Raw genomic sequence first — 121,896 nt, forward strand, 5'->3', positions numbered from 1 at the left:
GCTTCTCATAATCAGTCTTCCTTGTATTGTCAGGATTCTTTGGCAGAGCACTCAGAAGCTCACGACTGAACTACATCTGGCTGTGTTAACAAATAAAAAAGGGGGAGATGCCGGGAGCCAGCATGAGGAGTCCCGCCCGTGGCAAAGGTCATGAGGTTAAGGGGTCCAACAGGCAAAGGCGAGTCCGGCCTTAAGAGAGCCTCGCTGGATTTTCTTGAGCATCTACCCCCAAAACCAGAGTCTGCCTGCTTCATTGCACTCTGCTTTCCACCTACTCTTCTGACATAACAGGGGGCTATCTCTGACCACCTTTCTCTGGGAAGAGTTAACTTAGAGCTCCAGTTAACAGTCTCCTGCATATAAAAGGAGTGTCTCAGCTCAAACCCCTCTGATGGCTGTCTAACTTGCCTGACAGTTAGAGACTTTTACAACTTGTGATTGTTTACAGTCCCCCAACTGCGAGAGGCACGAAGCTGAAAACATCTTAAAGATACAGAGTCTTTTTTAAAGAGCTAAGAATTATGTCAGTGTAGGTTTTCATTGTTGAGTCACTGACTGCTGCCAGGCCTCCATATTCTTTATCTTTTAGACACCTGGAGGATATTAATCAATGTAATTGGGATATAGAAAAAGGAATATAGTAGTTTTGATGTTAGCAACACTAGACTTTTGAGTTAATGAACTTTCTCTTTGTTATAAATCACTGTACTCCTCTTTCCTTGTTATAAATTGTTGTGTCCTTGCTATGTAAGAATGTGACCTTAATTAGTGCTTTCTGAGAGTGGCACCAGACTTTAGTAAGAACAACACTTTTAAGGCAAATAAGTTTTCTGGTTGACAGACCCTTGTCAGAAAAGGGCCATAAATGCTAATAGGCCTCCTGGCCAGAAGATGATGTAAATCACCTAAGACCTGTGTATACAGATGGGTATGCAGAAAGAAAGCCTGGGTCAGAGCTGCTGACCCTGCATGACTTTGCTTTTTACATTTATCTCTATGTACAACTAAAAGTCTAAAAGTTTTTCTGGACAGTAAAGGATGAGCCAGTTCCTGGAAAGACTGATTCCCCCGTGTCTTCTTTTCTTTCTTACTCTACTTTCTGCCTGATTCCCATCTGGGACATAGAGGCTAGCCATGTATACTTATTTGCCCGGGCTTCTAAAACCCACGCGAGAGGGAGCCCAAGGCGGGGCATCCTCTGCTATTCAAGCCGGTGCCTGTGGCCCTACGTAGACGGTGCAAGTCCCTTGTCTTGTGGCTTTATTCACTTTCTATGTGAACCAAGGAATACAGCCTCTTTCCTCCTCTAAATTTTCCACTACACTATTCTTTCCTAATCTCTCTTTATATCTCTAAATCTATATCTCTCTCTCACCATACCATCCCCGCTTCAAATTACCCTGGATCCACCGGGGCTGGACCCTGGCACTAAGTAATGAACACACCAAATTGTTCACTGAAGCATTATTTCAAATAGCAGATTGGAAATAATTTCATAACACAGGAGACTTTAAATAAATTTTGACATTTTCATACAAATAGAATACTGTGAAACAACAAAAATTCTAGAAAAACTATGAAATAACAGGGAACAGTATCAGGCTTATTATTATTTGAAGAAAAAAGGGCTCATGATAGTGTACAGCAATGTTGCCATTTGTGTGAAAATAGATATAAACAGATATGTGTAATATTTTGCCGGTATGTGTAAATATATATACATATATTATAGATGCACATAATATCTAAGAAGAACGCATAGAGAATAGTAGTATTTATATAAGCTTTTTAGAAACTAAAAATATATATATTGTTATTAAGCATATATAGTTGTTTATTAAATTACAAAGCCATTGGGAAAGGGACAATAATTACAGAATTGTGGAATGATACACTGAGGCTTGACTGTATCTGTGATTATTCTACAGTTTTTAATTTTGATATAATTTGAAATTTAGGAAATAGTACAAGACTAGAAGAGAGAACTCTCATATATCCTTTCCCTCACTTTACCTATTTTTCATCTCTATCCTCTCTGCTGCTGCTAAGTCGCTTCAGTCATGTCCGACTCTGTGCGACCCCATAGACGGCAGCCCACCAGGCTCCTCTGTCCCTGGGATTCTCCAGGCAAGAACACTGGAGTGGGTTGCCATTTCCTTCTCCAATGCAAGGAAGTGAGAAGTGAAAAGTGAAAGTGAAGTTGCTCAGTCATGTCCGACCCTCAGCGACCCCATGGACTGCGGCCCCCCAGCCTCCTCCATCCATGGGGTTTTCCAGGCAAGAGCACCAGAGTGGGGTGCCACTGCCTTCTCCACTATGCTCTCTAATTCTTATTCGTTTTTCTCTTTCCCTGTACACATGAAATAGAGTTGGTTAGCGGGAATACAGATGCTTTGTTATGCTCTACAATTTCTGTGTCGTTAAAACAGTTCCCATTTACTAAAATACAGAACGTGAAAATGATTCAAGTACGTATGATGATTTCACCTAGTACTTTTTTTCATCAGTCATTAATTAATATGTACTTTTTACCTACCATGGAGACTGAAAAGTAGAAGTTCCTGGCCTCCAGAGTCTAGTTTCCAATTGAAGAGTGCTTATTTTCTATAACTTGTCAGATAGATATGTGTGTTATAGATTGAATGTTTGGTTCTAGCCCCTTCACCCCACCCAGGCCAAAAACATTAAGATATGCAGCTCTGATCTCCACTGTGACAGCCTTTGGAGATGGGGCCTGGAGCAGGCATCATAATATGGTCAAATGTGTGCGTCCCTCGTGATGTGTCAGTGTCCACACAAGAAGAGACGCCAGACAGCCTCTCTCTCTCCTCCTATGAGGACACAACTGACTGCAGGCCAGGAAGAGCATTCTTAGCAGAAACCAATAGGCCAGTACCCCGATCATGAACTCCTAGGCTTTCAGAAATGGGAGAAATAAGTGCCTCTTGTTTAAGCTACCCACTTCATGCTATTCTGTTATTGCAGCCTGAGCAGAGGGAGACAGATACTTAGCCTTGCTCTGTACTTAAAACAGTGGCTCACGAAGACTGTCATCCGAATCCGTTTGCAGTGGGTGATGAATTCGTCTTGAGACGGGTGGCCACTACTGCTCATGCATTAAGCCTCGGGATCTCCGCTCCTCAGGTGAGGTGAGGTTGGACCCCCACACTGAGGCTCCTATCTGAACCTACTGTGCAGTCTGTCTGAAGAAGAGATTGCGTGCTCATTGTTTTTGCACTTTAACCCCTCAAATGCACAGCTGGGCCTCCCCTCAAATGTTCAGGGGCTTCTGTGTATGTTAACTCCTCTTTAAATCATCCCAGTGAGGCATAAAGAGAAAAGAGAAGGTGTAAGAAAACTCCCCCGGAGCAGGCCCGCATCTCCTGATTCCTGAGCTAGCTGACTACTCACTGGCCCACTATATTGTTTAATTATAATCTCATATATCTTTTTAAAATAATTTATTTATAAAATAAAATACCATGGAGAATCATCTAAATATTTGGATTTACTTCAGTGCAACTAAAAATAGTTACTTACTAAATATTTAAATAGAATTGAGCTACATGAAGATAAAATGAGGCAATTTACTAGGCTCCAAGTTAAATGCAAATATAAGCATGATACATGAATTCAAATGTACAGGTCTGAAATCTTCAACATTATTCAAAACCTACTGTCCTCTAGAAGAAATTTTTTAAAGAAAAGTCACCCTCTCCCCTACCCCCCCAAAAAACATTAATTTTACAAAAATATTGGGCTGGCCAAAAAGTTCTTTCAATTTTTCCCTACGATGGCTCTAGCAGTGCTTAGCTGTCTTCAACTTCACTCGAAACAATTTTGTGAGACTGTATTGTGATAGCTGTCACGGCAGCGTGCATTTAAAAAACACATCAAAATTGGTAAATTTTGATGTAGCCATTTTAGTATTAAAGATGGAAGAAATGATCAACATTTTTGGCATGCTTTGCATTTTTTATTTTAAGAAAGGTAAAAACACAACAGAAACACACGCAAAAAAAGATTTGTACACTGTATGGAGAAGGTGCGGTGACTGGCCAAAATTGTTAAATATGGCGTGTGAAGTCTCATTCTGGAGATTTCTCCTTGGATGATGCTCCCCCATCCTGTGGATCAGCTGAGGTTGACAGTGATCAAATCGAGACAGTGAGAAAAATCACCATTCCACAGAGGAGACGGCTGACACACTTGAAATATCCAGATCAAGCACTGAAAGCCATTTGTACCAGCTTGTTTATGTGAATTGCTTTGACGTTTGGGTTGTACATGTACCAGGCAGGAAAAAATCTTTCTTGACCATACTTCCTCCTTCAATTCTCATTAGCAAAGAAAACATTCCATTTTTAAAACAAACTGTGAGGGGCAATGAAAAGTACTGAACAATAATGTGGAACAGAAGAGATTGTGGGGCAAATGAAATGAACCACCACCAACCACACCGAAGACCAGGCTTCACCCAGAGAAAGTGATGTTGTATAGATGGTGCGATTGGAAGGGAGCTCTCGATTTTGAGCTCTTTCCAGAAAACCAAACAATTAATTCCAACAAATACTGCTCCCAGTTAGACCAACTGGAAGCAGCACATGATGAAAAACATGTGGAATTTTGTCAGGAAGCATTTAACAGGAGGCGTCCTGTGTGCTGTCTTGGATGTGTCAGGAATTCTCTGTTCTTTATTAATTCCTGAATACTCAGAAATTAGGAGGAGAGGCAAGCCTCTCCCAGGGGCTGAGGAATCCAGGCATTTCCTTCGTTAGTTTTTTTATACAGTGATACGTACCCTCTTCCTTTTTATGAACCATATGGTAAAAGTGATTATTTACAACCCTCTCTCTTTCGTATGGATGACCTCATATTTCCTTGTAAGTTTTGATTTTATCTCTGCTGAAAATAGCTATCTTGTTCAGTTCAGTTCGGTTGCTTAGTCGTGTCCAACTCTTTGTGGCCCCATGAACTGCAGCACGCCAGGCCTCCCTGTCCATCACCAACTCCCGGAGTTCACTCAGACTTGCGTCCATTGAGTCGGTGATGCCATCCAGCCATCTCATCCTCTGTCCTCCCCTTCTCCTCCTGTCCCTAATCCCTCCCAGCATCAGAGTCTTTTCCAATGAGTCAACTCTTTGCATGAGGTGGCCAAAGTATTGGAGCTTCAGCTTTAGCATCATTCCCTCCAAAGAACACCCAGGGTTGATCTCCTTCAGAATGGACTGGTTGGATCTCCTTGCAGTCCAAGGGACTCTCAGGAGTCTTCTCCAACAAGACAGTATAAATACCTACACAATGTTGAATAAAACACCTTTGCTCCGTCAGAGCTTTGGTCCCTGTGTCTTGCTCTCTCTCTCTTTTTCAGGCTGATCCCCTGGAGCGCAGAGGCTCTCTAAGTTCACTTTCCTGCCTGGGCTTCTAAGACCCTCTTGAGAAGGCGCTCTGTGCCTTCGCCCCATTGAGAGGGTACCTGAGGCCTCCGTGAACAGAGCAAGCCCCATGTCAGGGACTTTATTGGCTTTCTGCATAAACCAAGGAATATCAGCCTCTTTCTCTCCTTTACTTTCTTATCAGTCGACTCTGGACCACCAGGTTCCAGTCCATTAGAGGACCTCAACAGAATTTGTGAACAGAAAACGTATAATCTTCTATCAGGTTATGTAAGACCACATGTTTCTTTGATGACCAGGCAAAAACTATTGCAGCTTGGCGGCAAAGATCTGATTCTGCTGTAGTCACCAGATCTTGCACCTTCAAATTTTCATTTATTTCAGTCTTTACAAAATTCTCTTAATGGAAAAATTTTCAATTACCTGGAAGAAAGACTGTAAAAGGTACCTGGAACAGTTCTTTGCTCAAAAATATAAAAATTTTTGGGAAGATGGAATAACGAAGTTGCCTAGAAAATGGCAGAAGGTAGCAGGACAAAATGATGAAAATGTTGGTCAATAAAGTTCTCAGTGAAAATGGAAACTGCACCTTTTTACTTTCAAAAAAACAGAAGGCACTTTTTAGCCAACCAAATATAAGTGGAAAGTATTCAGTTTCAGAAAAGTTTGGGGAAGGGTTTAAGGAAAATCAAGTATCCTTCATTGAATTAAATTACAATGAAGTCGCACACTGGCACATTCTTCTAATAGGAATAATAGTGACAAAATAACTATAAATCTCTTATTTCAAACAGGTGCGAGTAGTCTGTATTCCCTGAGATATGAAGTTATCCAGGCTCTTTCCTGGTTTTGTAGAATAACAAAGTATGAGGTGCTTACTGAGTGTCTTTATTTATAGACTCAGTATCTTTCTTAATGCACTTTTGAAACAACTGTTTTCTAAAAGAGATATGAACGTTTTAAACCATTAGGAATACATGAGAAAGGACTTGGGAACTTGGGAGTATAATCAATATTCCCAGGTACTTATTGGGAATTAAAAGTTCACAGTACAAATTTTGAGGAACGAGCATAAGAAGAACAAAAGGAGGGAAATTCCCTTGATTAAAATGTTATCTGTTGTTGTTCAGTTCAGTTCAGTCACTCATTTGTGTCCGACTCTTTGCGACCCCATGGACTGCAGCACACCAGGCCTCCCTGTCCATCACTAACTCCCGGCGTTTACCCAAACTCATGCCCATTGAGTCGGTGATGCCATCCAACCATCTAATCTTCTGTCATCCCCTTCTCCTCCTGCCCTCAATCTTTCCCAACCCCAGGGTCTTTTCAAATGAGTCAGCTTTTCCCATCAGGTAGCCAAAGTATTGGAGCTTCAACTTCAGCATCAGTCCTTCCAATGAATATTCAGGACTGATCTCCTTTAGGACAGACTGGTTGGATCTCCTTGAAGTCCAAGGGACTCTCAAGAGTCTTCTCCAACACCACAGTTCAAAGGCATCAATTCTTCGGCACTCAGCTTTCTTTATGGTCCAACTCTCACATCCATACATGACTACTGGAAAAACCATAGCCTTGACTAGATGGACCTTTGTTAACAAAGTAATGTCTCTGCTTTTTAATATGCTATCTAGGTTGATCATAATTTTCCTTCCAAGGAGTAAGTGCCTTTTAATTTCATGGCTGCAGTCACCATCTGCAGTGATTCAGTTGCCCATAAAATGTTATTTGTTGTTGTTCAGTTGAGAAGTTGTATCCAACTCTTTGTGACCACATGGGCTGCAGCACTCCAGGCCTTCCTGTCCCTCACCATCTCCAGAGTTTGCTCAAGTTCATGTCCATTGAGTCGGTGATGCCATCCAACCACCTCACCCTCTGCCACCCTCGTGTAGAAATTACTGGTTTGGAGCCACAGGACACTTACACTGTTGATGATCATCATTTTCTATAAAAGGATGGTAAGCACCAGAGAAAGTCAGCAACCAAACCTATTATAAGGCTAAGTGGACTAATTCTCAAAACCAGAGGTCTGTAAACTTTTTCTGTAAAAGGCCAGACACCAAATATTAACCTTTGCAGGCCAGATGGTTTCCGTCTCAACTACTCAACTATTTTGCTAAGCAGAAACAGCCAGAAACAACGCTGTACACAAATAGGCATGGCTCTGTTCCAACAAACTTTCTTTACACAACAGCTGGATAGGATTCAGCCTGCAGGCTGTAATTTGCTGACCACCTGCTCTAAACTCTCAGCATCTTCTCTAGGTGACAGTCCCACCTGAGGACCGGCTCCAGGTCAGACTCTTAGACTCCACGTCTCTTTGCTGTCCATTCATCACCCTCACCTTTCCAGGCCCCTCTTTCTTTTTTCTTCCTCCCTCCATCCTCACCATGAGTCTGAAATTCTAGCATTTTGAGGCAGTCCTTTCTCAGAAGCTCTGACTGGCTGTCTGAAAAGAGAGCAGACTTTAATGAAGCACAACCATGAATAGGTGTCTAAGAGAGAAAAGATGTAGGGTGACTGCTGACCCCAGAGCTCACTGCTGAGAGTGGTGGGACTCACTGGAGGTGAGATCTTTGGAGAGACTCCAACATACCAGATAAGCATTAAGCTACTGGCTACCACCTGACTCATATACCACCTGACTCACAAACGACTTGACTCATATAATTGTCATTTTCCTTAAAACCCTTTTTATATGTAAACAATAAGGGCTCAACTTATGAAGCAAATTACACAATAAAATCAAGTAGGTGGATTGCTTTCTTACAAATCTTGGCTAGTTATATTACTATGAATACATGTTTTTTGAAAGAAAGAAAAATAAAATTGAAGAATTTCTTATAAATCCTCTTTTGCACTTAAGAGTAGGTAAACCTTTTTCCAAAAATTAGAATTTAATTATATATCAAGAGCCACCATTTCCTGGGTAAAAGTTATAAAGCCAGTATGATGCCACAAGGTAGACACAGAATGTGAGGAAAGGAATTTTAGATGAAGGCTCCCTGAAGATGACTGTAGGTCAGTGTACCAGTCAGAGGACCCACAGGAAGCAAACGGCACATTTAAACCGGGTAACTGCAGGAGAGTTTGACAGAAGAGCTATAGGAAAATCGATAATCATATAATTTGTTATTCAAATTGTGCCACTCAAGGGTAGGAGGAAGCTTTATTAAGTGATTATGCCAAGACAATGGGTATGAACTGGGTCTGGTCCAGGCACACTGTAATACAAGAATAAGCACCAATAACACCCCTAGACCTAAAAGAACAGAGGGAAAGAACAGCTATCAGCACCAGGAAGGCAGCAAGATGAAAAAGTCCACAATGAGGTCTAGAGAAGAAAGCATCCAATCTAAGAATGTCAACAGGGAGAAAGCGAGTGAGTTAAAATCCTATCTTCACTGTCCTCTGATCCTCTGATCTCTTGTCAACATTTCCTATGGCTGAACCCAACCATAAGCCAGAGGTCCAGGGAGCCTGTTGAAACAATCCTATGGATCAATTTCCCTGATGTAAAAAGTAAGATAGGGAAGGGTAGAGAATGTATCGGGGGCAGGAGGCATAGAAAATATCCAGCCTAGTAAACATCCCCACAAAGATGCCTAGCAGGGAACTATCCTTCTTCTGCTTTACTCCAGAGGGATGAGGGTCACACTGCCTCTTTCCAGGGGGGTGAGCACAAGTACTAGGCTGCCATGCATTTATTCAGCCTCTCTCACTCCCTGATTCAAAAATACCTGGCAACATGGTGCAGGCGAAACCAACCGGGGAGTGAAATGAGATAAAAGGGTGCTTTTTTGCGTTTGTCACAGGAAACCCCCTCATGCCACTCTCTGGTCTATATGCGTCCCCAAAGGATCTTATTATGCGAAGAGCTGACTCATTGGAAAAGACTCTGATGCTGGGAGGGACTGGGGGCAGGAGGAGAAGGGGAAGACAGAGGATGAGATGGCTGGATGGCATCATGGACTCGATGGATATGAGTCTGAGTGAACTCCGGGAGTTCGTGACGGACAGGGAGGCCTGGCATGCTGCGATTCATGGGGTCGCAAAGAGTCGGACACGACTGAGTGACTGAACTGAACTGAACTGAAAGGCTCTTAGAGAAAGTTTGGTGAAGTCAGTCAATGGATCAGACCCACAGGAAGGCTGCCTGAGGACAAGTATACAATGCAAAATTAATGGTCAAAATGGGTACATGCTGCAGTCATCACAAAGCATACACTGACTACTTCAGATCACGTGCTATCAATCATGCCTATCAATGGTGAAGGTAGAATATCAAAAAAGAATGTTCACTATTGCAAAGTGTGACCCTTCCTTTCTGCATGAACATATAAACACCGAAAGAAGGAGTAATTATATGACTAGCATTCTAAAGGATCTAGAATAATTCACTTCTAGACCCAAAAGAATACCCATCTCCGGGGGAAGTTCATTATCACACATCCTAATACATTACCAAGTTTGGTGTCATCCACTTTTCTTACTCTCTAGAGGGAAATCTCTCCCATTTCATCAATAAGCTATCTCTTCCATTTTTTAAAGTCCAATGACACTATGATTTAATAGGGTAAAAAAATACCCTTTTTTTGCTGACAACTTGGGTCTACTCCAAACACAAACTGAATTTCCCATGAGAACTAGCTACTCCAAGTATTCTTTATAGTTAAAAGAAGAGGATAAAAGAAGTAAATTTAAAAGATGAGAGGGAAAGAATGAGGCAATGAAAAAGAAAGATAACAATGAATCAAATAAGGAATTAAAATATTAAGGGAATAAATAAATGACACCTTTTTAGCGAGGGTAGGGGAAGACAGAGCTGAGTTCTGGGTCATCTTCTGGCCCACTCATGGCTGAGAGTATTACCTAAGTTGTCTGAATAATCACAGAGCACTAAAAAAAGGATCTCACTTTCCTGCCACATGGAAGATACCATTGTTGCCCTAACCTAGGATTTTCCAAACTATACATGTAGTCACTGCTCACAGCTTTAGCATTTGAACAAATGGAAGAGAGAAAAACAAGAAACTCTTGAGCTCACCAGGAACTTTCAGAGATGTCCTTACCTGAAATGGTTGCCACTTGAAATACATATAATATTTCAGTAATGGTTTTCAACCTTATATTTTTAATAGATTGTGAGTTCCTTGGAAGCAGGGAATGTTTTATAGTAATTGATTTGTCCATATTAGTTTTCTTTTCCAAAACCTTTGAAATGGCTTGCTATAAATGCATTGGTACTAACTAAAAGGTAGGAAAGAGAAAAAAAAAAAAAAGAGTCAAGACAAAAGAAAGGTACCAAGGAATAAAAAAAGGTGGGAGTCAGGTATGGGGAGGGTCATCTGCCGTGCTGTGCCTAGTCGCTCAGTCGTGTCCGACTCTTTGTGACCCCATGGACTGTAGAACATTATTAAGAAATGAAGAATTAGGACGAGTTCAAAAATGACTTCTGATCTTCCAAACCATCATTGCAAAGGAGAGAATATGGTGGACTCCACAAGTTTATTAGGGGAAGCCAGTGTTTCTTCTGCCTAGGATCATTATCATTAGCACTATGGGGCTCAGCCTCACGTGCTACATAGAAAGAAAAAGAAGAAAGAAACATAGTATATATTCAAATCCTCAGTAAGCTGAAGTATAGATTAATTCCAGTATTCTGGCCTGGAGAATTCCATGGACTATACAGTCCATGGGGTCAAAAAGAGTCGGACATGACCGAGCCACTGTCCCCTCATAGATCTTTTAAGATCACTGTCAGAAAGCAAATCATTTCCTGTTGAAAGAACTTCTCCTTAAAGCTTTTTCTGACTTTTTGATGCTGTACTCCTGGAATCCACTTGAACCATTTATACATATAAACGATGTGAAATAAATGGCGGTCGTAAAAGGGAAGCACAAAATAAATATGGCTTAAAGGAAAGGGAGGCCACATCCAGGCAAGGGAGCACTTCTGAAGAAGCCGTCCGAGGAGTGAGCACTGCGCGCCAGGAGAACGCCGGCCCCGCGGCCGCCAGGCTGGGAGGAACGCCACAGCCGCCCTTGGCGTGCTCAGTTGCTCAGCTGTGGCTGACTCTCTGTGACCCCACGGACTGTAGGCTCCCCGGTCCGTGGAATTTTCCAAACAAGAATACTGGAGTGGGTTTCCATTTCCCACTCCCGCGGATCGACCCCGTGTCTCTTACATCTCCCGCACTGGCAGGCGGGTTCTTTGCCACTGGCCACCTGGGAAGCCCCAAAGACACTTAAGAGCATGTTAACTTCAGCTGCTATTTGGCAGAAGTCGAGGAGAATAAAGGAGACAAGGCTGGAAAGACAGCTTGGATTCAGGTGGGGACGGATGACTGTACATGGCAAGGCAACTGGGGTCGGTTAAGCAAGAGGTGCTGAGCATCCGAGTGGCATGACCGAAGGGGCCTAGGAGGCCGCGCAGTCGCAGAGAAGGAGATCGAGTCCTCCGGGCCCGTGTTCCGCGCAGTGCGGACGGCAGAGAGGCCCTCCAGGACGCTCAGGAGGAGGGAGCTCCCTCTCTGCCCTGCGTCCACGAAACCCGACGGAGACGCACACCCTAGAGGAACCTAGGCAGAAGCAAGTGGAACCAAGGCCGAGACTGCTTCTCCCGTCTCTGCCCCGTCAGCATGTCCCAACTCAGAAAAGAGACCTGTGTCTCCAACTCGGGCCTGTCTACCCGGCCTCCAGAGGCCTCTGACGGCCCCGCGGATGAATCAGGCCCGGCACCATCCCCCGAGACCCCGAGGAGCTGCTGGTGGAGGGAGAGCGGGGCGGAGGACTTCTCTTCCAAGGGATCCTGGCAGGACACTAACCCCAGACGAGGAAGGTTCCAGAAAACCCCATCTTTTCAGTCAGCGGTGAATCATCCGCTGGCCCGCACCCCTGTTAGCACCACAACCCGGGCTGCGACCAGCGAACCGAGCGCTGCTGCGGGGGCAGAGCCACGGCGCGCCTTCCCCCGAAAGGCTCCCCTCGGCTCGCGTCGCCGCGCCCGCCCGGCCCGCACCTCTCCCGCCGCGCTCGCCGGCGCGGCCTCGTTCGCAGGCTCGGCGGGGCCTGCGAGCTTCGCTGGGGCTCACTCGCGGCGCTCCGGGGATGAGCCCCAGGAGCTCCCCAAGGACCGGGGCTCTGCAGACCCCGAAACGCAAGGCGGCGCGCGGGGGACGGGCAAGCCGGAGCCGGGTGTCAGGAGAGCCCGGAGTGGGTGTTCAGCCCTCAGCAGCCCGCCGGTTCGGGTCTTCTCCGCTTCAAGTCCCCTTTGGCGCTGTCGGAGCCCAGAAGGCGGAGGCGCAACCTCTAGGGCGCTCTTCCCCTCACATCGCTGCGTCCACACTCCCTTTTCTGGATTAACAAGAGCCCGCCAGGGCAAACCCGAGCCCGCCGCCTCCCTGCCCCTCCCGTCCCCGGAGCCCGCGGCGCCCGCGCTCCGGCCCGGCTGACCCAGACCTTCGAGGCCGCGCGGCCGGCGTGCGCCCGGGGCTGCGCGCGGGGACGCCGGGGGCACGAGGCGCGCGGGACGGCACCCTGCTCCGCCGGGCTGCGGCGGCACCGTGAGCTTCCAAAGTGCTCGACACGCAGAGAACTTGCTAAGCACCCCGGAGGTGCCCCCAGTCACCCTGAGCGCCACTTATAAGTTTTTTGAGGGTGAGGACCATCACGTCTTCTCCCGTTCGTCTCCATTTCTCATCCTCCCTGCGCTCATGGTTCCGGTCACTACTGTAGATCCCATGCCTTTCCCTGGAAGCGCAGTCCAAGCCTGAGGCTGCACCCACCCTCCAGAATCCCCTGAAGTAAGGCCCTGCATTTTCTCAGCAGCCACAGAGCAAGCACGAGTTGAAAGTGGTCAAAGGAAATTCTCAGGGTGTACATCATGAAGGGGCAGTGGTGCCTGTCTTTACAGTGGCTACTGTTTGGGGTGTTTTTCCCAAGATAGGGGTTTGGTCATGGAAACAGTCCTGTAAAGGAAAGATGTGATGGTCTCTTTCTAAAGGCACAGTTGAGTTCAGTTCAGTTGCTCAGTCGTGTCCGACTCTGCGACCCCATGAATCGCAGGAGGCCAGGCCTCCCTGTCCATCACTCAGGCACATATCAAAGGGTGAAGACAAAAGAAGGAAGGTGAGGAAATTTCCTGATGATTTTACTGTTAAAATTCCATAGATTTGGATAGTGCTACTTTTTTCTTTTGGAGAAGGCAATGGCACCCCACTCCAGTACTTTTGCCTGTAAAACCCCATGGATGGAGAAGCCTGGTAGGCTGCAGTCCGTGGGGTCGCAGAGAGGGACACGACTCAATTTAGAATTCTATAAAGGAAGAGAATGACATCAAGGAAAATCATTGGCCTAGGAGAAAAGAGCCCGTAGGCGTGTAGGTGCTATATATCTGGAGCCAGAAAGCTCTGGAGCATCAGGGGGACTCCAACTTAAGGCAGCAATGGGTGAATATGGGCCTCACGGGCGCTGGGAATGGGAGGCCGACTGCTGCCTGCTGCCTGCCCCCAGGACAGCCCCTGCCACTACCCCAGCAGCAAGCCACTGTTGGTGGAAACAGTTCAGTGTGAAACTGGGGTGGGAGTGGGTTTCCAAGTACAATGCCTAATACTTCATTATTCGTTCAGTTCTTTTCAGGAAGATCTTCATCTTGCAACTGGTAGGGCTCGTGCTAACCTACAATTTTACTGACTGTGATTTTAAGAAGATTAAAGAGAGCTACCGGAACATCATTTATCAAGAACTGAATAACTATACAAAAGGGGTAAGTGAAGAAACATTTTAAAAATGCGTTTTTATAGTAAGAGTAGGCACACACACTACAATTTAACTTTTAAAGAAAGAAAAATGATTGGAAAAATCAAGGCCCAGCATTTTGTCAAAAAAAAATTGCAAGTGATATTGAAATATATGACATTCTAAAATGACCACCCAGAAACTGGCACGCTAATTAAATCAGCTGTGCAGATACTGGTGAGGAGCAGATATTGATGAGGGACTCATGGTATCCATTAAGCTCGTCTCTTCTCTGCCAGATCCTGTTCACTGGTGCAACTGAAAAACAAGACAAAAAGACAGTGACTAAGGTCTTGAAAAAGAAGAAACGGGATTCTGGGGAGCGAAGCCCTATCCAGTGAGGATAGCCTGGGAGAATGTGCGCCTCGAGCCTTTCTAGTATTCTAGATGCTTTAGGATGCCCTTGCGGGATAAAGGCACTTTCGATTTTTTTTAATATGCAGTGGACCATTTTCCTGATCATTCTAATTTCTGGACAGAGCATGTATGTGTGCCGCGGATGAACGGCTACAGGGCAGATGTGGGCATTGGAAAGACAGCACGATTGTCACACGAGTGGCCCCGCGTACAGTGTCCACTTTGGCGGGGAAGGAGGATGTCGCTCTAGGGCAGGATCATTTGATACCCAGGCTCCAGCGCTAGCAGGCAGTGTCTGAGAACTCCAGTGATTCACTGCGCGGTCGAGGGCAGAAACGGGCACAGGAAACAGGGCCTCGGGGGGAAGCTGCTCGCCGAGCATCCCAGAGCCTGGAGCCGCGGAGAGAGGGAGGGCGGCGCTGGCTTCGCTCCTGTGAATTGGATCCCCATCTTTGTCGTCTGCTTCCTTTCTCTCTTCCAGACGAGGGCCATCGACTTTGACCATTTCGTCTACTGTGAAGACCAGGTGAGAGGCAGCGGCTGAAGCTGGGGGCGCGGGGACGCCGGGCGCCCGAGAAGGCGGGGACCCTGCGGGGCGCGGGGCGCGGGGCGCGGGCGGCGGCGGGGGACCAGGCGCCCGGCGCCCGGCCTGGGCAGCCGCCCCTGCCCGTCAGGGCGGCAGCGCGTCCTATTTGAGCGGGACTCCGGGAGCGGCTCCGCCCGCGGCCCGCGGGAGGCGCGTCCGAGGCGGGCCGGGGCGCCGTCTGGGCGGCCGGGGCGGGCGCCGCTCCCGCAGCGCCGCCCCCCGGGCCGCGGGCCGCGGGGACCCCCGGAGCGCTCCCCTCGCCCGGGGCGCCGCCTCCCGCCTCGCCCGGCCCCCTCCGCCCGGCCCTCGGGAGGCGCGTCCGAGACCGGCCGCGAGCCCACGCCTCCCGGCGCCGCCGTCAGGGCCGCCCCTCGGGCCGCGCGGGCCTCCCCCGAGCGCCCCCCGCGACCCCGGCCCGCGCCTCAGGCCGAGCGGCCCTCCCGCCCGCCTCGGCAGCTCCCCCTCTCCCCCCTCTCCTCCTCCCCCTCCTCCCCTCCCCCGCCTCTCTCCCTCCCCTCCCTCTCTCCCTCCCCCCTCCCTTCCCCTCTCTCTCCCCTCTCACTCTCACTCCCTCGCTCTCCCCTCCCGTCCCTCTCTCCTCTCCCCCTCTCCCCTCCTCCCCTCCTCCCGTCCCCTCCCTCTCCCCTCCCTCTTTCCTCTCCCCCTTCGTCTCTCCCTCACTCACTCCCTCTCTCTCCCCGTCTCTCCCTTCCCCTCTCTCCCTTCCCCTCTCTCTCCCCGTCTCTCACTCCCTCTCTCCCTCCCTCTCTCTCCCTTCCCCTCTCTCCCCTCCCCGCTCTCTCCCGGCGTCTTCTCCTCCGGTGACGGGGCCGCCTGCGCGCAGGCCGACTGCCTCCGCAAAATCCAGCGCCTGACCTTGGAGCGGCGTCCCGGCTGCGCCGCGCCCGCCCGCGAGGCCTTCGCCGCGAGGACCCGCGCCACGCTCGCCGCCGCCTGCCCGGGCTACCGCGGGGCGCAGGTGAGCCGGCGCCGCCGTCACCCCGCAGGCTCCCGCGGGCGGCTGAGCGCGGGCCTGGGCCCCGCGAGCCCCGAGCCCCGGTGGCCCGGCGCGGAGCCGGGACCCGGGCCCGACCCCGGAGGGAAGGCGCGGCGGAAGCCTGCGGGCCGCCGAGCCCCGCCGTGGCCGCGACCTCTCCTGCGCTCCGACGCTCTGGGCGGGGGCGCGTGCCGGACCTTAGGCCCGCCTCCCCGCCGTGGCCGCTGAGGGTCCTGGCCTCTGGAGCCTGCGGAGGGCGCTTAAAAGCTGACCTCCGGGGACCCTGAAGCCGGCTCCTTCAAAATGACAATCCCTGTCTGTGGGCTCCTTATGAGATTCGTATCCGCTCCGAAGGGTGAGCCGCGAGGCTTGGGTGTGCCGTTTAATAATTGTACACGTCTTTCCTTAAATGTGACCTTATCCGTTCAATCTCCACCCCGTATTTGGTTAATTGCTTGCGTAGCTGCTGTCTCTTTTGAATCTTTTGCATATGCAGTTACATTTGAAGGGATGTATAACTTTAAATATGGAGACCGTAGTGCAGAGCTAGGGGCAGGAAGTCTGGGGACAGTCTTGCCTGACTTTGAATCCTAGCCCCATAACTTCTGTGAAAACTCAGAGAAATTACCTGGTCTCCGTGTGCTTAGTTTCATCTGAAAAATGAGGACCATAGAATCAAGTTCCACACAGAATGCTTGCAAGGATAACATGAGTCAATATATGTAAAAGCACTAGGAACACTGTGTAGTATGTAACAAGTTCTCAGTGTTTATTTCAGCGGTCAAGTAAAGCAGGGAATTTATCTTCCTAATGACAAACTCTAAAAAGACAAAAAGAAACAGTGCAGATTTGTGATTTTGGCCTGTTCACCAATGCACTTGATCAGTCTGTACACCGAATGGGTGACTAAGGCTGTCAGTTTTTAGGGATTGAAGCCATAGGGTTCTGGAATGAGCTTTAGTTGGATATTCAGTACCAGGCAGCCATATGAAAAACCTGTTTGGCTGTGTATCTCCTGTTAAGGAGACTCTGGCAAATCTACAGATGACCAGAATGATATTCATCACTGTAAGAGCATAGAGGACATTCTAGATAAGTTTAGACAGCATGTGAAAAAGGGAAAGTTCTCTCAAGCCCAAAGGCAGCCTAAAATCAGTGATTTAGCAGATAATAGAGTGTAAGCTTTTTGCTTAATAACCTGGTGAGCTATATTGATCTGAATACTGTTCGTTTAGGAGGCCCAGTCGGTCTCTACTCAAGAGTAATTCAGGTGAAGGAATATGCCAGAAGATGATTGCAATCTTTTTTTTCTTTTTTTTGTTTTTGACAGACTCCTCTTCAGAATAAGCCTTCAGGTGTCTGTGGTACATCTTAGAGGTTGGGAGGGACAGAGGCTGGGAGCACTCTGGGTACAAATAATAGGTCTATTGAATTATATCTATAAAGAAGCATAAGATAACTCTTTCTTGAAGCACTTAGGATCTTGCCAGGGAGATTATGAAATTGTCAGCTCTTCATCTATTTAATAAATATTCAGTTTCTCATGTATAAAACTTTGTGCTCAGTGCTATAGGGAATACCCCTGATGTAATAATAACAACAGCTATAATTGAAAACCGGTTAAGTGATAAACACCCTGAAGTGCTAGAAGAATTTCCAGAAGAGATGTCTGAGCAATTAGCAGAGGCCTTGTGAAGGAGGCGGGGCTTGGCCTTGAAGTCTGTGGGTGGAGAGATGGGAGGGCATTCCTCTGGAGAAAGCAGGTAGGAGCTGTGTGGGTGTCTTGAGGAACACATTGAGAGGTAGGTTTGCATGAAGAAGACAGAATTATCAGCCAAAGATAGTGATGATTAATTTTGACTATTTCTTCTCCTATTCCACAGATAAATAATACCCAGACAATGAAGAAAATAAGGAAAAGACAAATCAAAACAAATGAGTGCCTGGAACAAGTCACATACTTGAAAGAACTGTGGCAGCGTCTCAGTCGCATTTCATAAAAACGAAATAAAGCTACAATAAAGTCACATTTCACAGCAAGAAAGCAAATCATTTTTATTAGGTAGATGGAATGTTAACTCTAACTGTGACATTTAAGAGACCACCAATGTTTTCTTTGTTTGTTTGTTTTAATTTCAGAGGGTTTCTTAGCTTATTTTTGTAAGTATCTGTTGTTTAATGTAAGTGTATAATGTGGGATAAGTATTAGCCCTCAAATGTCATGGGAGGCTTTTTTTTTTTTTTTTAAGCATTAATGCCTGAGCCACTGGCTTTGTGGCAGTAATTCTCAGCTGGAACTATATAAACCTTACTCAAGGAAAGAATCTAAAAGTATAGTAGAAGAAGAATTTTTCCCTTGGGAGATAAAAATGTTGAACTTGATAGCATGTAAACCTCTGTTTAAAAGGCAGACATTTAGAAAGGAAAAGGAAAATGAAAGGAGTGCTCAAGGTTGTACATATAATGAAGCAACATGAAATAATTTCCAAGCAAAGTGTTGTAAAAATATTCTAAGCCAAATTTTAAAAATTATAGACAAGAGTGGTATATGCAAGCCTATCCTGAAGAAGTGCCTTTGTTAGAGCTAAAATATATTTTAAAATTTATGGAATATATCTTTAATTTATTTTGTAAGCAATTTTTAAAATGTACATATTGCTTTGTTATTAACACTATTTTTTCTTAATAAAAAATTCTCAAGTTCATTTCTTAGGAGTGATCTTTTTAATGTAGCAGACAGTTTGCGCATACATACCTTTCGGAGGGGCATCACTTTTCTTCAGTTCTTTCCCCTCCCTTTCTGCACTGTGCCTGTTGTCTGCCTATAGAGAGAATATTTGGGACTAGGTGACTTCAGGATGCTTTCCCATCATCCTTTCTCTTAAATTATGTCTCTAGTCCTTCTTTCTCTCCCTTGCTGAACTTCCCCACACCTGAGAGAAACAAAGGGGGCAAAGGTAAACGGGGTATCAGACCCATTCTCCTACCCTTGCATGCCTCCTGCACACTGGAGCTGCAGGCACCCTTTTGACTCACCATCCACTCCGAATGCTCTGGATGTCAGTGGAAGGGGCCGCCTGAGCCGTGCCGTCCAGGTGACAGAACAGGACAGGAATACATCAGTTTGTCCTGTGAGTAGAAATTATCCCCTGGCCACTGCCCAGTAGGCTGGTGCTGAGGAATGATAGAAGAGGGGAAGGTCAGGGTTCCTAAATCTACCTTACCTGCCAAGAGGTAAAAAGAAGCTTATATTATGCATCCAGTTAGCATTTACAAAGCAACTACTCTGTGCCAGGCCTTCAGTCAAGCACTGGGGATGCAAAAGTAAGCAAGACACAGCTCTACCCAGAGAAGCTCAGGTATGGCTGGAGAGGCAGCTTCCTTTGCCCTGAGGGAAATCAGGGCACAACTTCTTTCCCAAAACTCCTCTAAAGACCTGGCCCAGGACCTTAAGTGCCCTTATAAGAGGAACTATGTACCCTTCTGTGTATCCCATTGGAGTTGTAATATAAAAGTAATCATTTATATTACTATCAAGTAAAAGCAATGAGCAAGATTTTCTCATATAAATCTATAACTTTTAATATAAATCTATTAACCATATAATGCTAGTAACTTTTCCAAATTAAAAAAATAGGATTATACATTTCTACTTTTCGACATGTATTGCAGTTTCTTGGTGGACTAATACGTGGTCAGTTTTATAAATGTCCTGTTGTGCTCATGCTTAGTCGCTCAGTTCAGTTCAGTTGCTCAGTCATGCACAACTCTTGGCAACCCCAAGGGCTACAGCATGCCAGGCCTCCCTGTCATCACCAACTCCTGAAGTTTATTCAACTCATCCACTGAGTTGGTGATGCCATCCAACCACCTTATCCTCTGTTGTCCCTTTCTCCTCTTGCCTTCAATCTTTCCGAGCATCAGGCTCTTTTCCAGTGAGTCAATTCTTCGCATCAGGTGGCCAAAGTATTGGAGTTTCAGGTTCAGCATCAGTCCTTCCAATGACTATTCAGGACTGATTTCCTTTAGGATGGACTGGTTGGATCTCTGTGTAGTCCAAGGGACTCTCAAGATTCTTCTCCAACACCACAGTTCAAAAGCATCAATTCTTTGGCATTCAGCTTTCTTTATGGGTCCAACTCTCACATCCATACATGACCACTGGGAAAACCACAGGTTTGACTAGATGCACTACTGTTGGCAAAGTAATGCCTCTGCATTTTAATAAGCTGTCTAGGTTGGTCATAGCTTTTCTTCCAAGGAGCAAATGTCTTTTGATTTCATGGCTGCAGTCACCATCTGCAGTGATTCTGGAGTTCCAAAAAATAAAGTCTGCCACTGTTTCTGCTGTTTCCCTATCTATATGCCATGAAGTAATGGGACCAGATGCCATGTTCTTAGTTTTCTGAATGTTTCTTAGTTTTTTTTCACTCTTCTCTTTCACTTTCATCAAGAGGCTCTTTAGTTCTTCTTCGCTTTTTGCCATAAAGGTGGTGTCATCTGCATATCTGAGGTTATTGACATTTCTCTCAGCAATCTTGATTCCAGTTTCTGCTTGATCCAGTCCAGCATTTCTCATGATGTACTCTGCATAGAAGTTAAATAAGCAGGGGGACAATATACAGCTTTGACGTACTCCTTTCCCGATTTAGAACCTGTCTGTTGTTCCATGTCCAGTTCTAAATGTTGCTTCTTGACCTGCATACAGATTTCTCAGGAGGCAGGTCAGGTGGTCTGGTATTCTCATCTCTTGAAGAATTTTCCACAGTTTGTTGTGATCCATACAGTTAAAGGCTTTGGCATAGTCAATAAAGCAGAAGTAGATGTTTTTCTGGAACTCTCTTGCTCTTTCAATGGATGTTGGCAATTTGATCTCTGGTTCCTCTGCCTTTTCTAAATCCAGCTTGAACATCTGCTAGTTCACAGTTCACGTGCTGTCCAACTCTTTGAGAACCCATGAACTGTTGCCCTCCAGGCTCCTCTGTCCGTGGAATTCTCCAGACAAGAATGCTGGAGTGGACTGCCATTCCCTTCTCCACAGGATCTTCCTGATCCAGGGATGAGACTCGGGTCTCCTGCACTGCAGGGGGATTCTTTGCCATCTGAACCATGAGAGAAGCCCTACACATTCTATAATCAATGGGGGGAAAGTGGCAAATTCTGATTTAAGCATATAGTTGGATATATACCCTTTGAGGCTACCTATGTTAATTACCAGTATTCTTACTTTTCTCTTCTTCTGTCAGAGGCTGAAAAAGCTAAATTAAAGTCTCCTGTTAAAGTCCTGTTACAGTTCTTTATTATCCGGTATCCTTAAAGTTTTGCTTTCCAATTGTTAATACTCTATGTAATACCAAAAAATTCATACGAGATATTTGTTGATCACCGTACCCTTTATCACTATGATCTGTTTTGCTTGCCAAGTTGCACATGCCCACTACTCACGCTCCGCCTTCGTTTCGGCTGTCCCTCTTGTGCACCGCCGTGTGTGGTAGAGGGAGAGATGTGCCGAAGAGAGCATGCTCAGTTCAGGCACTGTCATTGTGCTGGTATGTTTTCTGTTTTCATATTTCTACATTATTTGTATAATTTTAACCTGAAAAAGAATTTATATTTATTTCTTTCAAGCATTTGTTGATTTTTTGGCCACATCAAGTATGTTGAGATCTTGAGACTCTGAATCTTCATTCTATTATTTATTATAACTCTCCCTTATAGGATTTCTATGGCTTAATTCAAGTCATTGAAGAAAATGATCAAGACAGAAAGAAGATTTGTTGATCTTCAAAACAGGCATCTCAATAGGCAGAAAAGTCATTTGTCCATGTTCTTTGTTTTAAAGAAATTCTTTTAATCTCACAGAACTGAATCTCCGTTTTTCTCATTATGACTGTATCAAAGTAAAGAGCAGGGGAAATTTCTCAAATGCTCTACTGAGGTCGAAGCATATTAAGTCTACACCTTCCTCCAATCTGAAAATCAAATACACTTATCAAAAAAAAATTTAAGTTTTTTAATGTCTCAATTGTATTCCTTTCTAAATCTTACAAACCAACTATTTTTAAAAATAATTATTTTGAGCTGATCTGAGTTTTTTACTGTTCCTTTCCATTATTCAAAAGTTATGGCTTGGCCAAGAAGTTCGTTTGGGTCTTTCCATAAGGTCTTACAGAAATACCTGAACAAACTTTTGAGCCAACCCAATATTTGTTGTTGTTTAACTCTTTGCAAACCCATGGACAATAGCCACCAGGCTCCCCTGTTCATGGGATTTCCCAGGCAAGAATATTGGAGTGGGTTGCCATTTCCTTCTCCAACTCAATATTAACTTATTTCACATGTTTTTGTAATAGCTTTAGCTCTGAGACCATCTCCTGGCTGGCACTGTACTTTTTGAATACATCTATGCTCTTGACACCCAGTGTTTACAGAATATCAACTAATTAAGTTTCACTGATTGCTATTACGTACAATTACTTAGGACTAAGAAAGGCAGTGCCAAAGAATGCTCCAACTACTGCACAACTGCACTCATCTCACACGCTCAAAATTCTCTAAGCCAGGCTTCAGCAATACGTGAACCGTGAACGTCCAGATGTTCAAGCTGATTTTAGAAAAGGCAGAGGAACCAGAGATCAAATTGCCAACATCCGCTGGATCATGGAAAGAGCAAGAGAGTTCCAGAAAAACATCTATTTCTGCTTCATTGACGATGCCAAATCCTTTGACTGTGTGGATCACAATAAACTGTGGACAATTCTGAAAGAGATGGGAATACCAGACCACTTGACCTGCCTCTTGAGAAATCTGTATGCAGGTCAGGAAGCAACAGTTAGAACTGGACATGGAACAACAGACTGGTTCCTAATAGGAAAAGGAGTACGTCAAGGCTGTATATTGTCACCTTGCTTATTTAACTTAGATGCAGAGTACATCATGAGAAACGCTGGGCTGGAAGAAGCACAAACTGGAATCAAGATTGACGGGAGAAATATCAATCACCTCAGATATGCAGATGATACCACCCTTATGGCAGAAAGTGAAGAGGAACTAAAAAGCCTCTTGATGAAAGTGAAAGTGGAGAGTGAAAAAGTTGGCTTAAAGCTCAACATTCAGAAAACAAAGATCATGGCATCTGGTCCCATCACTTAAAGGGAAATAGATGGGGAAACAGTGGAAACAGTGTCAGACTTTATTTTTGGGGGCTACAAAATCACTGCAGATGGTGATTTCAGCCATGAAATTAAAAGATGCTTACTCCTTGGAAGGAAAGTTATGACCAACCTAGATAGCATATTGAAAAGTAGAGACATTACTTTGCCAACAAAGGTCTGTCTAGTCAAGGCTATGGTTTTTCCAGTGGTCATGTATGGATGTGAGAGTTGGACTGTGAAGAAAGCTGAGCACCGAAGAATTGATGCTTTTGAACTGTGGTATTGGAGAAGACTCTTGAGAGTCCCTTGGACTGCAAGGAGATCCAACCAGTCCATTCTAAAGGAGATCAGCCCTGGGTGTTCTTTGGAAGGAATGATGCTAAAGCTGAAACTCCAGTACTTTGGCCAACTGATGTGAAGAGTTGACTCATTGGAAAAGACTCTGATGCTGAGAGGGACTGGGGGCAGGAGGAGAAGGGGACGACAGAGGATGAGATGGCTGGATGGCATCACCGACTCGATGGACAAGAGTTTGGATGAACTCCAGGAGTTGGTGATGGACAGGGAGGCCTGGCGTGCTGTGATTCATGGGGTCACAAAAAGTTGGACACGAATGAGCAACTGAACTGAAGGATGAGGATAATGGCTTATACATTAGAATAATAGCTCATTAGCTTTCTTGAATCCAGATTCTATACTTCTAAAATAATGAAGATGTTGCCTACATTAATGAATTATAATATGAATTATAAAGTACATAATAAATGGAAGACCATGCAAATTATAAGAAAAATATTGTAAATCTAGCTATTCAAATGCCTGTTTCTAGTGTTCTTTATTTTATCTTTTGTCTAGGACTGTTTTGCAGCAGTGGGAATAAGGTTGAAAACTTTAATCACACAATTGCTGACAGCTTAGCAATTTTGTCCTTAAAATTTTTGATTGAAGATTTTAGTTCCAGCTAAGATGAAGTAACAGTGTCTGGATTTAGCCTCCTCCCTGGAACAATCTCCCCCAACCCCAAACACACACACACACACACTCCAAGGAAAAAAAATACATGCAAAATATATGGAATAGTTGTTTTCAAAATACTGGCCTTCTAGTGACAAAGGACAGTAATGCTGAGAAAGGGAAACAAATGAAGTTTGTTACCACCTACCCAGCTTACTGCCTTGAGTTTCTGACAGTGGCTCAAGCAGGGCCCTGAGTCAGGGCAAGCAGGCCTCCTGAGTTGAAGAAACAGGCTGAGAGTCCAGGGAGACCACAGGGCGGAGCTCGCAGGACAGAGAGGCACACAGAGAAATAAAGCGGAGTGCTACAGAGGGCCTCCCCAGAGGGTTCCGCAGACCCCTGGCTAGTTACACGTGCTCTCAGGGGCACTGCAAGGAGCCTGTCCAGGACCGGGGAAGGAGACTGCTGAGAAATTGGAGGACAGTGGCCAGTTCTCAGGGTCAGAAAGATTCCTCTTCCCACCAGCTATACAGAAAAAGCTCAATTCAGTAGGCATTGGGTTGGGTGCTCAGAAGAGTCTCATCTCAGGAATGGAAAATCCTTAGCCCAAGTCTAAGTGCTGCAGTGATCCCACCTAACAAATCCTAAAAGCAAGACTTGAAAGGGTCAAACGGTGTCCCGGTAATTTAGGTGCAGTCTGTGACAAATCTGAAGAATATTTATAGGAATAAAAAATATCCAACAAGACAAAATTCACAATGTTTGGCATGCAATTTAAGATGATCAGACATGAGGAAGTAGGGAAATACAACCCATGATAAGAAAAAATGAAAGGTAAACAAAACTAACATAGAAGTTAAAATTAGCAGGCAAGGACACTAAAGCAATTTTTTTGGTAACTGTTTTCAATAGGTCCAAAAAATTAAATAGAGATGATGAAGATATAAACAAGACCCAAGTTCAACTTCTAGAGAAGAAAGCTGCAATATATGAAATGAAAAATACTGTGACAGCATTAACAGTAGATTAGATATTGCAGAAGAAAAGATCAATCAACTTGAAAACATGCCAATAAAGAGTATCCCAAGTTAAACACATGGAGAAAAAATGATTAGAAATGAAAAGACCATCAGTGAGCCATAAAACAACTGCAAGTGCCTAATATATGTCTGTAACGGGGATTCCTAATAAAGTACTGCCACAGCCTTGAGAAATCCCACAGGAATAGCACCTGGAAACACAGAATATATTAAGAAATCAAGTTAGTGATTATCTTTCATGTGTTTCTTAAGAATAATCTCCTTGTTACAGACCCCAAGGCCAGACCCAGAAGGGAGTAGGCGTGGAGACAGGGACGCGTGGACCTTGGAGCGCCGGTTCAGCGTGTGCCCACTGATTGTTCCTGAGACCAGCCCAGAAGGGGTGGCCTGGGCAACACAAGGAGATTGGGACCATGTCAGTGAAGCCCATGACACTTAGGAGTAGGTGATTCACACGGCACGTGTCTTGAGAAAGATAAGGTCTGAGAAAGTCTTGCAGTCTGCAGTCAGGGATAAAAGCTGGACTCGGAGTGGACTCTGCACCTCAGCCCAGTAGTGGCTGCAGGCCCCCTGGCCCTTCGCACCAGGTTTCATGCTCTGCCTTCATTCCCGTCACTCCTGGACCATCAGGGCAACAACTGGCCCCCAACGTGGGGCTGCAGTGAAAGACCACAAGGGCAAAAGCGAACTACAGTGAGGCAGAACCTGGGACGGCTGAGAGGCCTCTGAAAATTCCCATGGTAAGTCCCTTCAGGCATTTAATCAGGGTTAAAATGGAAGATGTTGAGAGTGCAGAACACTATCACCAATATATTTGTTTATTAAGACAGCTCTTGAAAGTGGGGGGAGCGTCTATTAGTGAAGGGCGATTATTAGAATTGTTGCAAACCATGGATAAATATTGCTGCTGGTTCCCGTCAATAGGGACCTTAGATTTAAAAGTCTGGGAAAAGGTTGGAGCTGAGTTAAAGAAAGAACGTGCAAAAGGAACTCCGCTCCCTATTTCTACTCAGAGTACATGGCCATTAACTAAGTCGATACTGGAACCTTGGCACACTTCTGGTTCTTCTGATGAAAGTGATAACGACTCTTTGGAAAAACCTCAAAGTCCAGAGTATGTGGACTCTGAGGGAAAGGGCAAGCCCTCCGCGGCTCCCAAGGGAGATGAGGGAGCTTTCCCTCCACCTCCGCTACCCCGTCCCCCACGGCCACCACCTGCTTTTGCAGGGAACATCTTCCATTGAGAGTCTATGCCCACTCCTCCTCTTTCATCCACACCAAAAGGAATTTTACAAGCACCACAGGACGGAGGACCCATTACTGTCCATGAGAGGGTAGTTCCTGGTGTCCATCCTAACAATCCTGATGGAGTCTATGAGGCTATTCCTGCAACTTTTCCTTTTAAAATCCTAAAGGAATTGAAACAAGCCAGCACGAAATTACGATGTAAATTCCCCGTTCACAGTGGGAATAGTTCAGGGTGCGGCAGAGGGCAATCACCTCACTCCAGTAGCGGATTAGCAAAAACAATCTCAGCCCCAGGGGAATTTCTTCAGTTTAGAACTTGGTGACAGGACCATGCTGAGACCCAGGCTACAGGATCAGACTCATAATATGCCTGTTTCATTAGAACAGCGTGTGGGGATAGGTCCTTGGGGCAGAGGCCAAGATCGAACACGTATGCATGACCAAGCCATAGGGCAACTGCAAAGGTCTGCTTGCGGCCTGAGAGAAGATAGAGTCAGAAGCCAGACTCCTGTTTCCTTTCAAGACACTGTCCAGGGGCCTAAAGAGCCCTGTACTGAACTTACTGCCCAATTGCAAGACTGCAGTCTGCACGCAAGCCACAAATGTCAAGGCGGCAGCTGTCATATTATAACTGTTGGCTTACGACAGTGCTAACATGGATCGCAAGAGGTAATGAACCCTTTGAAAGGAAAAGCTAGTTTGAAGGATTATGTTAAACTATGCCAGGGAGTGGGAATCTAATCCTTCAAAGCTGATTTATTAGCTCAGGCTATGGCAGGATTACCACTTCCAAAATTCCCCAGGACTTGCGTTAATTGTGGGAAACGTGGACATACTAGAGTCGAATGTAAGAAAGGGAACTTTCAAAAAGGTAATTCACCAAAGGGGAATGTCCCCGGCCTCTGTGCAAAATGTAAAAAAGGAAATAATTGGGCAAATCAGTGCCGTTCTAAATTTCATAAGGATGATTCCCTGCTTTCAGGAAACGGCCTCCAGGGTATGCTCCCAGCCCCGGCAAACAAGACTCCACAAACGTCTCCCCAACTACTCCCGCCAGCAGCAAGGTCAGGATTACATGCCGCGTCATGGAATCATCCCCAGCAACCCAAGGAAACACAGCCCTTGATGTAAGTGGTGGTCAGGATATTATTGTTACCCCTGGAGAGACACCAGCTATTATCTCAGCAGGAATATCTGGACTGCTTCCACAGGGGACTGTTGGGTTATTGTGAGGAAGATTGGGACTCACGTCCCAGGAAGTTCAAATTCATACCGGAGTTACAGACAGTGATTATAGAGGAGAATTGAAGGTCGTGGTCTCTACCACTCTTCCTTGGAAGCTTTCTAAAGGGGACAGAAGTGCTCAGCTTTTAATTCTGCCTTATGTGGATATAGGACATTCAAACAAAAAGCACAGCTCCGGGGGATTTGGAAGCACAGGCCAGGCTCGTATTTTTCTCACTGAAAAGATTTTGGAATCCAGACCCAGTTGTCAAGTCAATGTAAGCGGCAAAATTGTCAAGATTTAATAGATACTGGAGCCAATGTTTCTATTGTCATCATCTCTCAACATTGGCCTGAACCATGGCCAGCGAGCCTGCTCCGATGTCTATCGCAGGTCTGGGACAGGCACAGGGGCTGAAAAGAAGCGCTGTGGTATGGTCTCGTTCAGGGCCTGACAAACAATCAGCCTCTATCCAGTTGTCAGGGGAGAGTAATCTCATTGCAACAAAAATTTGAAGTAATGGACATTGAGGCCCTCAGCACATCGGAGCTCACCCACAGCGTTACAGCTCTGTGTTACAGTTCAGTTTTACTTAAAAATAAAGGAAACTTCATCCTCGAGGCATGAGAGTGTGCCGACCCAAAAGACATGAAGAGAAGAGAGAGGGAGAAAGAGAGACACAGAGAGAGAGCGCCCCAAAACGAGAGACCCCAGCCCTTTGGCTCCTCTTCCAATATGCCCTCCTCCCCTGGGCCTGCCCTGTGTAGACTGGGCTAGCCAGGAGAGCGGTTTCTTCTGCCTGAGGTCCTCACTCTAGTCCTCGGACTTCCTGTGCTCTATTTTGTGGGCCTTTCCCTTCCTTGTCTTTTAGCCGCTGCCATTCTGGACTCCTGTTTCCTACTCTAACTACCTATCATTTCCCCCCCTTCAAGAGATGGGAGGCCCAATTCTTTGGAAATACAGAGGTTGAGGTCTTTCTGGCTACTTCCTGCTGAACCGGGATGGTGAGGGGCATAGGGCCTCCCCCTCCTGCTGGTGTCAGGCCTCAGAGTCCTTACAGCAGTGCCCATGGAGGGGTGAGTGATGTTGTCCACGGTCGGCTGCAGTTTTATAGCCTTGTTGAATCGGCTCTGCATGTTGTAGCTTGTTGACCTGGGCAGACACAAAAAGGGTTAGACAAGTGACAACACACAGAGGGAGCATCAATACGGCATAGCAAGGAGTAGTAGGCCATTAGCCAGCTCCGAATTCCCATTGCCAGGATGGCTCAAGTCCCTCCTTGTTCAGGGATCAGAAGAGCTATCTCCTGTCTGTTTTGGAGTACAACCCCCGCCAAGCTGTGTTGGCTCTTTAGAGCTGTCCTGAGAAATCTTATCCTCAGAAATTTGATTTTGGGGGTGTTCATTAGAATGGCACTCATTAGTAGTCCTGAATAGGCATCTGAGATCTCCGAGGGGCTCACAGGTGTATTATTTCAGGGGTGTCCATTAGGAAAACACTCATCTGCAGTCCTGAACAGGCATCTGAGATCTCCGAGGGGCTCACAGGTGTATTATTTCAGGGGTGTCCATTAGGAAAACACTCATCTGCAGTCCTGAACAGGCATCTGAGATCTCCGAGGGGCTCACAGGTGTATTGACTTCAGGGGTGTCCATTAGAATAACACTCATCTGCAGTCCTGAACAGGCATCTGAGATCTCCGAGGGGCTCACAGGTGTATTGACTTCAGGGGTGTCCATTAGAATAACACTCATCTGCAGTCCTGAACAGGCATCTGAGATCTCCGAGGGGCTCACAGGTGTATTATTTCAGGGGTGTCCATTAGGAAAACACTCATCTGCAGTCCTGAACAGGCATCTGAGATCTCCGAGGGGCTCACAGGTGTGTTGAGTGTCCTCTTTTGTTTTCTTCCACAGCTTGACTCATGAGTAGTGAATCCAGGAGTCACGTCCTGGCACCTTGACTGCTGTGGGGGTAGAAAGTATTACAGCGTAGGGGCCCTTCCTTGTGGGCTGGAGTTGAGCCTTTGGGGACCCATCTTTCCTGACTTTCATTAGGACTTCAGTCCCTGGAGCATATAGTGGTGACTCCTTAGAATCTTTTGGGTCCTGGTTCACATCACACAAGCATATATCCTATTGGAACTGACAAATGGCCGTGGTATAAGACTGGAGGGTCTGGGCCTCTGGATCTAGGAAGAAGTCATTGACATAAATAAAGGGTCTCCCCTATAGCATCTCGTAAGGGCTAAGAGGAACCTGTTCCTTAGGGGCAATACAGGCGCAAAGGAGAGCGATTGGTAAAGCCTCCTTCCATCCCAGGGAGTCTCCCGGGTTATCTTTTTTTTTTTTTTTTTTTGCTGATTTTAAGAGTTGATTGGCTCTTTCTACTTTTCCTGAAGATTGAGGCCTCCAGGCACAATCGACATAATAAGAAATGTCCAATGCTTTAGAGACCCCTTGGGTGACTTCAGAAGTAAATGATATCCCATTGTAAAGACCAGGTCATTACAAAATGGACTGGAATGGGTGAATTTAACTCTGCTGCTGCTGCTGCTAAGTCGCTTCAGTCGTGTCCGACTCTGTGCGACCCCATAGACGGCAGCCCACCAGGCTCCACCATCCCTGGGATTCTCCAGGCAAGAACACTGGAGTGGGTTGTCATTTTCTTGTCCAATGCATGAAAAGGAAAAGTGAAAGTGAAGTCACTGAGTTGTGTCTAACTCTCAGCGACCCCTTGGACTGCAGCCTACCAGGCTCCTCTGTCCATGGGATTTTCCAGGCAAGAGCACTGGAGTGGGGTGCCACTGCCTTCTCCCAGATGAGCGTTATATCTATTACTGTGGGCAGGAAACCCTTAGAATAAATGGAGTAGCCATCATGGTCAAAAAAAGAGTATAAAATGCAGAATTTGGATGCAATCTCGAAAAGGACAGAATGATCTCTGTTCGTTTTCAAGGCAAACCATTCAATATCACGGTAATCCAAGTCTATGCCCTGACCAGTAACACTGAAGAAGCTGAAGTTGGAGGTTCTATGAAGACCTACAAGACCTTTTAGAACTAACACCCCCAAAAAGATGTCCTTTTCATTATAAAGGACTGGAATGCAAAAGTAGGAAGTCAAGAAACACCTAGAATAACAGGCAAAATTGGCCTTGGAGTATAGAATGAAACAGGGCAAACACTAACAGAGTATTGCCAGAGAACACACTGGTCATAGCAAACACCCTCTTCCAACAACACAAGAGAAGACTCTACACATGCACATCACCAGATGGCCAACACCAAAATCAGATTGATTATATTCTTTGCAGCCAAAGATGGAGAAGCTCTGTACAGTCAGCAAAAACAAGACCGGGACCTGACTTTGGCTCACATCATGAACTCCTTACTGCCAAATCAGACTTAAATTGAAGAAAGTAGGGAAAACTGCTAGACCATTCAGGTATAACCTAAATGAAATCCCTTAGGATTATACAGTGGAAGTGAGAAATAGATTTAAGGGACTACATCTGATAGACAGATGCCTGAAGAATTATGGACGGAGGTTCATGACATTGTACAGGAGACAAGGATCAAGACCATCTTCAAGAAAAAGAAATGCAAAAAAGCAAAGTGGCTGTCTGGAGAGGTCTTATAAATAGCTGTGAAAAGAAGAGAAGTGAAAAGCAAAGGAGAAAAGGAGAGACATATCCATCTGAATGCAGAGTTCCAAAGACTAGCAAGGGGAGATAAGAAGGCCTTCCTCAGTGATCAGTGCAAAGAAATAGAGGAAAACAATAGGAAGGGAAAGACTAGAGACCTCTTCAAGAAAATCAGAGGCACCAAGGGAACATTTCATGCAAGGATGGGCTCAATAAAGGACAGAAATGGTATGGACCTAACAGAAGCAGAAGATATTAAGAAGAGGTGGCAAGAATACACAGAAGAACTGTACAAAAAAGATCTTCATGACCCAGATAGTCATGATGGTGTGGTCACTCACCTAGAGCCAGACATCCTGGAATGGGAACTCAAGTGGGCCTAAGGAACCATCACTATGAACAAAGCTAGTGGAGGTGATGGAATTCCAGTTGAGCTATTTCAAATCCTGAAAGATGATGCTGTGAAAGTGCTGCACTCAATATGCCAGCAAATTTGGAAAACTCAGCAGTGGCCACAGGACTGGAAACGGTCAGTTTTCATTCCAATCCCAAAGAACGGCAATGCCAAAGAATTCTCAAACTACTGCACAGTTGCACTCATCTCACATGCTAGTAAAGTGGTGCTCAAAATTCTCCAAGCCAGGCTTCAGCAATACGTGGACTGTGAACGTCCAGATGTTCAAGCTGGTTTTAGAAAAGGCAGAGGAACCAGAGATCAAATTGCCAACATCCGCTGGATCATGGAAAAAGCAAGAGAGTTCTAGAAAACCATCTGCTTCTGTTTTATTGACTATGCCAAAGCCTTTGACTGTGTGGATCACAATAAACTGTGGAAAGTTCTGAAAGAGAGGGGAATACCAGACCACCTGACCTGCCTCTTGAGAAATCTGTATGCAGGTCAGGAAGCAACAGTTAGAATTGGACAGGGAACAACAGACTGGTTCCAAATCGGGGAAACGAGTATGTCAAGGCCGTATATTGTCACCCTGCTTATTTAACTTATATGCAGAGTACATCATAAGAAACGCTGGGCTGGATGAAGCACAAGCTGAAATCAAGATTGCTGGAAGAAGTATCAATCACCTCAGATATGCAGATGACACCACCCTTATGGCAGAAAGTGAAGAAAAACTAAAGAGCCTCTTGATGAAAGTGAAAAAGGAGAGTGAAAAAATTGGCTTAAAGCTCAACATTCAGAAAACTAAGATCATGGCATGCGGTCCCATCATTTCATGTCAAATAGATGGGGAAACAATGGAAACAGTGGCTGAGTTTATTTTGGGGGGCTCCAAAATCACTGCAGATGGTGATTACAGCCATGAAATTAAAAGACGCTTACTACTTGGAAGGAAAGTTATGACCAACCTAGACAACATAATAAAAGGCGGAGGCATTTTGCCTCCAAAGTCCATCTAGTCAAGGCTATGGTTTTTCCAGGAGTCATGTATGGATGTGAGAGTTGGACTATAAAGAAAGCTGAGCACTGAAGTATTGATGCTTTTTAACTTTGGTGTTGGAGAAGACTCTTGAGAGTCCTTTGGACTGCAAGGAGATCCAACCAGTCCATTCTAAAGGAGATCAGTCCTGAGTGTTCATTGGAAGGACTGATGCTGAAGCTGAAACTCCAGTACTTTGGCCACCTGATGTGAAAAGCTGACTCATTTGAAAAGAACCTGATGCTGGGAAAGATTGAAGGTTGGAGGAGAAGGGGTTGATAGAGGATGAGATGGCAGGATGGCCTCACCAACTTGATGGACATGAGTTTGGGTAAACTCCAGGAGTTGGTGATGGACAGGGAGGCCTGGCATCTTGTGGTCCATGGTGTCACAAAGAGTTGCACATGACTGAGTGACTCAACTGAACTGAACTGTAAGCTAATTGGCACACCCAGAGGTGGCAGGACAGCTCCAAGGCACTGTCAAAATAGGAGGAGTGGGTGGTTTCCCAATGGCTGGGCTGATCCTCCCAGTCCTTAGCATGTGAATTCACCCAGCCGTCAAAAGGTAGATGGACTGCATTCCATGGCCTAAGTCCATGGGCTAAACCCTTGCCCTCTGCAACGGCCCACACCCTGCAGAGTGTGCTTCTCTCTGAATCCTAACAAATCCACCTCTTACCTGTCGCTGTGTCTCTCACTGAAGTTTTGTAATGAAACATCATAGCCTGTGCTTCTTTAGCTCCTGATGCCAGGCATCCTGGGTTTTGGCCAGGCTCAAGTCCCGGGAGAGAGGAGATGAAGGACGGGAGGACAAAGCAGTGGGGGAAACAGGCCAAGGACTCCCCTTCAAAGCCTGCCAGAAAATCTGCTCAATACCTGATGTGTGCTCACAGTTTCCATTGGCCTGATCCTTGGCACAGAGAAGATTAAGGACAGAAGAACCCCCACCAGCTTGGGCAACAGCTACTGGAGCTCAGCAGAGAGTGCCTTTGGGACATACTGAGGAGTAGTCTCTCCAGAATCCCTCAGCTGCACACACTGCCACTCGCCTGTTCCCAGGGGGTTCCAGGAAACAAGAAATGAGAGATTGTAAAGGAATTAAGATTTCATGAGGCACATGTCCCTCCAGCCATAGGAGTCAGGACTTCCTACCTTAACGGGAGGTCTTCTCAAATCTGAGACCGAGCCTCGTGAGCTTTCTGCTGAGTTCGTTTTTTGCTGTCCCAGCTTCCAGCACGATGGGCTTCTTGTCACTTCCCCTGCGCTGGGTTTTCTTCGCGTTCCGCTTCCACTGTGGGAGTTTTCACAGGTTGGGCTTCTGCTGTGCTTGGCCTCCTCCTTGCAGAGACTGCACAGAGGTTGTTTCAGCCAGGTTATATTCGAGTCAGGACACCATAGATGTCAGGGGAGTGTATTCTCAGTTCTGTCTCATCACAACAAAGATTTGAAGCAACGGACGTTAAAGCCCTCGGTGTGTCACAGCTCTCGGACAGATCAGTGTTACAGCTTCGTGTTACGTTCAGTTTTATTTAGAAAATAAAGGAAAATACATTCTCAAGGCACGAGGGCATGCCGACCAAAAAGATGCGAAGAGAAGAGAGGAAGAGGGAGAAAGAGAGCACGCACGGGCAGCAGAGAGACTCCAAGACCTCTGACTCCTCTTTCTACGTGTTTTTCTCCCCCTGGGCCTGCCCTGTGTACATTGGGCTAGCCACGAGTGCCGTTCGTTCTGCCTGAGGTCCTCACTCCAGCCTTTGGACTTCTCTTTGTTCTGTTTTCGCAGGCTTTTCTCTTCCTTGTCTTTTAGCCAACGCTATTCTGGACTCTTTTTTCCTATTCTAGCTATCTAACACAACCTTTGGAGAAGGAAATGGCAACCCACTCCAGTACTCTTGCCTGGAGAATCCCATGGAGGGAGGAGCCTGGTGGGCTACAGTCCATGGGGTCGCAAAGAGTCAGACACGACTGAGCGACTTCAGACTCAGAACACAACCTTATGTTGTTGTAGCCACACGTTTCAGGAAACAAACAAACTCACTCAGAAGGACAATGCAGATGGCGGAGTGCAGTTTATTACGCCAGCGGGCCCAAGGCAGTCTCCTGTTAGCCAAGGACCCCGACCAGTTTTGTGAAAAACTTATATACCCTGAGTGTACGTGCCCAAACCCACCTCCCCAAATTCCCCGAAACCAGTCTGAACAAAGGAAAAGAAAGATACAATCAAAGTTGATCCGTGATTCATATGCCTTAAGCCTAGGTAGTTGCTGCTGCTAAGCTGCGAAGTCACTTCAGTCATGTCTGACTCCGTGTGACCCCATAGACGGCAGCCCAGGGACACTGGAGTGGGTTGCCATTTCCTTCTCCAGTGCGTGAAAGTGAAGTCGCTCAGTCATGTCTGACTCTTCGCAACCCCATGGACTGCAGCCTACCAGGCTCCTCTGTCCATGGGATTTTCCGGGCAAGAGTACTGGTGTGGGGTGCCATTGCCTTCTCCAAAGCCTAGGGTTCCAGTGCCTAAAAGAATACCCTAATTATCTGTGTAACCAAATAGAATCATAAATTCTATTATGTTTATTGGGGTATGACCACAGGCCTATTGGTAATTGTCCACTGTTAAACAGAGTCTAAGTATGAGCCCTGGGGCTCTTCCTTCCAGGCGCCTGGTTTTCCAGCTGGTTATCATTTCCACTGATACTGGGCATAGAGCTCAAAGTCTGCAGTCTGGCCCAAGATGGAGTCCTGCTTTCAAGACGGAGCCTGTTCTGTCTGTTTCCTCCTTCATTCCGCACTCATGATGCTCTTAACTCATAGTATGAGCATCACTCATAGGGATATATTGAGTGGCTCTCTGACCACCAATTTGGAGGAACAACACCAACCTTTGGGTTACAAAGTTCATAATACATTGTAAAATGCAGGATCCACAAAGCAGAAATATCAAGGTAATTATAACAATGGTAAATATAGTTTTCCACCAATCATCCTTCACCCAAGATAGGACCGAAGTCCAAGAAGAGAGATCATCATCAGACATAGCTTTCCCCTGACCTTTCATGTCACCTAGGGTGGCTGATATATCGCCAGATAAATCAGGAATACATACACAACATTCAACTTTAACTGTAGCACATAGCTGAAACTATGGTTAGTCTCAAGATGACACTGGCAAGTTCTTGCAGCAGCAGTTGATTGTACAGCTTCATCTCTTTTTCTTCTATAAGATGCTCTTGGTTTCACGAGGATCAGTGGGTCCTATTGTACAGTCCGCTTGGTGTCCTCTGGGTGGGTCTGTGTGGTATGCTCTCTTCCCCCTCATGTGGTGGATCCACGGAGGGACACCTGGAACTCCACCTGCTGTGGCGGTGGTTAGAACAACAGTACATGGACCCTTCAAATGTGGGGCCAAGGAGTCATGCTTCCAGTCCTTGACCCACACCTGATCCCTGGGCACAAATTCGTGAGTCTTTTCCCTGAGGGGGAACGGCACCCTTTCTTGTACAAACTTAGTTGCCTGATTTATTACCTTTCCCAGTTGTTCCATCTGCTGTGAAATCTCATCTCCCCTTACCTGAGGCAAATTTGTTGACACCTGTTTTATTATGGGAGGGGGACTCCCATACACAATTTCATACGGAGAATAGCCTTGGGACCATGGGGCCATCCTGAGTCTGAGCAGAGCTGTTGGAAGTAAGTCCACCCAGGAGGAGTCAGACTCTATGATCCACTTGCAGAATGTCTCTTTTAAGTGTCCGATTGGTTTGTTACACCATCCCAGAACTCTGGGGCCTATGTGCCGTATGTAATTTCCACTGGATATTTAGAGCTTTACATACCTGTTGAATTAAGTCGGCTACGAAGGCAGGGCCGTTGTCTGATCCTATACTGATTGGGAACCCAAATCTGGGGGTTATTTCTCGAAGCAGACAGCGAGCCACTTCATTTGCTTTTTCAGTTCGGGTGGGGAGCCTCCACCCATCCTGAGAAGGTACATACCATGAGTGTTGGCAGGGTTTAAATTCCACTTCAGTTTAGTTCAGTTCAGTCGCTCAGTCATGTCCAACTCTTCGCAGCCCCATGAATCGCAGCACGCCAGGCCTCCCTGTCCATCACCATCTCCCGGAGTTCACTCAGACTCACATCCATCGAGTCCGTGATGCCATCCAGCCATCTCATCCTCTGTTGTCCCCTTCTCCTCCTGCCCCCAATCCCTCCCAGCATCAGAGTCTTTTCCAATGAGTCAACTCTTCGCATGAGGTGGCCAAAGTATTGGAGTTTCAGCTTTAGCATCATTCCTTCCAAAGAAATCCCAGGGCTGATCTCCTTTAGAATGGACTGGTTGGATCTCCTTGCAGTCCAAGGGACTCTCAAGAGTCTTCCCCAACACCATAGTTCAAGAGTATCAATTCTTCGGTGCTCAGCTTTCTTCGCAGTCCAACTCTCACATCCATACATGACCACAGGAAAAACCATAGCCTTGACTAGATGGACCTTGGTTGGCAAAGTAATGTCTCTGCTTTTCAGTATGCTATCTAGGTTGGTCATAAGTTTTCTTCCAAGGAGTAAGCGTCTTTCAATTTCATGACTGAGGACTTAGAGTGCCTTTTAACTGTATTCCTGGAGGTTTTTGTTTATGTCCAGGGGCAGCATTGACCTTTTTCATTTTTGGAGGCCTTTTCTGCTTCAGCCAGCTGGTCTTGGGCCGGGGTATACTGTGGGACAAAGTTAACTCAGGCATTTTTGAGAGTACAAAGGTTCTGACAGATCCCCCAGCAGCAGCCCCAAATTTCTCAGCCACGTGTTTTCAGCATTATGTGCTAGTCGCTTTCCCCGTGTTTGTGGTGTGTCTTCCTTTTCGTGACCTCAACAATGCATCACTGCTACCTTTTCAGGATCCCATACAGCATCTAATAGAATCAAGATTTCTTCTTTGTTTTTAATGTCCTTTCTGTTGGCTGTCAGCAGACCTCTCTCTTTATGTAAAGCCCATGTACATGTATAGTAGCAAAAGCATACCTGGAGTCTGTGTAAATGTTTGTCTTCTTACCTTTTGACAGCTGAAGGGCCCGGGTCAGAGCACATAGTTCAGCCCGTTGAGAGGACCGGTGTGATGGCAGAGAGCTAGCCTCAATGATGGTTTCTTCCATGACTACTGTACAGCTCGACAATCATTGTCCTTGTTTCACCAGGCTGGTGCCTTTGGTGTTAAGGACCCAGTCTGGGTCTGGGATATGCTGGTCTCTCATGTCAGGTCTGCTGGCTAAACTTCTTCTAGGATTTCCTTGCAATCATGTGAGGGCCCACCTTCTCCCACAGGAAGGAGAGTGGCCAGATTCAGGGCCTGACAAGGCTCAATAGTAACATAGGGGTTCTCACATAACAGTCCCTGGTACCGAGTAATCTGGGATGTCAACAGCTGTTTATGGGGGTCCCCTCACAGGAGAGTGTTGACCTCATGCGGGACTTTTATGATCAGATCTTGGCCCAAAGTCAGCTTGGTTGCTTCCCAGACCAGTAAGGCAACCACAGTAACTGCCCATAAGCACCCCGGCCACCCAGTGGCAACGTTGTCCAGCCATTTCAAGAGAAGCCACAGGTCTGTCCCATGTCCCCATAGTCTGGGACAACATTCCCATAGCCACTTGGTTCTTTTCAGTCATGTAAAGAGAGAGAGGTCTAGTCAAGGCTATGGTTTTCCCAGTGGTCATGAATGGATGTGAGAGTTGGACTGTGAAGAAAGCTGAGTGCCAAAGAATTGGTGCTTTTGAACTGTGGTGTTGGAGAAGACTCTTGAGAGTCCCTTGGACTGCAAGGAGATCCAACCAGTCCATTCTGAAGGAGATCAGCCCTGGAATTTCTTTGGAAGAAAAGATGCTAAGGCTGAGACCCCAATACTTTGGCCACCTCATGAGAAGGGTTGACTCATTGGAAAAGACTGATGCTGGGAGGGATTGGGGGCAGGAGGAGAAGGGGACAACAGAGGATGAGATGGCTGGATGGCATCACGGACTCGATGGATGTGAGTCTGAGTGAACTCCGGGAGATGGTGATGGACAGGGAGGCCTGGCATGCTGCGATTCATGGGGTCGCAAAGAGTCGGACACGGCTGAGCGACTGAACTGAACTGAACTGAACTGAAAGAGTATACGGTTTAGCAAGGTCTGGCAGGCCCAAGCTGGGCCTGACGTAATTGTACCAGGTTTGAGTTCTATTGCCAGTGGGCCTTGTTTTGCAGGCCTGGTGGGGGGTGGGGGTGGGGGTTTGTCTCTGCCCAGACCTTAGCCCGTCCGGTTTTCCTTCCAGGAGATCATGCAACCTCCGTTCATCTTGAGGGGTTATCGAGAGGAAGAGTAAATGGGTGGTTGAGCTCACTCAAAGAGTGGGTCTTTCATGGGCGGAAAGGTCATTTGTGCCCCCAATTTAGACAGCAAGTCTCTTCCCAACAAAGGTACTGGGCATTCAGTTCAGTTCAGTTCAGTCGCTCAGCCGTGTCCAGCTCTTTGCGACCCCATGAATCGCAGCACGCCAGGCCTCCCTGTCCATCACCACTCCCGGAGTTCACTCAGACTCACGTCCATCAAGTCCGTGATGCCATCCAGCCATCTCATCCTCTGTTGTCCCCTTATCTTCCTGCCCCCAAACCCTCCCAGCATCAGAGTCTTTTCCAATGAGTCAACTCTTCACATGAGGTGGCCAAAGTACTGGAGTTTCAGCTTTCGCATCATTCCTTCCAAAGAAATCCCAGGGCTGATCTCCTTTAGAATGGACTGGTTGGATCTCCTTGCAGTCCAAGGGACTCTCAAGAGTCTTCTCCAACACCACAGTTCAAAAGCATCAATTCTTCACCTCTCAGCCTTCTTCACAGTCCAACTCTCACATCCATACATGACCACAGGAAAAACCATAGCCTTGACTAGATGGACCTTAGTCAGCAAAGTAATGTCTCTGCTTTTGAATATACTATCTAGGTTGGTCATACCTTTTCTTCCAAGGAGTAAGCGTCTTTTAATTTCGTGGCTGCAATCACCATCTGCAATGATTTTGGAGCCCCAAAAAATAAAGTCTGACACTGTTTCCACTGTTTCCCCATCTATTTCCCAAGAAGTGATGGGACCAGATGCCATGATCTTCGTTTTCTCAATGTTGAGCTTTAAGCCAACTTTTTCAATCTCCTCTTTCACTTTCATCAAGAGGCTTTTTAGTTCCTCTTCACTTTCTGCCATAAGGGTGGTGTCATCTGCATATCTGAGGTTATTGATATTTCTCCCAGCAATCTTGATGCCAGCTTGTGCTTCTTCCAGTCCAGCGTTTCTCATGATGCATATAAGTTAAATAAGCAGGGTGACAATATACAGCACTTATGTTCTCCTTTTCCTATTGGAACAAGTCTGTTGTTCCATGTCCAGTTCTAACTGTTGCTTCTTGACCTGCATACAGATTTCTCAGGAGGCAGGTCAGGTGGTCTGGTATTCTCATCTCTTTCAGAATTTTCCACAGTTTATTGTGATCCACACAGTCAAAGGCTTTGGCATAGTCAATAAAGCAGAAAGAGAAGGTTTTCTGGAACTCTCTTGCTTTTTCCATGATCCAGCGGATGTTGGCAATTTGATCTCTGGTTCCGCTGCCTTTCCTAAAACCAGCTTGAACATCTGGAAGTCCGCGGTTCACATATTGCTGAAGCCTGGCTTGGAGAATTTTGAGCATTACTTTACTAGCATGTGAGGTGAGTGCAATTGTGCGATAGTTTGAGCATTCTTTGACATTGCCTTTCTTTGGGATTAGAATGAAAACTGACCTTTTCCAGTCCTGTGGCCACTGCTGAGTTTTCCAAATTTGGTAGCATATTGAGTGCAGCACTTTCACAGCATCATCTTTCAGGATTTGAAATAGCTCCACTGGAATTCCATCACCTCCACTAGCTTTGTTCGTAGTGATGCTTTCTAAGGCCCACTTGACTTCACATTCCAGGAGGTCTGGCTCTTGATGAGTGATCACACCATTGTGATCATCCGGGTCATGAAGATCTTTTTTGTACAGTTCTTCTGTGTATTCTTGCCACCTCTTCTTAATATCTTCTGCTTCTGTTAAGTCCAGACCATTTCTGTCCTTTATTGAGCCCATCTTTGCATGAATTGTTCCCTTGGTATCTCTAATATACTTGAAAAGATCTCTAGTCTTTCCCATTCTCTTCTTTTCCTCTATTTCTTTGCATTGGTTGCTGAAGAAGGCTTTCTTATCTCTTCTTGCTATTCTCTGGAACTCTGCATTCAGAGGCTTATATCTTTCCTTTTCACCTTGGCTTTTTGCTTCTCTTCTTTTCACAGCTATTTGTAAGGCTTCCCCAAACAGCCATTTTGCTTTTTTGCATTTCTTTTCCATGGGGATGGTCTTGATCCCTGTCTCCTGTACAATGTCACGAACCTCATTCCAGAGTTCATCAGGCACTCTATCTATCAGATCTAGGTCCTTAAATCTATTTGTCACTTCCACTGTATAATCATAAGGGATTTGATTTAGGTCATACCTGAATGGTCTAGCGGTTTTCCCTACTTTCTCAATTTCAGTCTGAATTTGGTAATAAGTAGTTCATGATCTGAGCCACAGTCAGCTCCTTGTCTTTTTTTGTTGACTGTGTAGAGTTTCTCCATCTTTGGCTGCAAAGAATATAATCAATCTGATTTCGGTGTTGACCATCTGGTGATGTCCATGTGTAGAGTCTTCTCTTGTGTTGTCAGAAGAGGGTGTTTGCTATGACCAGTGCATTTTCTTGGCAAAACTCTATTAGTCTTTGCCCTGCTTCATTCTGCATTCCAAGGTCAAATTTGCCTGTTACTCCAGGTGTTTCTTGACTTCCTACTTTTGCATTCCAGTCCCCTTTAATGAAAAGGACATCTGTTTTGGGTGTTAGTTCTAAAAGGTCTTGTAGGTCTTCATAGAACCATTCAACTGGGCATCCAGGAATGTATAAAAATTCATGAGTTACTTGGTGTCCCCCCATCTGACATTTCCAAGGTAGGCTTGAGACACAAAGGCTGCATTTATCACCATCTGAGACCCAGCAGCCTCTGGATCTGTTGGCATATAAAGTCTACAAGCCTCACACAGTCTTTTGTAGAACTCAAAGGGTGATTCGCTTTCCTTTTGAATCATTTCATAGGGTTTTGCCATCCTTAGAGGTTTTTGGGCCCCCCTCTTGAGGCCTTGTAAAATAGCCACCCGATATCTCTCCAGGTGGCCCCTCCCTTCCTCTGTGTTACAGTCCCAATTGGGCCTCTTTTTGGAGGTGTCTGGTTCTGCCCACCGCTGCGGGTTTGCAGTACCCTCCGGTGCCATTTCTCTTAACCATTTCCTGGCCTCAGTTAGGATCCTGTGTCTCTCCTCAGTGCTGAGAAGTGAGACTAGCAGTTGGATCATGTCATCCCACGTAGGGCGGTGGGCTCGAACAGTAGTCTCCAGTAGCCTAATCATGGCTTGTGGCTCCCCTGAGTACGGTGGAGTGTGTCTCTGCCAGTTTATTATATCCGTAGAGGAAAATGGCTGGTAATAATAGGCTACAGGGGGCTGATGGTAGTGCCCACGTGCGTCCTGAATCGGAGGCTGTTGTAGCTTTCTGAGGGGCATCTGTAGTGGGGTTCTTTCCCCTTGTTCCTTGGCTGTGCGCAGCCTCTAATTCCTGTGTCTTCTTCCCCTTCCCCATCAGTACTCACCAGGAGAGGTGGGTACAGTCTAGGAGGTCCAGCCGAGGTGGAATTCTGGGGGCGCTGACCAGAGGGCTCCATCGCTGGGATCAGAGCCTGCCGAAATGGCAGCTCTACGATCTCCAGGAGAGCTGGCGGAGGGGCAGCAGCTGCTGCAGCAACTTCACCCGGCCCTAGATCGGGCCTTAAGGCGCCCTCCGGTCCTGGTGGGGCACTGGGAGGCAGGGGCGTCATCGTCCAGTGTGGGGGAAGGGGCAGGTCCTCCCCGTCCAAATCCTGTGGGACTTACTTTTTTTTCATCAGTCAATTTTTGTGCTATTAAAATTTTTCCCTTTCCCTTCTGGATACAGAAGTTTGTCAGTAGGAGGGTCTTGAGCTAACCCTAGCCATGAGTCACTATATGGATACTGATCCGGGTGTCCCGGCTCTCCTGTGACTGCTGTATAGCCTGTTCCCACTATTTTTAAGTTCACGGTGTCCTCTGGAGGCCGTCCTACTCCCACAGGGGGCCATTCGACCTCACAGAGTATGTGGAGGCGGTTAGGCGTCATCTTCACCCCGTAGTCTCCTCCAAATCCCGCCTTTAAATTTTAATCCTGCACTCCGATACAGTTGCCTTGATTCGCTTCCCCCCATCTTGCCTACCTTCTCGGACCATCTTTTACTTATCCTTTCCATTCTGTCTACAAAGTTCTCAGTACCCTATGTACCTCTGATATTTCCACTCACTGAAACACTTGCATTACCATTCCACCTCCTTCCTAATTGGGCTGAGAAGAGCCTTATCTGCCAGATCCCAGAGGGAGACGGGGCATCAGCGTGTCCTCACCTGCCAGTCAGCATGGCCGAACCAGAACACCATGTGGTCCAAGACTGTTTCTCCCTTAACTTTTAAAGTCCATTCTGGCTTGGTGGGCTTGATCAGGTGCGGATGAAAACACAGATGGGTTAAATATCTCATGTTCCAGGCTGTCTCTGGAAAAGCCAATTCGTACTCACTTATGTATCCTCCTCCTTCTAGCCTGACAATTCCAAGGAGATCAAGAATTTCACAGCAGATAGGACACCTCCTGGGGGAGGGCAGAATATGAGCACACAGGACCAAGTCTCTTCTCCTAACAACCCCCTGGCGATTACTTGGTAATAATTTTCCCCAAGACGGCGTGGACACCACCTCCTAAATGGCATTCACGAGTTTCCTTCCTTGGCCCTCGCTCACTCATCGACCTGTGTACCAAGCAATCGCCGCCTGTCTATTCCAGGCTCCTGTGGGTCCCCGCTCCTTCTAGTCCCTCCCGGGGGGTGATCAGGCCCCCTCTTCCACCCTGCTGGGTGGGCTCCTCCTCACCTGAGCGCTCAGTTCCCCAGCTGCCATCCACTACCTGCTAACGTGAAAGGTCTGGGTGTTGAGAAGCAGAATCCTTCCAGAAGGGCGAGGCACCTTCCCCCTCCAGAAGATTCAAGCCACAAGGCCTCGCAGTAGTCCCAAATGGGACTTGTCTCCTCAAAGTGAGGAGTTTCCTGGCCAATGCATCAAATGTTGTAGCCACAAATTCCGGGGAACAAACTCACTCAGAAGGACAACGCAGATGGCGGAGTGCAGTTTATTACACCAGCAGGCCCAAGGCAGAGTCTCCTCTTAGTCAAGGACCCTGACTAGATTTTGTGAAAGCCTTTTATACCCTAAGTGCACGTGCCCAAACCCACCTCCCCAAATTCCCTGACAATCAAAGTTAACCTGTGATTCATATGCCTTAAGCCTAGGTAGTTAACAGTGGACAATTATCAATAGGCCTGTCGTCATACCCCAATAAGCATAATAGAATTTATGATTCTATTCAGTGACACAGATAATTGGGGTATTCTTTTAGGTGATGGAGAGTCTAGGTATGAGCCCTGGGGCTCTTCCATCTGGGGGCCTGATTTTCCAGTTGGTATGTCATTTCCATAGATACTGGGCATAGAGCTCAAAGTCCACAGTCTGGCCCAAGATGGAGCCCTGCTTTCAAGGTGGAGCCTGTTCTGTTTCCTTCTTCAATATTGCTGACATACCTGTCAATCTATGGGGTCGTGATCTCTTGGAACAATGGCATGGTGAGACTCATATTCCTCCAAATCAATAGAGTGAGGCAAGTCACCAAATTATGTTCAATAAAGGTTATATACCAGGATTGGGTCTGGGAAAAATCAACAAGGAAGAATTTATTCTTTGACTATTCAAGATTTCAAACCGCCCCCTTTCACTAGTGGCCACAGCTCATATAAGCCTTCCTCCACCTACACCCACACCTCTTAATTGGGACACTGATCACCCTCTGTGGATAGAGCAGCGGCCTCTAAAACAAGAAAAACTGGAGGCTTTACACTAATCAGTTAATGAGCAACTTAACAAGTGACATATTGTTGAGTCCTTTAGCCCTTCGAATTCTCCAGTGTTCTTTATACAAAACAAATCTGGTAAATGGAGGATGCTTACTGATTTAAGAGCTGTTAATGCTGCTATTGTTCCAGTGGGTGCTTTACAACCTGGCCTACCTAATCCTAGTATGATTCTAAGCACTTGGCATTTGTTTGTTATTGATCTCAAAGATTGTTTTTTCACTATTCCTTTACATCCTGATGATCAACCTAGATTTGCCTTTTCAGTTCCTTCCATGAAATTAAAGGAGCCACATAAAAGATTTCAGTAGACTGTATTACCTCAAAGTATGCTTAACAGTCCCACTATTTGTCAAAATTTTGTAGCCAAGGCTGTAAACCCAGTGAGACAGCAATTCTTTCATGCATTTATCATTCATTATATGGATGATATACTATGTGCCTTACCTGAAATTGATAGCCTACAGGAATTGTTTTTATTTTTTTATTTTTTCTTTTTTGGATCATTTTATTTTCTTTTTTTTAAATTTTTTAAATTTTTTTATTATTTATTTTTTAATTTATTATTTTTAATTTTAAAATCTTTAATTCTTTTTTAAAAAAATTTTTTTTAGTGTGTGATATGTATATTTATTTATTTATTTTAATTTTAAAATCTTTAATTCTTACATGTGTTCCCAAACATGAACCCCCCTCCCACCTCCCTCCCCATAAAATCTCTGTGGGGAATTGTTTTTAAAGCCAAAGGATTTTGATTGCTAGAATTTTGTTAAGGATACATACACATCAAGGAAACCACAATTGAAAGAGACACGTGTACCCCAATGTTCATCACAGCAATGTTTATAATAGCCAGGACATGGAAGCAACCTAGATGTCCATCAGCAGATAAATGGATAAGAAAGCTGTGGTACATATACACAATGGAGTATTACTCAGCCATTAAAAAGAATACATTTGAATCAGTTCTAATGAGGTGGATGAAACTGGAGCCTACTATAGAGTGAAGTAAGCCAGAAAGAAAAACACCAATACAGTATACTAACGCATATATATGGAATTTAGAAAGATGGGAATGATAACCCTGTATGCGAGACAGCAAAAGAGACACAGATGTATAGAACGGTCTTTTGGACTCTGTGGGAGAGGGCAAGGGTGGGATGATTTGGGAGAATGGCATTGAAACATGTATAATATCATATAAGAAATGAATCGCCAGTCCAGGTTCAATGCAGGATACAGGATGCTTGGGGATGGTGCACTGGGATGACCAAGAAGGATGGTACGGGGAGGGAGGTGGGAGGGGGGTTCAGGATGGGGAGCATTGTGTATACCTGTGACAGATTTATGTTGATGTATGGCAAAACCAATACAAAATTGCAAAGTAATTAGCCTCCAATTAAAATAAATACATTTAAATTTAAATAATAATAATAATATAAAGCTAAAGGAGTACTTGAAATGTGCTGGCTTGTATATAGCTCCTGATAAATTACAATACACTGAATCTTCTCAGTACTTAGGAAATATAGTCACCCGTACTACAATCAAACCCCACAGGTACAAATATGCAGAGATTCAATTAAAACTTTAAATGACTTACAAAAATTACTAGAAGATAGTAAAACTGGATTCGATCTAAGTTAGGGATTCCAACTTATTCTTTACCCCTTTTATTCTCTATATTAAGAGGAAATCCAGAGCTTAATAGCTCCCGACAACTAACTCCTGAGGCTGAGAAAGAACTAGCAATTATAGAACAAGCTGTAAAAAACTGCCAAACAGACAGAATGAACCCTCTAGAGCCTCTTCAGTTGTTTGTCTTCCCTACTTCTCTCTCCCCTACTGGGTTGATTATGCAAACCCACCTTTAATAGTTGAATGGATATTCTTAGCTAATTCACAAACAAAATCTGTCAGCCCTTACTTAGATATGATAGCCGCCATTATTCTAAAAGGAAGAGAGCATGTTCAACAGCTTACTGGACAGGACCCCTGCCTTATTTGCACTACACTAACGTCTAGTCAAGACCATGGTTTTTCCAGTGGTCATGTATGGATGTGAGAGTTGGACTGTGAAGAAAGCTGAGCGCCGAAGAATTGATGCTTTTGAACTGTGGTGTTGGAGAAGACTCTTGAGAGTCCCTTGCACTGCAAGGAGATCCAACCAGTCCATTCTAAAGGAGATCAGCCCTGGGATTTCTTTGGAAGGAATGATGCTAAAGCTGAAACTCCAGTACTTTGGCCACCTCATGAGAAGAATTGACTCATTGGAAAAGACTCTGATTCTGGGAGGGATTGGGGGCAGGAGGACAAGGGGACGACAGAAGATGAGATAGCTGGATGGCATCACTGACTCGATAGATGCGAGTCTCAGTGAACTCCGGGAGATGGTGATGGACAGGGAGGCCTGGCGTGCTGCGATTCATGGGGCTGCAAAGAGTTGGACATGACTGAGCGACTGAACTGAACTGAACTGAACTGAACCTTCAAAGAATTAAAACATTCTCTTCAAAATTCGTTATCTTGGCAACTAGCTTTAGCTGACTATGTTGGGCAAATTGACAACCACTATCCTGATGTGCCTGTCTTGCAGTTTTTAAAACAAAAAAGAACGAATTTTGCCTAGAATTACTAGCCTCAACCCTATTCCTCTGCTCCTCTCATTTTTACAGGTGGCACTGCCTGAGGAAAAGCAGGGTATACAGGCACGTTTACGTTAGTTATTGAAATACCTGGATATTCTGCACAACAAGCAGAAATTCTAGCTATTAAACATGCATTACAAAATATTCCCCAAGCATTAGTATCTTATCTCATTCTCAATATTCTGTACATGTCACTAAACATATCAGTTCAGTTCAGTTCAGTCGCTCAGTCATGTTCAACTCTGCAACCCCATGAATCGCAGCACACCAGGCCTCCTCGTCCATCAGCAACTTCTGGAGTTCATTCAAACTCATGTCCATCAAGTCAGTGATGCCATCCAGCCATCTCATCCTCTGTCATCCCCTTGTCCTCCTGCCCCCAATCCCTCCCAGCATCAGTCTTTTCCAATGAGTCAACTCTTCGCATGAGGTGGTCAAAGTACTGGAGCTTCAGCTTTCGCATCATTCCTTCCAAAGAAATCCCAGGGCTGATCTCCTTTAGAATGGACTGGTTGGATCTCCTTGCAGTGCAAGGGACTCTCAAGAGTCTTCTCCAACACCACAGTTCAAAAGCATCAATTCTTCATGCTCAGCTTTCTTTACAGTCCAACTCTTGTATCCATACATGACCAATGGAAAAACCATAGCCTTGACTAGATGGACTTTGGTGGCAAAGTAATGTCTCTGCTTTTCAATATGCTATCAAGTTTGGTCATAACTTTCCTTCCAAGAAGTAAGCATCTTTTAATTTCATGGCTGCACTCACCATCTGCAGTGATTTTGGAGCCCAAGAAAATGAAGTCTGACACTGTTTCCACTGTTTCCCCATCTATTTGCCATGAAGTGATGGGACCAGATGCCATGATGTTCGTTTTCTGAATGTTGAGCTTAAGCCAACTTTTTCACTCTCCACTTTCACTTTCATCAAGAGGTTTTTTAGTTCCTCTTCACTTTCTGCCATAAGGGTGGTGTCATCTGCATATCTGAGGTTATTGATACTTCTCCCAGCAAACTTGATGCCAGCTTGTGCTTCTTCCACCCCAGCGTTTCTCATGATGTACTCTGCATAGAAGTTAAATAAACAGGGTGACAATATACAGCCTTGACATACTTCCTTTCCTATTTGGAACCAGTCTGTTGTTCCATGTCCAGTTCTAACTGTTGCTTCCTGACCTGCATACAGATTTCTCAAGAGGCAGGTCAGCTGGTCTGGTATTCCCATCTCTTTCAGAATTTTCCACAGTTTCTTGTGATCCACACAGTCAAAGGCTTTGGCATGGTCAATAAAGCAGAAAGAGATGTTTTTCTGGAACTCTCTTGCTTTTTCCATGATCCAGCGGTTGTTGGCAATTTGATCTCTGGTTCCGCTGCCTTTTCTAAAATCAGCTTGAACATCAGGGAGTTCACGGTTCATGTACTGCTGAAACCTGGCTTGAAGAATTTTGAGCATTACTTTACTAGCATGTGAGATGAGTGCAATTGTGTAGTAGTTTGAGCATTCTTTGGCATTGCCTTTCTTTGAGATTGGAATGAAAACTGATCTTTTCCAGTGTGTGGCCACTGCTGAGTTTTCCAAATTTGTTGGCATATTGAGTGCAGCACTTTCACAGCATCATCTTTCAGGATTTGAAACAGCTCTACTGGAATTCCATCACCTCCACTAGCTTTGTTCATAGTGATGCTTTCTAAGGCCCACTTGACTTCACATTCCAGGATGTCTGGCTCTAGGTGAGTGATCACACCATCATGATTTTCTGGGTCGTGAAGATCTTTTTTGTACAGTTCTTCTGTGTATTCTTGCCACCTCTTCTTAATATCTTCTACTTCTGTTAGGTCCAGACCATTTCTGTCCTTTATTAAGCCCATCTTTGCATGAAATGTTCCTTTGGTATCTCTAATTTTCTTGAAAAGATCTTTAGTCTTTCCCATTCTGTTGTTTGCCTCTATTTCTTTGCATTGATCGCTGAGGAAGGCTTTCTTATCTCTTCTTGCTATTCTTTGGAACTCTGCATTCAGATGCTTATATCTTTCCTTTTCTTCTTTGCTTATCACTTCTCCTCTTTTCCCAGCTATTTGTAAGGCCTCCCCAGACAGCCATTTTGCTTTTTTGCATTTCTTTTCCATGGGGATGGTCTTGATCCCTGTTTCCTGTACAATGTCAGGAACTTCCATCCATAGTTCATCAGGCACTCTAGGTACCAGATCTAGTCCCTTAAATCTATTTCTCACTTCCGCTGTATGATCATATACAAACAACGATCATTAAGAATAGTTTCCCATCCACATTATGTACTCTTTTTACAAATTTACAACAGGTGACTAGACACCGACAGTTTCCCATTCTACTTTCCTCACATTTGGGCTCTTACTGATTTACCAGGGGCTTTAACATAAGGAAATGCTCCAGCCAATGCCCTTTTATTTCCAGCCTTTACAGAGGCATCAATCTGTCATGACCTGACACAGTGTAACTCAATATGTTTAAAAACCAAGTTTCACATCATTTGGGCTCAAGCTAAACCGATTTTGAGGACTTGTCCTACATGTCAGATGGTTGCCATAACCACGTCTCCACCAGAAACGGGGGGAAATTAATCCCCCGGCCTGAAGCCAAATCAATCTGGCAGATGGACGTAACTCATGCTCCATCCTTTGGGAAGTTTGCTTATGTACAAGTCAAGGCTGATATTAACTCTAAATGTATCTGGGCAACTGCTCGCTCTGGAGAATCACAAGACGTGTTGCTTCACATTTGCTTAGTTGCTTTGGTCCTATGGGCCTCCCACAAAATATAAACACGGACCGTGGCCCGGCTTACACTAGTCCTGCCTTTAGGGATTGTTCAAAAGCTTGGTCTACGAAACATCATACAGGAATCCCCCAAGATCCCCAAGGACAAGGACGAGCTACTGTAGAATGAGCTAACAGATGTCCAAAAGAGCGTTAACAAGGGGGAGACGGAATATCACTTCCCCCACAGCGAAAATTACATGAAGCATCATTTCCTTTAATTTTTTTGCATCAACATAATGGTTTTACTACAGCAGTACAACATTTTATACAGAAACAAGAAGACGTTCACCCCAAACCTGCTGTTGGTGGGGCGACCCCATGGCACACTCCTGGCCTGGGGCGTCTGATGACCTGGGGCAGGGGCTTCGCTTGTGTTTCGCCAGATGATTCAGAAACACCCGTTTGGATTCCCGTGTGCCATGTGAAACCGTATCATGAATGAACTCCCACCGAAGAGACACTTCGCATGCGATGCAGGGCCCCCAGTAATGAGCTTCAAAGGCCTGCGTCTGAAACAAAGATGATGACTCCCCTCCCGTTGGAACAAGAGGAACAAGATCCCTGCTTGGGGACAAATTGAAAGATTAACACAGAAGCCAGAGGAGACCTTCGGGAATGAAGGGAAGCTCCACTCCCAGCAGTCTGCCTGCTGCCGTGTCTGCCGTCATCACCACCGCGGTGAGCATGCCCCCAGCAACAGCCAGATCCGAAAGTTATACTAACGGGGCACATTCAGCGAACTCCCCGTTACTAAAACCCGCTGACTGGGGGCATTCTGTGATCCCAGTCTATGTTGATGATTCTTCCTGGACACCAGGACCTGAAGATACACGGCCTCCTCTTTTTAAACAAGAGGAAGGGACTCCCTTCAGTGTTGCTTATGGGTATGGATCCTGGCCAGTTTGTGTAGGACCAGCTACAGGATCTCTTCAATTATCTACGCCAGCCTGGCTGTCCATTAATTCTTTAAGTGGTAACTTCACTAAGGTTCATTCACATCTCTCTGGTTTGAGTTTTGCTTATAATGACTCAGAAGCCAATAATGACAGCGAATCAGACAGACCTTTCTGCGAGCATCGCAAGCAGTGGACTGAAAAACAAGATTGGGTTCAGTGGGAAGATGGCCACAGGACCAAAGAAGTAATTTTGACTAATGGTTCCTATGGAAGGTAGGGGACTGGTCCCCTAAGGGGCATGCAGTCTCTAATTGCTCTCATCAAAATCAGCCCTGCAATCCTCACAAAAGGGTGCATTGGCAGGTGCGTAAAGTCTTTGACCATACTAACATTACCACTCATTCAGATCGTCTAATTATATGGCATGGGAGTGGCACGTCACCCCCTTCCCACTACTGGATCAAGGAAGAGGGCAAGGAGAGATTTGGAAATTGACTTTAAGTCTTAAAAAATTCCAAATTTGGGATAGTCATTATCCCGATAAAACTAATTATTCATTGACATTTAATACCAGTACAAACTGGACATTTTATATTCAGGCTTACATGAGAGATCTTTATGTGCTCTTGAAAGAATCAATTTCTAACAATGAAAGTGTACAAGAAGTTTCTTGGTAGGATTGCAAATTATATACTTGCTTAAATTCTTTACTTTATAATTCTAATCACTCATTTGTTATGTTAAGAAAGATATTGGAGATCTGGCTTCCAGTAAATCAAACCAGACCTTGGGAAGGCTGTTCTGAAACACATGCTCTTTTAAAAGTTATCAAGAAACAACTACAACATTCCAAAAGGTTTATTGGACTCCTTAGAGCAGCTGTTGTGGGAATTATTGCTACAGCCTTGACCTCAGCAGTAGCTGGGGCAGCACTGCATCCAACCATACGAACAACCACACTTGAACAACAGGGCGCCAAGATACAAGTTCTGCCTGGGAAGCCAGACCGGCATAGACCAAGCAATTAATGAAAGATGGGTTGATTTAGAAAATGCAGCTCTCCTACTAGAGGACAAAGTACAAAATTTACAATTACAAATTCACCTTAAGTGTGACTGGAGTATCTCTTCATTTTGTGTCACACCTCATAAGTATAATCAAAGTGCATATATTTGGGATCAATTATCCAAACATTTGAGAGGATGCGTTCATAATAATCAACCCTTAGATAGTTCCCAATTACAGGCTACTGTTTCTAATATGCAGAAGGCTCACTTACAATAACTCCAAGAAACTGATTTATTTGAAGAAATTGAGGAAAGCTTACATACAGTTAACCCCATGTTGTGGATTAAAACTTTAGGAGGAGGATTGCTTGGTACTATAATATCAGGATGTATATTTTTAACTGTCTAGTCCTCAGATACATCAAAAAAAAAAACTATCTGAGAACTGATGAAGAAGTTGCTCAGACAGCGTATCTACTGTGAAAACAAAAAGGGGGAGATATAGCGGGGATCCCTAACAATGTACCGTCACAGCCTTGAGAAATCCCACAGAAAGAGCACCTGGAAAAGCAGCACATAGCAAGAAATCGTGTTAATGATCATCTTTCATGTTTTTCTTAAGAATAATCTCCTTGTTACAGACCCCAAGGCCAGGCACAGAAGGGAGTGTGGCTGGGGTCAGGAAGCATCGACCTTGCAGCACCGTTGGCCGCCAGGCGTGAGCGCTGCCTGCACGCCCGCTGATTGCTCCCCAGATCAGCCCAGAAGGGACTGCCTGGACGAACACAAGAGATCGGGACCCATCGCCCCAGACTTCCTGTTCTGTCTTCATTCTCATCGCTCACTCCTGGACCACTAGGGAAACATGTGTGTAGTCAGATTCTTTTAAGGAGTGAAGTGTACAGGCGCAAAAAAATATACAGAAAGAAATAATGGAAATTTCCAAATTTAACAAAAAGCATAAACCTACAGTTTCAAAAAGTTCAATAAGGTACAAAAACCACAAAACTACTCTAAAACTCACCATAATCAAATTGCTTAAAAACAGAAAATTTTAAAAACTGCCCAAGGAGTTGTGAAGGTCTTCGGAACGTCCTTTTAGAACTTCCTCTCTCTTAGCACTTCGGTTTTCTCTCTTCAACTACTTCCCCTGTACTACTTATACACTCTTTCATTTTAAAATCATGATCCTGTCTATTAAGCAGAAATAAATTTAGCATTGGAGAGCCTTAATTGCTGACTTCTGCCTATTAACTTCTGTTTAAACAGTTTAAGAGTTGGAAGAACATTTGTGCCCATTTTATGCCATTATTAAAGACAAGGATTCTCATAAATGAAGTCAACGGATATTGATAGCTTTATGACTTTTTCCTCTTGTGATTTTATTAAGTCTTTCCTAAATTCTGTTAGCTAGCCGCTAGTCCCATCTTACGGATGCAAGAAAAGGCTCAGTAAGTAAAACACCAAATGGAGCAAAACCAGTAAGTGCAGTTTCTAGCAGGTTCCAAAATGTGTGTCTTCCATTACTTGAAACTGCAGCTCGAGATAAATATCTTCTACCAAATGGAAATTATGCCCCTAACCTAATAGATGTTGCAATTGTCTTCTCAACATGTATTACACCACTTCTCAGTTCAGTTCGGTTCAGTTCAGTTCCTCAGTCATGTCCGACTCCTCGCAACCCCATGAACTGCAGCATGCCAGGCCTCCCTGTTCATCACCAACTCCCAGAGTTCACTCAGACTCACGTCCATTGAGTCCCTGATGCCATCCAGCCATCTCATCCTCTTTCGTCCCCTTCTCCTCCTGCCCCCAATCCCTCCCAGCAACAGAGTCTTTTCCAGTGAGTCAACTCTTCCCATGAGGTGGCCAAAGTACTGGAGCTTCAGCTTTAGCATCATTCCTTCCAAAGAAATCCCAGGGCTGATCTCCTTCAGAATGGACTGGTTGGATCTCCTTGCAGTCCAAGGGACTCTCAAGAGTCTTCTCCAACACCACAGTTCAAACGCATCAATTCTTCGGCGCTCAGCCTTCTTCACAGTCCAACTCTCATATCCATACATGACCACTGGAAAAACCATAGCCTTGACTAGGCGGACCTTAGTCGGCAAAGTAATGTCTCTGCTTTTCAATATACTATCTAGGTTGGTCATAACTTTTCTTCCAAGGAGTAAGTGTCTTTTAATTTCATGGCTGCAGTCACCATCTGCAGTCATTTTGGAGCCCCCCAAAATAAAGTCTGACACTGTTTCCACTGTTTCCTCATCTATTTCCCATGAAGTGATGGGACCAGATGCCATGATCTTCATTTTCTGAATGTTGAGCTTTAAGCCAACTTTTTCAATCTCCTCTTTCACTTTCATCAAGAGGCTTTTTAGTTCCTCTTCACTTTCTGCCATAAGGGTGGTGTCATCTGCATATCTGAGGTGATTGATATTTCTCCCGGCAATCTTGATTCCAGCTTGTGTTTCTTCCAGTCCAGCATTTCTCATGATGTACTCTGCATATAAGTTAAATAAGCAGGGCGACAATATACAGCCTTGACGTACTCCTTTTCCTATTTGGAACCAGTCTGTTGTTCCATGTCCAGTTCCCATCCAACAGGAAGTTTAGGGATTGATCCCAGCTTTGGAGGTGAATCTCAATTAATCCAAGCCAGTAGGTGGCCCCCAATATCCTTGTTGAGTTTTAAGCCAACTTTTTCAGTCTCCTCTTTCACTTTCATCAAGAGGCTCTTTAATTTTTCTTCACTTTCTGCCATAAGGGTGGTGTCACCTGCATATCTAAGGTTATTGATATTTCTCCCAGCAATCTTGATTTTAGTTTGTGCTTCATCCAGCCCAGCATTTTCCATGATATACTCTGCATATAAGTTAAATAAGCACAGTGACAATATACAGCCTTGACGTATTCCTTTCCTGATTTAGAACCAGTCTGTTTTTCCATGTCCAGTTCTAACTGTTGCTTCTTGACCTGCATGTAGATTTTTCAGGAAGCAGGTCAGGTGGTCTGTTATTCCCATCTCTTTAAGAATTGTCCACAGTTTGTTGTGATCCACACAGTCAAAGGCTTTGGCACAGTCAGTAAAGCAGAAGTAGATGTTTTTCTAGAACTCTCTTGCTTTTTTGACAATCCAGATGTTGGCAATTTGATCTCTGTGTACAACTTTCCTGTCAGCATCTTAGTATCTTGGCAATTACAGCTAAGATGCTCCTTTCTAAGCATGTGCTCACGGACGCACAGTTTCTATGACCTTGCTCCCTCCCCTTCCTCTCTCACTCCCTCTAATATGCTGGAGCCGGTGGGGTGGGAGGAACTGCAAAGTGTGTTTGCATCAAGGGTGAGTTTAGACTGTGTTTGAAGCCGATGTCTTCGGTATGAAATTGACAGGATAGCTTGAGGTAAATAGATCACATGGATGTGGAGTTTGAGGAAGACCTGGTGCAATCTTACAAATACAGCTCACGTTTAATCCTGGTACAATGTCTAACACATGGTGCATTCTCAGTAAGTGTGCTGAGTAAATGAATTAAAAGGAAATTAAAAGTTAAATCCATGTTTCTTTTAAGACCATCATGAGTCAGAAATTGGCAGCAGCAACTATCAGATAAGCTATCTGATGTCTGCCGCCTGCTTTCTCTCCTGCATTCCATCTGTATGTATGTAGCAAGAAAACAATTATCACTCCCCAAATTAATCAGTGTTGTTGCAGTCTGCTATTATTCACCATGGGCTTCTCTCTTAACAACACTCCTCTATCCACTCTGCCCCTCAAATGCAAAATAAAAATTAAACTTGCATCAATTCAAGCATCAAACACCCATTGAGCCTTTATTCTATGTCATCTCTGGGTACACAGCTGAAAACATGAATAATTTGAAAATCTTAAAATCATACCAGAGGATATTTATCATTTGTGAACCTTGTCTTGTTCACTTTCTGCAATGCAGCTTTGATACTTCCATAAAGAAAAGATAATATACTTTAAAAAACTTTAATTTTATATGCTAACATTCATACATTTCTCCAAAATTCATATAGCTCTCATGGTAAAATTTAAAATAAAATGAAATAAACCTAGTAAATAAGCTGATAGTATAAGAAGAAGCTGTTCTCTTTTTGAATCCGAATAAATATTTAAAGATAATTAGCATCTTGGTCACCATCAAGGCAAACCTCAAACATGAGTAGAACTGGGCACTGCTGTTGAGAAATCCTGGGTAAAAATGAAAGTTCAAGTAAGTACAACATGTTTGAGAACCAAATAACAGCTATCAATCTGTTAGCATCTGCTGTTTAATTACCCAAATATCCCAAGTGTTTTGTGCCAAGTACTATAAATCAAGACTTTCTTGTTCAAGGATGTTTGAGTCAGATGTTCAAATTAGCTGACAAATTATTCATCTTCATAATAAAACAGTAATATTCTAGAACTGAAAGAAACCTAAGAGCTTACCTACTCAGAGTCATGTTAATTGGTCATAATTGGTAAGGCCTCTTTGCCACTGCTAAGCGCGAATATGGTCATGTGCGTTCTTCCTTGTTATATTAGTCTCTTGATCCAACTCTTATTACAGCGTCAACACCTTTTTTTCATAAATGAAATGCATATGGAAATAAAACCGTAAGAACAAGAGGTTCTGTGTGCGCTCTACTCTGATCTTGGGACCCTGCTTTGGTTCATCTCCACGTGCTCAGCGCTTGTTCCCCAAACCTGTGTCTTGTGAGGGCAGCTGACTTCTGCCAGGGGGAGCCTCTGCGGCTCTCCCTGCCATAACCGCCGCCTCCAGCCTTCCCAGGCTCTTCTCGCCTCTCATCGTTTGCCCGACTCCCTTTCCCATCGTGATGAGATCCTCTTTAGAGCTCTTAGTGTCTGCTTTTGACAGTGACCTCAGAGAGGACCTCTGAGAGGACCTCAGGGCTTCCCTCATAGCTCAGCAAGAATCTGCCTGCAATGCGGGAGACCCCGCTTTGATCCCTGGGTCAGGAAGATCCCTAGAGAAGAAATAGGCCACCCACTCCAGTATTCTTGGGCTTCCCTGGTGGCTCAGAATGGTTAAGATGGTTAAGAATCCACCCGCAATGCGGGAGACCTGGGTTTGATCCCCGGGTTGGGAAGACCCCCTGGAGAAGGGAACGGCTACCCGCTCCAGTCTTCTGGCCTGGAGAATCCCATGAACTGTAGAGTCCATGGCGTCTCAAAGAGTAGGACACGACTGTCACTTCCACTTTCGGAGAGTACCGTTTCAGTCTAAGGGGCCTAATAGCATTTAACTTGGATTTTTTTCTCAAGGAACTATTTGCGCCCACTGCCGCTACCCAAGTGTAAGGACAAGTTTGCTCCCCCAGGTCATCAGTTCCACTCGTCAGGAATCCGAGAGGGCTCCCCTTTCCGGAGTCTGAAATACCCCTTTGCAGTTCCCCTCCAGGGCAATCAAACAGAGTGGCCTCCGCACTATGCTGCTCAACTAGTCCACTCAAGGTTATTTTTTATTGTAATGATGAAAACCTGTTTCAAGGATATGCACTGTCCCCTTCAATAGAAAGCAAAGCCACGAGCACCAGTTAAAGAGGAAACCCAGGCGTGGAGGATTTAAGGGATGCGGGTTAAACGGCAGATAGCGGGCAACGCTCAGTTCAGTCTCCTTGCAGCGGTGCCCTGCCCTGCCCTTCTCCTGTGACTCAGAGGTCCATCTTCTTTTCTTTTCCGTTATGGTTTATCACAGCTTATTGAATACAGGTCCTTGTATCTACACGGGAGGACTTTAGTGCTTATCCGTCCTGTCCAACTGTGTGTGCCCATGCCTGTGTGTCTGAGGCTCTCCCGTGCAGTCTGGGACAAGACAAAGCAGGGCTCCGCTTGGCCGCCCGTGACGAGTCACCGCCGCAGCAAGACCGCCGGCGCAGGCAGGCCGCGCCGACGCTGGTCCGCCCGCTGCCGAGTTTCCCTTCGATCTGTGGCCGCCGGGGTGTCTGCAGCGAAGATTATGCCTCTACCTGGCTCTCTGCCCTCCAGAAGTCTAGGTTCTAATATGAGGATATTGACTCGGCACAGGATATTCCCTGCATATGCCCTACATGCATTAGACGGTTTGTGAGAATCACATGATATGTCGGCCTGCGTTACGGTTAATGGGAGCCTCCCCCCCGCAGATTATTTGCACCTCTCGCATGCTCTCTTTCCTGGTGACTAGGACTGAAGCATCTGGGACTCCTTCAGATTTTCTTCTATTTCCTATGTCCACACACTAATCCACCTTAGAGAACTAGAGTCGTCAGTTATATAATGTAGACCAAAGGGGAAAGATATTTAAATTACCATGATCCTGCAACATCTATTTTCCTAATGCAGAAGCAGATTTTAACAAAAAGCAAGAATGTCTATGTGGTAAAGTAAAAGAGGAAAGCTATGATAATTTTGCATCTTCAATGTATACATTTCATAGAACAAAAACAATTCACTTTTACACAGAAACACTTTTCTGGAAGTGGAAAGGGAAAGGTAAGAAACAGAAATTGATAGAAAAAAGTATTTTTAAAAAAGGAAAAAATTATTTTTAAAAGAGAAACGGATAGAATGGAGTTGATACTGGATGTTTAAGTATATTTAACATATTCCTAAGAAGTGTCTGAGAAATATATTGTTGACATTTCTTCCAGACAAGTGTTTTGAACTAGCCAAGCATTCCATAATACAGAGGTATGTTGTTGGGACATTGTTTGTGGTGATATTCCCTTCTACTATTCCTGAGACACCCTATTTAGGACCAGGAAATTGATTTCCACACAGGATCAAACATGTAAACCCCATACTCAAGTTTACATCTTGTAAATGATAGCCAACTTAGATAACATAAGCCAGCTTAGATAAAGAAGTCATAAGAACCAAAGCCATCTCTCAAAATTTAGGGTTCAGTTGTTCCCACCCCCTCCTTGTTTTGGTAAAAATCACCAATGAAATTTCCTTACCAGCCCCACTGCCCTCTACTAGTCAAGGAGTACTGCAGGGCGCCACCCATGACTCCTGCCCATGTGATTAAGTGATCTGTTTGCAAGACTAGCAACACAGATGGTGGAATGATCAAGTTCTTTTCAATGTTCAAGAGATCCAGGCAACTGTCTAATTAGATGCGGAAAGAAGAAAAATAATAGCAATGAATATACCTCAATACTCATTACAGGACAAGATTGAAATTAAAATAATCCTTCCTCCAAAGGATTTTACTCTCAATTATGAAATCTATGTAAGTTTTTTTATTTGTTTGTTTTTATTTTTGCTACAATTTCCTGAAAACTTTGGAAATGTATTATGATTTTTCTTATCACTTCCGTTAAATTAATTTTTGTAAATGTTCAAAGGCATTTAGCAAATATGTATTCTGTGTATAATATATGATAACTATCTTAAACTCAATATTTTTGTTAAAATTCTCCAAGTTTTTGCTTCTCTTCTTTAGAATTCAAAATCAACACTAAAAATTTTTGTGATAATTGTGTTCATCAGTTTCCTCATTAACGTGTATCCCCTTTTTATCTATTTTAATGCTATTTTTATGTTTTATACTGAACACAGAAAAGCTTATGGAGATTAAATCTTCACCCTAAACTGTAGCTTTGGTGAATATTAAATCCCTCTTTTTATTTGGTTTGATAGTTTCTACCTTGAGTTGTAATACTTGTGATAGTTAAATATAAATAGTTAGGGTTTGGCTTTTGACCCAAATTACGTTTATCATTACTGCCTTTTAACTACACAGTCAAGCATATTCATGACAACTGTCATAAAAGTATGTCTGGTCTGCTAATATCTTCCTATATGCTTATCTGCTCATGCTTCATCCTTTCCTACTCCTAGAGAAGAAATAATATATCTCATTTTCTTAATCTTTGGCTGAGAAATTCTCCTAAAATATCTCTGGACTGAGAACCAAGGTATTTTGTAGAAACTACTTATAAGGTCAAAGGATAGGACAGGTGTGTCATTTAGAATACTCAAAATAATAAGTGCCAAACTTGACTGGATAGTCATCATTTGACACCTGTCTTTGCTCAGTTCCTTGCAAGGCACAACATGCGTTTACAGGTTTTCAAGTAAATTAAAAAAGAGAAGAGAAGAAAATGCTGTCATCATAAACACAGCAATGTAAGTCTGCACTAATCTAATCAATTGTACAGTGTACTGCAAGCTCCAAAAAATTTAAATGCAGGAAAATTAGCAACTTAGAATTGAGAAATTATGGTACTACAAACTTAAACGTAGTTACTTTAAGTGATTATTGTAATTATTAAGACTAAAGCCTATCCCCAATTTTTCTATTATGTTGTTATTCAACTTTTTTTCTAGACTGGCAGAAAGGAAAAAAACCAGAAAGTTGTTTAAGTGGCCTTGGTATGAAGAGTTTTTAAAAATGTAAAGTTCTTGTTCCTATAAAGAAACATTTTTATTTAAGCTACAGAGCTGATCATGCTTATCATTTTTCTTATAGTTATCTCAAGCCTGCAGTTTAAACTGATTATTAGTGCTAGTGAATGAAGACTAACATTGTCAATGAAATTTAGGGTTACAAATAATTTTGTTTTAATAGGTAATAATGCTTTCTTGGGACTATGAGTCAGAACTGAACCCCAAATCTGCAAAATAAAATAATGTCTTGTTCTTTATTGAATTTTTGGTGTGCAAAAGAAGGCCAACTGGAAAGTATTTTTCACTTTTCCCCAGGTAGAATTAATATAACAATTTTTTTTTTTACTAGAAAGAGGAAAAGGGGAAAGATAAATCATATCAAATTCTCCATTTCTGCAAGTGAAATTAAGTTGGATAAAATATCTTTCTGCTACTAATGCTGACCAATGAGATTTCAGTTGTCAGCTGTTTAGTAACTAAATCATGTCTGACTCTTTACCAATCCATGGACTTCAGCTCACCCACCCACTGGAAATGGCAACCCACTCCAGTGTTCTTGCCTGGAGAATCCCGTGGACAGAGGAGCCGGGTGGGCTGCTGTCCATGGGGTCACACAGAGTTGGACACGACTGAAGTGACTTAGCATGCATGCTTGCATTGGAGAAGGAAATGGCAACCCACTCCAGTGTTCTTGCCTGGAGAATCCCTGGAATGGAGGAGCCTGGTGGGCTGCTGTCTATGGAGTCACAGAGTCAGACACAACTGAAGTGACTTAGCAGCAGCAGCAGCCTTAAAATGCAATTTTTATATTATCAAAACGAGTTTTGGAAAAACAGCAAGGAGCTCTTTCACTCCTGCTCCCATAGAGGAAAAGAGATCACTCTTGGTCATAAGCTATTCCAAAGAATGTGATTTGATAAAACATCACATTGCAAATTTTCACAAATACAATCTGGTTTCCCTAGGAAATTTTTGAACTTAAATAATCACAGATTTTATCAATTCCTTTTTTTGTTTCTTACTATAAATTCTGATTTTGGAACTGTTTTTTGGTCTGAGGGTTCTTGTAAGGTTTTAGATACTGTTGCTAATTCTATGATTACAATTTCTGCAAGTAACCTGTAATTCTGACTGGTGCCATTCTGATGAAAGAGGAGTGGCAGATACCAGGAAGGAAAATCAATTAACATTCATTAAGGTTTTGATAGAACAAGACATGGAAAAATTTAGGGGGATTTTAAATTAATTATTGTTAAAGATTGTAATTTGGCATTTTAGTTTTAATTTCCTGAGAAGAGAAAGTAGGAAAAAACACAACAAAAAACTTCTTCCCCTGAGATCTCATCCTGTGAAAGATACACAGCTTGACTTCCATGTTGACCTATTATGAATGGCAGCTCTAAGTTGGAAATATTTAGGCTCTCTAGACTCGAATTTGCCAGAATACAGGAAAACAATCTTATTTATGCCTCAAGGCTGCTACTGTAGCTGGTGGCGGAGACTGCCTCCACTGACAGATGTTGAAAAATGCCAAATAGTTGTTTTCTCAGCCTCCCCTGACACTAAAACTTGAGTGTAAAATGTAGTTATAGTCAATGGCACCCGAGGCAAGTCGGCTGCGGGGCTCCTGGGAAAGCTTTCCCTCTTTATTCTCTATTCTTAGGGCTTCCCTGGTGCCTCAGACGCTGAAGAGTCCCCCACAATGAGGGAGACCTGGCTTCGCCCCGGGGCTGGGAAGACCCCCTGAAGGGAAAGGCTCCCCCTCCAGTGTTCCGGCCTGGAGAGTTCCGTGGACAGAGGAGCCTGGTGGGCTACAGTCCCGGGGTCACAGACTTGGACACGGCTGAGTGCCTGACGCTGAGTGTTTGCCATGGCTGCGTCCGCTTGTAACCGTGAAGGGACAATATCACCGACTGACTGACGGTGGCGAAGGAGGAAGCTGAAAAGCATCTCGGTCAGTGATGAAGTCGCTGAGTTAGCGAGCCAACTTTGGAGTCATAGGACCTGTACATTTCTTGAAACATGAGATTGTAACTAGCTTTATTGTTTAAGCCACATTTAACTGAGTGTTCTGACACTTTCAGGAGAAAACAGAATCCACCTCGGTAAGAGAGTCTGTTCGGCTGGCTTAAATCACGAGGCCTACACCTCATATGACGGTGGGAGAGAAAAGGTGGTTTCGGGGTTTGGTGACTTGCTAGTCTAAACATATCTTCAAAGATTCAGATTCTTTTTGTCTTCTGCTCTGCTTTTTCATCATGTTGTCTTTCCCTCAGGATTTTCTCTCCACGGTTGTAAGGTGATTGCAGAAGTTCTAGGTGTTATACGCAGTTGCAATAATGTTAAGGAGGAGAAAGCCATGTTCAACTATGTCTCCTCCCTGCTTTTTTTTTTTTTAAACAGACAGACCTTTCCCTAAAACCTCCCAAAAGACTTCTCTTCAAATTTCATTGGCTAGAAGTAGGACTGAAGCCATCGCCTGCCCTAAGCTCTGGTGAGAAAAATATTAATTACCATAATTATATTAGACAGATTAATATTCACCTACAGGAGGGGATTAATCCTCCTAAACCATAAGACCCTCTGCTGTATGAACACATGGGCATTCTGTTAATTAAGAATGAAAAGAGAGTGCACGCACCACAGAAACCATCAGTAAGTGAAGTAGTACTCGGGAATTCAGAGAAGGGAGAGCGCCTTGTGGACCGGAAAAGTCAGAGAAGCGTTTGCCGAGGAGACAGAACTTGAACTGGCTTCCCTGGTGGCTCAAAGGTAAAGAATCTGCCTGCCAATGAAGGAGCCGGGGGCTCGATCCCTGGGTCAGGAAGGTCCCCTGGCGGAGGAAATGGCAACGCACGCCAGTGTTCTTGCCTGGAGGATCCAGGGACAGAGGAGCCTGGAGGGGGCGATCCATGGGGCGGCGAGTTGCATATGACTTAGCGACTGAACAGCGGCAGCAGCAGGACTTGAACTGGGCCGGGGTGAAAGAAAGAAAGCTTGTTAGCCAGAAGGGAGCTCTGAGGACACGGGGCAGAGAAAAGAGTTTTAGTAATGGCATGACAGTTATAGGAAGGGATTTGATTGTTGAAGTTACTGTTGCCGTGCAATAAACCGCTGAAAACTTAAGTCTCCTAAAATAAACACTGCACTGTGCTATGAGTTCTCTTGGTCTAGAATACAGGAAGGGCCCGGCTGGGACAGAGTGTCAGCGGTCAGAACTGAAATCTGGAGTGACTCAATCACTGTGGGCCGAATATTCTAGAGGCATTTTCACTCTCATGCCTGGTGGTTCATGCTGGCTACCAGTTGAGGCCACAGCTGAGTGACAGGTTGGAATACTCCATGTGGTCTCCCCACATGAACTATTCTGGACTTTCTCTCTGAACAGAGGCTGACTCCAACAGTTAGCTTTCCCAGAAAGCAAGGTGGCAATGCCAGTAATTTTTATGATCCTGTCTTGAGAATCACATAGCACCGTGCTCACCATACTTCCCTTTCTGAACCAGTCAAAGGTCCTGCCAGGTTCAAGAGAAGGAGAGAGTGATCTCAAGACTCAGCAGTAGCAAGGTCAAGCTCACCTGATGCCCAGAACATGTGGGATGGGCAATATTGTCATGACTAGTTTTTGAAAAGAGTCTACTACGGAAGGAAAATTTGTCTAAAGTTGCAAAGCTGAGAACAGTAAATGATAAAAAACTCTCCTCTCCTCATGCGCCTTCTTCAGACAACTTGCGAGACATTCTTTTAGGACTTGCTTCAGATATTGCCAGCCAGCCTGAGTGAGTATAACTGGATCACAACCAAAGTAAGAGAAAGCCAGAGAGTAATTAGAAGATTCTTCAAAGAGAATTTGTGGATGTAGAGAGAGCTATGATTTTCCCACCAAACTCACCAAGAAGGCAGGAAGTGAGTTCCCCAACACTTCCAATTCCCAAGCTAAGTTTGTGGCTCCCCCCATAAAAACCAATGACGGAGACTAAAGTACAAGCGTGGCTGACCATTGACTGTCAGTTTGCTGAACTGTGTGGTCTTGTAGACTCAACTCCATGCTTGCCTACATGAAATGCAAGCCAATTCTTGGCAGATCCTCCTAAGAGTCTTTGCAGATGAGGCAGAGTATATTGAAAATAATGCCCCCGTCTCCCCAGGAGAAATCTAAGGTAGGGAGATCAGAATAACCTGTAATTACCAGGATCTTGGGAGGGATCGAGAGTTGGCCAAGCTGCATGAGACAGAGGGCACTGGACAGTTTAAGAAGTACGACCAAGAGTACAGTCTGAACAGCACGCTTTCTTCAGGTCTGCTTCCTTCGCTGACACGAAAGGAGCAGACGCGAGATGGCAGGGGCAAGGAGAGCAAAAATACACAAATAAAAATTAAAAATAGGAACTGGTCTGGCTACTGTCCTAGTTGAAGCATGATTCTCTAACTTTCCCTTAGCTCTAGAAGCTCCCATTCTTTCCCTCCCAAAACTAGGCAGATCTTCTGTCTTCCAGTTTGCTTCTTTCTTTGTGCGCCCAACACAGATGTGTCCAATAAATGCAGAAATAAAGTGTATCAGGGGGATGAAGGAGGAGGGGAGGGGCAAAACAAGAGCTTTTTTTAAGAAAGTCAGTTTCTTATTTTTGAAATATTCTGATAAAAGCTTTATCTTGAAAGATAATCTCTCCTAGAGTGTTCTGCCTTTTTTTTTTTTTTTTAAACCTTAGCTTCTCCATCCAAGCTTTTTGGAATAGAGCTGACCTCTCTTTTATTATCATTATAATTTCCCTTCAAAAAGGAATTTTTAAGAATCTCTCATTTTCAGTCCCTTTGAGCATAGGGAGTGGAATGGTTATCACGTTTTCCTCTCATCTGAATCAGATTTTTCAGGTAGCTTGAGGACTTACCACAGGATAACTTTTGCTATCTTTCTTAAGGACCAGATATCATGTAACTTCACAACCAACATTTTCTTGAGGTTAAGAAGATGACTTACTTGAGAATCTAACCTGCTTACTGGGCTTCCCTGGTGGCTCAGACAGTAAAGACTCTACCTTAAATGCAGGAGACCCTGGGTCAGGAAGGTCCCCAGGAGAAGAGAATGAAACCCACTCCAGTATTCTTGCCTGGAGGATTCCATGGACAGAGGAGCCTGGCGGGCTACAGTCCGTGGGGTCACAAAGAGTTAAACTCACTTGAATGATTAACACACACTAATATATTTACTCACACAGTCACACATTCATTCACTTATTACTCTCTCCAGGTAATTTCTTGATATGTAATGGGCAAGTTCATAGGAAAACTGGAGAGTAATAGTCACCCAGAGAAACAGTAGCTTAACTAGAATTACAGCCCAGGGATCCAATTCGTAACAGTAAAACATTAGTTGTTGTATAATTGTTGTTGTTTAGTCACCAAGTCACGTCTGAATCTTTTCCGACCTCATGGACTGTAGCCCACTAGGCAACTCTGTCATTGGAATTTCCCAGGCAGGAGTACTGGGGTGGGTTATCATTTCCTTCTCCAGGGGATCTCCCTGACCCAAAGATCAAACTCGCATCTCCTGCTTGGCAGGTGGATTCCTTACCACTGAACCACCTGGAAAGCCTGTTGTATAATAAGACCTGATTAAATAAATTATGGTATATGAATAAATTAAAAAACAGAAGATGCTTATCACAAAAATTAGGAACAATTATTTATGAATAAGAAGCACTGGGTATGTAATATTGGAAAGTTACTTGGGAAACCTCTAAGTTAGTATCACCATTCGATTTCTTTTGGGATTAATTAACTTGGCTTTTTGGATGAATTAATTAATCAGGTCTTAGTTGTGGCACTCGAGGCCTTTGCTGAGTCAGGCAGGGCCTTTCATTGCAGCACAAAGACAAGTGAGTCGTTGCAGCACAGACTCTCCAGTCGCGGTGCCCAGGCTTAGCAGCTGCAGCGCTTGGGCCCACTTGCTCCCCGGAATGTGGGATCTTAGTTCCCCTGCTGGGGATCAGATACGCGTCCCCGGCATTGCAGTGTGGATTCTTAACCACTAGGCCACCAGGGAAGTCCAATGTTTAATTTCTTTATGTGAATGGTGATTACATGGAGGTTTTATTAACATTATTTGAAATCCATATATGTTATATGAGGTATTCAATAATATTGTCTTATTTAGTTATGAGTTTAATATATTGTTGTGTCCTATATATTCATAATGTATGTAGGACACAGAAAATATATTTTGTGATTCTGACGACCATTGGTTCAGAGATTACCATTTCTATGAGAATTTACCTGGCAAACTCTATTTAAAATTATAACTAACACTATTTATTCCTCTCTATACTTCCCCCCCACAACATTTATCAACATACTTAAAAGTTATTATTTATTTCTTTTCTTATTGTCTCTCTTTTATAGAAGATAGACTTCATGAAAACAAGCTTCTGCATGTTTTGATTACATGTATGTCTGAAACAAGTTTTGCATATCTGTTTGATTACAGTGATATCAGAAGCATCTAGAAGTGCCTGGCATTTATTGCCTGTTAAATACATACTTCCTGAATCGAATGTGGCAGGCATTCTTGGCACGAGATCACCAAACAGAAGCATCTGTCAAGTCTTTTCTTTGGAACTGTTCAGTTTCCCTGAGTTTTCCTGCAGTCTTCTGTGCGGGGACATGCATGGGTCTGAAAGTTGACTTTCGGGGAGCTGGGTATGGAAGACGTTGGGAGGCCCCTTGGCCAGCCTGTGATGGTCAGCTTCACCTGCCAGTCCCAGCTGCAGTGTGCTTCAGTGCCTGCTGTCCAAATCAGGGTTACTAAGGGTTCATTTCTCTAGAAGATAAACGCTAGTCTCTAGAAGAGTGGAATAACAGCCTCATTATTCTTGAAGGGCTGCAGGTAACTCTTCAGTGAGACTCAGCTATTCCTCTCCCTGGGACTTCCTTGAAGACTTCAGGGTGAAGGTAACCAGTTTCAAGATCACATATGACTAAAGTTTCCATCATGCAAGATCATGTAATTTCAGTAAAGCCCTTTCTTAACTGGTGCCAGAGAGTTTGAAGGCTTGATAACAAGAATTAGAAGCACACACTCCATGATCTCATCTATTTGCAATATCCAACAGCATCACTTTTTTCTTAGTACTTTCTCACCGATCATTTCCTCAATGATCAATAGATTTCCAAGGGGACGGTGGACTGGTATCAGAATCACCTGGGAAGCCTATTAAATACAGATTCCTGTAGTCTAGCCCACTCCTTCTAATCTGAATATTGGGTGGTAGGGCCTCAGTGATACTTTAATATACTGCCCACTACCAGCAACAATGATTTAGTCAGGCATTCAGCCACATACTGTTATTTAGAAATCTAAACTGACCTGTAAATACAGTTTTATATGGGCCTACTGAGATTTATAGCAGGATAAAATTTTAAAATTAAGGAAGGGAGCCATAAGAATGCAAAATTTCTAGCTTTGGAGAGGTCTTTGATTGGCAGGGTATTGCTTCTGGTGAGATCATTTTTGTACCCATGGATGCTGATTCTGTAACAATAAGGTAAGCATAGGAAATTATGCCCTCACAATTCTCCTGAACAATTCTCTTGGTTGGTGAACACCTCATTTTGTGTTTATTCAGCTCAGTTCAGTTCAGTTCAGTTACTCAGTTGTGTCCAACTCTTTGTGATCCCATGGACTACAGCACTCCAGGCCTCCCTGTCCATCACCAACACCCGGAGTTCACTCAAACTCATGTCCATTGAGTCAGTGATGCCATCCAACCATTTCATCCTCTGTCATCCCCTTCTCCTCCCGCCTTCAATCTTCCCCAGCATCAGGGTCTTTTTAAATGAGCCAGCTCTTCACATCAGGTGGCCAAAGTATTGGAGTTTCAGCTTCAACATCAGTCCTTCCAATGAACACCCAGGACTTATCTCCTTTAGGATGGACTGGTTGGATCTCCTTGCAGTTCAAGGGACTCTCAAGAGTCTTCTCCAACACCACAGTTCAAAAGCATCAATTCTTTGACACTCAGCTTTCTTCACAGTCCAACTCTCACGTCCATACATGACCACTGGAAAAACCATAGCCTTGACTAGATGGACCTTTGTTGGCAAAGTAATGTCTCTGCTTTTTAACTGGTCAGAAATTTTTAGGTTGGTCATAACTTTTCTTCCAAGGAGTAACATCTTTTAATTTCATGGCTGCAATCACCATCTGCAGCAATTTTGGAGCCCCCCAAAATAAAGTCTGCCACTGTTTCCCCATCTATTTGCCATGAAGTGATGGGACCAGATGCCATGATCTTAGTTTTCTGAATGTTGAGCTTTAAGCCAACTTTTTCACTCTCCACTTTCACTTTCATCAAGAGGCTCTTCAGTTTTTCTTCACTTTCTGCCATAAGGGTGGTGTCATCTGAATATCTGAGGTTAGTGATATGTTTATTATGTACCTAAAATTACCTCAAATTATAGTAGATAGCAAAACATGCTCACAGTGCCCTCTGGATAAGATAATTACATTATGAAGAACTGGTGCAAGCTAAGAACCTCTACGGTGATTGACGGTTAATTCCTCCTATCCATTCTTTCAGTTTTGTGTTTTTCTCCTGGTTCTCTTAGTACCTCAGGGTCAGGAAGGTCTGGTAATGGATGGAGAAGAAAAGTCTCTATTACTATCAGTATAGCACAGGATGTTTTTAAAAAATGAAGCTAAAAGCAAGACAGTGACCTGTGAGTGAGCCTGCGTGGGTCTAGCCTCACACCTGATATTCTATTCAGGAGGAAGACTGCTTCTTTACTGCTTTTTTTTTTTTTTAAGTATCAGGAATACTTAGGGAAAGCTGTCATGTGACAGGCGATGTCGTTTGGGAAGGAGATCCTCTACTAGTCACTGTGGAGCCTGAATTCCTGGCACTCAGGTTAGAAACGCCCTCGAGGGAATAGCAGAACACTGAATGGTGTTTCTACAGAATTGTCATCTGATTCTGACAGCCAATGTATCCTATTATCCTAACGTATCACTGTGGGGAGCTTCAGCTTCAAGTTCCCGCTATGACTGAAAAACGAAATGGAAGAATATTTAAAATAAAGAGAACTGCTCCAGCCTAACTATGGAAGAGGAGAAAGTTATGTGAGTGTATATAATGATGCCAAGTCCTAAACATACTCCTTTCAGAGAGCTGGCGCTTCTGGCAGGCTCAGTGCCCGCACAGTACAACAAAGAACTGTTTCATTTGTTGTTGTCTAATTAAGCAAAAGCTTGTTCCAAGCTTGCGAAAGGGAGCCACCGTCCATTTCCATGGTATGCTTTCATAAATGTGGCAACATTGAGGACTCTCAGGACTGGTTCTGCGGCTGAGAAGTGAAAGTGTTAGTTGCTCAGTCACGTCCGACCCTTGGCAATCCCACGGACTGTAGCCCCCCAGGCTCCCCGTCCATGGGATTTTCCAGGCAAGAATCCTGGAGTGGGGTGCCACTTCCTTCTCCAGGGGGGTCTTTCTGACCCAGGGACTGAACTTGGGTCTCCTGCATTGCAGTTCTGTGGCTAGTGCAGTATTATCAAAGATGATTAGATCTGGCCACAGGCGCAACCTAAAATTCTTTATTACCTTGAAAGCAGAGCAGTATTTGATACAAAAAAAAAAAAAAAAGATTTACATGAAAAAGTAGACATAAACGGTTTGTTGCTAAAGAGGTTTCTCTATGCTTCAACTTTGACATTTCTCAAGGAGGCTGACTGAACATTTCCTATCATCTCCAAACTCCAGATCAGGATTACCATTACAAGATTTGAGTGGAAGGTACATGCTAACCTGAGGAAAAGATAGACCTGACATATTCAGCCAATCTCTTATAGACTATGCCAAAGCCTTTGACTGTGTGGAGCACAATAAACTGTGGAAAATTCTTCAAGAGATGGGAATACCAGACCACATAACCTGCCTCTTGAGAAATCTGTATGCAGGTCAGGAAGCAACAGTTAGAACTGGACATGGAACAACAGACTGGTTCTAAATAGGAAAAGGAGTACGTCAAGGCTGTATATTGTCACCTTGCTTATTTAACTTCTATGCAGAGTACATCATGAGAAACGCTGGACTGGAAGAAACACAAGCTGGAATCAAGATTGCCGGGAGAAACATCAATAACCTCATATATGCAGATGACACCACCCTTATGGCAGAAAGTGAAGAGGAACTAAAAAGCCTCTTGATGACAGTGAAAGAGGAGAGCGAAAAAGTTGACTTAAAGCTCAACATTCAGAAAACGAAGATCATGGCATCCGGTCCCATCACTCATGGGAAATATGGGGAGACAGTGGAAACAGTGTCAGACTTCATTTGCTTGGGCTCCAAAATCACTGCAGATGGTGATTGCAGCCAGGAAATTAAAAGACGCTTACTCCTTGGAAGAAAAGTTATGACCAACCTAGATAGTATATTCAAAAGCAGAGACATTACTTTGCCAACTAAGGTCCATCTACTCAAGGCTATGGTTTTTCCTGTGGTCATGTATGGATGTGAGAGTTGGATTTTGAAGAAGGCTGAGCACCGAAGAATTGATGCTTTTGAGCTGTGGTGTTGGAGAAGACTCTTGAGAGTCCCTTGGACTGCAAGGAGATCCAACCAGTCCATTCTGAAGGAGATCAGCCCTGGATTTCTTTGGAAGGAATAATGCTAAAGCTGAAGCTCCAGTACTTTGGCCACCTCACGCAAAGAGTTGACTCATTGGAAAAGACTCTGATGCTGGGAGGGATTGGAGGCAGGAGGAGAAGGGGACGACAGAGGATGAGATGGCTGGATGGCATCACGGACTCAATGGACGTGAGTCTGAGTGAACTCCGGGAGATGGTGATGGACAGGGAGGCCTGGCGTGCTGCGATTCATGGGGTCGCAAAGAGTCGGACACGACTGAGCGACTGAACTGAGCTGAACAGTATCTCAGTGAAACACGTGTTTTAGTGGTTCTATTCAACCAGCAACAGACATGTTCTTGCACATTTTCCACCAGCAGAGGAAAAACTGGGGTAGCCAGAATGAACAGCTCCCCAAGGTAGAAAGTCTCAGCTTGAGAATAAAGAGTGTTGATATATGGTGCTTGCCCTTTTCACCACCTAATTCCACAGTTGTAGTGCTTAGTACTTCACTCATCTGTGAAGTAAGGGAGTGGACAAGCACTGTCTTGAAACCTCCTTGGGTTTCTGACATGGTTCTGCCAATACAGTGAAACGAACCATACCCATCCCTAAATGCGATTAGCAAAGTGAGTATAAGTGTACTGGCTATGCATTAGTGTGTAACAGATTACCCCAAACTAAGTGGCCTAAAACAGCAGTTAACATTTACTAGGTTGAACAGCTGAGACTTAGGAATCCAGGGGTGGCTGGAGAGTGATTCTGGCTGAAGGTCTTGGATGAGATTGTAGTCAAGATGTCTGCATGGCCGCAGTCATCTGAAGGCTTTACTAGGGCTGGAGAATGTGCTTTCAGGATGCTTTACTCACATGTCTGGGCTTCCCTGATAGCTCAGTTGGTAAAAAAAATCCACCTGCAATGCAGGAGATCCCGGTCAATTCCTGGGTTGGGGAGACCTGCTTGAGAAGGGATAGGCTACCCACTCCAGTATTCTTGGGCTTCCCTTGTGCCTGCGCTGGTAAAGAATCCACCTGCAATGCGGGAGACCTGAGTTCAACCTGGGTTGGGAAGATCCCCTGGAGGAGGGCATGGCAACCCACTCCAGTATTCTAGCCTGGAGAATTCCATGGACTCTACAGTCCACTGGGCCGCAAAGAGTCAGACAGAACTAAGCAACTTTCACTTTCCCTTTCCTTGTCACGTGAAACACCCCATACGACTGCTTGAGTATCTTCCCAATGTGGCTGTTGACTTTCTGCAGGGCAAACGACCCAAGAAGGAGCAAGTCAAAATCTTCAGTTTTTAAAATTATCTAGCCTTGTTACAGGTCAACCCTAATCAGTGTGAGAGGGGACTACACTAGGGCACGAACACCATTGAGGGCATCTTGGAGGCTGGTAATCACAATATATGAAGCTGGTAACAAAAAAGAAATGGTCTTTATTATATAAACTACTCAGAAAAAGTCATATTTAACACTTTTTAAAAAAGTTAGAGATGACAATTTGACATAGCTACATTTATTTTTAATTTACCAAAATTCTCTGAAGCACCAATGTATTGAATCAAATGGAATATTATCATTTGTCAATGATCAACTACATCCACCTTTTCTCCCCACTGTGGCCACACCTCATGGTTTGCAGGATTATAGTTCCTCTACCAGGGATCAAACTCAGGTTCCCTGAAGTGGAAGCCCACAATACTAAACACTGGACTGTCAGGTAATTCCCCATCTTCTCCTTTATCCTAACTTGTGACTAGTATCCTTAGGGGTATCTCAAAGTAAAAAGAGCAATAACTAGCTCCTTTTTCTCCAACACATATTTGAACACCTTGCTGATAGCTGAACAGAAAGAAACTCAGGGAGGCAGCTGATGGGAAGAAATGTATTCTGAGAATGTTAAAACTAGGCAACTCATAATAAGCCCATAACACAGTGCCTTTACAAGATCACAGGAAAACAGCTAAAATGCATGTCTCATTGATATCATGACTAAACCTTCCATGAGAGTTCTAAGCTTTAAATTTTTGTCTCATTGCCAAGATGTAGGTTAAAACATAAATCTAATTGTCAGAAGCACTTAAATTCAAATTGCTACACTACCATTAATTGTCCCTAGATAAGTTAGGTTAAAAAAGATCTTCACAACCCAGATAATCACGATGGTGTGATCATTCACCCAGAGCCAGACATCCTGGAATGTGAAGTCAGGTGGGCCTTAGAAAGCATCACTACAAACAAAGCTAGTGGAGGTGATGGAATTCCAGTTGAGCTATTTCAAATTCTGAAAGATGATGCTGTGAAAGTGCTGCACTCAATATGCCAGCAAAATTGGAAAACTCAGCAGTGGCCACAGGACTGGAAAAGGTCAGTTTTCATTCCAATTCCAAAGAAAGGCAATGCCAAAGAATGCTCAAACTACTGCACAATTGCACTCATCTCACACGCTAGCAAAGTAATGCTCAAAATTCTCCAAGCCAGGCTTCAGCAATACGTGGACCGTGAACTTCCAGATATTCAAGCTGGTTTTAGAAAAGGCAAAAGAACCAGAGGTCAAATTTCCAACATTTTCTGGATCATTGAAAAAGCAAGAGTTCCAGAAAAACATCTATTTCTGCTTTATTGACTATGCCAAAGCCTTTAACTGTGTGGATCACAATAAACTGTGGAAAATTCTTCAAGAGATGGGAATACTAGACCATCTGACATGCCTCTTGAGAAATCTGTATGCAGGTCAGGAAGCAACAGTTAGAACTGGACAGGGAACAAGACTGGTTCTAAATTGGAAAAGGAGTATATCAAGGCTGTATGTTGCCACACTGCTTACTTAACTTATATGCAGAGTACATTATGAAAAACACTGGGCTGGATGAAGCACAAGCTGGAATCGAGATTGCCGGGAGAAATATCAATAACCTCAGATATGCAGATGACACCACTCTTATGGCAGAAAGTGAAAAACTAAAGAGCCTCTTGAAGAAAGTGAAAGAGGTAACTGAAAAAGTTAGCTTAAACCTCAACATTCAGAAGGTCATGGCATCCGGTCCCATGACTTCATGGCAAATAGATGGGGAAACAGTGGAAACAGTGGCTGACTTTATTTTTGGGGGCTCCAAAATAACTGCAGGTGGTGACTGCAGCCATGAAATTAAAAGATGCTTACTCCTTTGAAGAAAAGTTATGACCAACCTAGACAGCATATTAAAAAGCAGAGACATTACTTTACCAACAAAGGTCTGTCTAGTCGAGGCTATGTTTTTTTCAGTGGTCATATATGAATGTGAGAGTTCAACTACAAACAAAGCTGAGTGCCGAAGAATTGACGCTTTTAAACTGTGGTGTTGGAGAAGACTCTTGAGAGTCCCTTAGACTGCAAGGAGATCCAACCAGTCCATCCTAAAGGAGATCAGTCCTGGGTGTTCAGTGGAGGGACTGATGCTGAAGCTGAAACTCCAATACTTTGGCCACCTGCTGCAAAGAGCTGATTCATTTGAAAAGACCCTGATGCTGGGAAAGATTGAGGGCAGGAGGAGAAGGGGATGACAGAAACTGAGAGGTTTGATGGCATCACCGACTCAATGGACATGGATTTGGCTGGACATTGGGAGTTCGTGATGGACAGAGAGGCCTGGCATGCTGCGGTTCATGGGGTTGCAAAGAGTCAGACATGACTGAGCAACTGAACTGACCATTACATTTACGACTGTGGGCAGGAATCCCTTAGAAGAAATGGAGTAGCCATCATAGCCATCAAGAGAGTCCAAAATGCAGTGCTTGGATGCAATCTCAAAAATGACAGAATGATCTCTGTTTGTTTCCAAGGCAAACCATTCACTATCACAGTAATCCAAGTCTATGCCCCGGCCAGTAATGCTGAAGAAATTGAACGATTCTATGAAGACCTACAAGACCTTTTAGAACTAACACCCTAAAGAGATGTCCTTTTCATTATAGGGGACTGGAATGCAAAAGTAGGAAGTTAAGAAACATTTGGAGTAACAGGCAAATTTGGCCTTGCAGTACAGAATGAAGCAGGGCAAAGGCTAATAGAGTTTTGCCAAGAGAACAAACTGGTCATAGCAAACCTCCTCTTCCAACAACACAAGAGAAGACTCTACACATGCACATCACCAGATGGCCAACACCAAAACCAGATTGATTATATTCTTTGCAGCCAAAGATGGAGAAGCTCTGTACAGTCAGCAAAAACAAGACCGGGACCTGACTGTGGCTTAGATCATCAACTCCTTATTGGCAAATCCAGACTTAAATTGAAGAAAGTAGGGAAGACCACTAGACCATTCAGATATGACCTAAATCAAATCCCTTATGATTATACAGTGGAAGTGAGAAATAGATTTAAGGGACTAGATCTGATAGACAGAGTGCCAATGAACTTTGGACAGAGGTTCGTGACATTACACAGGAGACAGGGAGCAGGACCATCCCCATGGAAAAGTAATGCAAAAAAAGCAAAATGGCTGTCTCGAGAGGCTTTACAAATAGCTGTGAAAAGAAGAGAAGTGAAAAGCAAAAGAGAAAAGGAAAGATATACCCATTTGAATGCAGAGTTCCAAGAAGAGCAAGGAGAGATAAGAAAGCCTTCGTCAGTCATCAGTGCAAAGAAATAGAGGAAAACAACAGAATGGGAAAGACTAGACATCTCTTCAAGAAAATTAGAGATACCAAGAGAACATTTCATGCAACGAACAGCAGAATAAAGGACAGAAATTGTGTGGACCTAACAGAAGCAGACGATATTAAGAAGAGGTGGCAAGAATACACAGAAGAACTCTACAAAAAAGATCTTCACAACCCAGATAATCACGATGGTGTGATCACTCATCTAGAGCCAGACATCCTGGAATGTGAAGTCAAGTGGATCTTAGGAAGCATCACCACGAACAAAGCTAGTGGAGGTGATGGAATTCCAGTTGAGCTATTTCAAATCGTGAAAGATGATGCTGTGAAAGTGCTGCACTCAATATGCCAGCAAATTGAGAATACTCAGCAGTGGCCACAGGACTGGAAAAGGTCAGTTTTCATTCCAATCCCAAAGAAAGGCAATGCCAAAGATCTTTCCTTAACCTTTGCTAAACCTTGTTCTAGCCTGGAAAGGGAAAGTGAAATCACTCAGTCGTGTCTGACTCTTGTTGGCCCCATGCACCAGGCTCCTCCATCCATGGGATTCTCCAGGCAAAAGTACCAGAGTGGGTTGCCATTTCCTTCTCCAGGGGATCTTCCCGACCCACGGATCGAACCTAGGTCTCCCACCTTGCAGGCAGATGCTTTACCCTCTGAGCCACCAGGGAAGCTTATTCTAGCTTATTCAAGCTTGTTCTAGCCTGGATTTGGCACTAAATAAACTGGGAACTGGACAAATCATTCATCCCCAAATGAGTTGATTTCCTCATTTGTAAAAGAATAATTTTTGCCCTAAATATCTCACTGTCCTTATTTGAGGATTATATTAAGCTAATTGTTGTTCAGTGGCTCAGTTGTGTCTGACTCTTTGTGACCTCATGGACTGCAGCACGCCAGGCTTCCCTGTCCATCACCATCACCCAGAGCTTGCTCAAACTATGTCCATCCAGTCAGTGAGGCCATCCAACCATCTCATCCTCTGTTGTCCCCTTCTCCTCCTGCCTTCACTCTTTCCCAGCATCAGGGTCTCTTCCAATGAGTCGGCTCTTCACTTCAGGAGTATTGCAGCTTTAGCATCAGTCCTTCCAATGAATATTCAGGACTGATTTCTTTTAGGATGGACTGGTTGGATCTCCTTGCAGTCCAAGGGATTCTCAAGAGTCTTCTCCAACACCACAGTTCAGAAGCATCAATTCTGCATTCAAATCATCAGCCATGGATATTATCAAAGGCTTTGTGAACTGTAAAGTCCTGACCAGGAAACTTCTTCAATTTTCCCCCCAAATTGCCATTATGGACAGAAGACCTTTTTTTCGCAATGATAAACACAGCATTTGCATTATACACAATTTAGAACATTCTTATTGCTTACCTGATAAAACCATTTGTACATATTTCTATGGCTCATAGGTAAAAAATAATCCATTAATACTCCAATTTATAATTTACCTTAAAGAAAACTCTGTAGAAAACAAACAACATTTTTACTATGGCAAATTTAAATTTCACACAGAAGCATAAGAGCAGTGCTAGGATCTCTCACACAGCCATTCCCCCAGATTCAACAATTAACAGTCTTTAATATAAAAAGCCTCTTGATGAAAGTGAAAGAGAGTGAAAAAGTTGGCTTAAAGCTCAACATTCAGAAAACTAAGATCATGGCATCTGGTCCCATCACTTCAGAGTAAATAGATGGGGAGACAGTGAACACAAGGGCTAACTTTATTTTGGGGGGCTCCAAAATCATTGCAGATAGTGACTGCAGTCATGAAATTAAAAGGCGCTTACTCCTTGGAAGGAAAGTTATGACCAACCTAGATAGCATATTGAAAAGTAGAGACATTACTTTGCCAACAAAGGTCTGTCTAGTCAAGGCTATGGTTATTCCAGTGGTCATGTATGGATGTGAGAGTTGGACTGTGAAGAAAGCTGAGCACCGAAGAATTGATGCTTTTGAACTGTGGTGTTGGAAAAGACTCTTGAGAATCCCTTGGATTGCAAGGAGATCCAACCAGTCCATTCTAAAGGAGATCAGTCCTGGGTGTTCTTTGGAAGGAATGATGCTGAAGCTGAAGCTCCAGTACTTTGGCCACCTCATGTGAAGAGTTGACTCACTGGAAAAGACTCTGATGCTGGGAGGGATTGGGGGCTGGAGGAGAAGGGGGCGCCAGAGGATGAGACGGCTGGATGGCATCACTGACTCGATGGATCTGAGTCTGAGTGAACTCCGGGAGTTGGTGATGGACAGGGAAGTCTGGTGTGCTGCAATTCATGGGGTCATAAAGAGTCGGACACTACTGAGCGACTGAACTGAACTGATAATACGTTTATAGTATTAAAAAACATGCAGGTCATCAAAAACCCTGGACCTCATCTCCAATTATTTTGAAAGCAAATTCCCAGATACATAATTTCATCCATAAACACGTATCTCCACAAGATAAGGGCGTTTAAAAAAGTGAGCGTCGCTCAGTCGTGTCCGCCTCTTTGAGACCTCATGGACGACACAGTCCCTGGAATTCTCCAGAACACTGGAGGGGGCAGCCGGTCCCTTCGCCAGCGTATCTTCCAGACTCAGGGATCGATCCCGGGTCTCCCACGCTGCAGGCGGACTCTTCCCCAGCCGAGCCACCGAGAGGCACTGGGCCTTCAGAAACGCCTCCCAGCCCCAATCTGATTAGACGCGTCCGTCCGGAAAGCCTGGGCTACGACTTCCGCGTCCCCTCACTCCCCCGGCCGCCGGGCTTCCCCACTCGGCCCCGCCGCTCCAGGCCCGCGGGAAAGCGACCGCAGTGTCTGCTAGTCGCGGCCGGCGGGAACGCGGAACCCAAGTGTTGGTTCCCCTTCGCGTCCCGCGGGGAGCTACTTTTCAGCTGCACCGAAGACAGCCTCCGCTCGCTCGATTGGCAGCGAGCACCGGAAGCGGCAGGGCGCCGGAAGCGGCGGCCGAGGGTTGTGCTGAGGCAGACGCGCCGAGGGGCACGGGCGCGCGGTCTCCCAGGGACTGTAGGCGCGAGGCAGCCGTCGACGGTCGTGATGGAGCGGGGCCCGGGCGAACGCACCGCCAGCGCGCTTTTCGCCGGGTTCCGGGCCTTGGGGCTCTTCAGCAGCGACATTCCCCACGCGGTGCGGTTCAGTGCGCTGAAGCGCCGGTTCTACGTGACCACGTGCGTGGGCAAGAGCTTCCACACCTACGATGTGAGTGCCGCGGGGTCGCGCCGCCGTCCGCCCGGGCCGTCCGTGTGTGGACCGCACATGCCGTCCGCCTGCGACGAGCTCCGGCGGCGGTCGGGCTGGGGGCGGTCCCGGAGAACGTCGCAGTTCTGCGGCAGAGGTTGGAAATACAGGCGGTGAAGGAAACTGCTCCCCCGCCCCCTTTTAGTTAGAGTCGTAAGCCATTTCATTGTGCAGTTCCTGCGGAGAACCGCGTTAGAGATGCGGGCTAAAATCCACTGGGAAAAGGGAGGGTGAGATTAGTTACGGTTTACGCGGCTGTCCACATTTGTTAGACTGATTTCCCTAAACTTCCCCTGAGCATCTGTCTTCTGCCACCATGACAGAGTTCAGCGGTGCCTCCTCCTCGAAACCTTGCCGCGTTTCTTTCCAAGAAGAATGTTCGTTATTTTGTAGCACCCTTACATGGACTAGGAAACTAGATCTCAGAAAAAACTGTTACTTGCCCAAGGCCTTCCTGCTTGTTACTGATGGTTTTTCCTCTAAAATATATCATCAGTCTTTGAAATAGCCTTTTGTTGCTGTTTCTTCTTTCGTCTTCTCTAGATGAAGGTATGCTTTGTGAAAGGTGGGGCCTTACTTGAGAAGGTTAAAACTAGTCAGTGTTAATTAAGCACTTTTCCTGGAAACTGATGTAAAGTTGTACTCCTAGAAAATATAAGCTTTCCTTGAAGTATTGTGAAAATCAGGTGGATTGTTAGCAAGAGGAACTGCTTGTTGGTAGCAGGTAGAATTAGTGGAAGAGCAAGTGAGGAACGGAAAGGGAAGGCCGTCTCAGCGATGGAGGCGGTGCTGGTGATAGCACCTAACGCTTGTTGAGGATTTACTGTATGACTGACTCCATTCTAACTCTTCACGCAAATTTTACTCATTGAATCCTTACAATAGTGCATAAAATTAGGGACCTATTTTAATCTTTAATTTATAGGTGAGGAATTTGAGGTACAGAGTGGTTGAGTAACTTTCTCAAAGTCACATAGCTGGATCAGTAACCATAGGTTGGGGACCACAAACTACAGCCTGCAAGCCAATTCTGCCAACATTTTGTTTTTGTATGACCTATCACATTTTTATTTTTGTGTCTGTGTGTCTACTCTCAATTAAGAAACATAGATTATTTAATTCATCTTCAAGGGCACTTTTAGTCTTACACCCTTCTGTGCGCTATGCTTCTGAGCTAGATGGTTTTGACGTTTTTAAATGGCCGGGAAATAATCAAAATAAAAATAATATTTCACAGCATATGACAGTTTCAAAAATTATTATTATATATCCATAAATCAAATCTATTGGAATACAGTCATGCATATATATATATTTTTTTTTTACCATATGTGGCTGCTTCTGTGATGTATTATCAGTTGAGTGATTGCAACAAAGACCACACAGATTGCAAAGCCTTAAAATATTTATTACATGACCCATATACAAAACTACATGATGCCTACCCTTCCATCACTGATGAAATAGTAGAAAATATAAATTTTCCTAATAATGAGAATGGGCTTCCCTGGTGGCTCAGAGTGTAAAAGAATCTGCCTGCAACGCAGGAGACCTGAGTTCGAGCCCTGGGTCAGGAAGATCCCCTGGAGAAAGGCATGGCTACCCACTCCAGTATTCTTGCCTGGAGAACTCCATGGACAGAGGAGCCTGGTGGGCTACAGTCTGTGGAGCCTCAAAGAGTTGGACACGACTGAGCGACTGAACTGAACTGAGCGACTAATCTGCTAATAATGAAAATTAGTATCATCAGTAAGTGTCTTTTTAAGGAAGGACCGCATAGTAAATTTATGTATGAGGTTAGAGTTTAATCTTTAAGTGCTAAATTATTATAATATTTTTGTTAGTAAAAATTTAATCATTTGTTCTCTTTTTTAAAAACAGGTTCAGAAACTTAGTCTGGTTGCAGTAAGTAAGTATAGACTTTATCCTGAATTTGTGCATGTTTAGTATCTTTTAACATTCTTTTAAAATTCTGACTTAAATTTAAGACTTGTGAAACATAAAGACTTAGGCGTGTATTTATGGTAAACGTACATAGCTAACAAAAACATCCAGGACAGGATTGTTTGTTACTTTCAGTTGTCATTTCTCTTTGGTCTTCTTTAAACTAATTCATCTCTTTCTTTGTGGTTTACAACATTGATATTTTTAGAGTAGTGTAGGCTAGTCTTTTTTAAAGAATATTTTTCAATTTGACTTTTTCTGATACTTCCTCATGATTAGATTCAGGTTCTGCAGTGTTGCAAGAGTAGCAAAGAAATGATGCTGAATCTCAGTGAACCATATCAGGAGGCACATGCTGTTGCTTTTTCCTGGCAGTGAAAACTTTGATCATTTGGTTAAGGTGACATTTATCAAGCAGCTCCTTTTGAAGACTTGCCCTTGTAGCTAATAAATTTAGTAAGTGCATGTGGTAAGATACATTGAAAGTGAAAGTGAAGTTGCTCAGTCCTGTCCAACTCTTTGCGACCCCATGGACTGTAGCCTACCACGTTCCACCATCCATGGGATTTCCCAAGCAAGAGTACTGGAGTGGATTGCCATTTCCTTCTCCAGGGGATCTTCTCGACCCAGGGATCAAACCCGAGTCTTCCTCATTGTAGGTAGATGCTTTACGTCTCAGACGGTAAAGCATCTGCCTACCATGCTTACACATTGGAAGGAAAGTTACGACCAACCTAGACAGCATCTTTAAAAGCAGAGACATTACTTTGCCAGCAAAGGTCCATCTAGTCAAGGCTATGGTTTTTCCAGTGGTCATGTATGGATGTGAAAGTTGGGCTATAAAGAAAGCTGAGCATGAAGAATTGATGCTTTTGAACTGTGGTGTGGGAGAAGACTCTTGAGAGTCCCTTGAACTGCAAGGAGATCCAACCAGTCCCTCCTAAAGGAGGTCAATTCTAGGTGTTCCTTGGAGGGTCTGATGTTGAAGCTGAAACTCCAGTACTTTGGCCATCTGATGTGAAGAGCTGACTCATTGGAAAAGACCCTGATGCTGGGAAAGAGTGAGGGCAGGAGGAGAAGGGGATGGCAGAGGAGGAGATGGTTGGATGGCATCACCGACTCGATGGACATGGGTTTGGGTGAACTCCCGGAGTTGGTGATGGACAGGGAGGCCTGGTGTGCTGTGATTCATGGGGTCACAAAGAGTCGGTCACGACTGAGCGACTGAACTGAACTGAACAATGAGGAAGACCTGGGTTCGATCCCTGGGTCATAAAGATCCCCTGGAGAAGGAAATGGCAATCCACTCCAGTACTCTTGCTTGGGAAATCCCATGGACAGAGGAGCGTGGTACGCTGCAGTCCATGGGGTTGCAAAGAGTCGGACAGGACTGAGCAACATCACTTTCACTTTAAATAGTCTTTACTATTCGAAGTTTCATGTACTGCTGACTGTCATTTAGTCGTGATTCTCACCTGAGTTATTAGTAGGATGATTATCAAATAGTGGTTTTCTGATTCTGTCATTCCATTGTAAGAAGGAGTTTTCCTTTTTCCCACATTTTGATATTTTCTTGCAATGGAAGAATTTTTTTTTTAAACTCTTTTATGGAATGAAGAGCTTGCCAGGACAGAGATTCTAGTTTCACCATCAATTGTGATCTTTGTAAGAAAAACAGAGCTATATGAATTTAGAGTGTATGTCTGATAAATTTTATTTTTTAAAAAGATTATAGAAGGCTGTAGAAGGGCAATACTAAAATGATAACCCTATAAAAATAGTATTTGGAAATGTAATGACAGCGTGAATGACACTTAATTCTCTTCTGTTTTAACGGTCCTGCCCCCAAAATGGGAAATAAAAAGTACAAGCCCATGTGACCATGGTAGTGAGAGAGGAATCAAGAAATCCTGATGAGAAGCGGCTGGAGGTGACAGGCATGTTTACCTTGGAGAAGACTAGGTGGAAACCGTGCTATTCACTTGAGAGGGTCAGAGTGTAGAATATCATGGAATTTTTTTTAAGTTACTCCAAATGGTGGGGTTAAGAGTTCTCAGTTTTGACCTACTTTTAAAATACTCTGAAGTTGTTAGGAGTTTGATGTTGCTGAAGGCGTTCACGTGGAGACTAGATGACCATCTGCCAGGGTTTTGTGTATCTGAGTGAGGATTTTTGTCCCCAAATAACCTCAATTCTTCTCAGTTCTTTAGGATTATGTTCTCGTGTCTGCAGATACTGGACGTTAATTATCTTAGGGAAAGTCAAGGTGATGTCATATTTTCAATGTGATTGTTGTCATTAGGTGTCTAAAATAACACTGAAGTCTAAATTTTATGCTCTGATTGTCATACATACGTATTTTTAAGTTATAAGAAATTAAAGATGTTATATGCGTAATTGAAGTTTGTATTTGTTCCACAATCTTAAATATCTTTATTTCTTAAAAAATAGGTTTACTTCTTTCATTTTATATTTCTTTTTCTCCAGGTAACTCTCTCCCACAGGACATCTGCTGTATGGCAGCTGATGGGAGGTTAGTCTTTGCTGCTTATGGGAATGTTTTCTCTGCATTCGCCCGTAATAAAGAGGTTTGTATCATTGAACTGTTTTGTATTTTGCAGTCAGCGATTGATTGTCATGGTGTGGGAGGGAACTTTAATGTTGCTCTTCTTCATCTGAGACACTCTCGACGTTTTTTTGTTTGTTTTTAAATGTATATTCGCTTTGCTGGAGGAAGAGAAAGTTGATTTCATCAAATTTTCATAATCAATCAGTTAAAAGTGATGCTTTGGTTCGGTTTTCTTTGCCTGGGACCAACCTTAGAATCATCTGGGCAGCTAGCTGCTGCAGCTTGTTCGTTTCCAACCAGGTCCCATCTCTGGAGTTTTCTACTTTGTTTATTTGGTTGGGGTAGGATTCAGTCAGTAGTATTTTGAAAATATTTTCCTAAGAAAATACACATCTGTACCACTGCCTTATGTGAATTGATTTTTTTTGTTATGAGCGTCATAGCCCATGACTCATTTTCTAAGACCCAGGTGCTTGTTGCCTACATAGAAGAAGTTAGGTCGTCTGCTCTCTCTCCTAAGGGAGGATCTTTTCTTGTCTTAATCTGCTTGTTGGTTTCTCAGTTTGTCCTGGGATGACTAATTTGAGAGATGACCTGGCGCTAGTGGTCCAGAATGAAAGGGAATGTGGCCGTGGGGATAGCTAGATAGCCAGGTGATGGAGTTACTGTACTTCTCAGAGTCTGACTCAGGCTAATGATGTTTGTTCCCAGCGTTTTCCATCATCTCTACCCGTGGCAGAGGAAGGCAACTTAAAGTTCTTTAATGGGAGTTTTTGTTTTGAGAGTCAATAAAAGTTTTTTTTTCTTTGTAGAAAGTCAGGGTCCTTTTTTTGTTCAAAATATTGCAATTTGTAGTTTTTCTGAGAGAGCAATGTACAGTTTAGGAGTAGAAAGGTATCAGAGACTGTGAACTGTAGGAAACTGTTAACCATCCATAGGGCCAGAAGGAGAAGGAGAAGAAACAGGGTCCCTGGAGGCTGCTGAGAACTGAAACCGTGGGGGAAGGGACTGTAATTAGTGCGGGTGCAGGGACTGCTGTCAGGGAAAGAATGTCTGTGTCCAGGCAAAGCTGTAGGGAAGACGTGTCCTATATCGCCCTCCCTTGTTTCTGTGGAAGCCAGCTGGTGGTGGCTGTAGAGGTTAGCCTTCTAGAACATCCCACTTTTCCAAAATGCATGGAATTGTGTTGGCTGGCTTGGCTAAGGGACCCAGCTCTTTGCGTGCCTTCTCCCTAAGCTTGGTTGAAAAGCTGAGCCTCAAAGATCTGATTTCTGTGTTCCTAGCCCATATTTCCTAATTGGACTCTCTGGGGGAGCAGGTGAAAATGTGATTCCTTGCTGTCTGTTGATCTAACCTTGGGTAGTCAAAAGTTGGGCATTTCTTAATGTGAGCATCTATCTTCCGGATTTGTGTGGGGTTTTTGTTGTTGTTGATATGAATAATATTACATGATGAATGAATAATATGAAATTCTTTTGAATTTTGACATTGCAGGTAGTGCATACCTTTAAGGGTCATAAGGCAGAAATCCATCTTTTGCAACCCTTTGGGGACCACGTTATCTCTGTGGATACCGACAGCGTTCTTATTATTTGGCACATATATTCAGAAGGTAAGAAAACCTATTTATTACTTTATCCTGGAATAGTATGTGTGTAACTAAAATATCTCTTTAAGGATGACTTAAACCTTCTGTACCAGAGGTTTCACTTGTAAGCAGTAAAAAATTTTTAAGAATCTTTAATGTGTATAAGGGAAAGGGGTTCTAAGTAAAAAATTGCTAAGCAGTTTTAATTAGCTATTGGAGCTGTTCATAATGCTTTGCGTTATAGCTCTCCAAGTTTAATGACGTGATATTTTCTCTGTGGGGAGAATTTTGGTGTATACTTACACCTGAGTAATACTTGGTTTGTATTTTCAACTTGTAATAGTAAACTTGAAGATCCAGTCATCTGAAGGAAAATAAACATCTTTTTTCTAAGAATATGAGTCAGTGTCCTTTAATTGTGATTTTCTTAAACTCTGTCACTGTGCTATGTTTGTAGGGCCGTGTTATCACCAAAGGTTAGGAATTTATCACCAGAGTAACCCCAGCTCTTGTAGGTGAAAGACTGTGGGGCCTGACATGAGTTAAAGCTTGTACGTTTCTGATCTGTGTGCATTTTTAGCGTTTGCTACCTCTTGATTGACTCATCTTTTGAGGAGAATGTTTATTTTTAGTAGAAGTCTTAGGGATTGCCCTCCTGGCAGTCATTCCATGTTCTTGTTCAGATTAGCCACTCTTGTTTTTCCTTTGCCTGAGTGGAGGGAACAGAATTTCAAACATAGTCCCTATGCAGGTGGATATTAAAAGGCCTTTTATGAAGTTAGAGAATCTGACTCTTAGAGTTCAGCCAGCTTTCTGTTGATACTGGTACTCAGCTCTATGTTCCTCTTGGAGCAGCATGGTGTCTTCAGGGAGCAGTTTGTAGTGATCTTAAGTAAGACTGCTAGTTACATATAGAGGCAAGGATCTTTTAAAATAATATTTAAGTAAAAGATTCTGTAATTCTTGTCTGTTACCTATGCTCCTTAAACTGGGATACACATACTCCTGGAGTATGCAGCAGCCAGATAGAATGAAACTAAAGTTTAAGAGAAGTGTTCGTTCTCTGATACTCAAGTTCATTAGGAAATTAAGTGAGAAAGTGTTTTCATTATGGATGAACTGTGAAGTGGAAAACAAAATTCACATGTAGGAATTTTAAGCATGTGATGTTCCAAAAAATGTTTCGATCTTGCAGCAGAAGACAGCAGGTTGTGCCATTTCCCACTCAACACAGCTGCAAGTTCTTTCCTCCCCTCTGCTTGAGGGTCTCCTGTGTAACTATGAGAAGCCCTGTTTTTAGTTTCATTTAAGTTTTCCTCTGACTTTTTACATGTTTGAGGAGCAGAGGAAGCTCTTTAGATATTTGCTCCTTCCCTCCCATGCACTTGATTTGGAACATTAGCTGCCTCTTGATCAAATTATAAAACTACTAAGTCTGATCCCTTAGTGTCATTTTTTTTTTTTGAACTCTTATTTCCATCCCATAAACCAGTTTGGTAGTGGGTAAAATTTTAAGTAGGATTGATATTAGAACTTTTAGAAAATTCTTGATAATCTAACTAAATTTGCAAGTTGCCCCTTATCACATTTGTTTAATTTCTCAGGGAATGTTTATAAGTTAGTATATGTCTTTGGTTTATATTAGTACATAAATCTTTGATATGATAGATTTTAAGTGCTAAATATACAGGTGTATGAAAAATATAAAACTGTTTTATTTTATGTATTATTTATAACCTTTACTTTTGTAGAAGAATACCTGCAATTGTCTTTCGATAAATCCGTATTTAAAATTTCTGCAATTTTGCACCCAAGTACCTACTTGAATAAAATACTTCTTGGCAGTGAACAAGGAAGCCTCCAGTTATGGAATGTAAAATCCAAGTAAGCTCTGTATTTACAACATAAGTGATTCCTGCCTTACCCTCGTCTATTACTCCCTAAAACATTCTTGAAGTCTCTCAGTTCTCCTTTATATCTTTTTTGGAGATTTTTCAGTAAATACCTGTTCCTGGGGTTGTTACTCATGGAATCACATATGTGAAAACTGGGATATGGTCCTGGAACATGGCAGCTTCATAAATGCTCATTAAATACTATATACTAGTATCCTGAGTCACTATAAAGAATTCATGAAACTGTAATGAAGGCTTTAGTACACAAGATCAGAAAAATAATTGAGATCGTCACTGAAGAGCTTTTAGTTTTCAATAAACTGAAACGTTAGATGGCGACGCAAATCAGTGTTTATTTAGTGCTAGCATTTAGGCATGGTTTTCACGGTAGAAGCACATTCATCTTCAAGCATAAACATGATGGATGTCTATAGCTAGGGGGCTAGATAAATGATGGTGAACACCTCTCCCTGTTACTTGTGCATTTATCCAGAGAAAAGAGTGGCAGCTCAGTTTTCTTTATGATCATTAAAAGAGCATCAGAAATATCTGAGCATCCAGAGTTTCCTTTCCAACGCCCTACAGATTCGAAAGGGAAAATAAGATTTTCAGAGGTTTAATGTTTATCCTATTAATTATTAATTTTAAATCAGTATTTCTGTTCAACTTAACAAATATCATTGACTACCTATTCTGTAATAGGCTAGGAAATAATGATGGAAATATTCTGTGCCCCAAAGTTATCTCTTTAGGTTTCTTGTGAGAGTGACCTAATCTGTGCCTGAAGAATTTAATGTGTGAATAAATGCTTTATTACCATTATGACAATCTCAGGTGTCTCTGCTCTGTAAACTGTCATCCATGGCTTGATTCTGGAGTTCAGAGCAGCATCACTGTCGCCATGTGACAGTCCTGTGACATGCAGGTGGTCTTGTCAGTTCAGTTCAGGCGCCCAGTCGTGTCCGACTCTTGGCGACCCCGTGACTGCAGCACGCCAGGCCTCCCTGTCCATCACCCAAGTAGGAGTCCTTTTTTGTGTTAGGTTTCCGATATCACATTGCGGTAAAAAGTGAGATCTGCCTGTATTCTAAGGTTTTATTTTAACTTGTATCTGTCACGTAAAATCGTTTTTACTGATGTATTTTTTTTTTCTTTCTCTTTTTAATTTCTCCAAGAGGCTGCATAGTATCGTAGTTCTTAGCAGCTTAGGATCTGAGTCTCTCTGGGCTCTGTCAGTATTAGCCTTGTAATCTTAGCTTAACTTTTTCATGTAATTGAGTTTCTTAGTTTCTTAATCTGAAAAATGATGCTGTTTATGTCATAGCATTATTTTGAGTATTAAATAGATTAATATGCCTACTTAGAACAATGTGGGGCAGAGTAAGAACTTAATAAATAGTTACTATATCATTTTTTAATGTGTAGTTAATTTTCTCCCCCCCCAAAAATAGCTTTCAACTATTTTTTCTTTTGTAGTAAACTTCTATATACATTTGCGGGATGGAAAGTTGGAGTGACAGCGCTTCAGCAGGTTAGTATTTTTCTGTTAAGTTAGATAAGAAATGAAGGCAATAGTAGGATATTTCAGTTTCAGGGGCCAACCATATGTGTGGACCTAAAGGCAAAATAATGTATAGTCTAGTTTTTTATAAATATTACCCTAAAAAACAGTGTTTTGAAAATAATTGAAAACAATGCCTTTGTCTATAAATATTTGTGGAAACCTTTTTGCCTAGAATTCGGCTCTTAATTCTGTGATTGGTGTGGATCCACGTTTGCCAATCATTTTGTAAGCATAGAGAGTCCAGTGCCTTGGTCAGAGTGGAGATGAGGTTTTTTTCCAGTGAAGCAAGTGAGTTTGTAGGTCATACAGAGAACATTGTCAGTGTGTTGAGATTTCTGGCTTGAGCTAATGGGTCTGTTCAGTTCAGTTGCTCAGTCGTGTCTGACTCTGTGTGACCCCATGGACCACAGCATGCCAGGCCTCCCTGTCCATCATCAACTCGCGGAGTTTACTCAAACTTATCTCCATTGAGTCAGTGATGTCATCCAGCCATCTCATCCTCTGTCATCCCTTTCTCCTCCTACCTTCTATTGGTGCCCAGTGTTAACTATTTATTAGATGCTGGACTCTTCCAGATATAACTGCTTTTTGTCTTTATGAGTTTGTAGAACTGTATGTCTGAATGGCTGTATTGCTGCAGAGAACCTTACACGTTGGACACGTATACAGGCCGTGTACCTTGTCTTTTCACATATCCATTGCTGATACCTGCTCGGTTTATACACATTCCTCATTGTCTCACTTCCATCACCTTGCTTTGCTTTTATCTACCCAGAAGATCCCAAAGGTGATGATTAGGGTCTTTGAGGGCCAGCCGTCATATTTGTTTTAGTATCCTCAGCTTCTACACAGGATCTCATGCATAGTAGTTACTTGATGGCAAATTAATTACATGTTGTAGCCTGATTCGATTTTGTGATGGTATTGGACATGATCTTGTGTTCCTAAATAGAGAAACATAGTATAGAGGCGGTATGTAATACTGTTGCATAAAAGGAAGATTAAAATCATAGACTCTTAGAGCTGGAACAGACTGATTGTATAACCTGTTTGCCTTTTAGCATGGGTTATAGGTTTTTCTTGTATTCTTTGGATAGACCATTCTTCACTTCCTTTGTAGTTGCCCTTTTCTGTTGCCATGCATGTGGTCAGCCTTCATGTGTTTTCTAAGAGTTGTCTTTTTTCTATTTCCATTCAGGCAATAGTGACCTGTATTGATTTCACGTATCAGCTCCTTTTGTATTATGGCTGCTTTCTTAGCAAGTTAACTATGTTTGTGGATGGGGGAGTGATGATGACTACCAGACTGAAGCTGGGAAGTAATTTGGAAAAATCATTCCTAAATACTTCCATGCCAGATATCAATTAAAGTATGCCAGAGTGACAGTATTCATTGTTTTTGTCATCTCCAGAAATATATTCCATTATTAATACTTATTTTGGTAACACATAAATAATGATGTGATCATCAGTATTAAAGCTATGTGATTAAGAAAATAAGAAGTTGAGTCATTTAATTTTCAGGCACCAGCTGTGGATGTTGTCGCTGTTGGTCTCATGTCGGGTCAGGTTATCATTCACAACATTAAATTTGATGAAACGTTAATGAAGTTTCGTCAAGACTGGGGACCTATTACTTCGATTTCATTTCGCACAGGTAACTCTCAACTTGTTTAAGGATGAAAATTAAGAACACTTCAGATGTATTACTTTGAAGTTCATAGAAATTTTCTTAATATTTGTTTATAATTTAATAGAAATGAATGAAATACTAGAATATAAAGAGCCGAAGGAATATTGGTAGATTATTGGTATATAGTCTTTTATTTTAAATTTATATTTATGGATGAAAAGAGTGGAGAGAAGTATTGTTAAGTTTAGTTGTTTGGTGGTGCATGTTTTTCTTGGTGTGTTCTATCTTAACAACAGATGGTCACCCAGTAATGGCAGCTGGAAGCCCGTGTGGCCATATTGGACTCTGGGATCTAGAAGACAGAAAGTTAATCAATCAAATGAGAAACGCACATTCTACAGCGATTGCCGGACTAACATTTCTCCACAGAGAGCCCCTTCTGGTCACAAACGGTGCTGACAACGCTCTCAGGGTACTGTGGTTATTACCACCTCCCTTTGGGTTGTTACAAGCCTGCTTTAATGTATCAGCCTGAAACCTAGCAGGTGAAGGGAATACGGGATAAGACATTGATATAGATGAAAGAAAAGGCGTAGCAGATTGCCTGATTTTCATGAAGTGAGAGAGTTGTGCTGTGCTCAGTTGTGTCCGACTCTTTGTGACCCCGTGAACTGCCAGTCGCCAGGCTCTGTCCGTGGGATTTTCCAGGCAAGATCATTGGAGTTGGGGAAAGTTGGGCTGCTCATCTTTTCCCCAGCCTGTGCTCCAGGGTCAGCGGCCTGCAGGTGTCACCCGGTGCCAGTAGATTTAGGCAGAAGGTGGTTTGACTGCTTGCCGGTCACTTGTGGGAAAGCTTTGCTTTTCTTCATTTCTTGGCAGATATGGATATTTGATGGTCCCGCAGGTGAAGCCCGGCTTCTGAGATTCAGAATGGGACATAGTGCTCCTCTTACCAAAATAAGATACTATGGACAAAATGGACAACAAATTCTTAGTGCAAGTGAGTTTCTGCTTTGTGCCATTAGTTTAATTCAGCAAGTAATGAGAGCAAAGTATCTGATATTTATTAGGTTTGGTATTTATACATTTTTAGATTCAGATGTCCCTTTGAGTAACTTGAAAATCTGGGTAAAATGAGGTGATTGTTTTTGAATACTTCAGGAAACACTAGCTGATATTACTTTTTTTTGGAACATCATTCTATTTAGTCATCGTTGGAGTCAGAATGGACAAATTCCAGAAATGTGGCCCTTGCCTGTTCAGATAATCTGCTGGCATTTATTAGCACCTCATTTTATCCTTTGTTTTTACTAAATGGCTTTCCATAGGCAGTTGAATATTATAAATGAGGTAGTTACAATCAGCTTCCTTTTAAAGTGCTGCCAACTAACTTCAAACTTTTTATAGAATCTAATTTTATAAGTGTCATGATTCAAATGGTCCATTGTTTCAGTGAAGCTTGATTAGACATTTTCTGTGTATATCAACAGGTCAAGATGGAACACTTCAGTCATTTTCCACGGTACACGAAAAATTTAACAAGAGCTTGGGACATGGTAGGTTGTTGCAAAATGGAAAAAAAAAACTACTGGTCATAAAAAAGTTCGTCTCAAAGAGTCTGGGATAACCAGAGGATGTTTCATTACTTAATTTCCTCTTTCTTAGGATAAAATAAAATTCCCTTATATGAAAGAGCAGCAATAAGATTTGTAACTCAGCATTTCTGTAGAAGTGGTTCAGGTGCTACTGCAAGATTGAAGAGTTAGGCATCTCAGGTGGTAAAGACATGATGCTGCCACCTGAAAGACGTTGGTGATGTAAATAGAGCCATCTGCTCAGTTCAGGTCAGTCGCTCAGTCGTGTCCGACTCTGCGACCCCACGGATGGCAGCACACCAGGCCTCCCTGTCCATCACCAACTCCCAGAGTTCACCCAAACCCATGTCCATTGAGTTGGTGATGCCTTCCAACCATCTCATCCTCTGTCGTCCCCTTCTCCTCCTGCCCTCACTCTTTCCCAGCATCAGGGTCTTTTCCAGTGAGTCAGCTCTTCGCATCAGATGGCCAGAGTATTGGAGTTTCAGCTTCAGCATCAGTCCTTCCAATGAACACTCAGGACTGATTTCCTTTAGGATGGACTGGTTGGATCTCCTTGCAGTCCAAGGGACTCTCAAGAGTCTTCTCCAACACCATAGTTCAAAAGCATCAGTTCTTCGGCGCTCAGCTTTATTTATAGTCCAACTCTCACATCCATACATGACCGCAGGAAAAACCATAGCCGTGACTAGACAGACCTTTGTTGGCAAAATAATGTCTCTTGCTTTTGAATATGCTATCTAGGTTGGTCATAACTTTCCTTCCAAGGAGTAAGCATCTTTTAATTTCATGGCTGCAGTCACCATCTGCAGTGATTTTGGAGCCCCCCCAAAATAAAGTCAGCCACTGTTTCCGCTGTTTTCCCATCTATTTGCCATGAAGTGATGGGACCACCTGCTATGATCTTAGTTTTCTGAATGTTGAGCTTTAAGCCAACTTTTCGCTCTCCTCTTTGACTTTCATCAAGAGGTTCTTTAGTTCTTCACTTTCTGCCATAAGGGTGGTGTCATCTGTGGAATGCAGAATTTAAAGATGGAAAGGAGCTTACAGGAAGCATCAAAGTAAGAAGAGTCCCATCTTTCTGCCTGAAGGGATTTTTTAATTCTCTATTCATGCCCTTGGTTTTATCATATGAAAGATTTTGTTTGTTAAACAAAAATATTCAGGCTTATTTATAATTAAACTTTTTTGGAAGTTAATATCTTGGCTATTCATATATTTATATACCAGATGAATTTCAGAACCAATTTTAAATCAACGTCCACAATTATAATTTTTAGAATCAAATCGAAGAGATTTGATATCTTTAAGAATTGTCTCATCTAGGAATATGATACATCCCCATTCAAGGGAATGTCTTTAATGTTCCTCAGTGAAGGTTTTTCGTTTTTCTCTTATTGGTCCTGCACTTTTTAGATTACTCAGTGGTATTTTATATATTTTAATATAATTTGCTAATTTTTTTGCTGATATTGTAAATGCAGTCTCTTCATTTTTATTCTAATGCAGTTTTCAATACCACTAAGATAGTGGTAATAACATAATCTTTATTTTAAAGATTTTTAAATGGGAATATCTTAAACTTCACATATAGAGTTCAACGAATTTACATATAAAGTGCAACGAATTAGCTTTTCTCTTATATACATTTTTCATTAAGAATTCATAGCTATATTCCCCTCACCTAACCCCAGGGTTAATAAACAAAAAGAGAGTCAAACGTAAAGGACTTCAGAATACCATGTCAGTGAGACTTCCACCCGTCACGGAGTTTGCAGCTGGTAAGAAGCTTCGTGTTGTGTTTCGAATTCTGCCCTGTCATTTATTTCCTTCTGTGTGTTTCTTTCTTTTCTCCATTTTAGAAAATGTTTTTACAAATACTAATAAGCATCTAGAGGGTCACTCGAATATATTTCTTTATTTCTTCCATTTTAATAACTGTTTTAGCAAACAGTAGTAAGAATCCAGGATGCATCCCAAATGCATGCAAGTCTTGTGTGAAGACCGAAAATGACTTAGTTATAATTGGAACTTGTTATGTATGAATTCTAGGCTTTGTTCTCTCTAAACTATAATAAACAATATTTACTAATCTACTTTGTAACTCTTCTAATTTATTCTCTCATAAGCCTGGTATAAGAAAGTCACTCATGTAGAAGGTGAGAACTGATAGTATGGCGCTTTGGCTAACTTAATTAGGATCTGAACACACTGCGGTCTTAGTGAACAGTGCCACTGGAGCAGTGCATCATTCCGAGAAACAATTTTAAGAAAAATGTAGGTAGATGATAAGACTGTTGAGTGAAAACTGTCATAGAAATAATTGTTTATCCATTTATAGCAACCTGAACAATAATTTTTTTTTTTTTTTTACTTTAAGTACCCTTCTGTCATATGCTCAAAAATCTTTCAGTGACCCCTTTAATTACCTCTTTTGGATGGACTCTTCTCTCCTTAACATGGCTTTTAAGACTGCTGGTAACGTGGACCAGTGGCTTTGCCCTTCTCCCACCCCTCAGAAAAATACTGCATTTTCTTGTTGTGCTTAATTTTGTTCAAGTTACGCTTGGGCCCGTCTGTGTGTGTCTCAGTCCCTCTCCTCTCCACACCCCCGATCCATTATTTTCTACCTGTTTTACTTCTTTCAAGGAGCCATTTACTCCTCTCCCCAGATCTCTCAGTAAACTCCTCCTGAATACTCTTAAAGACACTTGATCTTACTGTACTGTCTTCTAATCAGAATTTCTTGTTCGATTGGAAACTCATTGTTAGCAGGAATTACCTGTTTACCATACTGTATCTTAGTGCTGAATTATAACATAGAATATTAAATGCTTATTAAATAGGTGAATGAATGAGCGATTTTAATTATGTTTTAGAGGAAGCTCGTGAAAGTGACTGGGATGGTATCGTTGCTTGCCATCAGGGTAAGCTCTCCTGCTCCACCTGGAACTACCAGAGGTCCACCATAGGCGCTTACTTTCTCAGGCCAGAAGGACTGAAGACAGACAGCACAACGGCAACAGTGAGTGGCGTGTTTGCAGGGGCGCTTCCTCCTGTGAAACTGTCCTGTGGTTGTCTTATTAAACTCAGTTTTATTACTGGCAATATTCGTTGAAAGAACAAAGAACATAGTTTAACATTTTGAAATTATTCCCTAATAGTGTTAAAGTTTTCTAGCTTGGAGAGAAGCTGGAAATTATATATGTGGATTAATATATATTTATTATAGATTTTAAGATTTAAAATTATTAGAATTTCAATAAAATCTTATTATAATTTTATTAAAATCTTTAAGGTTTTAATTTATATTTTATTTATTTTAAAATAAATAAATTTTGTTTAAAACATTTTAAAATTTTAAAATCTTTAAGATTTTAACTTATTATAGATTTAAGTTAAGCTTTGCTAGACTAGATATAGTATATTGGTTATTTAAATTTTCTGTTTAATATAGGATCACTGAGCATACCCTTTGAGGGGGATTTCAGCATTTATCAATATACTTTCTTACCTGAATTATGTTGAGTATATAGTATTATATTCAATGAATGTGAATCTTAAGGTTTCTTCCTTCCGTTTCTCTTTCAATGTAGGAGTAAGATTCAGGTAAATCTTCAGTGAGTTAAAGATGTAGAAGTTATTTATTTGTCTGATTGAGTACTGTCTAAGCCTTTTTTAAATATAGTTTTCTAAATGCCACTGTTAACTTATAATTTCTTACTCTATTAATATTTTATTTTGTTTTCTATTGATAATTAAGTCTTCTATTGAATTCAGATTTTAAGCTATACAGAAATGATGTCAAATTTGGTTTGCAGAATTGTTGCCTCTGCTTTTTCAAAATAAGTTTTACTGATATAAAATTTATTTACCATGAAATTCACTCATTTAAAATGTATACTTCAGTGGGTTTTAGTGTATTCATAGAATTTTGCTGTTATCACCAAAATCTAATCAGTCTAATTTTAAAACATTCTCTTCACTAAAAAAGAAACCCTCTACCCACTAACAATAATCCTCATTTTCTCACTTTTCCACCCATCTCCCCGTCCCAGGCAACCTTAATGCCTGTTCTGGGTATTTCACACGGATAGAATCATAATACATGGCCTCCGTGACTGCCTTCTTTCACTTAGCATGTTTTAAGGTTCATCCATGTGGTAGGTTGTATCAGTACTTCATTCCGTTTTGAATACTGTTCTATTTTATAGATAAAACCACATTTTGTTTAGCCATTGACAGCTGATAGGTAGATAGTTGTTTCTAGTTTGGGGTGTTATAGATAATGCTCCTGCACAAGCTTTTGTGTGGACATGTGTTTTGCTGTCTCTGTGTTAGTACCTTGTTAGATCACCTAACATAATGTAACTCTGTTTAATGTTTTCGAGGAACTGACAACCTGTTTTCCAAAGTGGCTGTACAATTTTATATTCCCACTAGCAGTGTATGAGTTCCAGTTTCTGTGTGTCCTAGGCAACACTTGTGCTTGTCTGTTCCTTTTGATTATTGCTGTCCTGTTGTTCAGTCACTTAAGTTGTGTCCCCCTTTGCAACCCCATGGACTGCAGCACACCAGGCTTCCCCTGTTCATCCCCATTTCCTGGAGTTTACTCAAACTCATGTCCATGAAGTCAGTGACGCCATCCTACCATCTCATCCTCTATCGTCCCCCTCTCCTCCTGCCTTCCATCTTTCCCACCATCAGGGTCTTTTCCAATGAGTCGGCTCTTCACATCTGGTGGCAAAAGTTATTGGAGCTTCAGTTTTGGCATCAGTCCTTCCAATGAATATTCAGGACTGACTTCCTTTGGATGGACTGGTTGGATCTCTTTGCAATTCAAGGAACTCTCAAGAGTCTTCAACAACGCAGTTCAAAAGCATCAATTCTTCAGTGCTCAGTTTTCTTTATGGTCCAATTCTCATATCCATACATGACTACTGGAAAACCATAGCCTTGACTAGAGGGACTTTTGTTGGCAAAGTGATGTCTCTGCTTTTTAATATGCTGTCTAGGTTGTTGATAGCTTTTCTTCCAAGGAGCAAGCATCTTAATTTCATGGCTGCAGTCACCATCTGCAGTGCTTTTGGTGTTGTCCTAGTAGGTATAAAGTAGTTTATCACTGGCTTCTGTTTCATATTTTCCCAATGATTTAACAGTGTTGAGCATCTTTTCATATGCATTGAGTCGGTGATGCCATCCATCTGTCTCATCCTCTATCACCCCTTACTCCTCCTGTCCTCAATCTTTCCCAGCATCAGGGTCTTTCTCTCACAGTGGCTTACTAGCCACTTATATGTCTTTGGAGAAATGTCTGTTCATATTACTTGCCTATTGTCTAATGGAGTTATTTATTTTTTTGCTCTTGAATTCTAATAGCTCCTTATATATTTGGGATACAGGTCCCTTATTGGATATATGATTTGCAAATAGTTTTTCCTGTTCTGTAGGCTGATGCTTAGTGGGTAGAGAATCCACCTGCAGTGCAGCGGATGGAGGAGATGTGGGTTCAAACCCTGGGTTGGAAAGATCCCCTGGAGAAGGAAATGGCAACCCGCTCCAGTATTCTTGCCTGGAAAATCCCATGGACAGAGAAGCCTGGCAGACTACAGTCCAAAGGGTCACAAGAAGAGTCGGACACGACCGAGCGACTAAGCACACACGTTCTGTGGGCTCTTGTTTCCTTTTCTTGTTGGTATCGTTTCAGCATAAAGGGGTTTTAATTTTGAACTCTAGCCATTTTTGTCGTTTTCTGAAAAACATTGCCTTACCCAAGGTCATGAAGATTGACTCTTGTAATTTCTTCTGAGAGTTTCATGATTTAGATCTGTAACCATTCTAAGGTTAATTTTTGTGTACGATATCATATAGGGGTCCAAGTTCATTCTTTTGCCTTTGGATGTCTAGTTATGTCAGTGTTATTTGCCCAAAACACTATTCTTTTCCCATTGAATGGTCTTGGTACCTTTGCCAAAAATTGTCTGACATGAATGAGGGCTTTTTTTCTGACTCACAGTTCTCTTTGGTTGTTCCATTGAGTGAGTCTTGTCTTTTTCATGCCGGTATGACACTGTCTTGAGTATGGTCACTCTGTAGTAAAGTTTTTTAAAATCAGGATAATTGAATCTTCCAAGTTTTTTGTTGCTTCAAGGTTGTTTTGGCTATTCTGGTTTATTGCATTTCAGTATGATCGGCTTGTCAGTTTTTGCAAAGAAAGCAGCTGGAATTTTGATAAGAGATCTTATTGATTACACACCTCAACTTGAGGAGTATTACCATCTTAATATTACTTCTGATCCATAAACATGAGATGACTTTGCATTTAATTAGATTTTTAATTTCTATTACCAGTGTTTTATAGTTGTCAGTATACAAGTCTTATACTTTTTTGGTTAACTTTTTCCTAGTATTTTATTCTTTTCAATGCTATTGTAAATAGATTTCTTAATTTAATTTTGGATTGTTTTTTGCTAGCGTATGGAAATATAATTGATTTGATCCTATTTTGTACAGGTTTTTCTTTTGTCAGTGTGTATGCCCTGTTCTCCATAGTACAAAACTCCACTCTTAAACCTTTATTTTTGAGCCATAGAGATTCTATCTTAAACTTCTCAAGTTTACCTGAACAGTTGAGTAGCTATTATAATAATAGTAGTGTAAATAACGATTACAGCTAACATTTTTTGTGTGCTTACTTTGTTCCAGACTCTCTGCCTGGCACACGCTATTTTATATTATTCTCACAACAGTCCTGTGATATGGAATATTGTTAGCCTCTTTTTATAGACAGTAAAATGGAGGCTGAGGCTCAATATAATGAGTAATATGCCCAAGGTTAGTAAAACTAGTACTGAGTGGAAAACTGGGATTTGAACCTGAGACCACTCCTTCTTGAACCTATATTTTTAACTCTTAGCCTATAGTGATCACCCACAGAACGGGGTGTGTGTGTGTGTGTGTGTGTGTGTGTACACACAATATATATACACAGAGACAAGCACAATGATACTTAGCTGGTGCTGCGTCACTTGTCTGGCAGAGTTAGCTCTCTGGAGCAAGGGCGGTAACCAGTATGCAATAAGCCAGTGTTCATTAGAAATCCAGTGCACAGAGTATAAGTTTTCACTCACAGATAACCCTCTCACCTTATTCATTTTTCCTTTGTTGTGCTGTCTTAAAAAAATAGGTTAGAAGCCATCCTGTTAACAACAATAAAGCCTATTAAAATAAACTCAGGTTCCAAAAAGTGTAGCAGTCCCCCCATCAGTGGTTTCAGTTATTCAGCTTCAGTCTGAAAATACTGAACAGAAAATTCCAGAAGGACACAATTTATAAATTTTACATTGTATGCCGTCTGAGCAGCGCTGCCCCACTCTGGCTGATACCCTCTTTTCATCTAACACGTCCGTGCTGCACACACTGCTTGCCCAGCAGTGCAGGGAAAAGCGCACACAGAGGACGTGGTGCTGCCCGCCGTTAGGGCATCCACGGAGGGTCTTGTAACGCATTCTCTGGGGATGTGGGGGACTAATGTGTAGCAGTGCCTTCAGGCCCGTCATTGCTTACAGGCTGTGACTGAATGGTAAAGAATCTGCCTGCCTAATGCAAGAGACGTGAATTCAGTCCCTGGGTCAAAAAGATCCCCTGGAGGAGGAAACGGCAACCCATCCTGGTGTTCTTGCCTGGAGAATCCCATGGACCCAGGAGCCTGGTGGGCTACTGTCTGTGGGGTTGCAAAGAGACACGATGTAGCGACTACCAACCACAGTATAGCCTAGTATCTTGATTAGTTCCTAAGAGCATGACTGTACAACGTAGTGTACATTTCTGAGTTATTCAAAATAGGTAGAATTATGTTAGTTTTCTGCTTAGGAAGACAGAATACTTTTTTAAGCTTAGTCCATAATTTCTTATATAAAAACGTTTTCTAAGAAATATGCTATAATTACCTAGAAAAATTCTAGGAATCAGCGAACTAAAATGGACTGGAATGGGTGAATTTAATTCAGATGACCATTATATCTACTACTGCGGGCAAGAATCCCTCAGAAGAAATGGAGTAGCCATCATCGTCAACTAAAGAGTCCGAGATGCAGTACTTGGATGCAATCTCAAAAACGACAGAATGATCTCTGTTTGTCTCCAAGGCAAACCATTCAATATCACAGTTATCCAAGTCTATGCCCCAACCAGTAACGCTGAAGAAACTGAAGTTGAACGGTTTTATGAAGACCTACAAGACCTTTTAGAACTAACACCCAAAAAAGATGTCCTTTTCATTATAGGGGACTGGAATGCAAAAGTAGGAAGACAAGAAACACCTGGAGTAACAGGCAAATTTGGCCTTGGAATGCGGAATGAAGCAGGGCAAAGATAATAGAGTTTTGACAATAAAATGCACTGGTCATAGCAAACACCCTCTTCCAACAACACAAGAGAAGACTCTACACATGGACATCACCAGATGGCCAACACCGAAATCAGATTGATTATATTCTTTGCAGCCAAAGATAGAGAAGCTCTATACAGTCAGCAAAAACAAGACCAGGAGCTGACTGTGGCTCAGATCATGAACTCCTTCTTGTCAAATTCAGACTTAAATTGAAGAAAGTAGGGAAAGCCGCTAGACCATTCAGGTATGACCTAAATCAAATCCCTTATGATTATACAGTGGAAGTGAGAAATAGATTTAAGAACCTAGATCTGATAGATAGAGTGCCTGATGAACTCTGGAATAAGGTTCGTGACATTGTACAGGAGACAGGGATCAAGACCATCCCCATGGAAAAGAAATGCTAAAAAGCAAAATGGCTGTCTGGGGAGGCCTTACAAATAGCTGTGAAAAGAAGAGAGGCGAAAAGCAAAGGAGAAAAGGAAAGATACAAGCATCTGAATGCAGAGTTCCAAAGAATAGCAAGAAGAGATAGGAAAGCCATCTTCAGCGATCAGTGCAAAGAAATAGAGGAAAACAACAGAATGAGAAAGACTAGAGCTCTCTTTAAGAAAATTAGAGATACCAAGGGAACATTTCATGCAAAGACGGGCTTGATAAAGGACAGAAATGGTATGGACCTAACAGAAGCAGAAGATATTAAGAAGAGGTGGCAGGAATACATGGAAGAACTGTACAAAAAAGATCTTTGCGACCCAGATAATCATGATGATGTGATCACTAATATAGAGCCAGACATCTTGGAAAGTGAACTCAAGTGGGCCTTAGAAAGCATCACTACGAACAAAGCTAGTGAAGGTGATGGAATTCCAGTTGAGCTATTTCAAATCCTGAAAGATGATGCTGTGAAAATGTTGCAGTCAATATGCCAGCAAATTTGGAAAACTCAGCAGTGGCCACAGGACTGGAAAAGGTCAGTTTTCATTCCAGTCCCAAAGAAAGGCAATGCCAAAGAATGTTCACACTACCGCACAATTGCACTCATCTCACACGCTAGTAAAGTAATGCTCAAAATTCTCCAAGCCAGGCTTCAGCAGTACGTGAACCGTGAACTCCCTGATGTTCAGGCTGGTTTTAGAAAAGGCAGAGGAACCAGAGATCAAATTGCCAACATCCGCTGGATCATTGAAAAAGCAAGAGAGTTCCAGAAAAACATCTCTTTCTGCTTTATTGATTATGCCAAAGCCTTTGATTGTGTGGATCACAATAAACTGTGGAAAATTCTTCAAGAGATGGGAATCCAGACCACCTAACCTGCCTCTTGAGAAATCTGTATGCAGGTCAGGAAGCAACAGTTAGAACTGGACATGGAACAACAGACTGGTTCCAAATAGGAAAAGGAGTACATCAAGGCTGTATATTGTCACCCTGCTTATTTAACTTCTATGCAGAGTACATCATGAGAAACGCTGGACTGGAAGAAACACAACTGGAATCAAGATTACTGGGAGAAATATCAATAACCTCAGATATGCAGATGACACCACCCTTGTGGCAGAAAGTGAAGAGGAGCTGAAAAGCCTCTTGATGAAAGTGAAAGAGAAGAGCGAAAAAGTTTGCTTAAAGCTCAACATTCAGAAAATGAAGATCATGGCATCTGGTCCCATCACTTCATGGGAAATAGATGGGGAGACAGTGCAAACAGTGTCAGAGTTTATTTTTGGGGGCTCCAAAATCACTGCAGATGGTGACTGCAGCCATGAAATTAAAAGACGCTTACTCCTTGGAAGAAAGGTTATGACCAACCTAGGTAGTATATTCAAAAGCAGAGACATTACTTTGCCTACTAAGATCCGTCTAGTCAAGGCTATGGTTTTTCCATTGGTCATGTATGGATGTGAGAGTTGGACTGTGAAGAAGGCTGAGCGCCGAAGAATTGATGCTTTTGAGCTGTGGTGTTGGAGAAGCCTCTTGAGAGTCCCTTGGACTGCAAGGAGATCCAACCAGTCCATTCTGAAGGAGATCAACCCTGGGATTTCTTTGGAAGGACTGATGCTAAAGCTGAAGCTTCAATACTTTGGCCAGCTCATGAGAAGAGTTGACTCATTGGAAAAGACTCTGATGCTGGGAGGGATTGAGGGCAGGAGGAGAAGGGGACGACAGAGGATGAGATGACTGGATGGACGTGAGTCTGAGTGAACTCCGGGAGTTGGTGATGAACAGGGAGGCGTGGCGTGCTGCGATTCATGGGGTCGCAAAGAGTCGGACACGACTGAGTGACTGAACTGAACTGATCTAGAAAAATATATATTAGTTGAACACAGTTAAATGTGGATGCTGTGTAACTATATCTTGACTCAGTGGTGTATCAGTCTTACTGTTTTGAACAGATATCCTATAGTAAGTATTTTCTTTTAGGTCTTAGAAGTCATCTCTTTCCTGTGCCCCGTGGCGGGGCAGGATCTTTCTGGCCGTGCCCGCCATGTAGCCAATCTCATGTTTCTAACAGAAAGAGAAGACATCTGTTAAGTATCTTGTCGCTTCTCTATGTGGTGAAATAGGAGTCTGTTTTACAGAAACTTTGTGAACTGGATGTTTTCCACGCTGTCTTGTGTGTGCTGTGTGCTTAGCCTTGTCCGACTCCTTGCGACCCCATGGCCTGAAGCCCCCCAGGCTCCCCATCCATGGCATGTTCAGGCAAGAAGACTGGAGTGGATTGCCATTTCCTTCTCTGTATATTTCCTTCCTTAAAAAAGAAAAGTTGTAATTAAAATACTTGGGACTTTTCCCTTGAACTGAAACTAATATGGTTTCACTTTTGTATCTTCTAGGAAGCAATTACAAAAGTAAAGTAAGGTAATAAGAAATCAGGCAATGGAATGCTTTGACTTTAGCACTGTTGTGAATAAAAATCTAATACCAGTTGATATGCCATTTAAATTTCAATCAAGTTAATTTTGGTTATATTTTTGCTGTCTTGGAAATATGGATTTCTCCATACTTAGAGAAGGGAGGCAGAATCAAGCAGATATTTTTAATATACCCCAAAATAATTATGTTTAAGAAAATTAATGAAGTAATGCATTTATTATCGTTTTTAAAAAATGAGACAATTGATAAATACTTTGGAAACCGTAAAGTACAATAAAAATATTAGTTACTTTCTGTGTCTTTTGTGTTAATTTTTTTTTCCTAAGGCCGTAGATATAACTTCCTGTGGAAACTTTGCTGTGATTGGTCTCTCATCGGGAGCTGTTGATGTGTATAACATGCAGTCTGGTATGCACCGGGGAAGTTTCGGCAGGGATCAAGGTATCGGCCTTTTTTTTCCTTTTTCTTATTTTTTTTAAAAAAGTATTACAGATAGATAAAAGGCTAATAACTGTCACTGGTATTTATTAAATTCTTGAGTTCCAGGCATTTTGCTAAAGTTGCATCTGGGGTATCGTCAACCCTATGTGGCAGAACACCATATTGAAATACTCAAAGAGAATGAAGTCATAGCTGTATTAAGGGAAAGTGGCTATTATAGAAATTAAGTGTTTGGTTCCTTCTCCTTGCATTAAACAGAATATCTTAACTATTTTTGAAACCTTCCATGGCATCAGCCTGATGGTGGATTTTGTTATTACTCACGTAGTAGAATGATTTTCCCTCTGTTCTCTAAAATCCACATTAAAGATTTCAGGGAAGTTGAGTAGTGGGAACTTAGATATTCGAATAAAGTAATCACTCTTTGTGTAGTGTTTGGAGAGGCCATTGCAATCCTTATTTCATTTTTCTTTTAACATATGCTTTAAAGCCCATAAAGGATCTGTTAGAGGTGTTGCAGTGGATGGATTAAACCAGTTGACAATTACAGCTGGTAGTGAAGGAGTACTCAAGTTCTGGAACTTTAAAAACAAAGTTTTAATTCATTCTATGAGCCTCAATTCATCTCCAAATTTGATGCTGCTACATAGAGACAGGTAAAGTTTTTCTTTTAATGATGATGGATTTTCTTCTTGATGTTTTTAGAAAAAGTTCTTAATTTAAGTAAAGTACAGTAGTCTCTTGAACATCACAAGTTTGGACTGTGCGGGTCCACTTATGCACAACTTTTTTTCACTAAATAATTCAGGATAGCACTACATAATCCATTGTTGGTTGAATCCACAGATACAGAACTGTGGACGGGGAGGGCCAACTGTAAAAATTATAGGCAGACTTTTGACTGTAGAGGGTTAGTGCCCTAACCCTCTTGTAAAGTGGTCAGCTGTATGTAATTTAACAAAAACCAAACTTTTCATATGAAAGAACATTTTGCTTAACCTCCCCCACAGGTGTACTTGATTAATGAAACTTAAATAACTGAGATTTTAGTTTCAAGAGGTTTTTGTTCATTTATTAAAACTAATGTATTTGTCTTGCTAGTGGCATTCTGGGACTTGCCTTGGACGACTTCTCCATTAGTGTTTTGGACATAGAAACTAGGAAGATTGTCAGAGAGTTTTCTGGACACCAAAGCCAAATAAATGACATGGTAAAACAGACTTTAGATGTTAAAATAAAACTTGATTCATTTCTATTTCTGTTTAGGTTAAAAATGTCCTAATAATAGAAACTGCTATATTTTAATAGCATTAAACTCATCATATGAGATGTTCAAAGTAAATAATTTGGAGACTAATTTTCAAAGTAGGTTTTTTTAAGGAAAATTTAGAATGAAAAGAAGTTTTAATATTTCTCAAGAGGATAATGCCATTAGATTAAAATATACATCCAAGAGTTCATTTTTTCTCTTTAACTCTAAACAAAGCCAGAATGATTTGTTGAAACATAAGTATCATTTTTGACTTAGTATTAAACTAAGCTGAGAGAACTCAATTCTTTTTCCTGCATGCATAATGAATTAATAGTAGGAGACCTGGCATATCTGATACTTGGTTTATTCTAGTTTAGTGTTATTTCTAGTGTTTATCTTAATTCCAAAAGAGTTTAACTAGTGAATATGTATTTTATCTTACTGTTATGTTCTTACAGTGGGAAATATGATAAGAAGTACTCAGTTTAAACAGTGCATGTTGAAGACTTTACATCAGTTGCGGATATCTTGATTTACTTGAAACAAATAAATTCTTAGCTATTTAGTGGCACCCCCACAAGCTGCATTTACTTACCAATTCTCACACCAAAAATCTGAATTTACAATGTGTACCCATTTCCTTAAAAATAGGGGTGAGATGGCCAGGAAATTATGTTGTTCTGCAGATAAGAAATCGGCATAACTAGTCATCAACAGAATTTGTTGTGACAGCATCTATAGCGACGAGGGCAGGAGTGAAGTAATTTTGATGAAGTTTCAATTTTGAAAACATCTGTCAGGGCCAACTTGTTCTTCCTATTTCTTTCCTTTCGAGTTGTGTGTGTGGAGTTTCTCCTAGTCAAGAATAAATTACTCCTGTTCAATTAAATCTATGAGCCTTTATAACATGACTTCAGCTGTCAGAGTCATTTTCCCATTCCTCATTATCTACACTGTCCTTCTGTAAATTGAGTTCTCTGTACTGTAAGGTTTAAGTTTCCATAGTATCATTGCAGCCCGATGACCAAGTTGGAGCTCACTTATTCTAATTATCATTTGCTAATATGAATGCTCATAATCCTTAAACCAGTGGTCATAATCCCTGTGGTGTGTTTAATCTCTTGGATGAACAATCTACTTCAATATAAACTTCAAAGTTTTTCCTTTCAGGTCTTCCTTCACATTTGACGTGGTTTAAACCTCATGTTATTTTTCCATTTTTATCTATAGAGAAGATAACAACTTCTTTATGGTGTCATAAGTAGTTTATTGTTTAAATTTATTTTGAAAATATGATTATTGTGGCTTTAAATTATATTTAAAACATCATTAAGGAAGAAAAGATTTTTAACTGAATCTGCAAGTAAGAATGACTTCTTCAGTAACTTCTCTACATTAAGAGAATTTGCATTCTTTAAAATCATTTTGGAGTAGACTCTTCTTGGAAATGTAGCTGTGTTCAAAGCTTCATAGATACTTTATAAATGAAATTAGGCTAATGAAATATTTCTAATTGAATGTTGTCAGCACAGATTTATGTTAAAAACAGTAGTCAAACATTTGTTAATTGTCTATAGATAGATTATGGAGTAAAAATTAAAAACTATGTACTACTATTCATTTTTAAAAGCTTTATAATTCATGTAAAAGCCTAGTCCTTATCAGTATCGTCAGGGGTACATAAGAGATGGCATTTTCTTATGAGGTGGCCTACATTTCATGCATCATGCCTTTTTAATGAAGTGTGCATTATCTTTTCATTTCTTACATTCTCTGACTGTTAAATATACAGATACAGATATACATAGATACATACGTACATGTATACACACCTATATTATTTATGTTTTTCTTTAATTTAAAGACTTTCAGCCCTGATGGTCGTTGGTTAATAAGTGCTTCAATGGATTGCTCTATTAGAACTTGGGACCTTCCATCTGGGTGGTGAGTTTTTAAATCCCTAACCTTATCAGAAGTTTTCTCAGTCATCGTCTTCACATGTGACTTTTACCTGTTGTTAATAGATTATATACTTTTTGACTGACTGCATTTGGAGATTTTTCTAACCTGACGTATATTCTATCCTTGAAGTGTGTTTGATCTCAAACACAGAGATTAGTGCTGAAAGAGATAATAGTGAGGAAGTTCCAGTCTCTTAGGTTCTCTATTCCTGCAGAATTGAGAAGTAGAAGTGAGTTGCATAAACTCACTTAACAAAGCTCATTTGGTCTTTTTGATACTCCAGACTAGAGATATACTTTAGGACTGCAAACTTATTCTGAGCATTTTTTTGTATTTTGTTGTTGTTGTTGATATTGAATTAAGAGGTCAGAACCCTTAACTTTGTGTATATTATATATTTTCTAACATAATTCTTGAAAGAAGACATTTAGATACCTTAACATAATGGAAATGTGTGTCTTAAAATTTGGATAAAACCCAACAGTGTTAAGAAACCTGTCATAGGTTGAAACGTGCTACTAAATCAGCACTTGAAGAGAAAACATTAATTCTGTTAAATAATTTGATCAGTAGAAACCTACAGAGAGTAATTTGTTGCTAAAAGTTATGTAGGAATACACAGAATTTGCAGTCATATCACTCACCAAAGAACTGCTTAGGTGGAGTGTGAAAGGAGTGATGGGAATGGAACGTACCTGTGAGGAAAGAGAGATGAAGGAGAAAGATGACTGGGAAGGCAGTTCAGTCTTCAGGAATATTGCTAAGTTAAGATCTGTCCAGTTCTGCTCCTCTTGCTTCTCAGGAATTAGATAAGCTCATACCTGAAAGCAGTTTGACCTTTAGAAAGGAAAAACCCTCGTGTCTGTACTTCCCTTCAAGTTTGATTCAGGAATGAGACACAGCTGTCTATACAGCTTATGTACAGGATTTGGAATATAAACAGCAAAAGTGCCACTGATGGTCCAGCTCTAAAAACCAGGCAGCTTTGTCTACAGGTGTATCTCTTTTTTACTTAGAGTCGAGTCAAGCAAAATAAATAATTAGTAGACTATCCTCCAGCTTCAAAAAGTTCAGTCAAGTTAGTACTTCCTTAATTAAAAAAAAGCAACAAAAAAATTTTTTTTAAGATACCATTAGAAATGTTGATTAGTCTTTTGCTTCTTGGACTTCTGTTTTCTAAAAGTAAACATAATTTGAATTGCTTTGTGGTAGGAAAGTTGTGTAGGAAATAGAGTTGACACTTTGCCCTTTTCATTTTCCTTTTTAGTAGTTTTGGTTCACATGAGATGAGAGAGGGAGGTTAATGTTCAATAGTACTGAATAGAATGTTTTTTAAAAGTGGTCAGTTTTTTGGGGATTGGAAAAATTAGGATCCGAAAGTAGCATTCAGAGCCACCGATCTTTGACTCAGCATAAGGCTTTTTGCTGAATTTCTTATTTTAGTAAAAAGATCAACACATTTAAATCTGACATTCAACTCTGGTATCTTATTTTTCAGTGAACACAGACAGTTTTAAGTGAATACAGAGAAACTAAGCTGGGGGAAACGCAAGAGCGAGAGATGAGTCCCATAGGGATTGTTAAAAGATGATAATATCTACTCTGGTTGTACCAAAGTATGCTTTTAATAAAGACACAAATAACGACCTCTTTGGGTACGATTTGAAGTGGAGCAAATGAGAAGGCTGAAGAGCAGTCTCCCACAGCTGCTGCCGCCCTGCTGCAGCCGACTTTTTCCATGGACTTCTGGCACTTCGAGTGCTTTAGTTTTCATCTTGTCTCATATTCTGTTAGGGAGGTACTGGTTTTAGTCCCGTTTCACAAATGAGGAAATGGAGGCTCAGAAGTTAAGTGATTTGCCCAAGGCAGCATAGTTGGTCGGTGATATTTTGCTGTAGTTAGCATAAGAGACAGAAAGATTCCCCAGCAGTTGTGGTACCAGCCTTGCTTGGCTATGTTCTAAGGATAGTTTGGTTTTCTTGGTGTAGAAGATACAGTAAGGACCATACAGTGGTAGGTAATCATTGGCTTTTTTTATTTCACTCCTTTTCTCAAACATAGTTAGTACGACAAGCTTTGGGGATTCCTAGTTTTTTCTTCAGTAAGCAGTTTTATCATTTACATAGCATGTTAAATATGTGAAGAATGAATACACTCATTACAAAGGCTGCACGTGAAGCTGTGTAAGTAGACCTTTGGTGTGGTAACAGGCAGATGCAGCCCTCTGGGATTAATTGTGTCTGTCTAAAACAAAGGCATAGGTGCCGAACTGTTTCCTGTAAAGGGGTTTCTTTAAGTGCGGAAAATTTCCTTCTGCTTGTAGTGTTCTCAGAGAAGTGAGGTTGAAATTTTTGTCCCTGAAATTATCTGTCATCTGCTACCACCTTTTATTTATGGTTACTTTTAATCTCTTAAGAGTTGAGATTGAACACTTTTCAGGGTGAGAAAAATATAAAATTAAACGGCTTTAATAGAATTTTGCGTTTTGTTCGGTCTTGTCCACCCAGCCCCTGCTTTCTGAGGGGCATTGCGTGAGCATAACTGGAACAGAGTTTTGTTTTGCATTTCCCACTGAGGCAGAACTGTCCATTTGCTCCATTCATTGAGGGTTCCATCACTTGGGAGACTGAACATCTAGACATGGTCTGCATTGGTTTAGAAGATGATCAGAAGTGAGTTAATGTCACCTGTGTGCATGGGACTCCATGCTTAAAAATGTGACCCCTTACAATGAGGATTTTTTTTAACATTTTCTCAAAATGTTAAAATGGTGACAATATGGTAGTTAGGTCTGGGATTAAACCTGTACGCTTAGGCTTTATGAGCAACTGTGGCCATGTAAAACATGCTGTGTATGTGGAAACCACTTCCTCGACTTGATGCTTTTACATAATGGAAGGCCAGTCTACCCACACTCAACAGCTGTGGAAACCATGTTGCACAGTGAATTTGTCAAAATAATTACAGTATCAAGTGAAATAAATTTGCTCAAGCAGTAGATTCCTCTTTAACAGATAGATTCTGAACACGTCAGGGAGTTTCATCCGTCACACACACTTTAGTGAGGAAGTATTACGACGAAGAGATGATGAGATCTAAAATTCCTGAGTTTAGGCTTAGTCTTCAGTGTACAGTGAGATAGTGGTTGTTCTCTGGGTTGTTTGTATTAAATGAATTAAATAATTTGACAGTCTCTGGTATATAAAAAGTGTTTAGCAAATGTCCTTGTCCCCAATTTGTTTGATCCCCCAAGCAGGTGTTCCTGTGAGTTTCCAGGAATGGTTGAACAGAAATCAGACAGATTATTAATCGCATTTTTTTCCCATAGTGAGAATTTAAACATCAGTCATTGTTCTGAGCCCACGTTCGTTTGTTCGTAGTGCTGCTAATTTTGGTCCTGTCCTGCTATTTTGTATTCATTAGTTAAGGTTTATGATTGTTAATCACTCTGAACAAATCGAGAAAGATTTTGTTATGGACAGGTCCTTTAGTCACTGCCTCCATGTCGCGTTTGAGCTGCTCAGAGTGTTTCCGTGAGTCGCGCTGTAGTCACCTGGGTGTGTGTGCTGTCTGCTGGACCTTTAGTGTCAGCGGCGCTGTTACTGAGCTCTTTCGATTACGTGTGTGCAGACTGCTTGGTGACAGGTATGTCTCTGTGACTTTCTACCTTGAGCAAGTATGACTGGGCCTCATTTTTCTAACAGGTATAGTAAGCGTGGATCTGCCTCGTGGGGCTGTGAGGATTGAATTAATAGTCACACGTGCTCAGAATACCCCTAGCATGGAACACTGAAGAAAGTGTTAGCCCCTCTTGTTTTCTTTATTGAAATAATGTAATGACTGAAGATTCTGAACTGCAGCCATTTTGCCATGGCTTCTCATGGATAATGTAATGTCTTCAGTGAATAAGTAGTTTTTGAAACAAGTCTTACTAAAACTAGCACCCCCCTTTTAAGGTGCACAGAGTACTCGCACTCTCAGCCCGCCTAGGAAGCCTTGTCTGCAGTGTGCCCACGAGTTAGGCCTTTCTGTTTGCTTCTTAAATTCGCCTCGTTTCGCTTCCCGCTGCCACTATCCTAGTTCAGACCTTCCCTGCTTGTTAGATGACTGCTGCCATAATCTCAGTGTTCTTCCTGTTCAGATATATTCCACATTCTGCTGCCAGATTTTCTTACGAAAGTAGAAATACTGCTATCTGCTCAAAAGCCTGTAGTGGCTTTCCATTGATTCAAAGATAAAACAAACTCAGATATTTGGCATTCAAGACCAAACTGCATTCCTCACTGGACACGGCTCCCCTTGCCTCGCCTTCCACATTCCTCCTCCCAGGCCATCCGCATCTGCTGACGTCCTGCTCGTCTGTGAGGTGCACGCTCATCGCACACGCTTCTCCCTGAGGAGCCTGCTGCGCGTCATCTTCTGGGGAGCCGTCGCCCCCCTTTCCTCCCCAGCTTTCACAGCCCCTGCTCCCGGCTGTCTGGAGTGTCCGTGGGGCTAGAACCGTGAACTGCTTTATGCTGGTGCTGCATGGACTCAATTTCCTGTTTGCTGTGTAGCGCACGGTTACCTGTTTGAAAAACAGAATTGCTCGAACTTTTTTTCCCCACTACCATTCTCCCGTGGCCATTTTATTCTTTTCTTCTGTTGCCTACCCCTTTTGTTATTTTCACTGGCATTAACAAATGCAGGAGAGTGCTGATGATTTATTTTAAATGTGTGACATCTTTAGAATTGTTTCCGAACCTCCCAAAATGGCATTCCAGAAAAACAGCATTGCCTCTTGTATTCTCCCTGTTATTGAAACTCTCTCTCAAATTAATTGATCTCTTTAGTGTTCTGGGTCTTTCTCATTGAGGAGATTATTTTTCCATTGTAGCTTAGTTGACAAAGCTCTTTGTTAGTGATGACTTTTTGGTGTTGGTGATTGAAAAATTAAAAGCAAACATTTTCTGCATCTCTTGCCCTTTGTTCTTTTAGCAAAATGATATTTTGTGAATTGTGTGCTTCTTAGTAGAGTTGAAGGACTAACGTCTTGGTTCTTTCTGTAGTCTTATAGACAGCTTCTTGTTGGACTCGGCTCCTCTTAATGTCACTATGTCCCCGACTGGAGACTTTCTGGCCACCTCCCATGTCGACCACCTTGGAGTTTATCTGTGGTAAGTTCTCTCATAAACAGTTCTTTCTGGGGTAAGAAGAAAAGGAAGGTGATGTTGTCAGACAGTCATAGTTGCTAACATTGCCCTTCAGTTTTTTGGGATTCTTTGACTTGTAAAATGGAAGTGTCACATAGTTCACCTAAGTCTACAGTCGAATCAGCTTCTGCTTGATAATTTAGGTAGCGCACCCCACTCCAGCACTCTTGCCTGGAAAATCCCATTGACAGAGGAGCCTGGTGGGCTGCAGTCCTTGGGGTTGCTAAGAGTCGGACACAACTGAGCGACTTCACTTTCCCTTTTCACTTTCATGCATTGGAGAAGGAAATGGCAACCCACTCCAGTGTTCTTGCCTGGAGAATCCCAGGGACGGGGGAGCCTGGTGGGCTGCCGTCTATGGGGTCACACAGAGTCGGACACGACTGAAGCGACTTAGCAGCAGCAGCAGCAGCAGCTCAAGTGTATATTCTAAGCTACACGTGTTTGATTTTTATCTGTTAGCCACAGATTTTAATCTGTGACTTTTATCTGCAGAGAGGATGGTAATAGGGCTTCCCTGTAGCTCAGTTGGTAAAGAATCTGTCTGCAGTGCAAGAGACCCTGGTCTGATTCCTGGGTCGGGAAGATGCCGTGGAGAAGGGATAGGCCACCCACTCCAGTATCCTTGGGCTTCCCTGGTGGCTGAGCTGGTAAAGAATCTGCCTGCAGTGCAGGAGACCTGGGTTTGATCCCTGTGTTGGGAAGATCCCCTGGAAAAGGGAAAGGCTACCCACTGCAGTATTCTGGCCTGGAGAATTCCATGGACTGTATAGTTCATGGGGTTGCAGAGAGTTGAACATGTTTGATTTTTGTTACCCTATTTGACTTCTATTTGCAGAAAGGATAAGTGAGTTTAAAATTAAACTCTTATTATTGAGGAAGAGAAAAAAATGAATTCCTTTTCTACTTACAAGATTTTCTAATTGACTTTTTAGGGTGTGAAAATAAATTTAATATATAATAGAAATAGACTCTGGTCACCTTAATAAGCAGAATGGAGTATCTCCTGGAATCTTAGAGGCTTGAACAGTCAAGATAAGAGAAGAATGGTGGTGTGGTGCCTCAGCAACAGAGCAGATAGTGCAGCTGCTAGCATAACTCAGAGCTTGGTCTCTCCAGTTTTTATTTCCCATTCCCGACTCATTATGCACAGGAAACAATGTGATCAGCCCACTTTGGGACAGATACTCACATCTTGCTTAGTCAGATGTGGACCCGATTAGTCAGGTCCAGAGCCAGGGCGCAGGGTGAAGCAGCACTTAAAGGACCGTTCTAGAGACGGGGACCCGTGACTGCTCGGCACCCCCGAGATCTGCCCGCGTAATCGCCCTCTGGCTTAGAGCTCTGAGTGCCTCTCTCCTTCTGCTGCAGTTCCCTCCGGGGAGGGTGCCATTTGTCAAAGCCGCATAAATGAGTGGACGTTACGTTACATTATAAAAATGGTATCCACTGCCGATCTCCCAAGTACTTTTTTGTGCTACATTAAAAATAAAGTCTCTGTTCATAATACTTACAGACAGCTTTCTTGTGATGACATCTGGGATACGAGTCAAAGCATTTTGAAATTAATACTATCTATTTTTGAGTTCTTTTTCTTTAACAAGTGATTGTAATTTGCAGCCAAGTTCAAGATCATGGAGCTTGTTACCAGTAATCAAAGCTTCTCTGGAAACATTTTTAATAAATTTTGTAATATTGCTTATGTTCTTTATGTCTCAGGTCCAATATTTCCCTGTATTCAGTTGTTTCATTACGGCCACTTCCCACAGACTACGCTCCTTCAGTAGTGATGCTTCCTGGTACTTGTCAAACCCAAGGTAATCAAAAACTCGTAATTTTTGAAGCATAATATAATAAACCTAACCTGTAGGATATTGCCACTGAAGGCAACGTTTAATGCATTCAATCACAATATTTTTTTTATCTTAATGAAGTATTTTGAATGACTTCATGAATCTTTATATAAACAAAGACATAATTGATGGAGTATTCATGTGAAACAGTGGAGAAATATTTTGAGTCTGGCGATGGAATTTGTACTTAATATGAGAAAATAAGAAAATGAATAGAGTTTACAAGTTATATTGAGTGAACGTTATGAAATACTAATGGATTTGAAGGTAATTGAGTTGCTTTTATATGATAAAAATTTCAGCATTAATTTGTTATACCTGAAAATTTTTTGTTTTAAGATGTCGAATTATCAGAAGAAACTGTAGAACCAAGTGATGAAATGATAGAGTATGACTCCCCAGAACAGCTGGATGAGCAGTTGGTAACTCTGTCACTCCTTCCTGAATCCCGGTGGAAAAACCTTCTTAATCTTGATGTTATTAAGGTAATACTATAGTACACTTAATATTGGCCCCAGAAGACATATTCCAAAAGTATTTTCTTTAATAAAGATAACTTCCCTTTCTTGGAGGTCTTTAGGTGGAGTAGTTAATGCCTAAGATGAATGCTGTTTAATTTAGTATTATTACAAGACTTTCTCCATGTATATATATCTACTTTGAGAGTACTTAAGGACCTTCAAATGTAGCAGTAGTATAGCCTGCAACCACAGAGCTGTTAGAAATCGGGTGTTTTAAGCCTTGCCCGACCTCACTTAACTTACAAAATGAGGGGGGAAGTCATCATAATGTGTGATGTTTCTGTTTCTGGACATTTGGGGACTAGAATACTTTCACTGGTCTTTTTAAAATTAAACTTCAGTCGCTCTTTATCATACCACACCCTGCTCTGTCTGCTACAGGAAGGTTTGCTTTTGGGTTCAGGCACAGAAATTAATATGAACTAGGTAGAAGATAGCATCCTGAGATAATAGCAGTGGAAAATAATTTAGCCCTTTGTCCCTGAAGAGTACAGTTTTACATGAGAAGTGGACAGTTATGCTATGAATTAATCTGTTTCAAAGCATGTTTCATGACCCCTCTTTGTGAGTATCAAAAGCAACTGAAACATACAGACTAGAAAATTTCAGAGATTATCTTCTGAGAATTAGGGTGTTTTGTATTATGAAACTCAACTTGGTTAGATATATACATACAGTCAGGCATCCTTGGTAGCTCAGCTGGTAAAGCAGCTCCCTGTAGTCTGGTTCGATTCCTGGGTTGGGAAGGTCCCCTGATGAGAGATAGGAAGTGAAGTCGTTCAGTCGTATCCGACTCTTTGCGAACCCCCCGGACTGTAGCCCACCAGGCTTCTCCGTCTTTGGGATTCTCCAGGCGAGAATACTGGAGTGGGTTGCCATTTCCTTCTCCAGAGGATCTTCCCAACCCAGGAATCGAACCCAGGTCTCCCGCCTTGCAGGCAGACGCTTTAACCTGGTCTTCCCAGATGGTTCAGATGGTAAAGAGTCCACCTGCAGTGCGGGAGACCTGGGTTCAGCCCCTAGATTGGGAAGATCCCCTGGGGGAGGGCATGGCAGCCCACTTGGGTATTCTTGGTTGGAGAATCTCATGGACAGAGGAGCCTGGCAGGCTGCAGCCCACAGGGTCGCAGAGTTGGACATGACTGAGTGACTAAGCACAGCACTGAGCATACGTAGAGTCACTAGAGTTTATGTGTGTACTAAGTCACATTAAGGGCTGGCATAAAAAAAGTGTAAGGAACACTGGCAGATAACTATGACATGCTGTCCTAACTATTTTCGTAGCTAGTAAATTGGCACCAGAAAAGGCACACATGTCTCGGGTAAGAAAAGAGAGGAGTTTTCACATGTTCATTTGACTCAAAATTTGAAAGTGCTCCTTTTTATTGCTCACCTTTTGAAAGATTGGGCTTCAGTATAAAGGTATGTTGTTTAGGACTTCCCTGATAGCTCAGCTGGTAAAGAATCTGCCTGCAGTGCAGGGGACACCGGTTCGATTCCTGGGTAGGGAAAATCCCCTGGAGAAGGAATAGGCTACCCACTCCAGTATTCTGGCCTGAAGAAGCCCATGGACTGTACAGTCTCTGGGGTTGCAAAGAGTCGGACACGACTGAGCAACGTTCACTTTCGCTTTATGTTGTTTCGGTGCCTGGTCACACTGTCTAGTCTGTCAGCTGTAAAGGAAGTAGTTTATGGAGCGGCTTTAAAAGCAACACATAAAGTACAAGTTGGTGAGTGTGAGCGGACCAGTTAGAGTAATGCCCAATTAATTGAGCTAAATTTGGTGGGCACTCTTCATGCTAAGATAAAGTTTGCTCTGCATAAAAATATAGAGAAATGTGAGTGAATGCTCTTTATAACACCTCCAGTATTTTAATTTCCTTCTGAATGAAAGAAATTAGAATTTTTATTTTTGTCCTGTGGTTAACTTTTATACTTATGGTTTCCTTTATGAAATTAGGTAATTCCAGAGCCCTATGGAACTGCTCCAAAGCCTTCTGTTTTTATTTACAACTCAGTGACTGCCTTCTAACTCAAGAACAGTGGGTTAGGAAGGGTAACTGACTCTTACTATGTTACTACAGTTTCCCCATCACAAAGAAGGCTTTGCTTGCATTGCTGTGGGCTCCAGGAGGCCACAGATAGCCCCGACTTTCTTTCAAAAAGCAAATCTCCCCACAGTTCCTAAAGAATGGAAGATGAGTAGTGTAAGGTAAAATTGTGAGACTTCTTAAGAGTCCATCACATTCTCTTGAGATAGTGATATGTTACAATGTAGTCACCAAAACTGAATTCTGTCCATGGGGATTCCAGTGCAATTTTTGTGATAGAATTTTGCTGACACTTGAAATAGTTTATGAAGGAACGGTAGTATTCTCTTGTTTTTTAAAAACACAAAGTACTAAGGAAAAATAAAAATCCCAATAAAATAGAAGAATTAGGGGAATGCGTCACACCTACACACAAAATTTACTAACTAACTTTTAATGGAAGAGACTACCTGTGGCTCCAGATTTCTTTTGGAGAAGAGAAATTTGAAAAACTGTTGAGCATCTATGTAAATTTTGCTCTCTAGCCCATCTTGTATTTCAGTGTAAAAGAAGTTCAAAATTGCTTGTTACTTCTTCACCTATATATTCATGTTTCAGGAAATTGAGCTGTTTTTGCCTCAGGGCTTCTCCTGAACCCTGTCATTTTCCCTTTGCCTTATCAGCAAGAGTACTAGAGGTTTCCATTGGGAAGCCCAATTTAAGGATATCTGTGGTATATTGGTTGTTTGGGATTTCATTTCAGTATCCTAATCTGAATTTAATTCTTTTTATTTTTTTTACTTTTGGGGCTTGTGGGAATTAAATGTTAGAAACTGTTGGCAAGATAATTATTAGTCTTTTTTTCCTTTTCTCACTTTTCTTAATTAGAAAAAGAATAAACCAAAGGAACCACCCAAAGTACCCAAATCAGCACCATTTTTCATTCCGACTGTTCCTGGTCTTGTACCCAGATATGCTGCACCTGAACAAAACAGTGATCCTCAGCAGGTGAGAGCCAGGTTAGAGGGAGCGTTCGGGGAACACAGGGTGCATTGTCTGTTGCACATTTGCAGTTTTAACCAAGACCCAGTGTTACAGATACAGAGTAAATTAGTGCTAGCTTTTAATTATAAACTGTAAATTTTTTGTTACATTTGTGGCTTTTGAATAATTTATATTTGTTTTTGTTTAAGTCTAAAGTGGTAAATCTTGGAATTTTGGCTCAAAAATCAGATTTCTGCTTGAAACTTGAGGAAGGACTGGTAAATAATAAATGTAAGTTAAATTATAAAATATTTTACCAAGTATTTCAGCTTGTTATGTTACTTTATATGAAGAGAATTGAGTGAAATATTAGCAGATTTCTCAGTAGTTGAAAGTAAAAGCCAAAAGGATTGAAATCTTGGTTTTAATCTGAAGTAATTTTTGCTTTGTTTACAGTAGATGAGTGACACTACACTCAGATGTTAAGATGATGATAATCTTTTGAGAACCTCTCTTTCCGTCTGCTTCTTTCTATTTACAAGTGCGATTTGCAGTGTAGTTTGCAATAGACTGTTGTTTTAGGTAATTTCAGATAATACCAAATTATCACACACAAAGGCTTTTTTAAAAAATTGAGTGTTGTAAATTTTGAAAGCTACAATCTATAGCTAATAATGATCATGAGAGCTGTAAGCAGTTAACAATTACAGTCATTCTTCCGTTTGACTGCCCTCTTCTGACCCAGTTGCTCTGTGTTTTCATGCCAGCAGCATCACTTGAGTGCACATTGGCAAACGTCAAAGAATGGTTCTTGTACTGATAGCTAAAGAGCAGCAGGATTATAAAAGGAGTAACTTGTTATATTTATGGGGGAACAAAGAAGAGAGGGCACTATTATTTAATATCAATAAAATGTATTAGACTCTTGTCAATGGTATTGTCCTTTTGCAAAAACCTAAAAGCATAGACATTGCCATTTTAATATCAAATGCCTTATATAAGTGTATAGACTATGTTTTCATGGGATGTATATGAAACAAGAGTGCTTACTTCTAGGGAAAAGTAGATTTGTGGTGAGTAAGGTGGAGTCTTTCCCCACGTATATTTCTGTAGTATTAGTGTTAATGATCAAGTGATACTTTTATAATTTTTATAAACAATACAAAAATAAATTCCCTCACCTCATCTTATTCTCACTAGCAAATACTATTAATAACTTGGTGTATACTTCTATAGCCTTCTTATATTGGATTTGTTCTGACTTATAAGCATGTTAAAATGTCTGGTGCTAAGTGTTAATTAGATTTTAACAGCCTTAATAGAAAGAACTTGCTAAAAATGCAAATTTAAATATATGTTGGGTTTGAAATGAAAACTAATTTCTTAAATGATTGTCGATACTAACTGGATTCTTATTAAAACAATGTAGATGAAGCTGCTGTTAACCTTCTGAAAGAATTAGGCCCGTCAGGAATTGAAACAGAGCTTCGAAGTTTGTCTCCTGATTGTGGTGGTTCAATAGACATTATGAAGAGCTTCTTGAAGATGACTGGGATGATGTTGGACAGAAAGCGTGATTTTGAGTTGGCCCAGGCATACCTCGCCCTGTTTCTGAAGGTAAGTCTAAGATGTGAGACAGCACTTCACAGCTTGCCCTCCTCCAGAGAAGACATGTCTGCAGAGATGGAAACATTCTGTATCCACACTTCACTGCGTGTGGCTACTGAGCACTTGAATCGTGGCTGATGTGACTGAGAACCTGAGTTTTTCATTTTATAGAAATTTAATTAATTTCAACAGCTTTCTGGGCCTCGTGACTACCATACTAGGTAGCTGGATGGGGCAACAGCTTGTCATCGTTCTTTGTTGACTTCTGTTTTTTAGCTCAGCACAATTTTGACTCAACCCCCTGACTTCTGTGTCATCCATTTGATCAGTATATTAACCTATTAGCTTTTTTATTTAATAACATTTTGGCACGGTTTTTTTTTTAATGATCATGAAAAAAGTAAGGTTTACTTCTGTCCTGGTTGAAGGAGTTTCAAACGATTTGACAGTAACAGAGTTGTTTTTATGACAAATAGAGTGGAGAACTTTAACATATTGAAGGAGGTAGATGACGCTGATTTTCAGGGATAGCAGATAGTTTATCTCATAAATATCTAAAAAAGTTTTCACTTAATTATTTGAAATTATTTAAAAAGTAAATTTATAGATGGTAGTATGTAGATTAAAAAATTAGAAATACTGCAAATTGTTCCTGTATTTTTCCCCAAATTTACCACAGTTGTAAATTTAGGACTGGGACTTTGTTTATGGATGTGTATCAGGACTCTCCTTAAATAGAGGAGAGTCATCACTTCAGTTTTACTGAGAGAGTGACAGAACCATGAAGACTCATCACAGAGGAGAGGGAGATGCGAGAGTGTAATTAACCAGCCTTTAAGAAAAAAATCAAGAATAGTGTCTTCTGAGGTTCCTTGTAAAACAGTTAAATCCAGAATAAACAAAATTTTACTTTTCTTACATTGAATGTTCAGCTGTCACTTTTCTTTTCAGTTGCACCTGAAAATGCTTCCTTCAGAGCCAGTACTTCTGGAAGAAATGACAAAGTTGGCGTCACAGTTGGAAGAAAACTGGATCCATTTACAGTCACTTTTTAATCAAAGCATGTGTGTTTTAAATTATATTAAAAGTGCTTTGTTATAAAAATAAAGTTAGGTAGCTAAGTCGAAGACTTTTACATTAAAGAGGTTGAATCTAACTCATACCCTTGCTTTCCAAGTTTCAGTGTGAAAGGAGAGTAAATGCCAGCACTACTGACTAGTCAGCCACTGTGAGTCCACTTCAAATGCTGAATTCGTTCTTGAAATAAAGTTACACCTGCCTTTTGTTTTAAAGATGTAGAGAGTCTTCTCCAGTGAAGACTCTGAGTTTCATTTTCTGAGTTTCTTCATCAGTTACTTGGATATGACTTCTTTTGAATTGTCATCACCAAGCTTGTGTTTTTTGAATGTTTGTAACATACTGAGGCATGCTGGTATACCTCATGTAAAGTATTACCAAGTTAAACTGAAGTTAAAAGTGATATATAGTTTAAAAAGTGCCTTCATGTTATGAGGTAAAAAGACATGTGTCTTTCCTTAGTGGCCTTTGATGAAAACATAGTTAGAACACTGGCCTAGTCCTCTCTCCATTGTGCCCTTTCTAAAGGAACTTATATTTTTTAATACGAGAGGTGCTTTCACAAGGCAACTTGCTATAGGAGGCAGTTGAACAGATACCTGGAATGGGTAAGGGAAATTCCAAATTCCATTGAAGATAGTCTTCAAAGATCTTTCTTCCCCACTCATGACCTTTTTATTTCAAAAGAAACTGCTGACTGCATTTTTCTATCATAACCATTGTGAAACCAGACAGCTCTGGCACTTTTCCCTTTTTTCATCATTGTTGTTTGTGTGGTTCAAGACTTCAGCAATATGTGAATTAATAATAAGCAATTCTTAAAAGCTTATTTTAAGAATAAAATAAGAATATAAAAAGTTCAAACTTTTTATAGTTAAAAGTAGTGTCTTTCATAAAATTCAGCTGGTTGTATCTGAATGCCAGTACCATTCTAATTAGGATATAGTTTTACAGAATAATCTCCGAAGGAATAGTCTTCACAAGAAGCTGATCAATGATAACTTTAATTATCAAAGTTTTTTGTTTAATGGTGAAGTGTTTTTGTTAAAGGTAGAATTATTAATAGTAAACTGCTAAAGAAATAAGCCAGTATTGTTTTGTGCTGTTCTTTTAGAAATGTATATAAACTTAGTAAAGCCATTGACTTAAATATTAATAATGACTTAAGTTCTGACTTTAATAACTGTATTTCCCCTTGCCCCAAATACTATATTCTACAGATATGGCAAAATTTCAGTGTACAGTTATGTAGAATGTGAAGATTGTATAGGTCTCCTGCATTGCAGGCGGATTCTTTAGTGTCTGAGCTACCAGGGAAGCCCAAGAAAACTGGAGTGGGTAGCTATTCCCTCCTCCAGGGGATCTTCCTGACCCAGGGATTGAACTGGGGTCTCCTGCATTGCAGGCAGATTCTTTACCAGCTGATCTACCAGGGAAGCCCTAATTATCACTTAAGTTCTAATTTTAAAAACTGTTTCCCCTTGCCCCAAATACTATATTCTAAAGATATGGCAAAATTTCAGTATACAGTTATGTACAATGTGAAGATTGTAAATATCTAAAACAATAATAAGAGTTCTAAACTGAAATTGTATTACTGTGACAAATCTTGAACTTTCTTTTTCAAATGAAAATACAGGAGTTCAGTATATTGTTTTTATTGGAGATAGCTTTAGATAGTATTAAAGCATCATTTTGGCAGGTAACCTTTCAGAATTTTTCCTGTATGTTTGCCATCAAAGGAAAATTTTGGGGGGGATATGT

The 121,896-nt window shown here is 42.5% G+C and overlaps 1 protein-coding gene across 1 annotated transcript; it reads left to right on the forward strand.

Moving 5' to 3' along the window:
- The first annotated feature begins 50,966 nt into the window (after positions 1-50,966).
- WDR36 (WD repeat domain 36) lies at positions 50,967-120,551 on the forward strand. Its single transcript, XM_068981135.1, has 26 exons — positions 50,967-51,520; positions 57,548-57,736; positions 58,087-58,278; positions 78,606-79,122; positions 81,043-81,070; positions 83,593-83,693; positions 85,169-85,286; positions 87,014-87,146; positions 88,634-88,688; positions 90,246-90,378; positions 90,651-90,826; positions 91,234-91,354; positions 91,845-91,910; positions 93,644-93,730; positions 94,829-94,974; positions 103,539-103,653; positions 104,144-104,309; positions 104,755-104,863; positions 106,770-106,849; positions 111,916-112,023; positions 113,779-113,876; positions 114,252-114,397; positions 117,352-117,471; positions 117,657-117,738; positions 118,877-119,064; positions 120,007-120,551. The coding sequence occupies exons 1-26, from the start codon at positions 50,967-50,969 to the stop codon at positions 120,154-120,156; spliced, it is 3,978 nt and encodes a 1,325-aa protein (XP_068837236.1). The 3' UTR covers positions 120,157-120,551.
- Positions 120,552-121,896: the final 1,345 nt, after the last annotated feature.

The sequence above is a fragment of the Capricornis sumatraensis genome, chromosome 9 (assembly GCF_032405125.1).
Source record: "Capricornis sumatraensis isolate serow.1 chromosome 9, serow.2, whole genome shotgun sequence".
NCBI classification, from domain to species: domain Eukaryota; kingdom Metazoa; phylum Chordata; class Mammalia; order Artiodactyla; family Bovidae; genus Capricornis; species Capricornis sumatraensis.

Bases quoted from the DNA above. Each gene is read 5' to 3' on its own strand.
- WDR36 (XM_068981135.1), top strand. From the start codon at position 50,967: ATGAAGGGAAGCTCCACTCCCAGCAGTCTGCCTGCTGCCGTGTCTGCC. The intron at 81,071-83,592 runs GTAAGTATAGAC...CTTTTTCTCCAG, and splicing joins ACTTAGTCTGGTTGCAGTAA to GTAACTCTCTCCCACAGGAC. The intron at 85,287-87,013 runs GTAAGAAAACCT...TTACTTTTGTAG, and splicing joins TTGGCACATATATTCAGAAG to AAGAATACCTGCAATTGTCT.